This window comes from Lampetra planeri, chromosome 58 (assembly GCF_965212315.1).
Source record: "Lampetra planeri chromosome 58, kcLamPlan1.2.h2, whole genome shotgun sequence".
In the NCBI taxonomy this organism is placed as follows: Eukaryota; Metazoa; Chordata; class Hyperoartia; order Petromyzontiformes; family Petromyzontidae; genus Lampetra; species Lampetra planeri.
Genome location: NC_136164.1, coordinates 2452038 through 2595000, shown reverse-complemented (window position 1 = coordinate 2595000; position 142963 = coordinate 2452038). Strand labels below are relative to the sequence as shown.

The window sequence follows — 142963 nt, the reverse complement described above, 5'->3', positions numbered from 1 at the left end:
CACGTACACACACGTACACGCGCGCACACAGCGACCATGGCCACGCACCACTGGGTTGGTGTTCACATCGTGCAGCAGCTGTTGAATTCGGTCGGATACGTCGGAGGATTTGACGTCTCGGCCCTTCCCGGGGTCCATGGTGCCCCGCGAGTTCCTGCCGACACTTCCAGCACGGGCGGCGACGGCGGCGATGGTGACGACGGCGACGACGATGGTGACGACGATGGTGACGACGTCGGTTCGGTCTCTAACGGGCGACAGAAAACGGCCCCTTCGTCAAGTCAATCCACTGCTGGATGAGAACTCCCCCCCCCCACACGGCGTGGGGTTGCGTCTGGCTGTACTTCACCGCGCTGCTCCTGCGGGTTGGTGAAGCCGGGGCGCACACGCACGGCAGCATAGAAGTACAGCGCAACCAATTCGTTTTGCCGCACCGCCTCCGACCATCCAGGCTCCAACCTGCTTAGCTTCTGAGATCGGATGAGACGGAGCGAGCTCTGGAAGAATTGGTCAAAGGCGTGATGACTTCATGCTACAAATAAGAATAACCACCATCATCATCATCAAACAGAATCAGCAGCACCATCACTATCTTCACACCGGAGCACGAGCACCATCTGAAATATGATGGCATCACAAACATTAAAGCCATCATCGCTTTTCCAAGCTTCACCACCACCGCCAACAACATACATTTTGACTTAAAACGTTCGTGACTGCAGTAATTCATAGTCTTTGGTTCTTTGGGTAAAGTCACGGAGATAGGAAATAATAAAATAAAAATAATTAAATAAAAACCTGGCGACCGACCACTGGTGTTGCTATCGAAACGGCGTGAATTTTTGTTTAAATAATCTTTATTTATTTTACTATTTTCTATCTACGTGAGCTCCTAGCTTGGATTGTCTCATTCTTCACCCGAGGACGGCTGCTTGCGTTGTGGCCGAAACGTCGTGAGAATTGTTTCATTTTATTATGTTTTATTTTTATTATTTTATTACTTCCCTTCTACGTGACTTTACCGAAAAAACCAAGAAGATGAATCCCTGCAGTCACGAAAGCTTTAAATCGAAATCTATCTACGTGACTTTACCCAAAGAACTAAAGACTATGAACCACATGAATGTTGAAGCCTCTCGTCTGGCTCGTCGAGGCCTTCCTGGACACATCCGTGAAGATGAAAATAATAATATATAAAGAGCTTTATAGCTAATCGGATTTCCTCCGGTAATAAACAAACTCTCTTGAGTCGTGCCTTGTTGCGAGCTGCCCCGTCGTGCTGCGTGAAGGCCGCCGTCTCGCCAAACCTCGTCCCGTTCACGAGCCTCAGCGCGGGGTCACGGTGGGAGGGTCACGGTGAGGGAGGGTCACGGTGAGGGAGGGTCACGGTGAGGGGGGTCACGGTGAGGGGGGTCACGGTGGGGGTCACGGTGGGGGGTCAAAAAACCCGCGGCTCTTCCGAGGGAACTCTATTCGTGACCTTGAAGGACCCAAACGCCGCCTCGGACGTCAGATTCACTGGCGGCTCTTAAAATATTGAGAGTCGCTTTTGTTGTTTTTAAGCCCGAATCCCAACAAAAAATGTCGCTAATTTTTTTTTGCTGACCGCCCCCCCCCCCCCCAACATCACCAACCCCCCAGCACCACCATCACCACCACCATCACCACCCCCCCCAACACCCCAGCACCATCACCACCCCCACCACCACCACCCCCCCAACACCCCAGCACCATCACGACCCCCATCACCACCCCCATCACCACCCCCACCACCGAGACGAACTCTCTAAGACCATTAACCACGGCACCACAAGGAAACCTTCAAGGGAAACATTCACCCACCCCCCACCCCCGACGTCGTCGCTGTCAAAGCGCCGCCCTCCGAAGCTCACCGGGCTCGAGGTCTAGGGGAGCACGCCTCACGCACGGCGCCCCCGGCGAGTTCCCGCTCGGGGTCGGCCCCTCAACGACTTTGTTTGTTTGTTCGTGAAGCCGTCAGAGACGCGAGTTCCCGCAAGTTTCCGCTCGCGTTTCGATTACCTCTCACGCGACCCCTGACCGGCGCGCGCTGGTGGAAGTGGAGATCCGCTTCCGTGTTAGCGGGGATCGTGATCGGCGACGTAGCAGTGCGAGAGCGCTCCTTTAGTAAAGGTCGTGATCGGCAACGTAGCAGTGTGAGAGCGCTCTTGAGTAAAGGTCGTGATCGGCAACGTAGCAGTGTGAGAGCGCTCATAAGTAGAGGTCGTGATCGGCAATGTAGCAGTTGGAGAGCGCGCTTAAGTAGAGGTCGTGATCGGCAACGTAGCAGTATGAGAGCGCTCTTAAGTAGAGGTCGTGATCGGCAATGTAGCAGTGTGAGAGCGCTCTTTAGTAGAGGTCGTGATCGGCAATGTAGCAGTGTGAGAGCGCTCTTTAGTAGAGGTCGTGATCGGCAACGTAGCAGTGTGAGAGCGCTCTTGAGTAAAGGTCGTGATCGGCAACGTAGCAGTGTGAGAGCGCTCTTAAGTAGAGGTCGTGATCGGCAACGTAGCAGTACGAGAGAGCTCTTTAGTAGAGATCGTGATCGTCAACGTAGCAGTGCGAGAGCGCTCTTTAGTAAAGGTCGTGATCGGCAACGTAGCAGTGCGAGAGCGCTCTTAAGTAGAGATCGTGATCGGCAACGCAGCAGTGTGAGAGCGCTCTTACGTAGAGGTCGTGATCGGCAATGTAGCAGTGTGAGAGCGCTCTTACGTAGAGGTCGTGATCGGCAATGTAGCAGTGGGAGAGCACTCTTGAGTAGAGGTCGTGATCGGCAACGTAGCAGTGCGAGAGCGCTCTTGAGTAGAGGTCGTGATTGGAAACGTAGCAGTGCAAAAACGGTCTTAAAGAGAGGTCATCATCGGTAGAATATTAAAGCGAGAGCGCCAATTATTATCTGTGTAAAAAGTGCTCTCGCACTGCCATTGTTTGCGATGACGAACTTTGAGGCCGTCCATAAATGACGTCACGCAATTTTGGACGATTTTTTACCCCCCCCCCCCCATCGTCACACGGCGTCACAAAAAGTCAGACCCCCCTCAAATATGACGTCACAAAGCTCTGCCCCCCCAAAATAAAACATGCTTCAAATCGCTTTAAACTATTGTTATTGTAGTGCGTATTTAATGTGGCGCTGCACTCTGATGTTGTAGGAGAAAACATTTATTAAAAAGTATATTTAATTAAGTAGAACGTGTTGTCTATATTTATTTAAAGTTGCGCATTTTGATGTGACGTCACATTTCTCAACCCCCCCCCCCTCGTCACATATCGTCACAAATGTCTGACCCCCCCGCCCCCCCAGGGAGCGTGACGTCATTTATGCACGGCCCCTTTACAGACGAGCACTCTTACAAGTGCGATGTTGCCGATGACGATCTCTGAGAGCGCTCAGATACAGATATCGTCATCGGCGACAACGCAATGCCGAGCGCGCTACTTATGTAGAGATCCTCATGGGCAACGTTGGTATGCGAGGGGACACAATAGACGCTTCGTAATTGCTATGTTGCCGATGACGATCTCTGTTTTACGAGCGCTCCAGAGATCGTCTTTGCCAACATAGCAATGTGAGAGCGCGATTTAGAAAATCGTCATTGCCAACATAGCAATGTGAGAGCGCTCCTATGTAGAGATCGTAATCGACAACATAGCAATGCGAGAGCGCTCCTATGTAGAGATCGTAATCGACAACATAGCAATGTGAGAGCGCTCTATGTAGAGATCGTAATCGACAACATAGCAATGTGAGAGCGCTCCTATGTAGAGATCGTAATCGACAACATAGCAATGCGAGAGCGCTCCTATGTAGAGATCGTAATCGACAACATAGCAATGTGAGAGCGCTCTATGTAGAGATCGTAATCGACAACATAGCAATGTGAGAGCGCTCTATGTAGAGATCGTAATCGACAACATAGCAAGGTGAGGGCGCTATTTAGATAATCGTCATCGGCAAAATAGCAACGCGAGAGCGCTATTTAGACAATCGTCATCAACAACATAGCAATGTGAGAGCGTTCCTATCGAGATGGCGTCATCGACAACATAGCAATGTGAGAGCGCTATTTAGACAATCGTCATCGGCAAAATAGCAACCCGAGAGCGCTAATTATACGGGCACCATCATCGGCAACGTAGCAATGCGAGATCGCCGTGAAGAGATCATCACGGGCCACGAAACAACACGAGGAGGGGGTCGTCATTGGCACCATCATCGCCCAACTCGCAATGCGAGTGCTCGTGATAGAACAACAACAACCGCCGTTCGCCACTAGGCGGCAGTCACGCTTCCAACGGCGCTCACGGCAGACGAGGTGCACTTTGAGGCTATCCGAAGTTTCGATTTAAAGCGTTCGTGACTGCAGGGATTCATATTCTTGGTTCTTTCGGTAAAGTCACGTAGAAGGGAAATAATAAAATATAAAATAAAACGTAATAAAATAAAATGCTCACGACGTTTCGGCCACAACGCAAGCAGCCGTCCTCAGGTGAAGAAACAGAACGAACCAAGAATATGAATCCCGGCAGTCACGAAAGCTTCACATTGAAATTTAACCGCCTCTACGGGGAGGGATTCCACATAACTTTGAGATCCTTCAACAAACTCCGGTATAAGAAGGCTCAGCTAATCGAGTCTCTCACCTTTCTGAAGAGATGCCGCGACTCTAAGCTTAAAATACGCTGCCAAGCTTGGTGGTGTTCATTAGGACGCTGTCTTTCACCTGAGGACGGCTGCTTGCGTTGTGGCCGAAACGTCGCGAGAATTTTACTTCATATGTTTTATTATGTTATTATTTCCCTTCTACGTGACTTTACCGAAAGAACCAAGAATATCGCTATCCGAAGTGTCGAAGGCTCTCGAGCAGGAGGTGACGGGACAGACCCAGTAGTTGTTGTGGGTTGACTGACTGAGATGGCTGGCAGATGCACCACCGCCTTGTGCTCCCCACTGCGCCAACTTGCCTCGTTTTAGCCGCTCATCATGTGCAGTCCCTGGCAACATAGCAATACGAAAGGAGCTTCTCAGACTTTACATTCTATGGTTGCGTACGGCAATGCTTTGTGTTCACATGAGCTAAATTCCAATACGGTTTCGAGCTTCTGTAGAGAGAGCTTTTTTGATGTGTTTGTGATTCCTCCTCCGTTGAAGGAGCTCAGAAACCAGCGGTTTACTCTGCGGTCCGTACCTAGGGGACCTACTGGCCAGTTTCTAAAATGATGAAAAATATAAGTAGAATTGACCTGTTCCGGCAATAGAACAGGAGTTGTGTTAAGATGTTCAAACACCAAATAGATGATCTTTTGCAAGGAATCAAGTTATTGCGTTAACCACACACAGCGCTTGTGGTGAACATGCAAACACAAACATGGCTCTGATAAAGGATACATGCTCTTTGCTTCTTTCGGTAAAGTCACGTAGGTGTAAAATAAAATAAATAAAATCACGACGTTTCGGGCGCAACACAAGCGTCCATCATCAGGTGGGAAAACCACTGCAAGAAACAACTGCTGAAGTGGGTAGAAGGACTCTCGTAATACGAGGTTATATAGGTAAGAGGGGGGGGGGCAGGGAGGAGAGGGGGTGGGGGTGCTGGATGAAGAGCAGCTAGAAAGGATCAAAGAGCAAAAGCAAAGGGGAGATTTTATTTTCTACCCACGTGACTTTACCGAGAGAACCAAAGAGTATGGATCCCTACAGTCACGAAAACTTCAAAGCTATCAAGAACACATGATGCATTTGTCTTTGAAACTGATTGGCCTACACCAGAAGACAGTCTTCTCTACGGCTTTGTCTCTCCAGTGTCAGACCAGAGAATGCCAAAAGGCGAAACAGCACAAAGACAATGCGGGACACTTATTAGCTCGGGTTGAGCAGTGATATCGATCTTTTCGCCCAGAAAGGGTAAAAACGATTCTTATTTTTCATCACTTTGAATACTGACTGCTTCACCCGACCTAGAAGTGTTCTGATACTTGCATCGTCTTTGTACTGCTCGCCTTTTGCTGTTCTCTGGTCTGACACTGGTGGTGAGACGAGGCCATGAAGAAGGCTGCTGCCTCTGGTGTAGGCCAATCAATTTCAAAGACAATGCAGATACTATGAGAGCACGTTTGTTTGCGTGTTTTGCCACATGTATGTGTGGTTAATGCGAACTTGATGCCTCGCAAAAAGGGTTTCTAATTTGGCGTTTGAACATCTTAATGCTACTCCTGTTGCATTGCCAGATAGGGTAAAACCTCTTCTTATTGCTCATCTATACGGTTCATAGGCTTGGGTTGCACGACCACACAATCTGTGGGGTGTCTTGAATTTACCGCCCACGAAGGAGATGCGCACATCATCCTGCTGATGTTCTGATGCGGTGGACGATTTACAACCGCATTGTTCTCGAGACATGTCTCAGCCGGGAGGTCGTGATGCTGCGGGGGTCTAGAACGAGATGTTACTGGTAGGAACCCACTGGTTCCACCAGCCCACAGGATATTATTGTGTCCGTCCGTCGTGCAGGGAGGGGCTGGGTGGGGAGGGGAGGGGAGGGTGGAGAGGGGCTGGGTGGGGAGGGTGGGGCTGGGTGGGGAGGGGAGGGTGGGGAGGCGCTGGGTTGGGAGGGTGGGGAGGGGCTGGGTGGGGAGGGTGGGGAGGGGCTGGGTGGGGAGGGTGGGGCTGGGTGGGGGTGGGGCTGGGTGGGGAGGGGCTGGTCACCCCGTGGTGCCCTTATAAAACTCAACGTTTAACCTACTCACGCCGGCTTGTGCCCACCCTCACAGTCGGGCATATTTGCGGAATACACCACGCCGCCGTTGACCCTGGCCATTGACCGAGCAACCCAACGTTGCTACCAGCTCCCTCCGCAAGAATGTGTTTAAATCTGCGCGTCTGCGTTGTTCCACTCACTTCCTTATGAGTCATGGACGGTGCAACAACCAACCCAAGCGGTTGCACTTTCGCTGGGCTGGGTGGTTTGTTGCAGGAATATTTGCGGTTCGAAATCAAGTGTTGAACCCCCTCTCTACGTCCCTAGCCGCTTCACGGAGGATGTTAAAGATCCCCCCCCCCCCCCTGACGTCGTTCGCAAAAAGTAGGCCACGTGTGTGTGTGTGTGCGGGCACCCTGGTCCACTTTTTAATTGACAATTACTCTTGGAATCTTCACCACGAACATCGCCCCACTGCCGCTGGCGAAAAACCTGGCAACGCCCTCCCGAAAAACAGTCACGAGCAAAAAATAGACGAGCGGACACCACCGTCTTGCGCGTAGAGTACCGTTAGCGAGCGCCTATTAAGGCCGGCACCGTTGCACAGAAGAGCGGGTGCTCTAACGCCAACAAAGACAAAGATCCCCCGTGTAGCCTTAACTATATGTTGGGGCAAGCGTTGTTAGCGAGCACCTATGAAGGCCGGCACGGCACACGAAGGGATGGGTGGCCAACACCACGCCCGGCCGCCTTTGTCTCCGCAGTGGCGATGTTTACTACACACCGCACCAGGTACTCATTTGAGGCTGAGTCTACCTAGGGGAGGCTCAGGGCCGACTCAGATAATCGTCACTGGTGTTGGTGGCCGTGAGCGTAAGTCAAACTCGGGTCGCCGGGTTTGTAGCACAGCGCGCAAACCACTACACTGCCGCTCCCCACACAAACACACAAGTTACACAGAGTCACACAGACAACAACAACAACCGCCATTCACCACTAAGTGGTGGTGACGTCACCACGACGCTTGTGCCAGGCTATGTGCACCTTGAGGCCACGTGAAGTGTCGAACGCCTGCTGGCAGGAGGTCACGGGGCAGACCCAGATGCCACAGGTCGACTGACTGAGATGACTGAGATGACTGGCTGATGCACCACCTGTGCCCCCTACTGTGCCAACTTGTGAGCGTCGCTCCCCCGCCCTTCGTTGTTGTTGGAGGGCGACTGCCTCCAACTGCCCAGTAGCATCCTTCACGAGTCTCCTCCACAGAGGCCGATCTTGACACCGCTGGTACCAGTCATCGGCAAGTCCACTCAGCTCTACATCGTCCTGTACCACATCACTCCATCTCTTCTCTAGCCCCCTCGATCCAGCCGAACAAAAGCTGTTTAGGCATGCGGTGGCTGGGCATGCGGGCTACATGACCCAGCCAACGCAGCCTTGCCTGCCGGAGGAGCTCATCGATGGGGCTTTGTCCAGATCTTTCGAAGATTTGTGAGCTCCTCACACAATCCAGCCTGGTTAAACCCAGGATGGATCGTAGGCAGGCCAGCCTAAATGTTTCTAACCGGCGAAGATGCTCCATTAGGGGGGTCCACATTTCGCAAGCGTAGAAAAGGGAGGGAATGACCGTGGCCGAGAAGACCTGAAGCTTTGTGCGAAGATAATGCCACTTGACTGATTCGGAGTGAGACCTCTGCTGTTTAACCGTAGCCGATCATGAGCATACCGCCAAGGTATGGGAAACTCTCCACTCTCTCCACACAGTCACACAGACACACAGTCACACAGACACACACAGATACACGCAGACACATACGCAGACAACAACAACAACCGCCATTCGCCACTAAGTGGCGGTGACGTCACCACGACGCTTGTGCCAGGCCATGTGCACCTTGAGGCCAGGTGCCACAGGTCGACTGACTGAGATGACTGGCTGATGCACCACACTGACACACACACAGACATACACAGACACACACACACGCACATTGACACACTGACATACACACATTGACACACACAAACTCACACACAGACTCACACACACAGACTCACACACAGACACACACCGACACACACACACACATACACACACAGATACACACATACACACACAGATACACACATACACACACAGATACACACAGATACACACACACAAACTGACACACACATTGACACACACACACCGACACAGACACACACAGATACACACAGATACACAGACACACAGACACGCATACACAGGCACACACGCAGACACACAGAGACACACACACACAGAGACACACACACAGCCACACTGACTTTTATCACCCTCGTAGGAAACACAAATACACCGCGGTGTGATCTCCGGTTACTGCTCATTAATAGCCACTCACTGCGCCCGCTTGCCAGCCACAATACCCCAGCTATTCTTGGGCCGCAGACAACTGAACAAACATTAAATTGGCCGAGGCAGAGGCCAGGGTGGTGCAAAGACAAAGATCCCCCGTATAGCCTTAACAAACTGTTGGGGCAAGTGCTGTTAGCGAGCAGCACCAGCGGCAATGTTTACTGCACATCCCACCGGGTACTCATTTGAGGCTGAGTCGACCTAGGGGAGGCCAAACACCGGTTCAGATAATCGTCATCGGTGTTGGCCGTGAGCGGGAATCTAACTCGGGTCACCGGGGTCGCAGCGCAGCGTAGCGCTAACCACTACATCACCCCTCCCCACCCAGAGACAGAGGCCAGGGTGGGGTCACAACCAGAATCACAAACCAGCCAGCTCCCAGGTTCAAGGCTCAAGCCCTGGGTCTCTGGGTGTCTCTCTCTCTGAAAGGATATTCGTAATGGCCATGTCAAAGGCACTTGAGCCATGTCTGTTGAGATCTCTGTTGTACACAGAACAGAGGTCGCAAACGGGTTTTGATTCCTTACCCGTACCCGTACCCGGCCGCACCAGGGTCGCAATCGGGTACCCGTACCCTACCCAATACCCGGCTACCCGTACCCGGCCGGGTATCGGGGAGGGTACGGGTACCCGATTGCGACTTTTGGGATGAAGCCACGTTGCAGGCGCGGGTGGGTTGATTCTAGGAACATGAATTGTGAGAAGAGACAAGACGTTGGGAAATGAGTGACAAACGGTTACTCACCAGTGACTCACGGCCTACCCGTACCCGGCCGCACCAGGGTCGCAAACGGGTACCCGTACCCGGCCGGGTACGGGTAGCCGGGTATCGGGTAGGGTACGGGTATCGAGTACCCGGTTGCGACCTCTGACACAGAACAAAGCCCCCGGGTGTGGGTGAAACGATAACATCAAACTTTGAGTTGATTTTGTTTAACCCAAGTGGAAGCTCGGGAGACCAGCGTGTGTCATTTGCGAGATATGACTTGGAGCATTAGTCCGCCGCTAGAGGGCGATGATTGATGCCCTGTAATTTACACTATTTGGACACACATTTGTCGGATGGCCAACAGGAGGAACATTTAAAACGCGTTGTTGTTTGGAAAAATTGGAAGGAACCGAAAAGAGGGGAAGACCTACCAATAGAATTGGTTGACGACGACTTCATGAGAGATTTGGGGCCACCGGAGAAATGTGGCCACTAGCTTGAGCATATTGGCAGCACCGCAAGACGAAGAGGAAAGTGGACAACAACAAAATGACGACACGGTGGCAGTGGACACCCACGGGACCACCTGCCACATGGGTCGCGGTGGTGATGAAATTGCGGTGTCAATTTTCGAATTTCACCAATTTCAAGACCTGAGGTCGACACACACCGCGGTATTAAGCAGGGTGGCCGCTTGATCCGAACCGTGAATCTCTGCAGCAGCAGCAGCAGCAGCAACAACATCAACAAGATCATCAACAACAAGAAGAAGGGGCGAACGCGCTTACTGCAGGGCAGGGTCACTGCCCCAATCATCGGGGCGAGATGCGGGAAGTCAAAACCGACAACTTAGAAGTCAGAAGCGCCGCGTATCTCGTTGGCTGCTCAAGGAGGCTTTGAGAAATTGTTGAATCGTTCTCCAACTCGCCGGTGCCCGAGGCTGAAACAAAAAATAACAATGACGGTGGGCGCCTCGTTTTTAAACACTTGCGCTCATGGGCGAGTAAATGTCTGGTCGTCGGGTGGTGGAGGAGGGGGGTCTTGACGACAACAAATTTGGCCAACCCCCAACTCGATCGAGTAAATGACAACATTCGCCGAGGGGGAAACCAGCGCCCTCCTCCGCTGTCAATTTGGACGCGCGTGCACACCTGACACAAACGTGACGCGCGTGCAACGCGACGCAACCGGGCGCAACGTGCAACGGGTTGCGCGCGCGTCGCGGCACGCGGAATCCTGGGGCCCTTGCGGACTCCAAATATAAGCAGCAGGCGTCAGGGTCGGCATCGAAGCCACGACCCTTCTGCATACCAGGCGAGGTAGTTAACGTCTCCTAGCCACAGTGATAATGATGAGAGAGAAACACTCAAACTCCAAATATACAGCAGGCGTTGTTAGGGTAGGGATCGACTCAACTCCACACCCCATCCCCCCCATCTGCATTCCTTGCGCCAAAAATCAGCGCAGCCCTTTGAAAAAAAATAAAACTCCCGGAGAATATCGGAGATCGTCAGAGTGGGGATACTTTTTGTTGTCGTCGTAGTTGTACGAGAGTTAGAAAGTAAATTTTGCTCGGCAGATTGGAGGTGGAAAGTCTGCGATAAGGGAACTTAATCTGGACTAATCCTCGCTAAAGGTCGAACACGCCTCGACTCGTACCCCCCACCCCACCCCCTTTGAGAAATGCTCATCAATGCCAAAAGATACTGGGCCTGTATCGTCAGTAAGCGACGACCGAGAGACGGACTTATCACTTGAATCGCCGTTGCTGACCACAGACCCACAACAGTTGCCGGCGAGCCAAGCTGCCGGCAGCGAACGGCACCGGTAAAGTTGCGATCAAAAGTCGGAGTCATTGCCCTGCTGCCGCACAAATGAGCCGTGAGGGCGTCGTGGTGGGCATTCCACGTTACTACGGCGGGGGAGAGTCCATCCACGAGACATCCACTGTGAGCCCATTTGTATCCACTCGCCCCGAGGGATGATTGGCTGAGTCAACCCCCCAAGGAGGATTTGAGCTCGCAACTTCGTGGTTGCGAGCCCATCGCAACCACAAAGCGTGAACGCGTTTCTTTAACTGAGCGAGGTTGTTGTAAGAGCTGAGTTGGGGGGGGGGGGTAAAGACGATGACGATGAAAGGTGAATTGCAAGTGGAGCAGCGCGAGAGAAGACGCAGAGAGGGAAGGGAGATGACCTGTAGGGTGGTGAGTGGGTGACTGAGTGGGTGGGTGGGTGAGTTGGTGTGTTGTTGTGGCGCGCAGTGTGGTGAGTGGGTGGGTGAGTGAGTGGATGGGTGGGTGGGTGAGTGTGTTGTTGTGACTTACAGTGTGGTGAGTGGGTGACTGAGTGGGTGAGTCAGTGGGTGAATGAGTGACTGGGCGAGTGAGTGAGTGAGTGGGTAAATGGGTGGGTGAGTGGGTGAGTGAGTGAGTGGGTGGGTGGGTGAGTGAGTGAGTTGTTGTGACCTGCATTGTGGTGGCGAATGAGACAAGGCAGCCAGCGTCTTGTTGACCGAGTCCTCAGCGTGGTCGGAGGAATTCGTGAGTGAAGTTCACGTCAAAGTAACAACGGTAGTAGCAATAGAAGAGCGATAAGGAGGCAAGATCAGCTCGCTGAGCTACCTCATCCGAGCGGTCACACGACGGCCGCATTACTCGTCAGGCTCAGCAGCCATTTAAGACGCTTTGGTTCTTCTCGTCCGTGCCAAAGCCGCGTTAACTCCTCACCATTCGTAGCGATAGAAGAGTGATCACGCACAGAGGGTGGCACGGCACGGTCGACATTGAGCCGCTGAGTAGCGGAGTCGAGGGTTCTAGGCCCTTGTATGGTAGCACAGAGGTCCACTTTGAGGACGCTCGTGGTTTGGTGTTCGTTAAGTCGAAGTGTTGCTCGGTGCGAAACCCCTACCATTGCATCACGTCACGAGACGCACTTCTGTCACGTGGCACTCGAGCCCACATGTCCACAGAGCTGGAATAAGCGGCATGAAGTGGCAAACACACGTGAACGTGGGGCACCTGGATGGTGGCCAAAACCGGGTTTAATCACAATGCGGTTTAGGTGAGTCTATTCGTTTCTCTGTTGAGTTTATCGGTTTCTGTGTGAGTCTGTGGGTCTCTATGTTGAGTCTATGGGTCTCTATGTTGAGTCTATGGGTCTCTATGTTGAGTTGATCGGTCTCTGTGTGAGTCTGTGGGTCTCTATGTTGAGTTCATCAGTCTCTGTGTGAGTCTGTGGGTATCTATGTTGAGTTCATCAGTCTCTGTGTGAGTCTGTGGGTCTCTATGTTGAGTCTATGGGTCTCTATATTGAGTCTATCGGTCTCTATGTGAGTCTGTGGATCTCTATGTAGTTGATCGGTCTCTATGTGAGTCTATTAGTCTCTATGTTGAGTCTATGTGTCTCTATGTTGAGTTTATCGGTCTCTGCGTGACTCTGGGGGTCTCTATGTTGAGTCTATGGGTCTCTGTGTGAGTCTATGGGTCTCTATGTTGAGTTCATCAGTCTCTGTGTGAGTCTGTGGGTCTCTGTGTTGAGTCTATCGGTCTCTATGTTGAGTCTATGGGTCTCTATGTTGAGTTCATCAGTCTCTGTGTGAGTCTATGGGTCTCTATCTTGAGTTTCTGTATCTCTATGTAGTTAATCGGTCTCTATGTTGAGTCTATGTGTCTATATTGAGTTGATCGGTCTCTATTTGAGTCTGTGGGTCTCTACGTTCAGTGTATGGGTCTCTATGTTCAGTTGATCGGTCTTTGTGTGAGTCTGTGGGTCTCTACGTTGAGTCTATGGGTCTCGATGTGAGTCTATTAGTCTCTATGTTGAGTCTATGGGTCTCTATGTTGAGTTGATCGGTCTCTGTGTAAGTCTGTGGGTCTCTACGTTGAGTCTATGGGTCTCTATGTTGAGTTGATCGGTCTCTGTGTGAGTCTGTGGGTCTCTATGTTGAGTCTATGGGTCTCGATGTGAGTCTATTAGTCTCTATGTTGAGTCTATGGGTCTCTATGTTGAGTTGATCGGTCTCTGTGTGAGTCTGTGGGTCTCTACGTTGAGTTTATGGGTCTCTATATTGAGTTGATCGGTCTCTGTGTGAGTCTGTGAGTCTCTACGTTGAGTCTATGGGTCTCTATGTTGAGTTGATCGGTCTCTGTGTGAGTCTGTGTGTCTCTACGTTGAGTCTATGGGTCTCGATGTGAGTCTATTAGTCTCTATGTTGAGTCTATGGGTCTCTATGTTGAGTTGATCGGTCTCTGTGTGAGTCTGTGGGTCTCCACGTTGAGTCTATGGATCTATATGTTGAGTTGATCAGTCTCTGTGTGAGTCTATGGGTCTCTATTATGAGTTGATCGGTCTCTGTGTGAGTCTGTGGGTCTCTACGTTGAGTCTATGGATCTCTATGTTGAGTTGATCGGTCTCTGTGTGAGTCTATGGGTCTCTATGTTGAGTCTATGGGTCTTTATGTTGAGTTTATCAGTCTCTGTGTGAGTCTGTGGGTCTCTACGTTGAGTCTATGGGTCTCGATGTGAGTCTATTAATCTCTATGTTGAGTCTATGGGTCTCTATGTTGAGTTTATCAGTCTCTGTGTGAGTCTGTGGGTCATTACGTTGAGTATATTGGTCTCTATGTTGAGTTTATCGGTCTCTGTGTGAGGCTGTGGGTCTCTACGTTGAGTCTATGGGTCTCTATATTGAGTTGATCGGTCTCTGTGTGAGTCTGTGGGTCTCTATATTGAGTTGATCGGTCTCTGTGTGAGTCTGTGGGTCTCTACGTTGAGTCTATAGATCTCTATGTTGAGTTGATCGGTTTCTATGTTGAGTCAATGGGTCTCGATGTGAGTCTATTAATATCTATGTTGAGTCTATGGGTCTCTATGTTGAGTTTATCAGTCTCTTTTGAGTCTGTGGGTCTCTACGTTGAGTCTATGGGTCTCGATGTGAGTCTATTTATCTCTATGTTGAGTCTATGGGTCTCTATGTTGAGTTTATCAGTCTCTGTGTGAGTCTGTGGGTCTCTACGTTGAGTCTATGGGTCTCTATGTTGAGTTTATCGGTCTCTGTGTGAGGCTGTGGGTCTCTACGTTGAGTCTATGGGTCTCTATGTTGAGTTGATCGGTCTCTGTATGAGTCTGTGGGTCTCTACGTTGAGTCTATGGGTCTCGATGTGAGTAGCCGTTTTGTACTTGGTTCTAGATTGCCTTTCTGAGCGTTATCCCCACTGGTCACCTCTTGGAACAGGCTTCTTGCAATCTCTTCCCATTACAATCAACGTCGCCATCTCTTTCTTCCCTTCGGCCTTCCGCCAGACCCTGCAGCTCGTTGCCAATGTAAACGCTCGACCTCCACGGCCCCAAATGAAGGCATTCGAGCGTTGTATTTTACATGCTTTTATTTAACTCACTCTGTCTGTTGTTGTCGTTACCGCAAATCCTGTAACTCAATTTTAACCCATTTCCCAATGTGGTATCGACTGCAAACTTCGTATAGCTATGTCTTACTGATGGCAATACTATATTCTATCATAAAAAATAAAAAAATATTAATTTTTAAACAATCTTTTTACACGCTTTCTATTAACTCACTCGGTCTGTTGTTATTGTCGTATCCTCAAATCTTGTAACTCAATTTTAACCCACTTCCCAATGTGGTATCGACTGCAAACTTGGTATACTTATGTCATACTGATGACAATACTATATTCTATCATTAAAAAAATATATATTTTTAAACATTCTTTTTCGTATGTTTCGGCTTGGGTCTAATTGTCCACGATCAATTAACGTTGGCTGTAAATCACCACGGTCCCTTACGTTATGGCAAGCTTCGGGGCCACTTCCTGGAGTCGTGGAGTTCTGCCATTATGAGTACGGTACATTTCATTAAAGCGTGTTTAAAAAAAGAGTATTTTTAAATATTACTTATTTCTTTTTTGTTTACCCAGGTGGTGAGAAGTCCCGAGAGACACAGACAGCAAGGGTAGAGTCTCAATCGCAGGAGCGACTGACCTGGATCACCAAAATAACAATCTCATCATCACCACAAATTAGCACGGGACGGCGCTCAGCCTTGTGGGAATTCCATATTCCCATGGTAGGAGACATTCCGTCCGTGGGATGAGCGCGGCGGTGATACTCACATTCGTGTCATCCAACTCAGCACCAAAAACAGCCCCGCTCGTCAAGTCCGACCCGCCGCTAAAACCCGAGCCGCGTGAAATGTGGATTTCTGGGGATGAGAGATTCCATGGCATCTGCCAAGCGACCTCCCGTGTTCATGGAAAGGGTTAAGTCAGTGTTGTGGATGTGGCCACGTGTCAACTCCCTGCCCCCCACCCTCCCAGTCACACTCCACAGAGCCATCCACATTAGCGCGGCGCTCCTGCGTCCGCTAAAGCAGCGCGCACAAAGAGACGGCATCAGGGACTCGGCTCCAGGAGACTGTACCTCAGGGTCTTGAAAGGAGACCGGATCTCAGGGTCTTGAAAGGAGACCGGGTCTCAGGGTCTTGAAAGGAGACCGGGTCTCAGGGTCTTGAAAGGAGACCGGGTCTCAGGGTCTTGAAAGGAGACCGGGTCTCAGGGTCTTGAAAGGAGACCGAGTCTCAGGTACTTGAAAGGAAACCAGGTCTCAGGGTCTTGAAAGGAGACCGGGTCTCAGGTACTTGAAAGGAAACCAGGTCTCAGGGTCTTGAAAGGACACCAGGTCTCAGGGTCTTGAAAGGAGACCGGGTCTCAGGGTCTTTAAAGGAGACCGGATCTCAGGTACTTGAAAGGAAACCAGGTCTCATGGTCTTGAAAGGAGACCGGGTCTCAGGTACTTGCAAGGAAACCAGGTCTCAGGGTCTTGAAAGGAGACCGGGTCTCAGGGTCTTGAAAGGAGACCGGGTCTCAGGGTCTTGAAAGGAGAACGGGTCTCAGGGTCTTAAAAGGAGACCGGGTCTCAGGGTCTTAAAAAGGAGACCGGGTCTCAGGGTCTTGAAAAGAGATCGGGTCTCAGGGTCTTTAAATGAGACCGGGTCTCAGGGTTCTGAAAGGAGACTGGGTCTCAGGGTCTTGAAAGGAGACTGGGTCTCAGGGCTTCGCGATTCAGCCACCAACGTGACTTCCCTTCCATCAATGCGCCGACCCCTCCGGCACACGGCATCGATAGTGAACTTCGCCCTGGCGCAGACACCCGCGGTGACATCACCGCCGCCAGCCGCCAACCGCGACAATTAATTCCGACGACTGCGTTGCCATATTTAACCGTGGCCAGGGGCATCGAGTCACGCTCATGAATTCGTCTCGGGTGACAAATGGCAACAGCCTCTGCGCGTCGGTGCGGCTCGCCACCGTTTACTGCCACCGAGGCCAACACGCGCGGCATTGCGGGGCCCCTGTCGAGAGATATAAATTGTCCCGCTCGATCGCGGTTGGGAACGAAGCCGCTTTTCGCCAGCGCTGCCGTTGCCCCTTGCAAGTTGTGGTTTGCTTCACGCGCGATCGGGGCCAGTGCCGGAGGAAGCTAGTGCGGGGCCGGTAGCATATGTTGCTATAAAGGGGCCTTGAATAAATAAAAAAACACGTAAATATTAAAACACACATTTTTTTACTTGCACAATAAAGGAATTGATTTTTTTCATTTGGTATAAAGACAGATAATACGACAAATCGCGAAGGCGGTATAGTACTATAGTAATAGAGCAAGTGCAGAATCACTGAACCGGAATTGATAGCTTGAAAGCGTTTAGCGCGGGGCCCTTGAAAGTGCGGGGCCCGTAGCATTTGCAGCTACTTTAGCTGACAGATGACTGGCCGATGTGCCACCTGTGCCCCCTATGGTGCCAGGCTAGGTGCAGGAGGTCACGGGACAGACCCAGCAGGTGCCATGGGTTAGCTGACTGAGATGACCGGTAGATGCACTCCACCTGTGCCCTCTGCTGTGCCAACTCGCTGGACATTACCCTGCCAGCGCTCTGTACGTTGTTGCGAGCGTCGCTCCTTTGCCCTCGCTGTTGTTGGAGGGCGACTGTCTCCAACTGCCCGAGAAGCAGCGTCCTTCACGAGCCTCCTCACCACACCCACAGCGCAGCATCGATTCGTTTCCCACCTTCAGGAAGCACCGAGAGGCGACGCAGCTGTTCCAGGGGACTGAGAGCTGCCATCCGCCTCGCCTCAGAGTCGTGCTCGAATTTTAGTCGGATTTAGAAATTGCGTTACAAGTTGCAGCTCCAGATTCGGCTCCAGGAGACCGGGTTTCAGCATCTTGAGACTCTGCTCCAGGATACCGGGTCTCAGTGTCTTGATACTCGGCTCCAGGAGACCGGGTCTCAGTGTCTTGAGACTCGGCTCCAGGAGACCGGGTCTCAGAGTCTTGAGACTCGGCTCCAGGATACCGGGTTTCAGTGTCTTGAGACTCGGCTCCAGGAGACCGGGTCTCAGTGTCTTGAGATTCGGCTGCAGGAGAGCGGGTCTCAGTGTCTTGAGACTCGGCTCCAGGAGACCGGGTCTCAGAGTCTTGAGACTCGGCTCCAGGATACCGGGTTTCAGTGTCTTGAGACTCGGCTGCAGGAGAGCGGGTCTCAGTGTCTTGAGACTCGGCTAAATTTGCTCAAAGTTAATTTGAGTCAACGTGACTGACTAACCGGCAAGAGCAGCAGTGGTTCAGTTAAAGACAAACCGTGGATCGGTTTCATCATAATCAGCACACCGTATGGTCACCAATGTTCACCGCCGCAAAGTCTGTCTCTGGCAACCAAATATGGGGGAGCCTTCATTTTTTTCCCACGTCGCTTGAAAGCGCGGTCGCCACCCGCATCTTACGCACGCAAAGAATGAAGCAGAATTATTTAAATGTCCCAGTTTTTTAAGGGGCCCGCGACGGAGGAGGCAGTGAATGTGTTGCCGCAGTGAGTGTGATGACGAGAGAGGGCGCATGATTACAGAGGACCAGGTTCAGAAGTCCGGCCCTGGCTGGGAATGGAACCAAGGTCACCGCGTTATGATGAAGCAAGCACCAACCGCTGCGCCACCGCTCCCCACTCACTAAAAAAGATGCCCCCGAAAAATCCTTAACAGACTGTTGGGGCAAGTGCTGTTAGCGAAGGCCAGAACGGTACACGAGGGGGTGGGTGGCCAGCACCAAACCCGACCGCCTTTGTCTCCCCAGTGACGATGTTTACTACACACCGCACCAGGTACTTATTTTAGTCGACCTAGGGGAGGCCCAGTACCGTTTCAAATAATCGTCACTGGTGTTGGCCGTGAGCGGGAATCGAACTCAGTTCGCCGGGTTCATAGCGCAGCGCAATAACCAATACACTACCGCTCCCCACCTCACATACACACACCACATACATACACACACATCACACACACACACACCATACACACACCACATACACACACCACACACATACACACACCACATACACACATAAATCACACCACACACACACAGATACACCACATACACATACACACACAGCACACACACAGATGCACACACCACATACACACACACCACACACACACACCACACACCATACACACACCACATACACACACCACACAGATACACACACCACATACACACATAAACCACACCACACACACACAGATATACCACATATACATACACGCACAGCACACAAACACAGATACACACACTACATACACACACCACACACACACACAGACACACACACAGACACATACACACAACACACACACACCACACACACACCACATACACACACACCACACACACACACACCACACACACACACCATACACACAGATACACACACTATATGAACACACACCACACACACCACATACACACATAAACCACACCACACACACACAGATACACCACATACACATACACGCACAGCACACACACACAGATACACACACTACATACACACACCACACACGCACACAGATACACACACCACATACACACACCACACACATATATACACACACCACATACACACAGATACACACACCATACACACCACATACATACACACACCACACACACACACCATACACACACAGATACAAACACCACATACACACACCACACACACACCACATACACACATAAACCACACCACACACACACAGATACACCACATACACATACACACAGCACACACACACCATACACACACACAGACACATACACACAACACACACACACCACACACACACCACATACACACACACCCCACACACACACACCACACACACACCATACACACAGATACACACACCATATACACACACACCACACACACCACATACACACATAAACCACACCACACACACACAGATACACCACATACACATACACACACAGCACACACACAGATGCACACACCACATACACACACAGCACACATACACCATACACACAACATACACACCACACACACATACACACCACACACACACAGATAAACACACCACAAACTCACACACCACACACACACCACACACACACAGATACACACACCATATACACACACCACATACACACACAAACCACACCACATACACACAGATACACCACATACACATACACACACAGCACACACACAGATACACACACCATACACACCACACACACACAGATACACACCACACACACCACACACACAGACACACACACCACACACACATATACACACACCACACACACACAGATACACACACCATACACACCACACACACACACATATACACACACACCACATACACACAGATACACACACCATACACACCACACACACACACACATAAACCACACACCACACACACCACCGAACTTTACAGCTCGGATGATCGGGGTGGGTCGAGCGCAGTGATTTACGCGCTGAGTGTGGGCAATCATTTCTCACGCGTGTCGCGCTCGGCAGCGCATGGTGACAGCCGCACGGGGATATTTAAAAGTGAGTCACTGCGTCTCTCTCAACCGAGGATTCATAATCGCTGTGCCAGCAACATCCGCGTGTGAATTATTACGAGATACATTTTTGGATTAACTGAACATTGTTGTTGTTATTAGTTCGTGTTGCTGTTGTTGTTTGGGGTTTCAGGGGCGGTGACGCGGCCCAGCCGTTCGACAGACGGTTCGAATCCGCGGTGGCTATGAGATGTTAACTACCTCGCCTGGTCTACAGGAGGTTGTGGGTTCCATCCCGACCCTGACGATGCCTGCTGCTGTATATTTGGAGTTTGCGTGTCTCTCTCTCTCGTCATCATCACGATGGCTATGCGATGTTAACTACCTCGCTTGGTCTACAGGAGGTCGTGGGTTCGAACCCGACCCTTAAGATGTTTGCTGCTGTATGTTTAGAGTTTGCGTGTCTCTCTCTCATCATCATCACGGTGGCTAGTAGATGTTAACTACCTCGCCTGGTCTACAGGAGGTCGTGGGTTCTATCCAGGCCACTGCATGCCAGCGTCAGGGGTCCAAAGTTTCCGAATAAAAAAATCACATCGCGAGTTACTCAAAATACTCCCCCGCCCCCCGTGTCGCCTTACCAGACTTGTGGGGCAAGGCGCTGTTAGCCAGGAGCTAACCTACAAAGGGCGGCACGGCACTCGAGGGGGTGGGTGGCCAGCACCACGCCCGGCCGCCTTTGTCTCCCCCAGTGGCGATGTCTACTTTGCAAACTCATTTCTTTAGAGCTGCGTTTGTGCGTTCTTCGTTTGTTGTCCTTCCCCCCCGATTAGCACCGTTGACTACGTGAGGTGCGAAAGAAGTTCTACACATATACATACACCGCACCAGTCACTCACTTGAGGCCGACTCAACCAGGATCGATTCAGATCATCGTCACCGGTGTTGGTGGCCGTGTACGGGAATCGATCTCGGGTCACCGGGTTCGTAGCGCAGCGCCCTAAGTGATACACTACCGCTCCCCACACTCACCCACCCGCTCATTCACACAGCCACTCACTCGCCACACGACAGATCACAACAACACACCCACTCACGCACTCGCCACGCTCCGGGTCATATAACAACTTCTCTGCTTCCAGCGTCTCTCTGCCCCAAAGCTCTTACAATAATAACCCTGCTCAATTCAAGACACTGAAGTTCACAACTCACATCCATTACAACTTTGGCGGTGCTCTTTGTTGCTTGCCCGCTTGACGTTTTTTTTTCCTTTGGTGCTTCTTGTGCGAAATATTAAAAACAAAAAGTCTGTCACGTGCTCTCCTCGTCGTGATCTTGCCTCCTCTCGTATTGGACATTGTCCCAGATATTGAGTTGCAAAGTTTCTCCCAATGCGTCACCCCTACCACGTTCCCTCTGGTCAGTGCTGTGAATCTTCTGATCTCTCGTCAAATGCGTCACCCCTACCACGTTCCCTCTGTTCAGTGCCGTGAATCTTCTGATCTCTCGTCGAATGCGTCACCCCTACCACGTTCCCTCTGTTCAGTGCCGTGAATCTTCTGATCTCTCGTCGAATGCGTCACCCCTACCACGTTGCCTCTCTTCAGTGCCGTGAATCTTCTGATCTCTCGTCGAATGCGTCACCCCTACCACGTTCCCTCTCTTCAGTGCCGTGAATCTTCTGATCTCTCCTCGAATGCGTCACCCCTACCACGTGCCCTCTATTCAGTGCCGTGAATCTTCTGATCTCTCGTCGAATGCGTCACCCCTGCCACGTGCCCTCTATTCAGTGTCGTGAATCTTCTGATCTCTCCTCGAATGCGTCACCCCTACCACGTGCCCTCTATTCAGTGCCGTGAATCTTCTGATCTCTCGTCGAATGCGTCACCCCTGCCACGTGCCCTCTATTCAGTGCCGTGAATCTTCTGATCTCTCGTCGAATGCGTCACCCCTGCCACGTACCCTCTGCTCTGGGTTGTGAATCTCATGCTCCCTCGCCCACTGTCCGCCTCTCGCCCATCTGGCTGCGTCGGCTGCGAGTGTGAATGCTCGGTGCAGGTGAATAGGATTGAGGAGGCCAAGCACCTAACCAGCGCGAGCCACCCCGCCGCGCGTGCCTGCCTGCCAGGGCCACCGAGCCAGCGCCGCTGAGAACCTGAACTTAACGTGTAAGCCCCTGGGTCTGGCTCTCGCTCCCAGTGAGATTCATGGCAGCCACGTGTGGGACACCGAGCCAGATCCGAGGTAATCTTGGGTTTATGGTTGAAGCTTCGGGTCTGATCGTCCCTTTCATTCTCCCAATGTGCTTCACAGTGACCCGGAGTCACAGAGGCGGGGCCAGTCACCGCTATTGTGGAATTTAACGTTCAAATGCTGGGGGCTGAGTGCAAGGCCGTAGCCATGGAGTCAACATTGGGGCGGACCAAGTCTTCCGGAAGGTCTGGGGGTCATCCCCCAGAAAAAAATAAATCTCAATTTGAAAACGAATTTCCTGCCATTTGCTGCCTAAAATATTTAAAAAATTCACTAACACATAGGATGGACTTTTTTTCTTTTTTTACAATGATGTATAATAGTGTATTGTATTACATTGCTCTGTTTTTTTCCTATTCTCCTTTTCTTGTTTCATTGTACGTAATGACAGAGATTATGGATTAATAAAGTACAACCATAACCACAATCATATAAACAGAAATCTATTTTATAGCAATATATTGGGGGGGACATCTTGAGCATATTTGAATATTGGGGGGGATGTGTCCCCTCCAATATATATTATAATTACGGCCTTGGATGAGCGTTTCCCTCTCTCGGCAAGTCCAAAATGGCCGCGTCGATAAGAACGAGCCACTGAAATTGGAGCCCTGGGTTCAGATCCCAGGCTGGGTGTCTCTACCTGTCGCTCACCGGGTCAATCGTGGACTTGCAGCCACGGTGAGCTAGAATATTCCAGCTTCTTGGCTTTTGTTTTTGCACTTGAGACTAACCCCTGCTCTTTTGAGCTCTCGTCTGGTTTAACAAAATACAACTCAACTCGACTCAATCCCTGGCCCTGGTTACAATTAAAACATCTCGATTTAAAGCTTTCGTGACTTGCAGGGATTCATCTTCTTGGTTCTTTCGGTAAAGTCACGTAGAAGGGAAATAATAAAATAATAAAAACTAAACATAATAAAATCATATAATAATATTATATGAAACATAAAAAATTATATTATATAATAATATAACATTCCTTTATTATCTTTTATTTTTAGTATTTTATTATTTCCCTTCTACGTGACTTTACCGAAAGAACCAAGAAGATGAATTACAACATCACTAAGCCAGCTGTGGAGTTTTTTTTTTTTTAAATCATGATTTCGGCAGCCCGTGATTCAACCGATTTACATATTTGTTGTATAAATTTTTTTTATTTTAATTTTACGTGTAGCGAGATCCGCGCTTTGAACGCTGGCTATCGCGTGTCGCGAGATTACCGCTCTGGCCGCGGTCACTCAAAAATAACCGCGCGCCCCGTTCGCCCGTTGCATTGCGCTCTCGAACCGGACCGCTAAAGTCGGGTTGGCTCGGCACCGTCATGGGTTTGCTGAGCGTAAAGTCAAACTTAGCGTCACCTCCTGACCTGCGCCCTAACAGTTTAATGTTGAGTTGTTAATCAGACACCCCCCCCCCCTTAAACCGGTAATAAGAAAGCAGCTGCGAGCCTGTGTATGTGTGTGTATATCTTTATCTCGCTGACCATATATGTTAGATACGCCTGAGGAGGGATGTGGTTTGGTGTGTCATAATGATCGTGTCAGACACACTGAGCCAGAACCCCTGGGATCCTGGATTCAAGCCCTGGGTCTGGGTGTCTCTCTCTCTCATGGGGTTCATAATGGCTGTCAGACACACCGAGCCAGTCTCACTAGGATCCTGGATTCAAGCCCTGAGTCTGGGTGTCTCTCTCTCTCTCACGGGGTTCATAATGGCTGTCAGACACACCGAGCCAGTCTCACTGGGATCCTGGATTCAAGCCCTGTGTCTGGGTATTTCTCTCGCACGGGGTTCATAATGGCTGTGTCAGACACACCGAACCAGTCCCACTAGGATCCTGGATTAAAACCCTGGGTCTGGATGTCTCTCTCTCTCTCTCTCTCAGGGGGTTCATAATGGCTGTCAGACACACCGAGCCAGTCCCACTAGGATCCTGGATTCAAGCCCTGGGTTTGGGTATTTCTCTCTCACGGGGTTCATAATGGCTGTGTCAGACACACCGAGCCAGTCCCACTAGGATCATGGATTAAAACCCTGGGTCTGGGTGTCTCTCTCTCTCATGGGGTTCATAATCACCTCCAATTAGCACGGTTGGCTACGTACGGTACAAAAGAAGTTCAACAAACATAACGGCCATGTCAGAGACAATCGGCCGGCACCACCGAGATCCTGGGCATGAATCCTGGTTTCAGACCCGGGCATCAAACATTTTATTTGACAATTTTTGGTAAAATTTCAGCAGTGAGTGTGACGCGTGTTGGTTTTTATCGACGAACATCTTTTGCAGGGCATGGACAAGGCGTAGTGCCCTTAGGGGCAGGGATAAGAAGCCAGGGTTTGAAGCGACATTACGAGTTGTATTTATGAATACATATTTTTTGGTAAAGACATGTTTTTGTTTCAATTCTTTCGCAAATTGTATCCCGACTGAGCTCCTGTCAGCATCGAGTCGCCACGATTTAAATAACGATCTGTTGGGAAATCACGCAGAGCAGTGCATAGCCCTCTCTGGTATTCGAGAATGTCCCGCAGAAGTGGATATCACAAGGTTACTTCTGAGGTTCCTTCTTCCAAGTGACCTCTGGTCCAGACCAATAGGGGGCAGCACTTTTGCCACCTGCTCTCCCACTGTGAGCGTCACGTGACGGTCACCCCACGACATTCTCTGAGCTGGAATTTAGTGAAATGAAGTGCAGGAACCAAATGCAATGTGATGGTTTCTTTCGTGCAGCTCTTGGTGTCTGGTCCGAGATCATCAACTCATTACATCTCGAGACCTCCGGTGTGATCACAGGCGGGGCCGTAACCCGGATTTGAACCCTGGTGTCGTGGTGCCGGGCTCAGCGTCTCTGACCTCTGAGCCACCCAGCCGCCTCCGGTTCGGTTGCTGTGCTGCCCTCTGCCGTGTGGACTCGAGGCCACTTTGAAGAGGGGAATGTCAGGAGTATCTCTATGATATCCACTTCTGTGGGACATTTCTGTTGAGATCTGCTTCCACAGACGCTTCTCCGCCACGAAGGGTCGATGCACCGTTGTCCGATCTTGCAAACAGATCTTGATCTCATGGACGTGACACTCAAATCAGAATCGGGATCATATTGCGGAAGGAAATTAGTAAACAAAAGATAAATATATTTTTGTCTACTCATTTTAATTGAACCCTAAGGGAGGAAACTTACAAGGATTTCCCGTCCACACATGGGGCACCACGGAGCCAGCGGGGATGCGATGCGAGTGACTGCACTCGGAAAGAATGCCTTCACCCCATCCTTGGCACTGCTGTGCGAGGGGTCTGGGCAGGAGATCTGTGACATTGAAAGTAAAAGGGCGGCGGTGCGACCCAGCCCAGCCATTGGCAGTTCTCGTCTTCGCATAACAATGATTCGTTTGATACGGCGTTATCGCGAGTCCGTGCAAACTGCATCTCACAATAGCCGAGGAGCCACGGGTATCAGACGGGCGCTTGGCCGGCGGCTGCCAACAACCTCGTAGCTACAACACCGAGGGGCCAAGCGGCTCGACGGCAGTGCCGACGCGAATGCAGCCTTGACGTTTCGAATTTGGTCCGTGTCTAACAATCGCCAACTTTGGTTGTGCGAAAAATCGCCCTTCAAGGAATGGAGCTAGGCAGACGGGGTGGAGTGAGTCATTTGCCTGCCGCGCGTCGCGGAGGAGATGGAACGATAATAATGATTTGAAGCTTTCGTGACTTGCAGGAATCCATACTCTTTTGTTCTTTCGGTAAAGTTACGTAGGTATAAAATAAAATAAATCACAAGCGGTCATCCTCAGGTGGAAAAAATATAATCCAGCAGTGGAACTGCTGAGGACGACCGCTTGTGTTGTGATTGAAACGTCGTGATTTATTTTATTTTATACCTACGTGACTTTACCGAAAGAAGTAAAGAGCACGATAATAATGGGCGCGCCATTAAATGGCCGTTACACCACGTGTCAATTTTAAATGTGTGTGGCCGTGTCAGCTGGTGTATGTACGGGCCTTGGCGACGGTGCACGTTTGGTTAGACCGCTGCGGTGAGCGAACCAAAAAGATATTGGTGCGAATCAATCGGGAGGCGGTGAGGTCAAATCCTGGTTGGGAACGGACTCAGGCCTATCATCCCTCACTATGGGGTCGATACAACGAGCACCACTTTGTGGGGGAAGTCCTGCGAGTAGACTCGCCTCCTCAACGTGGCAAATGCAGAATTGCCACCGCTGGCTCGGGAGATATCAGCACCGGTAGGCGCGCGGCTCCATTAGAGCAGGCAATCGCTTTGAGACGGGACTCGCACGCGGCGAGAGACACGCCGAGAGGAGGAGCACGCGGATCAGAGGACGCGACAGAAGGGAGCGAGGCTTCTTTGTGCGTGCGTCGAACCGCCTTTCGTAGCCAACCGCACGCCGCGTGACTTGCGCGGGCACACACGAGCCACTCGGGAGAGTGGAGAGGTCAGCCAAGTGTTGGTGCGGAGAGACGGGTGTCTTGATTGAGACACGAGGTGGTGACACGGCCCAGCGGTAGCGTGTTCGCAACTTGCTGTTGGCAGGTGGTTCGCGCTTCGAACCCGGCAGGTCGTCCTGTTTAATACTATATATATACACACATACTACGCACGATAATAAGTCATTTGGAACGAGCAAGGCAAGCGTCATGGTTGGAGGCGGGAGGATGATGCAGCGTGCGTGAAGCACAGGTTACGTACGGTGCGAAAGAAGTTCAACATACATATACATACAACCAACTACACACTACACTACTATAGACTACGATACACTACACTACTATACATCACACGAAACATTTACACTATTACACAATGCACTACTACACACTACACTACCTTACACTACACCACTATACAACATTGATAGCTAATTTCTTTAGATCTGTTTAACACGTAGGCTTTCGCGACCAATATCATCCATAATTGAGGTTTTTGGGTAAGATCGCGTAAATATATAAAGACGTCACATGAAAATGCGCAACGTTAAATAAATATAGACAACACGTTCCGCTTAATAAAATTTTAACAAATATTTTCTCCTACAACATCAGAGTGCAGCGCCACATTAAATACGCACTACAATGGCAATAGTTTAAAGCAATTTGAAGCATGTTTAAATTTATTTGGGGGGGGCAGAGCTTTGTGACGTCATATTTGAGGGGGGGTCTGATTTTTTGTGACGCCGTGTGACGAGGGGGGGGGGGGGGTCAAAAATCGTCCAAAATCGCGTGACGTCATTTATGGACGGCCCCCAACATGTACAATTCGAGTCACAACATTTACAATTCTTTAGACCTGCTTGTTGTGCTTTAGTTTGTTGTCCTTCCACCCGCACCGCCGATGATCACGATTGCCTACGTACGGTGCGAAAGAGGTTCAACACACATACGCACGTGCAGGTGCCGGAGCGGATAGATGCATCGCAGCCACGGTGAGAGACCGGCAGGCAGAGCGGGGAGGCAGCCCTTCATCATCCAGCAGTGGATTGACGAGGGCTGCTGCTGGTGATGACGACGACGATCACGATGACATTGACACCGGTGATCTTTAGGATCATAGGTGGGATGGACGTGAACCCGACTCTATCGTTGGCAGTAAAACAAACTCGCCTGTGATGATCTATTTGTGTCTCTTCTGTGAAGTGTCCCCTAATCCGCCCTGGCAGTGGAGGGCTGGGGCTGTGTGGGGGGGGGGGGCTCAGGGAGGGGGTGAAGGCTGTGGGCACGTCACGGCACGTTACTATGGACGGGAACTGGCTATAAATCTGGCGCAGGGGTGGAGGAAGTGTGATAAAGAACTGCAAGGGGCATTCGACATTCGGCTTCAGGTTTGGCGAGTTGTTGACGACGGCTTGAATGCTTGCGGAACTGTTGCTCACGTTGCATTGAGCGACGTAACCCTGTGCGCGTGCTTTCTGTGCGCGTGAATGTGTGGGGGAGACAAAGGCGGCCGCGGCGTGGTGCTGGCCACCCCACCCCCTCGTGTGTCGCCGTGCCGGCCTTCATAGGTGCTGCTACTCGCGAACAGCACTTGCCCCAAGAGTCTGTCAAGGCTATGTGGGGGATCTGTGTGTACGTATTTATGTGCATGTGTGTGTATGTATTTATGTGCATGTGTGTATGTATTTATGTGCATGTGTGTGTATGTATGTATTTATGTACATGTGTGTGTATGTATTTATGTGCATGTGTGTATGTATTTTTGTGCATATGTGTATGTTTATTTTGTGTGCGCGTGTGTTGGTTTCTGTGTAATTGTGTAACGCATTATGGTATTTGCGTGTATGCACACGTGCGTATGTACTTTGCCGTGTGAGTATATATGCATTTGCGTGTATCTATGTGGATGAACGTTTATGCACGTGTATGTATTTATGAATGTATGTGTATGCATTTATGGAAATATGTATGTATGTGTATGTTTCAAAGACAATGGGATATTATCGGAGCATTGTTTGTATGTTCACCACAAGCAGTGCTGTGTGTGGTTAAAGCAGCAACTTGATTCCTTAGAAAGGGTTTCTTATTTTGTGTTTGAACATCTTAATTCCGTTTTATTGCCAGAATGGGGCACACAAAACCTATTCCCATGATGTGTGTATTTCTTGGTCAGCATATTGTGTCTGTGTGACTATGAAACGTGTGTGTGTTGGGGAGCGGTAGTGTAGCAGGTAAGCGCGCTGCGCTCACGAACCCGGCGATCCGAGTTCGATTCCCGCTCGCGGCCAACACCGGCGACGATTTTATGAACCGGTCCTGGGCCTCCCCTAGGTCGACTCGGCCTCAAATGAGTACCTGGCGCGGTGCGTAAAAAAACATCGCCACTGGGGAGACAAAGGCGGCCGGGCGTGGTGTTGGCTACCCACCCCCTCGTGTGCTGTGCCGGCCTTAATAGGTGCTCGCTAACAGCACTTGCCCCTACAGTCTGTTAAGGCTACACGGGGGGATCTTTTCGTCAGTCAGTCCGTCGTGTATTTGAAATGGTCCCTCTGTCGTTATCAGTATGGGTTGCGTGAGAAGCGGCGGTGCAGTGGTTAGCGCGGTCCGCTACGACCCACCCACCACCACCACCACATTCTGAATGATGGCCGTGTAGACATTCACGTGCGTGTCTGTGTGTTTGTATCATCGTATGAGTGTTGTGTGTTGCCGTAGTGTAGCAGGTTAGTGTCCCTGCGCTCCAAACCTGGCGACCCGAGTTAGATTCTCGCTCACAGCCAACACCGGTGACGATTATCTCATCCGGTCGTGGGGCTCCGCTCGGTCGACTCAGGGTGCGGTGTGTAAACATCGCTACTGGGGAGACAAATGCGGCCCGGGCGTAGCGTTGGCCACCCCACTCCCTCGTGTACCATTCCGGCCTTCATAGGTGCTGCTACTCGCTAACAGCACTTGCCCCAACACTCTGTTACAGGCTACACGGGGGACCTTTGTCTTTGTATCGGTAGTGTAGCAGGTTAGAGCTACGCTGCGCTACGAACCCGGCCACCAACATCAGTGACGATTATCTTATCCGGTCGTGGGCCTCCGCATGGTCGACTCAGCCTCAAATTAGTACCTGAGTGCGGTGTGTAAACATCGCCACCTCACCCTCGAAGTTGGGATCCGCATCGCGACGTCGTTCGCGACTTTCCCCGAGTTCGATTCCCGCTCACGGCCCAACACCTTGAGACGAATTTCGGCCATCGCTGAACCGAGCTCGACGGAGCCTTCAATGGGCACAGCACTTGCAAACCTCCCGCGCTGTGCAAGACGACTCCACCGGGGAAGAGACAAAGGCGGCCCGGGGCGTGGGTTCTAGCCTTCACAGGTGCTCGCTAACGACACTTTGCCTCAACATTGCCCATGGGCCCCAGAGCGAAAATTTGCTTAGTTAAACGTGCAACGTGAAACATCTAATGGCCGGTGGTACCCACCCTGAGGTAACAAAAACCTTTCGTATTTTTTTGTGGCCGATAGCGGAACTCTAACCGCTCGAATGATGCCAGCTCAGGCGGTTACAGACAAAGGTGAGGCATCCGCCCAGCATTCGCGCGCCATGAAGAAGGGCCAGCGCCCGAAACGTCGCCCATTGAAGACCGCTTGCGGTCTGAGACCGTGGAGAGTGGGGTGTGTTTGTGACCGCCCGTGTGCTGTGTGCGCAGAGACATCTCGGTGAGGACATGGGTTCCATCGAGAAGAGTTCAACTCGCCTCGTACAAAAGAAGGTAATGAACGGTTCGTCGTCGTGCATTCGCTATCCGCCGCCTTCCCGATTCACATGCAAACGCCACGGTAGGGTAGCTTCCTCGCTTCACGCGTTGTCGCTCCAACGTGGCTTTTCTTCCATTGGGTAGTTCTTTTCGCACCGTTATAACGCAAAACGCGCACCGTTATAACGCGGAACATGAGCTGCTGAAAGCACGCCCGTTGTAACGGTGAACGCTCAACGTTATCACGATGAACCTGCATCATTATAACGCTGAATGTGCACTGTTATAATACTGAATACGCAGCATTATAACGTTGAACGCACACTGTGATAATGCTAAAGGGGAATGCACACCGTTATAGGGACAACACTGAAAATGTGCCCGTGTTGTGCGAAGGCCGTGCCAAAGCCGAAAGCGGTGGGAGACGAGAAGGGGATAAAAGATGCGAAGTCACCGAAGGCGCTTATCCAAATCCAGGCCACGAGTCGAGGATTCCTCGCCAGGAAGACGTTCGCGAAGATGCAGGAGAAACGGTGGGTGATGGCCCAACGGCGGCATGCGTGCGAGCGGGCATGGACCCACCGGGAAGTTATAGGTCTTAATGGTTCAATTTAGAGAATAGACTTCAGGTGACCGGGTCTCAGTGTCTTGAGACTCGGCTCCAGGAGACCGGGTCTCAGGGTATTGAGACTCGGCTCCAGGAGAACGGGTCTCAGGGTCTTGAGACTCGGCTCCAGGAGACCGGGTCTCAGAGTCTCGAAACTCGGCTCCAGGAGACCGGGTCTCAGCGTCTTGAGACTCGGCTCCAGGAGACCGGGTCTCAGTGTCTTGAGACTCGGCTCCAGGAGACCGGGTCTCAGGGTCTTGTGACTCGACTCCAGGAGACCGGGTCTCAGGGTCTTGTGACTCGGCTCCAGGAGACCGGGTCTCAGGGTCTTGTGACTCGACTCCAGGAGACCGGGTCTCAGGGTCTTGAGACTCGGCTCCAGGTGACCGGGTCTCAGTGTCTTGAGACTCGGCTCCAGGAGACCGGGTCTCAGGGTCTTGAGACTCGGCTCCAGGACACCGGGTCTCAGGGTCTTGAAACTCGGGCTCCAGGAGACCGGGTCTCAGGGTCTTGAAACTCGGCTCCAGGAGACCGGGTCTCAGGGTCTTGAGACTCGGCTCCAGGAGACCGGGTCTCAGGGTCTTGAAACTCGGGCTCCAGGAGACCGGGTCTCAGGGTCTTGAAACTCGGCTCCAGGAGACCGGGTCTCAGGGTCTTGAGACTCGGCTCCAGGAGACCGGGTCTCAGGGTCTTGAGACTCGGCTCCAGGAGACCGGGTCTCAGGGTCTTGAGACTCGGCTCCAGGAGACCGGGTCTCAGGGTCTTGAAACTCGACTCCAGGAGACCGAGTTTCAGGGTCTTGAGATTCGGCTTCAGGAGACCGGATCTCAGTGTCTTGAGACTCGGCTCCAGGAGACCGGGTCTCAGGGTCTTGAGACTCGGCTCCAGGAGACCGGGTTTCAGGGTCTTGAGACTCAGCTCCAGGAGACCGGGTCTCAGGGTCTTGAGACTCGGCTCCAGCAGACCGGGTCTCAGTGTCTTGAGACTCGGCTCCAGGAGACCGGGTCTCAGGGTTTTGAGACTCGGCTCCAGGAGACCGGGTCTCAGGGTCTTGAGACTCGGCTCCAGGAGACCGGGTCTCAGTGTCTTGAGACTCGGCTCCAGGAGACCGGGTCTCAGTGTGTTGAGACTCGGCTCCAGGAGACCGGGTCTCGGGGTCTTGAGACTCGGCTCCAGGAGACCGAGTCTCAGTGTCTTGAGACTCGGCTTCAGGAAACCGGGTCTCAGCATCTTGAGACTCGGCTCCAGGAGACCGGGTCTCGGGGTCTTGAGACTCGGCTCCAGCAGACCAGGTCTCAGTGTCTTGAGACTCGGGCTCCAGGAGACTGCGTCTTAGTGTCTTGAGACTCGGGTCCAGGAGACCGGGTCTCAGAGTCTTGAGACTTGGCTTCAGGAGACCGGGTCTCAGTGTCTTGAGACTCGGCTCCAGGAGACCGGGTCTCAGGGTCTTGAGACTCGGCTCCAAAAGACCGGGTCTCGGTATCCTGAGACTCGGCTGCAGGAGATCAGACTTCAGTGTCTTAAAACTGAGTGAGGCTTTCTTGGGTGAGAAAATCGCTATAAACATAACGGTAAATGTCTGTGTGGCGGCATTGGATGTCTGGGTTGCGCCTGCCGCCCTTCCCCCCCTACCCTGTGTGCGCAGAGATGCGGCGATGGTGGTGCAGCAGAACGTTCGAGTGTTCCTGAAGGTGCGATCCTGGCCCTGGATGAAACTTCTCTACAAGCTGAAGCCTCAGCTCAAGTCCAACGTCCCCTCGGGTGGACAAGGGGACGACTACAGCAACGACGTGGCCGCCCTCACTTCCCTAGGAGGAGGAGGAGTTGGGGAAGATCTGCAGAAGAGGGTGATGTCGCTCTTATTGCAGAAGAGAGAACTGCAGCATCAAATTCAGGCCGTGAGATCCAGAGCCGTCTTATATTAAAACACACAAACAAATGTTAAATGTTTGTAAACAAAAACATTTACTTGCATTTAAAAAAAATAAAACCTCCGATCGTCCTGTCGACGTCGCATCACGAGATGAAAGAGTCCATTTAAGGCAACCGCGCGGAGCGGTCATTTGATCAGGAAGGCAATCACGGCGATTCAACAATTGATCTTCAGGGTTTAGGCCGCGATGGAATGATCTGGCCAAATGTGTGTCGTGGAGACCCTCCACCGCCCAATGCAGCCAAACAAATTACATTGTCACTCGTACAAGGGGGTTTAACAGTGCGCTAATTATGTATTGTTTCGCGCTCACTCACTGGTGAGCCGGGGAACAATTCCCAAAACCAAATGCAGCAATGAGATACTCGGCAATGTGTTGCCAAATTTGGCGGTGAGAATGAATGATGAATCGGTATCGTTTTGACTTTAAATCTCCGCATCAAAAGACAAAGCCTGAAACAGACTGTTGGGGCAAGTGCTGTTAGCGAGCACTTATGAAGGCCGGAACGGCACACGAGGGGGTGGGTAGCCAACACCACGCCCGGCCACCTTTGTCTCCCCAGTGGCGATGTTTGCTACACACCGCACCAGGTACTCATTTGAGGCTGAGCCGACTTAGGGGAGGCCCAGGACCGATTCAGACAATCGCCACCGGTGTTGGCCGTGATCGAACTCGGGTGGCCGGGGTTCGTAGTGCAGCGCGCTAACCGCTATACTACCGCTCCCCACCTCCACACACACACACGCACGCGCGTGCAGGAGCAGGTCAACGTGACCAGCGTGGAGATGCGTTGCGGGGGACTCAAGCGGAGCAACGTGGAGCTCCAGGGCAAGGTGGAGGCGCTGACGGAGAGGCTCCAGGACGAGGAGGAGAGGTCGGCCGACCTGGAGACCCGAACCAAGAAGCTGGAGGAGGACTCGGCCAACACGAAGCTCTACGTGGAGGACCTGGAGCTCCTGTTGGTGAAAGGCGACAAGGAGAAGGTCGCAGTGGAGAACAAGGTGGGACCCCCCCCCCTCCCTCGGGGGGTGGAGCCGCGTTGGAGGCGAGGGTGGGGGGAGACACTGGGCGAGGTGGTGCAACAGATCTGTGGCCCGTCGCTTTGGGGGGAATTAGTTTTAAAGCATTCGGAATTAAGCAGAGTTGTTGGTTACACGCCTGCGGAGCACGAAACAATGTTGAGTGGTCAGCAACAAACAGCATTGTTGTAATCGATGAAGGTTAACGCGTTTCTTGTACCGAGCAAAGTAATTTTGTGTACCATTATTATTTTGAGAGTTTTTGGAAAAAGAAGTGTGGTGATCTTCAGTGTGGGTGGTAGAGTGAGTGGGTGGGTGAGTGAGTGTGTGGTGGGTGAGTGTGTGGTGAGCTGCAGTGTGGTGTGGTTGAGTGAGTGTGTGGTGAGCTGCAGTGTGGTGTGAATGAGTGAGTGTGTGGGTGAGTGAGTGTCTGTGGTTACCTACAGCGTGGTAGTTGAGTCAGTGGGTGTGATCGTGTGGCTGCGACCTTACATTTTGTGAGTTTTTTTAAATCGATGGTTGAGCGAGTAAAAAACAGTTGCTGGCTTTCTGCACGCGCGTAGAAATGTCTCTCTAGCAACAAACAAAGGTAACATCGTCCCCTTGTCAACTGAGAGACGTAGGCAGACGCAACAGCGGCGCAATGGTCGGTCAGCAAACAAGAAGTCGTCCGGTTCAATTCCAACTCCCAGCCGGGCAGTTGAAACAACGTTGCTAGTTTCTTAAATTCCGCCCCTACCACCCCCAAACCGCCCCTCCGTGTGAATGAGTTCAACGCAGCCAATTGATCGGCAGCTTGCGTGCAGTGGTGGGGTAAGAGTGTGGGTTAGAGTTTGCGGGGGAGTGGTAGTGCAGCGGGTAGCGCACTGTGCTATGATCACCTGTGAACCGAGTTCGATTCCCGCTAAGGGCCAGCACCGGTGACGATTATCTGAACCGGTCCTGGGCATCCCCTACGTCGACTCAGCCTCAAATTAGTACCTGATGCGCGCGTGAAAACATCGCCACTGGGGAGATAAATGCGGCCGGGCATGGTGCTGGTCACCCACCCCTCGTGTGCCGTTTTGGCCTTCATAAGGTGCTCACTAACAGCACTTGCTCCAACAATCTGTTAAGGCTATGTGGAGGATCTCAATATTGTTATTCTACATTACATTAATCTTTTGAATTCGACTATTAGAGATTAAGTGTGTCTTCGAACATTCCACTGAACTCAGTTACCACTTCCTGACTTTCATAACCAGTGATCAATCCTCAAAACGGTTACCGTTTTTTTTTACCGGTTACGGTTATCGGTTTTGACCGGTTCGCCGGTCACCGTTCAGCCACCCTAGTGGAAATGCCCTTCATTGTCCTTCATTGGGGACCCTCTGTCCACAATGAGGATCCTGTTCCATTCTCTTTCTGCTCATTAACGAGAACCCTACTCCGCCAACCATGCTCTACCCGCAGGCCAAGAAGCTCCTCAGCGAGGTGACTACCTTGGAGGAGAGCATTCTGAAGATGACCAAGGAGAATAAGGCGCTGCAAGAGAACCACGCGCTCACGCTGGAGGACCTCCGGGCAGAGGAGGACAAGGTGGTGGTGCTCAAGAACACCACTGCGCGGCTCGAGATGCAAGTGGACGAGGTATGGGAAGGGACTGACCTGCAGAGAAGGCGTCGCCGTTGCTGGATATACCGAGCACTCTCTTCTATGTCCAGGTGTCTTTATAGCTAGTTGGCTCCAAGAGACGAGGTTTGAGGATACTGAAGCTCGGGTCTCGGTACCTCGAGAGTTGTGCGTGTGTACGTTGGGCTTCTTTCGAACCGTGCGTAGCCAATCGAGCTGATAGGAGGTGTGAGAGAGTTAGGCTAGCGTCAGTGCTTCGTGCTGGTAGTCGTGGTGATAATAATGATGAGGTCCCTTCCGTTCATCGTCGTCAGTTGAGTTGGTTCTGCGTGGACCACCGCAGGTGGAGGGTGCCCTCGAGAAAGAGAAGAAGGTTCGTCTGGACTTGGAGAGGGTCAAGCGAAAGCTGGAGGTTGACCTTAAGCTCCTGGAGGACACGATGGTGGAGATGAATAATGGGAAGCAGCAACTGGAGGAGAAATTGAGGAGGTGAGATCGAGACAAGAGCTCTTACAATTGGCATTTTGAGATCCAACTCAACGAGACCGGGTCTCAGGGTCTTGAGACTCGGCTCCAGGAAACCAGGTCTCAGAGTCTCGAGACTCGGCTCCAGGAGACCGGGTCTCAGGGTCTTGAGACTCGGCTCCAGGAGACCGGGTCTCAGAGTCTTGAGACTCGGCTCCAGGAAACCGGGTCTCAGAGTCTTGAGACTCGGCTCCAGGAGACTGGGTCTCAGGATCAGTGTCTTTAGCAGCCGAGTGTATGGGTGCTCATGTTTGCGTGTGCGCATTGTCTCCATTGACAGGAAAGATTTTGAAGTTGGGAATCTCAGCAAAAGCCGTGGGGAGGAGATGACCCTCACATCCCAGCTCCAGAGGAAGATCATCGATCTTCAGGTCCCGCCTTGCATCTCACCAGTGTTCACCTGCTGAGCCACCTACGCGTGTCCCACATTACGTGAATTTTTTCAATGATGCAAATTATTTTTTTAGAGATAAATTTGACTTCATCATAAATAATAATAAATTCACAGCATTACGTCAATCCACTGCTGGATGAAAACCTTACGCCATGTAGGCCACACCTTCGCTTCTCCAAGACAGGGACTCCTCTATTTACTAACGAGTTAGGTTCCAGATGCATGTTCATGAGTCCATTTGTCCAACTTTACTCCTGTCGATTCCAAACATGTTGAACGGCATGTACACTAAACATGGGGAATGGCTTTAAGAGTTTTAAATTTCCTGCAGTTGTAGATGCCACTGGTTCTTTATGTTCTGTAGATGTAGACACCACTGGTTCTTCATGTTCTGTAGATGTAGACACCACTGGTTCTTCACATTCTGCAGATGTAGATGCCACTGGTTATTCACGTTCTGCAGATGTAGATGCCACTGGTTCTTCACGTTTTGCATATGTAGATGCCACTGGTACTTCACGTTCTGCAGATGTAGATGCCACTGGTTCTTCACGTTCTGCAGATGTAGATGCCACTGGTTATTCACGTTCTGCAGATGTAGATGCCACTGGTTCTTCACGTTCCGCAGATGTAGATGCCACTGGTTCTTCAGGTTCCGCAGATGTAGATGCCACTGGTTCTTCACGTTCCACAGATGTAGATGCCGCTGGTTATTCACGTTCTGCAGATGTAGATATCACTGGTTCTTCACATTCTGCAGATGTAGATGCCACTGGTTCTTCACGTTCCGCAGATGTAGATTCCACTGGTTCTTCACGTTCCGCAGATGTAGATACCGCTGGTTATTCACGTTCTGCAGATGTTGATGTCACTGGTTCTTCACATTCTGCATATGTAGATGCCACTAGTTCTTCACGTTCTGCAGATGTAGATGTCACTTGTTCTTCATGTTCTGCAGATGTAGATGCCATTGGTTCTTCACGTTCTGCAGATGTATATGCTACTGGTTATTCACGTTCTGTAGATGTAGATGCCAATGGTTCTTCACATTCTGCAGATGTAGATGCCACTGGTTATTCATGGTCTGCAGATGTAGATGCCACTGGTTCTTCACGTTCTGCAGATGTAGATGTCACTGGTTATTCACGTTCTGCAGATGTAGATGCCACTGGTTATTCACGTTCTGTAGATGTAGATGCCAATGGTTCTTCACATTCTGCAGATGTAGATGCCACTGGTTATTCATGGTCTGCAGATGTAGACACCACTGATTCTTCACGTTCTGCAGATGTAGATGTCACTGGTTATTCACGTTCTGCATATGTAGATGCCACTGGTTCTTCACGTTCTGCAGATGTAGATGCCACTGGTTATTCACGTTCTGCAGATGTAGATGCCACTGGTTCTTCACGTTCTGCAGATGTAGATGCCACTGGTTATTCACGTTCTGCAGATGTAGATGCCAATGGTTCTTCGCGTTCTGCAGATGTAGATGCCACTGGTTATTCACGTTCTGTAGATGTAGATGCCAATGGTTCTTCACATTCTGCAGATGTAAATGCCACTGGTTCTTCACGTTCTGCAGATGTAGATGTCACTGGTTATTCACGTTCTGCAGATGTAGATGCCACTGGTTCTTCACGTTCCGCAGATGTAGATGCCACTGGTTATTCACGTTTTGCAGATGTAGATGTCACTGGTTCTTCACATTTTGCAGATGTAGATGCCACTGGTTCTTCACATTCTGCAGATGGAGATGCCACTGGTCCTTAACGTTCTGCAGATGTAGATGCCACTGGTTCTTCGCATTCTGCAGATGTAGATGCCACTGGTTCTTCATGTTTTGCAGATCTAGATGTCACTGGTTCTTCATATTCTGCAGATGTAGATGCTACTGGTTCTTCACGTTCTGTAGATGTAGATGTCACCACAGCCATATATTGCGCGGCGGTTGAACTTACGACTGGACGTATGGACAGGTTTGTTCATATCTCTGAAAGTTTGTAAGTCGAATGTCCGTAATTTGAGGAGTCCCTGTATAATTATCTGAAATCTAATAATAAATAATTACAACTTGTAACGCGGCACCGCACAGCTTTCGCTCGCTGTCGGGCTACTATCAAAGGTTTGTTCATGAAGCCATCCAGATATAACTCTTTGGTTCTTTCGGTAAAGTCACGTATAAAGATAAAATAATAAATTAAATAATAGCATACATGCTATTATTGCTATTATTTAATTCATTATTTTATCTTTATACGTGACTTTACCGAAATAACCAAAGAGTAATTCCTGCAGTCACGAAAGCTCCAAATTAAGATCCATCCAGATATATAAACATAGACGTAACTTCAACCGAGAAGATGGAAACAAATTGAGCAATCATTGGAATGATGTTATTAACCAGGTAAAGCCTTAACTGCGTTATGGTTGTTGCCTTCATATCTAAATCTCCAGTTTCTTCAGCATCCCACTCCCAGCCCCGCCCACCCCCTCGGCATCACTTCTACGTCCCCTAAGCGCTCTCGCAGCCCCCCCACCCCCCTCTCTATCTCTCCCCCCTTGCTCCTCCCCCCTCTCTTACCTATATAGCCTCTTGTCACGGCAGCCCTTTCACCCACTTCAGCAATTGTGTCTTGCTGTGGTTGTCCCACCTGATGACGGACTGCTTGCGTTGCACCCGGAACGTCGTGATTTAATTTATTTTATTTTATTTCATACCTACGTGACTTTACCGAAAGAAGCAAAGAGTATGGATCCCTGCAGTCACGAAAACTTCAAATCTAGATTCATCGGTATTTTCTTTCGACGTTACGGGAGGAAAGCCATGCAGCGTGAGGGGGCACCACTCTTATCGCATACAGGTGGGAAACGGGTGGAGAGTGACCAACACTTGGCTGCCACGGCAATCACGTTATCCGCCAACCCTCGCCGCCGGAGTGCCGGGTTACAGGCCACGGGTGGCTAGTGTGATTAGCCGCGGCCTCCTCTTCTTTGGTCCTGACCGCCCCTTAATGACGCGTGTTCTGGCACACCGCACAGTCTCGGTACCAGCTGTTCCATCCTTGTAAATGGGTTGGGTTTTTTTATCGTTTCTAAATATAGGCGTCCGGTTTTAACGAGCGCCTGGATGACTGCATACATTTCCACTATGTCGGATGCCCTTTCGTAATCCACAGGGGTCTGGCACAATAGTAACTGATATTCCTCTTTGTCTTTTACAGAGTTTTGATTGATTACATCTTCCCTTGCGCTGCTCCACTTTGGAATTCCCTCCCACTCTGTAATTCCCCCCTCCAATCGTCGTGACAGAAGAGTACCATATCAAGGATGGAGCAGTGATCGGCCACTGCGTGACGAAATCCTGGGTTACAATCCCGTCCACGGCAAACATCGATGTCCCGTGGTTCCTTTGCGTTGCTTGTTTTAATCACAGGATTACTACTGTTTAACACGACGTAGGCTTTCACGACCAATATTATGCATAACAGAAGTTTTTTGGGGTTAAATCGCGTGAATATAAATGTGTATACAACGTTGGCTGTCCGCCTGATGATGCCGTTTGTAATTACTGGCGAAACGTCACGGTACTCGAATTGTAAATGTTGTAGTGAGTTTATTCTGCAACACACAACCCGTGTGTGCTGAACTAGTATACTACAGTTTCCACTACACTATACACTACACTATAATTGTAAATGTAGTGGGTTTACACTCCTAAACAGAATTACTACTATACTAGTAATGAATGTCTACGTTTTGTTTATGTGACAAACCCCTTTACTAATCGGCTGTGTCGGGTGGTGGTGGGTTTAACGACACAACATTTATATTCACGCGCTCTAACCCAATAAAACATATCGTATTGGGAGCAACACTGGCACGTGTCGTGGTGCGCAGCGCCCACCATTCGTTCAAACAACTTTATCCGAGGTACATGGGCAAGTTCATCATCAGCCACGGTCAAATCCGCTGCTCGAATGAAGGTCTCCCCCACGCCCGTCCCTCTGCGACCGGTGCCGCGTGCGCGCACGAGCAGACGCGCAACTCGGAGCTGGAGGAGCGGAGCGGGAGGCTGCAGTCGGAGCTGAGCGCGGCGGAGCGGCGCGGTGCGTGCGCGGCGGCGGCGCTGGACAAGCTGGCGCACCGCCTGGAGGAGGCCGAGGGCGAGGCGGTGGCGCGGGCCGACTCGGCGCGCAAGCGCGAGCTCGAGCTGCAGAGGCTCCGGCGGGGCCTCGAGGAGGCCACGGTGCAGCAGGAGGAGGCGGTGACGGCTATGAGGGCGAAGCACGGCGACGCCCTGGTGCACGCCAACGAGCAGGTGCCGGCCGGTTTCCGCAACCGTGATTTGGCGGTTTGGATTACTTTAAAAAAAGGATACAAATAAAACGACAACAATAGTAATCGAGTATGTTGGGTACTCGCGATGTTACTTTGCCGGATCTAGCGACGCGGAGGAAGGCGCTGCTTGCGTTTCACAGACACAGTCCGCAGCAGTTTCGCAGTAGTGGGAGGAGGGGGGCGATGTTGCTGCTGTGTGTAATTCCATTTGAGTAATTTGCGGAGTACATTTTCTAATTTGGCCATTTTGGACCGTGGCACCGGCACCCAATGATGGCCTGCTCCTCTTTTCGAACAATGTCCCAGGATATCGTTGGCGTCCACCGTGAAGCCGATGGCGCGTAGTAGTAGTAGTACTTTGTGGTTAATACACACCGCAATAATAACCGGGGTGGCCCGCCGGGTTAGATCCGCAATACCTCCGCAACAAGTGGCGAACGCACTACTCCTGTACCATGCCTCATTTTGGAACAGATTTTGCTCACTCACTCGCTCGCCCGTTCAAAACAATTCCTGTTGAAGCTCCCAGCACGTAGTGCAAAAGGTCGGACATGGTGGAGGTTTGCGGTCCGTGCCCCTGGGCTGCCCTGGTTAATACTGTGAGCGTAGCAACCATGAAACATCTACACGTCGTCTGCTTCACAGTGAGTGATATATATCCCGCGACATTGTAGGCCATGTGTGCCCTTGTCGCGGTCCACGTTTGATAACACCGAGAGCGACATCGTCCCCCTACCGGCAGGCTAATGCCCACTTGCAGGCCAGTGATGCATTCACCTTGCGTCTCCACAGGGACAGCTGCCATCAGGGCGTCCCCTGGGGTTCAAAGACGAGAGAAAGACTACAGCTTGACGTTGCACAAATGGCATACAACTCAACACGTTAATCGAGAACGCTGTGGCCTTAAAAGGAAAACAATATATAATAGGCGACGTTTCGGAGCAATGGCCCTTCTACGCAGCACGAGGAGAAGCCAGAGAGATAGAGAGCGAGTGACGTAGAGACCCACAGACTCACGCAAAGATACATAGGCTCACACAGAGACCCACATATTCACACAAAAACCCACAGACTCACACAGAGACCCGCAGACTCACGCAGAGATCCGCAGACTCACACAGATACACACAGACTCACACAGAGACCCACAGACTCACACAGAGGCCCGCAGACTCACACAGAGACCCACATACTCACACAGAGACGCACAGACTCACACAGAGACCCGCAGACTCACACAGAGACCCACAGACTCACACAGAGACCCACAGATTCACACAGACAAAGTACACTTGTTTACACCATTTGGCCTGATGATAATTAAATTGTCTAAAATGTTTTCTGATGACCAATTTTGTAAATAGACACATGAATAGTTACACCAACAGTAGCGATTACGTAAGAGCATCTCCTTCAAACGTATGACTATTGAAACTGATTTACATCAAAAGTAACATAAATAAATTGCATTGTGGGAAGAATAATATTAACCCACTTGCTGTACTGCCATACCCTAAAGGATGCTGGACAGAAGTAGCGTTACTAACACCATTGCTGACACCAGTGGTTGTGACTAACACCATTGTTACTAACACCTTTGTTACCAACACCATTGTGACTATCACTATTGTTACCAACACCATTGTTACTGACACCATTGTTACTGACACCATTGTTACTGACATCATTGTGACTGACACCATTGTTACTGGCACCATTGTTACTAACACCATTGTTAATGACACCATTGTTAATGACACCATTGTTACTGACACCATTGTGACTGACACCATTGTTACTAACACCATTGCTGGGCATTGTGATGGCTGGGATGCAACGTGATGTCAGGCGCTTTGAAATTCTGGGGCATTCAGGCAGGTGGCCAGTAAATCCAAGCGGTTTCTACGCCGAGCGTAGCTAACACGCGGCACAACCCGAGGGCACATCGGAGATCTTAAAACCCGAGTTCACGTGCAGGTTTTTGGCCACCCGTCTTTGAAAGCGGCATCGTCCCGCGTAGCTCATCAAAGCCACTCGCAAATAACCGCGCGCATAACTCACCACCACCACCACCCCCACCGTTCCAGAGACAAAGATCCGCCCGTACATCGTGAACAGACGTGGCAGGCACGCGCCGCTCGTAAAAAAAAAACCTCATTAAATTTACGCGAGTCGGCACGGTGGTGAGTGTGTTGAGTGCGAAGTTAAATTTAGTCTGACCCCCTGGGACTCCCTTGTCGTTACGAGTTTAATGTTTTTAGGGCTGCTGCGCGCGTGTGTGCGAGAGGGGTTTGTTTCATTGTTTATCCAACCACGTGCTGGCCATTGCACAAGAATCTTGGGGGGGGGGGGATTTCTTTTTTATTTTTGTAAAAAAAAATTGTTATTGATACAACCACGGGGGGGGGGGGGGGGGCACAGATTCCGCGACAGGTGAGTGGTGCATAGCGAGATAGGTGGCTCGGACAGACAACCAACGTGGAAGTGTAGGACCGTAGCGGCGTTACGTGGTACGTGGTGGTATGTGGTGCTACTTGGTAGTGCTACTACGTGGTGCTACGTGGTACGTGGTGGTACACTACACTATACACTACACTATACACTACACTATAATAGTGAGTGGATGAATGAGTGAATGAGTGAGTGGGTGAATGAGTGGGTAGGTGAATGAGTGGGTAGGTGAATGAGCGGGTGAATGAGTGAATGAGTGAGTGGGTAGGGGAATGAGTGAGTCGGTGAATAAGCGAGTGGGTAGGTGAATGAGTGGGTGAATGAGTGAATGAGTGGGTAGTTAATGAGTGGGTGAGTGAATGAGTGAGCGAGTGAGTGACATCGCCGAGTGGCATTGCTGACAATGTCGAGTGAGAAATGACACCCGAACGGTAACCTTATGATATTTTATTTATATATATATAAAGTCTAGGAACCCCCTAAGGAAATGGAAGGCTCTGTTAATGGACTTGTGAAAAAATGTATTCATCCCGCACCCCCCCACATTACAGATTGAGGATCTGCATACGTTGAAGCAGAACCTAGAGAAGGAGAAATGTGAGCTGGGCATGCAAGTGGAGGATCTTGGAAACAGCCTTGAGCAGCTGAACAAGACTAAGGTATTTAACATCCTCCTTCTCTGGCATCTTGAGACTCGGCTCCAGGAGACCGGGTCTCAGGGCCTTGAGACTCGGCTCCAAGAGACCGGGTCTCAGTGTCTTGAGACTCGGGGACAGGAGACCGGGTCTCAGGGGTCTTGAGACTCGGCTCCAGGAGACCGGGTCTCAGTGTCTTGAGACTCGGCTCCAGGAGTCCGGGTCTCAGGGTCTTGAAACTGAGCTTCAGGAGACCGGATCTCAGCGTCTTGAGACTCGGGCTCCAGGAGACCGGGTCTCAGTGTCTTTAGACTCGGCTCCAGGAGACCGGGTCTCAGCGTCTTGAGACTCGGGCTCCAGGAGACCGGGTCTCAGTGTCTTTAGACTCGGCTCCAGGAGACTGGGTCTCAGGGCTTTGAGACTCGGCTCCAGGAGACCGGGTCTCAGCGTCTTGAGACTCGGGCTCCAGGAGACAGGGTCTCAGTGTCTTGAGACTCGGGCTCCAGGAGACCGGGTCTCAGTGTCTTGAGACTCGGCTCCAGGAGTCCGGGTCTCAGGGTCTTGAAACTGAGCTTCAGGAGACCGGATCTCAGCGTCTTGAGACTCGGGCTCCAGGAGACCGGGTCTCAGTGTCTTTAGACTCGGCTCCAGGAGACCGGGTCTCAGCGTCTTGAGACTCGGGCTCCAGGAGACCGGGTCTCAGTGTCTTTAGACTCGGCTCCAGGAGACTGGGTCTCAGGGCTTTGAGACTCGGCTCCAGGAGACCGGGTCTCAGCGTCTTGAGACTCAGGCTCCAGGAGACAGGGTCTCAGTGTCTTGAGACTCGGGCTCCAGGAGACAGGGTCTCGTGCCTGCTGGAACAACGTCATAAATCTTTCCCCAGCCTCAATCCACCCCTGTGGCCTCATCCACGATTCACGGCGCGGTTCAGTCACTCGACAGGCCACGTGCGTGCGGCGGTGACGGCGAAGTTGTGGCTGGACCCCCCTCCCCTCTCTTGCCAACGCGGACGAGCACAGAGCCCAGGGTCCACCGCCCGCGGCCGGCCTCACCCCCACAGCAGTGGCGCGAGCGAGCTTGTTGCAGGGCTGCCCCTTTACCTCCCCCTCTGTGCTGCTGCAGGTGAGCCTGCAGAAGGCCAACAGGCTGCTGGACGAGCAGCTGTGCGAGCTCAGGAAGAAGGACGAGGCGGGCGCGAAGGCCGCTGGCGACCTCGCGGCGCAGAGGGCCCTCGCCCTGGCCGAGAGGGGTAAGAGGGGGGGCCCCCCCATCTTCGCCGGCCACGCTTTGGCTTCGGTCGTTAGTACAACGATAGTGACGACAACAACAACAATAACAACAACAGCAGCGGCGTAGCGCCCGCGGACACGTGCGTTTGAACTTCTTTCGCACCGTACGTCGCCAACGGCGATAATTATCGGAGGTGCCCGGTGGGGTGAGGCCACCAAGATAAACACAACAACAACAAGTAGTTTTAAAGAAATTAGTTTTTCAATGTAGTCTAATAGTGTTGTGTGTAGTGGTGTATAGTAGTTGTGTATAGTAGTGTAGTGTATAGTAGCGTAGTAGTGTAATCTTTAGTAGTGTAGTCCTTAGTAGTGTAGTGTATAGTAGTGTAGTGTATAGTAGTGTAGTGTATAGTAGTGTAGTGTATAGTAGTGTAGTGTATAGTAGTGTAGTGTATAGTAGTGTAGTGTATATTAGTGTAGTGTATAGTAGTGTATAGTAGTGTAGTGTGTAATAGTGTAGTGTATAGTAGTATAGTAGTGTGTAGTGTATAGTAGTGTAGTGTATAGTAGTGTAGTGTGTAATAGTGTAGTGTATAGTAGTGTAGTGTATAGTAGTGCAGTGTATAGTAGTGTAGTGTATAGTAGTGTAGTGTGTAATAGTGTAGTGTATAGTATAGTAGTGTGTAGTGTATAGTAGTGTATAGTGTATAGTAGTGTAGTGTGTAATAGTGTAATGTATAGTAGTGTAGTGTATAGTAGTGTAGTGTATAGCAGAGGTGTGGACTCGAGTCATGTGACTTGGACTCGAGTCAGACTCGAGTCATGAATTTGATGACTTGCGACTCGACTTGGACTTGCATAACAATGACTTTGTCCCACCTCTGGTGTATAGTAGTGTAGTGTGTAATAGTGTAGTGTATAGTAGTGTAGTAGTATAATCTTTCGTAGTGTAGTCTTTAGTAGTGTAGTGTATAGTAGGTTGTATGTATGTTAAACTTCTTTCGCACCGTACGTAGTCAGCCGTGCTAATCGGAGGTGCGACATTTGGTATATCACGCCATTCTCATAGCGCATGGCTATCGGCGTTGATGGTGGTGGTGGCGATGATGATGGAAGTGGGGATAATGATGGTGGTGATGGAGCTGGAGATGAAGATGTATGTTTAAATAATGATAGAGGTCGTCATGATTGTCACGGTGGGAATAATGATTGTGGTGCTGATGGTAATGATGACAGTAGTGATGAGGATGTTGGCATTGGTTGGTAGTCGCCATAGTTTTCATCACGCTTGATGATTTTCATCCACTCACTTTCATTTTAGACAAAAATAAACACCTCGTTATAGGCATATGTTCATCACGAATGTAATCACTGCTGCTACCACGACTACTACTCCTGTTGCTGCTGCTGTTGTACCTACTCCTGCTGCTACTATTGCTGCTACTACTGCTTACTACTGTTGCGACTGCTGCTGCTACTACTTCTGCAACTTCTGCTGCTACTACTACTGTTGCTGCCACTGCTGCTGCTGCTCTTGATGCTACTACTGCTGCTACCACTACTACTGCTGCTACTACTGATGCTACCACTACTACTGATGCTACCACTACTACTGATGCTACCACTTCTACTACTGCTGCTGCCACTGCTGCTGCAATTGCTGCTACTATTGCTGCTACTGCTGCTGCTACTTCTACAACTTCTACTCCTACCACTACTACTGCTGCTACTGCTGCTATTGCTGCTACTGCCGTTGCTACTTCTACAACTTCTGCTGCCACCACTACTACTGCTGCTCTTGCTGCGACTACTGCTGCTACTTCTGCAACTTTTGCTGCTACCACTACTACTATTGCTGCTGCCACTGCTGCTTTGCTGCTTCTACCGCTGCTGCTCCTGCTGCCACTACAACTGCCGCTGTCAACTCCCAGATGCCCTGGGTCGCCAGCTGGAGGAGAAGGAGCTGCAGGTCACTCAGGCGGCGAAGCTGTCGCAGTCTCTGACGCAGATGATCGAGGACCTGAGGCAGCAGCTGCTGGACGAGGGCAAGGTTAATTCTCCGTGCGGCTTGCTGTCTGTATGCCTGTGTGTGTATGCAATGGCTGCTTTGGGTACACGGTCCAGACCTCCTCGGAAACCCTGGCTGACAGAGGAGGTGTTCAGGCTGGCTGAGAAAAAGAGACAGGCCCACTCTCATCGTCTACACTCTACAGCGTCCCACGTCAGAGAATGAGGAGGCTTACTGCAGCCTTCGCTCAGAGGTTCGGAGAGCCGTGAGGCGCTGCAAGGATGGTTGGTGGTCTCGGATTGCTGAGGAGATGGAGTCTGCCTCAATGGCCCGTGATCACAAATCGCTCTTTAATTCCATCAAAAAAGTAACCTGCAGCACCACACCTATTACCATCATTACGGGAAAGAATGGTGATCCAATCTCCGGCCCCAGGAACAGGTTTGCATATTTGCTGAGCATTTCTGAGGTCCTGGGGGAGGGGAAATCCCTCAGCCTGGAAAACATCGTGGGACAAAGTGGGGATGACCCTGCTCAGGCTGCTGTGTCTCATGTATTGGAAGATGAAGTCACCCCCTCTAAGTGGCTGGCTGAGGTGCCATCCATTGAAAAATTACTGAAGGAGATCCAGAGCCTGAGACCAGGAAAGGCACTACTCACGATTATTAAGGACCTTCATGATGGTGAGGGGGCCCGGGTAAAACTACATGGCCGGGAGTCGGAGCCATTCCCTGTTCACTTTGGGGTGCGACAGGGATGTCCTCTGGCTCCCACATTATTTCATATATATTTCGACCACGTAGTTCATGAAGCCTTCAATATCTGTACCGGAGGAATTTCCATCTGGTACAGACACAATGGGAGGCTGATCGATGCCCGGGTGCGGTCCAGAGATGGCTCCCTATTGCTCAACCATGTTATGTATGTCGATGTTCTGGTAATTGCTGCTCACTCAGAGGAGGAGTTGGAGGCGCTGCTGCTGAACCTGGAGCTTGCCACTAAGAGGTGGGGATAAATTTCGATTTAAAGCTTTCGTGACTGCAGGGATTCATCTTCTTGGTTCTTTCGGTAAAGTCACGTAGAATGGAAATAATAAAATAATAAAAATAAAACAATAAAATAATTCTCACGACGTTTCGGCCACAACGCAAGCAGCCGTCATCAGGTGGAGAACAGGTCTGTCGAGGAGACAGAGTCTGAATGACAAGCCCTAGGCTTAGAGCGACTATTTAAGCTGGGATGGAGGGGGCGAAGAGCGCCTTGACAAAATAATTTGCATATCAAGAGGAATTTAGCACTCCTCATCGTGCCGGGAAAGTGTCCTGGCAAGGATTATTCAACATCGCCTTGCTAGACACGCTGAGGAGAGGCTTGCGGAGCCTCAATGTGGTTTCAGGAAAGGGCGATCTTGCACGGATGCCGTATTTTCTGTCCGTCTGCTACAGCAGAGGTGTAAGGAATTCCAACAATACCTACATCTCGGCTCCCTATTGCTCAACCATGTTACATATGCCGATGATCTGGTAATCGCTGCTCACTCAGAAGAGGAGTTGGAGGCGCTGCTGCTAAACCTGGAGCTTTCCACTAAGAGGTGGGGACTTACCATCAGCCTCACCAAAACTAAGCACCTGCCTGGGAATTTTGTACCATCGGACACTCCACCCCCACAACTCCCAATTGGTGATGGACCGAGTGGAGAGTTTCCCATACCTGGGCAGTGTGTTCATGACCGGCTCCGGTTTGACAGCAGAGGTCTCACTGAATAAGTTGAGCGGCATTATCTTTTCATCGGTTGCGTAACGCTGTGTGGAAGCTACTTCGTCTGTCGCTCTGCACGAAGCTTCAGGTCTTCTCGGCCACAATCATTCCCTCCCTTCTCTACGCTTGCGAAATGTGGACCCCCCTAATGGAACATCTTCGCTGGTTATAAACATTTAGGCTGGCCTGCCTACGATCCATCCTGGGTTTAACCAGGCTGGATTGTGGGAGGAGCTCACATATCCTTAAAAGATCTGGACAAAGTCCCATCGGTCAGCTCCTCCGGCAGGCAAGGCTGCTTTGGCTGGGTCATGTAGCCCGCATGCCCAGTCACCGCATGCCGAAACAGCTTTTGTTTGGCCGGACCGAGGAGGCTAAAAGGGCACGGCACGGGCTGGAGAAAAGATGAAGTATGGGAGGATGTGGAGCTGGGTGGACTTGCCAAAGACCGGTACCAGCGGTGTCAAGTCCGGCCTCTGTGGAGGAGGCTTGTGAAGGATGTTACTGGGCAGCTGGAGGCAGTCGACTTCCAACAACAAGGGCAGAGGAGTGACGCTCACAACAACGAGCAGAGTGCCGGGCGGCTAAAACACAGAAAGTTGACAGTAGGAGGCACAGTTGGTGCATCTACCACTCATCTCAGACAGCCAACCCAAGGCACCTGCTGGGTCCGTCCTGGAACCTCCTGTCAGCGAGCCTTTGACACTTCACGTGGCCTCAAAGCACCTGGCCTGGCACAGGCCCCGTGGTGACGTCACCATCACTTAGTGGCGAACGGCGGGTATTGGTATGCAAAGGCGGCCGGGCATGGTGCTTGCCACCCACCCCCTCGTGTGAAGTGCCGGCCTAACAGCGCTTTCCCCAAAAATCCGTTCTGGCTACACAGGGGATCTTTGTATGTCCGTCTGAATGCGCACGTGTTTCTGTGTACCCATCTACACGTTTGTGATGTATGCGTGTGTGCGCATCGGTATGCGTGTATGAACGTGCATTTGCCATTTGGTACATGAACTCTCTCTGCCCGCATCTCCGCGTGCGCGCATGCGGCTCCAGCCACACCACCTCCGCCCCATGCGCCACCGCCATCCTCCTTAAACAGGCGCTCTTCGTACAGCACGTACCACGAGCACGTCGAACCCTTTTGCGCGCCGCACGCGAAGCCGAACTACGCCGAATCGCCCGTTGGCACGCGCGGTGCGTGTCCCCCTGCAGGCCCGCGCGACGCTGAGTGGCATGGTGAAGGCGGCGCGGCACGACCGCGTGCTCCTCGGCGAGCTGGGCGAGGAGGAGGAGGCGGCCCTGCTCGGCACGCAGCGCGCGCTGTCTCAGGCACATGCCGAGGTGGCGCAGTGGCGCGCCAAGTACGAGATGGACGTCATCCAGCGCACGGACGAGCTCGAGGACGCCAAGTGAGAAATGGCGGTGGCGACGGTGGTGGCGGTGGCTCAACATGGCCGGGAGGGGGCGGGGGGGTGTTCATTGATTTAATTTTCGTTGTACGGGCGCGGAGCACTGCCACCGGAGATGAGACTGTTCAAAGTGGTTTGGGTTTGAACGTTTTATTTTAGTCAAAAGCGGAGAAACAGGTGTAGGGTGAAACAAAGCGAGGCAGGCAAACACCGGAGGGGCGGAAAGGGAGAGAAAGAAGGGGCAGACCGGGGGGAGCCGTACACAGCTGCAAAATCGTCCTGTTGTCTGCGCGGGATCATGTACGCGTGTGCGTATGTTGAACTTCTTTCACACCTGTGCGTAGCCAAATCTTGGCTAATCGGAAGGACAACAAACTTAAACACAACAACAAGCATTTTTAAAGAAATCAGTTCTCAATGTTGTATAGTGGTGGAGTGTATAGTAGTGTGGTGTAAAGTAGTTTGTAGTAGTGTAGTGTGTAGTAGTGTAATGTATCATGTATTGTATAGTAGTGTAGTCTATAATAGTGTAGTGTGTAGTGTATATTAGTATTATATTGAATATCTTTCGCACCAGTGCGTAGCCAACCGTGCTAATCCGAGGTGCGACATTTGGTACATCACACGCCATTCTCATAGCGCATGGCTATCAGCATTGATGGTAGTGGTGATAATGATGATGGAAGTGGGGATGATGATGGTGGTGGGGATGATGATGGTGGTGGCAATGATGACGGTTGGTGGTGGTGATTATGATGATGATGGAGTTGGAGATAAAGATGCTTGACCTGTGGATAAGTGAACACAAAAGGCAGTTTCTAAGGAAGCGAGTTTGTTAATCTTGATGATGACGATTTAAAAGTTGCATAGCTCCCAGTGGTTTCCTAACGTTGGAAGGAAGAAGCGTGTCCCGGACGGCCGCGGAAGTGCGCATCTGAAAGCGCCGTGCGATGCGGCGTAACCGTCTTATTGCTGAGCTGGCATTGCCACAGCTGAATATACGAAATCCGGCCTGCCGGGCCTTGACCGTGACAGTTAATTTTTTGGGGGGTTTAACGTTCAACGCGTTTGGCGGTCGTTTGAGGGTCGTGATTGTCTCGTTGGCAGGAAGAAGATCACGGTGCGGCTGCAGGTGGCGGAGGAGGAGAAGGAAGCCGCCAACGCAAAGTGCGCATCACTGGAAAAAACCCGGAAACGACTGCAGATCGACGTGGATGATCTCACGATGGAATCGGAGAGGGTCCAGGCGGCAAACACCAACCTGCAGAAGAAGCAGAAAGCTTTCGAGACGGTGCGAGTCCAACCCTGAACCCCTGCCTCTGTGTGTCCACCACTGCCCAGAGACTCCATCAGAGACTGGTCTGACTGTCGATCATTATCTAGAGACACAGAGTCCCACCTCCCTGTTGTCACTGCCTTGAGGCCCCAGTAAGTGATGCTCTGATGACCTCTGGACGTCCGTGGGGGTTGTAGGTCCTGGCCGAGTGGAAGCAGCGGCAGCAGGAGACGCAAGGCGAACTGCTGGCCGCTCAGAAGGAGAGCTGCGCGCTCGGCACCGAGGTCTTCAAGCTGAAAAATCTTCATGAGGAGATGATAGCGCAAGTGGAAAACCTCAAGAGGGACAAAGAGGCCCTCCAAGGTACTTTTTTATCAAAAAAATATTATCTCGCTCAGTGTCTCTGAGACACCGGTATTGGCCACCTGGGCCACCTCTGCATCTTTGTTGTTGTTGATAACCAGGAGAGGTGCAGGATCTGGTGGAACAGCTGGCCGATCGTGAGAACATCGTGCGAGGTTTGGAGAAGTCCAGGAAGCAACTGGAGACTGAGAAGATGGAGGCCCTGGCTTCGCTGGAGGAGCTTGAGGTCAGTGGTTCAATTTTCATTCATAAGATACTTTACCTCAGCTCCAGGAGACCGGGTCTCAGGGTCTTGAGACTCGGCTCCAGAAGGCCGGCTTTCAGGATCTTGACACTTGGCTTCAGGAGACCGGGTCATAACAATCAAGCACATCTGTGTCTAACCCCTCCCCAGACATCGCTGGAGTATTCGGAGGGCCGGGTGATGCGCACCAAATTGGAGATCACACAGGCCAAGGCGGAGATGGCTCGCAGGCTCTCGGAGAAGGACGAGGAGGTGGTGGTGATGGTGAGGCTCCACCAGCGGAACGTCGAGAGCCTCCAGTTTTCCCTGGAGGCCGAGATGAAGGCCAAGGCAGAGGCTGTGAGGCTCAGCAAGAAGATTGAGACGGAGCTGATTGAGAAACAGACAGCGCTGGCTCAGGCCTTGCGCCAGGCCTCAGAGGCACAAGAGCACCTCAAGGGCCTGCAGGCCCAGATAAAGGTGAGAACTTCGCTCGGACTCCTTCACACCCTGATCTATCATCGTCTCGATGCCCTTCCAGATAGCGGTCTATCCGCCCGCGGTTGAGTTGGCATGGCCACGCCAAGGTGGATGGGACCCGGCTCACCACCATGTGTCACGGCGGTCGAGACTCCCAGGCGACGTCACAGGCTGCTACGCGCGTTGTCGGGGCGAGCAGGCGCTGCAGCTGCAGCTGGACGAGGAGGAGCGCGGGTCGCGCGAGCGTGCCGAGCAGTGCGTGGAGCTGGAGCGCCGCTGCGGGGTGCTCCAGGAGGAGCTCCAGGAGGCGGCGGCAGCACTGGAGCAGGCGGAGCGCTGCCGCCGCGCGAGCGAACAGGAGGCACAAGACGTTGCGCAGAGGGTGCAGCTGCTGCTCACACAGGTCTCTCGCCATCTCTCGTCCCCTTTTTCCACTGCCACACTCGAGGGTCTCAGGGTCAGGATCTTGAGACTCGGCTCCAGGAGACCGGGTCTCGGAATCTTGAGACTCGGCTCTAGGAGACCGGGTCTCAGTGTCTTGAAACTTGGCTCCAGGAGACCGGGGTATCGACTGTCTCTGCTGTGGTGTGTTTGCCTCTGTCGGGAGCAGAACACAAGTCTCATCTCTCAGAAGAAGAAGCTGGAGAGCGATCTGGCCGAAGCGAGCGCCGCGCTGGAGAAATCTGTGCAGCAGAACAGCATTGTGGAGGAGAGGGCCGCCAAGGCGACGTCTGACGTGAGGGCACGACGCATGACTCACATGATGCTCGACACGACACATGCAATGCTTGACATGGCGCACGACATGACACATGCAATGCTCAACACGACACACATGACGCTCGACACGACATACGCAACGCTCGACATGACATACAAGACGCTCGACACGACACACAATGCTCAACACGATACACTTGACGCTAGACACGAAACATGCAATGCTCGATATTACACACATGATGCTCGATATAACACATGCAATGGTCGACACAACACACGCAACGCTCAACACTACACACGACGCTCGACAAGACACAATGCGTGACACGATAGTCGCTACACACCACAATTGATACCCGACATAACCACTCTGAATTGTATTTGGTCTTTGCTTCGATTTCGATTCGTTTAATTGTTTCAAAGTTCTTTTGCTTTTGTCTCCTTGTGTCTCTCCGCGCGTGCGCATCTCTGCATGTCCCCGTGTCTCCGTGCGGTGGTCGCACAGCTGTCCATGGTGTCCGATGAGCTCCAGGCGTCGCGGGACGTGCTTTCCCACATGGAGCGCGTCAAGGCCAACATGGAGGACGCGGCGCATGACCTACAGGCTCGCCTGCAGGAGGCCGAGGAGGAGGCCATGAAGGGCGGCAAGAAGCAGCTGCTCAAGATGGAGGCGCGGGTAGGTGCCCGCGCGCTCCTTTCACAAAGACGCCCCCACACAGGCAGTACGAGGTCGGATACGGCGGCTTGAGGAAGCCTTCCTTCAGCAGTGGATGATCGTGGTGAGCTGGTAGCCCCACCCACTGAGGTAGCCCCTCCCACTGCTCAAGTAACCCCTCCCCCCACTATCAAGTAGCCCCTCCCACTGCTCGGGTAGCCCCTCCCACTGCTCGGGTAGCCCCTCCCACTGCTCGGGTAGCCCCGCAACATGAGGCCAGAAAATGTTGAAATCTGATCCTAAGAAAAAGACACCGGAGACACGGCCATTATGGACCGTCCTGGCCATACCAGAACACTTAATAGCTGCTTGCACTTGGCTGGGCATGCGCGGGCTACATGACCCAGCCTATTGAGCCTCGCCTGTCGAAGGAGCTCACCCATGAAACTGACCAGATCAACTGAGGATCTGTGAACTCCTCACACAATCCGGGTGTCGTTCAACCCAGGATGGATCTTGAGCAGGCTGTTCTCACCGCTCATGCTGCTGCTACCGCTGTTGCTGCTGCTGTGTCTCAGATGCGAGAGCTGCAGTCAGATCTGGACGAGGAGCAGAGGAGGAGCGCGGAGACTGTGAAGACGGCTCGGAAACACGAGCGCAGAGTCAAGGAGCTCACGATACTGGTGACACGTGCCTTGGGACACGCGCGCACTCGCGCACACACGCACAGAGTGGTAGTGTCACGTGTACAAGCGTTGAAAAACGAGCCAAATGTTATTGTTTCAGCTCACCGGTGAGTTGAAGAACAAATTCTCACAAGCAAATTTTGCAAATAGATTTTTGCCGAATTAGTACACAATGTAAATTAATTTAAAATAATAAAACATCGAGAAATTGTCCTTAAATATCATAAAATCTTATACGTTTAAAACCCGCACCTCGCCCGTAATACATATGTACGTACAATCATACAAGCCACCCTGCCTCGATGGCGTAATGGATATCACGTGGTACTTGAAATCCAGGGGTCGCCGGTTCAATTCCATCTCCTGGCTCGGCAGCGAAAACAATGGGGGGTCAGGGTTTGTTACATTCCCCGACACTCCACCGCAGTAGCAGCAGCAGTGGCAGCGCAAATGGGTTCACCGTACTTAGTCCAACATGTGGCACTGGTACGGGGAGGCCTTCATCCGGCAGTGGGTAGGCCACGGTTGGTGATGATGGTGATGATGATGGCGGCGATGGGACTGAGCGTGTGGTGCTGTGCCGGGGCCAGGCGGAGGAGGACAGGAAGACAGCCGTCCGCCAACAGGATCTCGTCGAGAAACTCCAGCTGCAAGTGAAGTCGTACAAGAAGCAGAGCGAAGAGGCCGTGAGTGCGACATGGTTCTGATCGTGGTGTGGACGATTGCCGTCGAGAGCGTTTGGGAATTTCCGCGCGGGGCCGTCGCTCTGCCGCCGCCACCGGGGGGGTGGGGGGGCGCTGCTGTGCGTGGCGCTCGGGAGTGATGTCACCGTGTGCAGTCCCGATCGCGTAGTTGGCAGCTTTCATTTTTGTTCAGCTTGTACGTATGTTGGAACTTCTTTCGCAGTGTACGTAGCCAACCATGTTAAATTTGGACTCTGATGCCCGTACACAACGGCTGACTTTTTTCAAATACCTGTCAACCCCTTATCAGTGCCCTACCTTATTACAGACCAATTCAGACCTTAATGGTCACTCCGTGCCCTTGTAATTCTCAACGTTCATCCTACAAAGTCCCATCACAAGGGAGAAACACAAACAAATAAACAAAAACATATTTTTGCCCGAATTGAAACGGCTGTACATCGTATATGGGTTGACAGTTATGCTTTTCCAATGACGTACGGGGGATGTATTAACATCCGGTGCGAGGAAAATGGCGCGTAGTATTTGACGGTTGATACGCATGGTGTATTAACCATGGGCAGCCTCTCCGAACTGAACGGCGGCGCTTCACGATCAGATCATTGCACGGCTTCACCCACGAATATAATTCCGAGTCGCGTTTAATTTACTTGGCCGTGACGGGGTCGTGGAGGGTGTCGCTACGTTTTGGCCAGACAATCGCTTGGCCTGGTCACCCCCAGTAAATCGCCGACGACCCTGGTCCTGTCCCTTCCTTGTTCCGTGCAGGAAGCGCAAATCAACACGAGTCTCGCCAAGTGCCGCAAGGTGCAGCATCAGCTGGGCTCGGCGGAGGAGCGTGCGGACGCAGCTGAGTCACAGGTTCAGAAGCTGCGCTCGCGATGCCGCAACGGCGTCGGCCTCAAGGTGAGCCCCCCCCACCGCCGTGAACCCCACCGCTGTGAACGCGCGCGGGCTGCGCTCGAAAAAACCGTAATCGGAATCTTTATTCAGGCTGGCGGAATCCGATGGGCTATGAAGCTGCGGCAAAATAAGAAAATAATAAACCAAATGTGTCCGCACATATCTGACAACATATATTTATATAAAAAAATATATTACACAAACCATCACTGGCCCGCACGGCATTCTGGGAGTGCATCATTTCACCAGCTTTGTTTCGAGACGAGCACAACTGCAGAGGAGTTTCGACACTCAGCGTCTCGTGAGCAGAGTCAGGCTTGCTGGTGAACTGCTGATTGTACAGACAAGTACCCCCCTCTCTTCCTGCCATGAGTTTTTAGTTCGACGCTAAATTATATCGCGATACAAAACAAAAGTAATCGTTCCCGTCGTTGTCGAGAATATTTAATGACACAAATAGGCACATGATGCGTCTCCTTCACACGTCCGTCTCTCCTCATGAAAAATAAAACTATTGATTTCACAATCAATCAGCCACGCGGCCTTCTGGGAGTGCATCATTTCATTAGCATTGTTTGAAGACAAGGAAACTCTGGACCGGCTTCGACACAGTGTCTCGTTAGCGGCTGGATAACAGAAAAATAGGTAAACCATTCATATTCCCTTTTGAAAACTGGTCATCAGAAAACATTAATAAAATTGCAATTTTTTTATATCTTGCCCCATGGTGAAGGGCAGTCTCCAACCCTTTATTATCCACTTGACCTCTCTGTTCATGTGGTCTGAAGAAAGGCTCATTGCCGGAACACATTGGCTGTTAAATATTCTTCCTTTTAAGGCCATGGAGTTATTGACAAATGTGGCAAAAATAGTGCAGGTCGGGAAAACTCAGAAGCTTCTAACAGAGGACCAGAATGCAGTTCTTCAGGAACTGACGATGGTTTTTTTTGCGCAAAAGCTTAAAGGCCGAGTGCAAATGTACAGGCCTCGCAGAGTGTTAATGTCGCCATCTACTGGCCTGCTAGGCTATGACAGGACAGCCGAGTGTGATATAATTATATAATTACGCTTGTTTACCCACAGAGAGCCTCACCGAGTCTCAAGACTCTCGTACAGGGAGGGCCCTGCCAAGTTGTTGCAGTAGGGGGCGATGTTGCTGCTGCACTGTGTGTACTCCTAATTGAGTAATTTGTAGGTACTTTTTTTGGTGTTGCCACCATTGACTTGGTTTGGCCAATACCAAGTTACGTTGTGCGTATATGTTTTAGCGAACAGAGAAAAAAAAACAGAGAACCCGGAGCACATGCAGCAGAACAAAGGGGAGTACTCCACACAGAAAGTCGCCCGAGTCAGGAATCAAACCCAGGTCCTTTTTGCTGTGAGGCACGAGTGTTACCGCTGTGTTGCCACCCGGCACGTAGCCGATGACGTGGGCACTGTAGAGGCAGTGAGGGTCGATAGATCACTAGGCACTCGCGAAACTCCCTACCACGCTGGCACTGAAGTCGCCATCTCTCAGTTTGCCATTGGGATGGGAGTGCAGCAAGTGGGTTCATCCCCATCTCTCTACTGATGATGAGTGTTAACTCCCCGCCCTCCCCCGCCGCCCCTGGTGTGCGTGAGTTTTCTCTTGAAGCCCAGTTTCCTCCCACGCGTAAAACCAGCGAAAAATTATTTGTGGATGTTGGCCAACCGTTCCGATGTAGGACCGCTGAGCTTGTGCAATAGTTTGCGCCGGTCCCGTCTGCCATCACTTGGCTGTGGTTTCCCGTGCCTCTGAATCACTCGCTGAGAGTGAACGTAATCTGTGCACGTTACAAACCCTGAATTATAATTGTAATTATTTAAAGTCGATGGCCCTTCGGAGCTCAAAGAGTGCCCAGTCATGGGCGGGTGAATCCTGGATCCGAATCCGGGAATCTTTAGGCAGTGCTGGCTCAAAGGTATAGACACGGACATCATGAACCCCGTTTAGTTTGTCCTGTGTGTGTGAAATAAATTATTTGCTTTTTCTTTCAGACCGATGCAAAGTAACTGCAGCACAATTTTACGACGAGAAGCTAACTCAGAAGCACAGATTCCACCACAAGTTCTTCCATCCGAAGCTTCAAGAGCATGGAGTCTTGAGACTCGGCTCCAGGAGACCGGGTCTCAGTGTCTTGAGACTCGGCTCCAGGAGACCGGGTCTCAGGGTCTTGAGACTCAGCTCCAGGAGACTGGGTCTCAGGGTCTTGAGACTCGGCTCCAGGAGACCGGGTCTCAGGGTCTTGAGACTTCACCAGGAGAGCAGTTTTCCTTGTGGTTAATAAAATAAGTCGGTATTTGTGACATAAAACACATGAATGCACAATAAAGGTGATTTCAAAGAGAAGAGCGGCGTTTTTTCTATGTCATCCTCACGTAGTGCCCTCCCCAAGCGAGTTCTGTGTGGAACTCTTTTCCCAGCGTAGCTCCAACCCCAAATCGTAAATGCACTTCCTATTGGCGCTGTGACTCGTAAAAATCACGGGTGTGTCGAGGAGAGCCACAAGCACTCTTTGTCAGGAGTTTCCCCGCTGCATTGTAAGATGTTTTTAGTCAATCATTGTGTTATGCTTTTTGCATTTCGGTGTGCTTCCCCCGCTCCTCCAATAAGCACGATTGGCTACGTGCAGTGCGAAAGAATTTCAACATTCATGTGGGAGGGAACCGAGACTACCCTGAGACAACTCACGCGTGTGAGAATGGGGAGGCAATGTTTTAATCCCCATACAGATGGAAGCAGATGGAGATTATTCCACACTTGCTGTGGCGCCTTTTGGTAAGCCAGGGTATACGGCACCTCGACACCGACGGGAAGGGAGTTTCACAGCCCATGTGCGCGGTGATCCACCAACCCTCGCTGCTGCCTCCAGGGCGCTGCATTACAGGAAGCCATGTGGCATAGCTACCACAGTCAGCTGTCGCTTAGTGGGGTGCGATGTTCCTGCTGTCCCTGTAATCCCCCAGTGGGTACGTTCGCGGAGTCATTCTCCAAGTTTGGGCCGTGACACCGGCCGGCGCGCAATGGAGGACTCATTCTGAACGACGTTGCGGGGATCTTTTGACCTCCAGTGCCAGTGAAGCAGATGGCATGAAGTGTTTACCGGGGCAGCCTGCCGGATCCGAACCGCTAAACCTCTGCAAGGAGCTCTCCTGGGCACTCGCAAAACGAACCGATAACCAATCTTCAAAACAAATTTTAGGCGTTTCCAAAAATACCGGCGTGTTGACACCAAGCCGGCAAATTATTTATTAATGGCCAAATAATTGAAATGTATGTGTGTGTATTCTGCAGAGATCAATATTCTTGATTATTACATTGCCAACCCCTTCACACATCAATACAGCAAACATAACTTCAATCAGTCGTTTAATAATTTGGGGAGCTGCCACTGTTGTGGGTGTGAAGCCCGCGCCAGTTCGACTCCATCTCCCGGAGCGGCAGTTGAAACAATGGAGGGAGTTTCTTGAATCCCTCCCCTCCACCACCTCTGCCACCGCCGCCTCTGCCCACCCCAGCGGTACAAATGGGTTCCACCACACCGAGTCTTATGATTGGGAGGTTCCTGCGTGCTGTGGGGTAAAGTGTGGGAACTCCCACCTCTTCTTCAAACACGTCTCGTCAGGACGCGAGAGTAAGATTACAATCCACAGCGGTGTTTCTTCACCTTTAATGAAGCCGTGCACCCCTTTGGTTCTCAATCGTTAAAAAAAGTTACAATATTAATCAATACATACGTTTTTATAGAACTAAGTTGTTTAATACGTGGGTTAGATTGCGTAAATATATAAATGTCGTTAAATTGCCATGTTGTTTACGTAACAAACCCTTACTAATTAGCTGTGTCAGGTCGTGGCGGGTTTAATGACACATTTATATATTTACGCGATCTAACCAAAAAAAAACCTGCATTATGAAAGTAAGTTGTACTTACGTGCCCGTGCTTAATTTGTGTTTCGATGAAATACCTTCTAAAACAAATCTGGCCATGTCTCGCGACCCCCCAGTAAGAACATCACACACCCCCAGATTAAGAAGAAGAACCGCCGATCTCGAGCTGACTTGTAGCGGCTGCCTTCATGCCAGCAGTGGCAGGGCAAGCAATTAGAGAGGACTGAGTTTTGGAGCCATATCAGAGGTCGCAATCGGGTACCCGATACCCGTACCCTACCCGATACCCGGCTACCCGTACCCATCCGGGTACGGGTACCTGTTTGCGACCCTGGCGCGGCCGGGTACGGGTAGGCCGTGAGTCACTGGTGAGTAGCCGTTTGTCACTCATTTCGGGTAGGGTACAGGTAGGGAACGGGTACCCGTACCCGGCCGGGTATGGGTCGCCGTTGGCGACCCTGGTGCGGCCGGGTACGGGTACGGGTAAGGAATCAAAACCCGTTTGCGACCTCTGAGCCATATACAGGAGTGTCATCGCCCCCAAATGACCTTCTTGTATTCATACCGAGTGGATAATGTATGGCACTTCGTGGATCCACTGCTGGATGAAAACTTCCACCAAAATGGGGGTTGTTTTGGCCATACTTCACCGTGCCAATGGGCGTGGTTCAGATATCACTCGCCACGAACGTTGGCCGGGTCGCCGCCGCTCCCGCAAACACGGCACGGCATTGTTACGTTATCATCAGCAATGGTCAATCTGCTGTTGGATGAAGGCCTCCCTATGCTTCTGATGCTGCAACACATAATTATTTGGAGAGACTGCATTGGTAACGATGAAAAAGCGCAATGAACAATACACTGAACACATTCGTCAATAACAATGTGGCCATATATATAACAGGTGACGTTTCGGAAAATGATTGTGCATTTTTGTTTTAAACGTCTTATATAATACATCTAGAATAGCCACAATTACATAACCTAATATCGGTTTGACTGTCATGCACCTCCAATTAGCACGGTAGGCTACGTATGGCGCGAAAGAAGTTCAACATACGTACATAGCCCGAACAGACTGTTGGGGCAAGTGCTTTTAGCGAGCACCTACGAAGGTCGGCACGGCACCAGTGCACGCGCAAACATGATACCATTTTGAACAGAATGAGCAGGTCCCGTCTCAGAGCTGTCGAGATTTGGATTAACTTTGTTTTAATGTGGGTCAGAGCCTGCTAGGAGAGAGCGAGAGAGAGGCACGCGGGAGAGATGAAAGCTGCCTCAGCCCAGGATGGCTGGGCGGTGGAGCAGCCTCTGTGATGATGCATCGCGGCGGCATAATGAGCTCCCCTGGGAGATGTAGTCGGAGGGATTCATTACGTATTCCGGGACGCGGAGTCTCTATCTCTGTGCAACGCCTCGCTCCGCGCGGTCACAGCGAGGCAGGATACAAGGGGCGCAAGCTGGGGATCTGTCGGGAGGCTTGTGCCAATTAAAAAGGTGTGTGCACCTAGCATGGCACAAGCGCCGTGGTGACGTCACCTCCACTTAGTGGTGAACGGCGGTTGTTGTAGCAGTGTGTGCACGATGCTGGCCACCAACCCCACCCGCCACCCACCATGTGCCATGCCGGCCTTCATATAGGTGCTGCTCGCTAACAGCACTTGTCCCAACAGTCTGTTAGGGTTAGATGGGGGATCTTTGTATGTGTGCATCAATATCCCCCAATCTCATCCCGATAGTTCCATCGGCCTCACGGAAGCAGACGGGAGCCTCAATTTGGAATGCGTTATGATTCCGCTGGGTTACCCAGGAATGCTGACTTAAAACTTCATGACTGCAGGAATTCATATTCTTGGTTCTTTCGGGAAAGTCACGTAGATAGAAAATAAAAACATAATAATATTTAATAAAATAAAAAATATAAAATAATAAAAGCAAAAAACCCACGGCTGAAGATCGCAACACAAGCGGTCTTCATCAGGCGGATGAAGACCACTTGTGTTGCGATCGAAACGTCGCAGGCTTTTTGCTTTTATTATTTTGAATTTATTCATTATATTTTTCATTTTTATCTTATTTAATTTTATTGTATGTTATTTTATTTTCTATCTACGTGACTTTACCGAAAGAACCAATAATACCCAGGAATGCCTCACGGAGCTGAGACTCCGGACTCTTTCTGTGCCCTTAAGCTTTTATTCCCAATGCTTCATCAGTGTCCACATTTCTGATTTGATTCACGTAATGCAGATCTCATGATCTAAAAAATAATATAATTTTTTAATCTTGTAGGAATCAATTCGTTTCCCAGACGATGGGAAGGCAGCACTAGGGTTTATGAATATATCAAAAATGATCCGTCACACCTTTGGCAATGAAAATCTTTATTACACAGCTGCATAAAGCTTTAAATATGTAATTGAATTTTCAATCATGATTTTGTAATACAAAGACAAATATTCCTCGTATAGCCTTATTAGACTTGGGGAAGGTGCTGTTAGCAAGCACCTATGATGGCCCGGACGGCACATGAGGAGATGGGTGGCCAGCACCACGCAGGACCGCTTTTGTCTCCCCAGTGGCGAAGTTTACACACTGCACTAGGAACTCATTTGAGGCAACCACTCCTCCATACCTTGTAATAACGCACATGCTAACACACCTCAACTGGATTATAAGACGCATCCAATGCAAGTTAAATAAATATTCTTACACAACTACAGCCACCATTCTCCACTATGTGGCAGTGACATCACCACAGTGCTCGTGTCAGGCGAGGTGCACTTTGTAGCCACGTGAAGTGCCGAAGGCCCACTGACAGGTCAGGAAACAGACCAAGGTGTTGTGGGTTAACTGAATGAGATGCCAAGTAGATGCACCACCTTTGTTCCCCACTGTGCCAACTCGCTCAGTTTTAGCCACCTGGACAGCATCTCGTTGTTGTGAGCGTCACTCCTGCGCCCTCCACTATCCTTGGACGCTGCATCCAACTGCCCAGTCACGTCCTTCACGAGCCTCCTCCACGAGAGCCTGGTCACACACACACTCGCTTACCGGAGCACAATAAACACCCATTAATGGAGTTGGCCAAACATCCTACTGTAGGACCGCAGAGCTTGGAAAATTGCTGGTAGTGGTTCTGCCTGCCCTTCCAGCATGTCTGTGGTTTCCATCACTTCTGAATCATTCTCTCTACTCTCTGTGAGATGAAAACAAAACGCATTACATGCAATTAACTATTCAATTACATGATGCACCCCAAACTTCCGTTTTAAAGCACTGGGGAAGAAACGTGAGTCGTATAATTCGGGTGATACGGTGGGCACTTTGGCAGATTGCAACTGCTGTTTTCGAATACTTGAAATTCAGCCCAAATGAAGATTATATTCATTTGGCAAATAAATAAAATGATACGATAAGGTAAAGAGCCCTGGTGCATCTGGCGAAATCTTCAAAGCCAGTTCCATTACGTCTATGGGTCTCTATGCGAGTGACAACTAGAGCCCGACATATACATTGGTCGAAATTTGGCTTTTTTTTTAAACACTGTTATCGGCATTTTACGGCACCGATTTGCCCCGATGTTGGTTCGTTTCTCAGTCCACTTGTCCCGGTAATGGTTGCGGCGGCAGCATGTTGAGTAGTAGCTGTCCACACCTCCCTTTTCCTGGCGAAGACTCCAGCACTACATTACCATACACTATGCACAACACTACTATAAACTACACTATTTTACACTACTACACTGCACTACTATATACTACTACACTATACACTACTATACACTACTACACTATACACTACTATACACAATATTACTATACACAGACTCCAGCTCTTCCTGGGGAGTTCCCAGGCGTTCCCAAGTCAACCGAGCGACATCGTTCTGACAGCGTGTCCTGGGTCGGCCCCGGCGTCTTCGCCCAGTGGGACGAGTTCCATGTGGAGTCGACCGGGACCCAGATGTTTGATACATCATACATAATGAACAAATAAAAACATCGATTCTTGTTCCCATAAATGTATGTTTGACAGTACATGATGATCATTTTCTTACGGAATTTTTTTCTCTCATTTATCTATTTATATTTAAGTCTTATGATTTGCTAAGTAAGTGGTGGTTTGGGTTTTGTATCGTCTGCGTAAGAAACCTGCTAATTTTATGTTGCACCGTTGTGGGATGGCAATTGCATGAATGGCGCTCTGTAAAATTAAATTATTATTTACTAAAGGATTCGGTAGAGGGAGCTCTAATACAAGCGTGAGGTGGAGCAGTTGACGCGTGCCACATACGTTGTAGCACGTTGGGGTGCTAACAACGCTGCAGGAGTGCGTGACCCCATCATGACCTCACCAACTCTTCCCCACGACATAAGTCTCTGCACGTAGCCTATTTCATTTCGCTACAGGACTCGGGAACTGAACCCTGATGTCTGAGCACTGCCAGACTCTCCCGAGATAGCTTAAGTTCAATTTGCAAGTATTGTTTTACGATATATTTATGTTAAATCCGTGAAAAAAAAGTTCCTGATGTGTGTATTCTTATTTGTTGGTGTGCTCGTTCATATGATAATTTAAGTGAAATGTTCTCAAGTTTTGAAAGTTTAATATAAAAGGTTTTTCAAACTGATTATAAAATGTAAACAAACTGTTTTTCTTATATATCAAATATCGGTCGATATATTGCCAATTTATCGGTATCGGCATCGAACCCAAAACATCTGCCATCGCTCGGGTTCTTGTGATAGTTGTTTTTGCATGAACTACGTGAACATTTTTATCTGGGAAAAATAATATCGTTTAATCCTGAATGAGAGATTAACATTCCATTCACTTCATTAATGCTACTCCTACCCCCTCCCTTTGATTCTGCTAATCCTGCATAATGCACGGGCATAATGACTTTAAACCCCCTTCCCACCTCCTACGCCCTTCACAAGTAGTACTAATCCCATATCTGCATTTCCCATAAATATGCTAAATTCCTATTGATATGCAAATTATTTTGTTAAGGCGCACCTTCCCGCTCCAACCTAGCTTAAATAGACGCTCTAACCCTGGGGCGTGTCATTCAGACGCTGTCTTCACGACAGACCTGTTTCTTCACCTAAGGACGGCTGCTTGCATTGTGGCCGAAACGTCGTGAGAATTATTTTATTGTTTTATTTTTATTATTTTATTACTTCCCTTCTACGTGACTTTACCGAAAGAACCAAGAAGATGAATCCCTGCAGTCACGAAAGCTTTAAATCGAAAAATTCCACGAAGGTTGAGATGATTAGTTGCAGCCATGAGGCTGAGGGTTCGTAATGGCCAGGTTAATGATACTGAGCCTGCAGCGCTGAGACCCTGGCTTCAAACCCTGGGTCTGGGTGTCTCTCTTAGGTCCATAATGGCTGGGTCACAGACACTGAACCAACACTGCTGACATCCCGGGTTCAAGCCCTGGGTGTCTCTCAAGTTCATAATGGCTGGGTTAGAGAGACTGAGCCTACAAAGGTGAGTCATGGGTTCAAGCCCTGGGTCAGCGTGTCTCTCTCAGGTTCATCATGGCCAGATTAGAGGCCATAATGGTCCTTGAGAGATATGTCTGAGAACAGAGCTGTAGAGGTCAATGGGCTTTACTCGGGATGTAAACCTCTGGCTAGCATAACAATAGGGACACCGCAGTACGTCGGCCATCACAACGTGGGGAACGGTCACGATCTCAGCTGATGACCTTCAGAAAAATAAAACCTACCACTGGTGCTAAATGCTGAGAACAACTGTTTTTTTCAACTGCCCAAAACGAATTGAGAAAGGAGTGAGCGATACTACGGCAGAGGGGAACAACGCGGCCTCCGAGAATAAACACCTCGATTGAGACTCCTGGCTCACACATTCCTCCTCGCAGACACTGGCGGTGCGATCATCAGCCGCGTCAGAACATCACCAGGAGGCCGTTGCGTCCATCTCCCTCGCCAATGTAAAGTTAAAGACGCGAGCCACAGCAGCGCCACCGTGGCCACTGCAACCCAGACTAGGTACAGTGGGTACAGTGCACTCACTGTAGTCTGCGCTCCGTCAACGGAGGAACAGCAAAACGACACGAACTCTGTCTGCTGAAGGTTTCCCGTCGTGAGGAGCAGGCGTTGACATCGGCAGTTAGTTCCTGAATATATTCCCTTACACAAGAATGGAACGGACTGCGTGAGGCTATTGGTCTAAATGAGACTGCGTGCAAGTGTAGGGCTGTCTACGCAAGTCGATTGGTCTCTAAGCGAGTCTGGGGATATCTCTGTGAGTCTGAGCATTTAGGCAATTATCTGGGTCAGCATGTGGGTCTCTGAGTCTATGGGTTTCTAAATAGGTACAGTAATTGATATCAGCGCAGAGACAAATTGCCACACTTGAGAACCCAGATCAATCACGGTTGCGCAGTTCGAATCTCGCATTGGAACCTGGGATCTAAGCTAAGTTAAACACAGCACAGGCCTGCAAAGTGAGGGACATTGAGTCGACCAGTTGGGGACTGCAGGTCTCTATGCGAGCCGAGGAGTCTCTGCATAGGTCAAAGAACTTGTGGCTGGGTGAATGAAAGACGCAATTGAAGCGGCCGACTCATGCACTGCATTGCAAGTCCACTCTGCCAACACGCGTTGTGCGGTGGGGTAAAGTGTGGGGACTCTCACCTTCATCCAAGGATGTACTTGCCGACGTGGAAGAGTAGGCCAAAAACAATAAATACACCTCCAAAAGCGGTTCTCCAGAGCTTGCTCTCGTCGTACGCGTTCTCCAGCAGCGGCGAGAGCGAGCACTGGCAGGGCTGCACCTTCATCCCTCTAGTGACGAAGTATTTGGACACATCCCGTCAGCCACGCGGCCTGAGCCGACCCAGAGCGAGGCCCAGGACCGTCACCAATGGCGGCCACGACACCCGGAAGAGGAACTTTGGCCGCCATGACGTCACTCACCCACGTGGCCGCGCGGCACCGGAAGTAGTAAAAGGGGGCGGGGATCTCCTGGATCTCGGTCTTTGACGTCACTGTGATGTAACAACCACGACATTCGGTCTCGGGCCACGTGCCCTCAATGTTCGAGAGACACGTGGAGGAGACGGACGCAAAAGAAAGCAGCTGAAGCGACTCCGAGCGAATACTCGAACAGGTGAGAGTGGAAGAGGTGTGGGGAAAGAGCAGAAGAGTGGGAACGAATCAGAGTTAGACTTGGTTACACTCGGTAGCTTCATGTGTTAACGATGTGATTTTGTGTTCATGATGCAAGTCCGTGTTGATGATGTGAGTCCGTTTTGTTGATATGAGTTTGTGTTGATGATGTGGGTCGGATGATTTGGGTCCATGTTAATGTGTGTATATAAAGAACGGAACAGTTAGACTTCACAAATGTGGCTGTCGCCTGATGAAGCTAGTGGTAATTAGTGGCTAAACGTCGTACTCAGATTGTAAATGGTGTGGCTTGGCTCTCCAACACACCGGTGTTCTGTACTAGTGACGAATTGGCATGTTCTGTTTAAGTGACAACCCTTACTAGTTGTCTGTGTCGGGTGGTGGCGGGTTTTAACGACACATTCATATATTTACGCGACATAACCCAAAAAGAACTCTATTATGGATGATATTAGTCGTGAAAGTCTATGTGTTAAACTGCGTTTGTGTTGATGATGTGGGTCCGTGTTGATGGTGTGCTTCCGTATTGACGATGTGGGTCCGTGTTGATGATGTGAGCCCGTGTCGATGATGGATGTCCGTTTTGACGATGTGAGTTTGTGTTGGAGCTGTGGTTAAGTCAGGGGACAGAGACGGGGAAGCATAGAAGTGCAGAACAATGATGGATTTTGCTGCTCTGCCTCACACGTTACTCTCCCATCTCACCCTCATTCAACCTCTAGTGGTAGCTATCCATGTGGGTCACCAGGTGGCTCAGCACTTGGCCTGGAAGTGGTCATTAGTCTGCCAGTAGAGGGCGATGTGCAATCCCAAATGAGTAATGATATAAATGTTCAAGATTTCATGATATAGAGATGTGAATCGTATTGTGAGAAATTATCCTAGACTGTGTATGACCCGAGACTCGTCTCCCGCTTCCCTCACAGAGACCCAGAAAGTGTGAGACACAAAACACTCTGCAAATCCTGTTCTGCACGTCGCCAACATGGAGGTATGGCTCTTAAACTCGCGTGGTGAAGTATGGGCGAATATGTGATTCACATGCCTGTGTTCTCTACTCTCTATCCGTGCACCTACTCCTCACCAGTTCTACCTGGCTGTGTGTCTACCTGCCTGTGTCTAGGTATCAAAGTGTGTCTGACTGAGATTTTGTCTGTGTACCTGAATGTCTATTTTAAACACATTCCTGCGGAGGGAGCTGGTAGGAACGTTGGGTTGCTCGGTCAATGGCAAGGGTCAATGGCGGCGTGGTGTATTCCGCAAATATGCCCGACTGTGAGGGCGGGCACAAGCCGGCGTGAGTAGGTTAAACGTTGAGTTTTATAAGGGCACCACGGGGTGACCAGCCCCTCCCCACCCAGCCCCACCCCTCCCACCCCCCACCCAGCCCCACCCAGCCCCTCCCCATCCAGCCCCACCCTCCCCACCCACCCAGCCCCTCCCTCCCCACCCAGCCCCTCCCTGCACGATGGACACAATTATCCCCTGTTGGCTGGTGTAACCAGGAGGTTCCTACCAGTATCAGAACATCTACAGCATTTGTATCTCTCCACTGATGAATGAAGGCCTCCTCAAGCCGATGACACCTCTAAATATCCTGTGATGTAATGTTCCGTTCAGCTCCTGCTAGCTGAGATGATTTTATCGCTCCATCTTCTAGTTGGACTATCTCTCAGATGTGTTCCATTCCTTGGCTGTCACTGTTATTTTTCTTGACCAATGGTCAACATCCCTTATTGCCACAATGTGTCCTTTGTAAGTCCACTAATTATTATTAAGAGTTTGAATGTTGTCATTAACCTGCGTATATTCTCTATTCCATGTGTCCCTCTTCTGAAAAAAAATCTGCAAATGAATAAATTGGGATTACACCCAGTAACATCATGCACTGCTAATAAAACATGCCAGGACCCTCCTGAATTTGGAAGCGAAGATATCAGCAATGCTGGCTCAGTGCTCAATAACTGCACTTGCTCCAACAGTTTGTTAAACGCTATATTGTGGACATTTGTTTTTGTGTGTGTAGGCGAGCCAATCGAGAGAGAAAGAGAGGATAGACGTGAGATGGAGTGCGCTCTCAGACTCACAAGACGGAGCCACCATCCAGTGCAAAACCCCGCAAGGTAATAACAATTATGGGGGACATCATATCAGCCATGTTGCATGGGAGTTGTCATTACGGTGGCCATGTTGCATTGGTGATGTCACATCGGCCATGTTACATGGTGGAGTGCGGATGTGACGGCGGCAATGTTGCATGGAGGATGTCATGGTCGCCATGTTCTAGAGGTGACTTTAAGTGAGCCATATGGCATGGGTGACATCGTGCTGGTTTTCTTGTATGGGTGATGTCAAGTTGTCCAGTTTTTACATGGAGGACATTACGTCAGCCATGTTGGTTGGGGGATGTGAAGACAGCCATATTGCATGGGTGCTTAACTTTGCTTGCAGCTGATTGGCAGCTGATTGGCTTGTGCAATGGAAGTGTTGCTGTAATACCTAGCAACCGTGCTTATAAAAGTGAGAGTTACCATTTAACTACAACTCCCATATTTACTTAAGTGTGTTTTCTCCTTCATTGTCTACCAGACTTACGATAAAATGATGAATTTCTTTCCTCTGTCCCAATGTGCTTTCATATGGCATCTAAAGTTTGGGCAGCAAGGTGTTACAGTGGTACTACAGCAATAAGGCTTGGGTTTGATTCCTGACTCAGATGGCTCTGCTTGTTGAGTCTATGTTCTCTACCTGTTCCGCATGAGTTTCCTCCAGGGACTCCAGTTTGCTCACGTAAAAAACAAACTGTTATTGTCATTGGCCAAACTTTCAAGACTTAACAACTATCTGCAGTTATTCAGTTGTGATTACACCATCAGCCCCTATTGCAATAACTCGACAGGGACAAGGCTGTCCGTGGTAAACCTACTTCCGTTCCTCCCTTAAATAAAAGCCATCTCTTCTCGCTTGCCCATCCTACTGCTACTCCCTGACTCGGCCCCTCAGCTGCGATCAAGCCTACCCCAACCTATATCACTACCTCAACCCCTATCATCACCCCAATCACTACCTCTACTGCTGCTCCCTCACCCCCGACCCTCAGCTAAGACCAGGCCTACCCTCACTTCTCCTTAACCTCTCATGCCTGTTCTCCTGTCACCATAACTACACCACCACTTTTAATAACCCTGCTCTTTGTCTCAACTATTATCATCTTATGCACAATGTTATAATTGTGGGATTGCACGTTGTAATTAGGCACAATATACATCTAAAATAAGAAACAAGCATAGTAATAATGTTTTAATAATTGTTTTTATTGTCATTTCTGCAGAAATCCTGCACCTCTACGGCAGCTACCTGACCCAAAGTGAGCGAACAGAGCTCTTAGCCATGCAGGAGATATGGTACCTTGGGCTCCAAAATCAAGCTCAGGGCTTGTACAATAATGGTTACGATGATGAAGACGAGAATTATATTCCGGTAAGATACTCCACAAAATACCCGCCTTGGAGGTGATGCCATGGCTCGGTGGTAGTGGGCTTGCTGCTCGTTGCAAAAGTTTGCGGAATGAATGCGGCAGGCCACCCTGGTTATTACTTCAGGTGTCATCATCATCATAATCATCGTCATCACATTCAGCATAATCAACCGCAGTGTTGACAACACGGTATCATCATAGCGTTATCACACCACGGTGGAGTCACACACTCGTTGTAACTGGTATTGGCCAAAAATCTCAATGCTAAAAAATTACCTGCATATATGCAGTTGGTATTTGATGTCAATGTATTTACTCTGGAAATACACTTTGATTCTGATAGCAACATTGCTATTAATTTTTCAGGACGGTTCCAACAATTTACCGCAGTATTTAGCGAGGTTGCTGTGTGTAAAACCCATTGATCAATTTGCAGGTACGTTTTCAGCATGGTTGGTCATCACCAGTTACGTTGTGAGTGTTTATTAGCAATGGGCAGATTCCAAAGAACCAGGATGCAAGCCATGCAGAACAAGGGGAAAGCATACAAACTCTACACACTCACAATTTTCTAAAGAGGGGTAGAACATAACTCCACGCAAAAAGAGACTGAACTGCACATTTAATGCAGGACCTTCGTGCTGTGTGCCAACAAAATAGTTAATGAACACATCAAGTCAAATGAACACATCAAGTCTCGTCTTCACCCTTCACTAGAATTGACAAAGCTAGGCTATTTCAGTAACTCGTGCTCTTTGTCACTGCATGGATTAAGTCTCTCTTTACATTGTCTAACGAGCACTGAATTAGCAGTAATTTAATGAGCCTCCATTGAATCGGCACTTAACCACTGTGTGATTGTTGCGCAGGTAAAGCACGAGCACCTCAACTTTCGGTATGAGGTGCTGGAAACGATTGGGTTCGGCGGTCAAGGCATAGTGGTCAAGTGTCTTGACCACAGGACAAATAGCCTGGTGGCGGTGAAAATCCTGGGCATTCCAGTGAGGTAAGACTCCACACTGACCCATGCCACAATCAGGCTGATGTTATTAACGGAACTATAAGGGAAGGCAGGGTGGCATAGTGGTAACATTTGTGCGTCACAGCATGAATGGCCCGAGTGCCTTTCTGAGTTTATAATATCTCCCTATTTCGCATCGGTTTACTCCAGATTTTCCAGTTACCTCTCAAAGCTAAAAAACCCCCATACAATTTAAACAGGCTTAACTAAACATCCCAATGCTGAAAATTACTACTGAATTTAAAGTAACATAGGCCCCTACCCTGAAACTACTGCAGACTGTGTCTGTGAATCATAGCGCCTCTCTTTGCGATAGCCTTGTGCTTTGAGAGCCATCTTCATGGTCGCGACCCAATCTGTGACTATGAATATTAATTGGCGGATTCATCTTAACATACAAATGATCTCCCAGCTTGGGAAATTGTAAGTGCCAGCTCACTGCTTGGCTGCCTTCCCACTTGTATGTGGATCCTCACGCATCTGAATAGGTCTCTGTCTTTGATAGTGAGCATGGTCTAAGTCTACATTATTATTATCGATAATATAAAATTGTGGACTATGTCTTTGCAGCGCCTATGATGCCAATCTCCAGAGGAGGGAGATAGAGATCGGGAATCAAGTTCAGGCGTGGGACACCGACGACTCCAATATAATCAAGATGTTGGATTGGTTTGAGTTCAGAAAGCACTACACCATAGTCTTGGAACTGTTGAGGTACGTACCACGTGTCAGGTAGCATCGTTGCGTTGACGTGCTCTTGCGACAATGTGTCGTTTTAAGACTCAATTGGGACACATGTCGAGCTGGCAGCCATTGTCGTTTCTCTGCCAGCCTTGCTCACATTTACATAGCCATATCCCCTCAATCAGTTGGTAAGATAAAACGTGTATCGTTTCTAATAAATACCCAATGCGACTGTGCTTGGCCAATCACCCCAATGGCTGAATACTACCGACACATTACTAAATTGGGATAATGCATAGCAACAACATCGCCCCCTCTACTGTCAAAACTTGTCAGGACCCTCCTGAAAAAGAGGCGTGAGGATGTCCTGTGTAAAGCGTAATAATCTATTGTTATTATATGAATCAGAACTTCACCGAATGGCACCGACTTTGTATTGTTGCCTCTTTCACAGCGGAACCCTGGATGACCTGAATCGTCGCCGGAATGCCGAGCCCCTTCGGATGGAGGAGGTGAAAATATTCACCAAGGGGATCCTCAAGTGCCTGTCTCACCTCCAGGCGAAGAAAATTATTCACGGTGACCTCAAGCCTGTGAGTGGACACAGTGTTTGGCGGAACCTCACTGTAAACCTGGAGAAAGCCCCAGCCACATTGATCAAATGGTTTTAATGTATTAGCTATGTTCATCTGTCTGGGATGGGCGGTGGGCGAGTCATGGTAACTCTGATAAAGATGATCGAATGTGAAGCAGACTTTGGGCAAAGTTGTGTTGCTATTACTGACTTGGCTGAGAAAGAAACAATTGGTGGACACAAACCAGGAGAATAAATAACTCCAGTAATTCCCTGATTTATGTCTTCCCCTTTTACATTGCTTGGACATTCGTCATTGCACCTTTTTGGAACGCATCCCCGATGTAACCTGGGGTATTACTCAATTTGCAAATATACAAATTAATTTTTGAATCAGAAGTTTATTTTCCAAATAAAGCCCATTGAGCTATTAAGCTATTTTTCTGGGCGACTCATGAGCCTCCATCCTGCTAAATAAATTATTTCCAAGACAAACGCGTGGTGGAAAACGTTACCGAATCCATGCGTGTACATGGTTTTTCCCAACTTGTTAGCATGGACTAGCAGCTTTTAGCTACTTTAGGGCCTCTTTTTACAAGCAATAATCGACTTTCATCTCATCTAACATTTGAAAGTGCACCCCCAGTGGCATCTGTTCGTAAACATATCGTGTCATTGCAACTAACCTTTATGACAGAGAGTCACCTAGTCTAACTCTCCGTTTCGTAGATATTTAGCAATTTTGGTACATGATCACTGGACTGCTGGATGAATGCTGTTATATCCTCTGTGAATCCCTTCTTCTGTTCTTCATCTAGGAAAACATATTGGTCAAGGACCGCGTGGCAGGGACCATGAAGGTCACAGACTTTGGACACAGCTTCGTTGAGGGGTGTCAAAGTGAGTGCCCTCACCTGAGTGAGATTGCTAGTAGCGGTTACCGCACTGCGCTATGAACCTAGCGACCCGGCTTCCATTCCCGTTAACAACCACCTACCCCAGTGACGATTATCTGAACTGCTCCTGGGCCTGAGTGGCGACTTGCCGTCAACTGCCAAGTAGCCTCAAAGTGCACCTTGCCTGACACTGCCCTGTGTCGTATTTCACGAAACTGATCTCAACGCCGCTGGTAACAGTCATTGCCAAGTCCAACCGGCTCGACATCCTGCAATCCCACATGAGCACATCTCTACTGTGACATGGCCCAGCAGTGACACCACAGCCGCCACGACCACCGACTCAGTATCAAATGAATACCTGTGTAATGGGTTCCGGAGACACTTTGTACATGCAACTTGTTTATTACAATACACCACTCCAACAGTCCTGATACACTGTTACAGCCTAGGGACACAGCCTACTTCTAGTATTCCTGACATTGGCTATGCTCTCGGGTCCTCCGGCTATAATTACCTGAGGGGAAGTTACCTGAACCAACCCAGCCAAGGTGCCGGTCTAGACTCTGGCTTCCTCGGACCTCGCCTTTACAAGGGCGTAGAGCTGGGAGTCTCAGAGTCCCACCACTGGCCCGCAGAGCGTCCCGGCCCTTACAAGGACAAGCGGGGCGAGGGGTTCCAGGGTCCTAAGCTGGCTGGTCTTTGTACTTCGTCTGCGACTGGTCCCGATCGGCTGGGGAGGTCCCCTTTTATGCTCCTTTGCCCATCGAGGGGTGGCGTTGCGTGGGATCGTAGATCCCCCGCAGCCCCCCCGTTGGTGGCGCCAAGGGGATTAGCTGTCTGGGGTCCTGAGCCCCCAGCAGCCCCTCCCCTCTTGGGCTGGCACGGCAGCCCCTCCCCTGGCGGTACGGGGTACCCTTGCAGATGGACCTCGTCTACCACTGCCGGTAAGCGTGGCCCATCTATGGCACTACACCTGTAGCAAAGTGTAAACATCACCTTTGGAGAAAGGCGGTAGTGCGTGATGGTAGCCACCCATCCCGTTTACCATGCCGGCCTTCATAAGTACTCGCTAACACCACTTGTCCCAACAGTCTGTTGAAGGCTATACGGGGAATGTTTGCCTTTGTATGCCCCTGTGTCTGTGTGTGCGCACACGTATGTACATGTGACCGTGTGTGGGTAATGACGTGTCAGTTGATGCTTTTAAAGGTTAAATGGGGATCGTTGTCTTTGTGATTTTCAGCCGCTATGACCTTCGGTACCCTCATGTTTATGGCTCCGGAGGGGCACCTGGGCTACTCGTCCACCTGCTCAGCGGACATGTGGGCTCTGGGTTGCACGGTGGTGGAGATCGTAACCGGAAGAGCCATCTTCGACCCCATGAACTTTGACGACCAGTTGGTGTGCTGCATGGAGGTACTACCCACACACACACTTCACTCGTGAATGATGATAGATTTTTGGTCACGTATTGATTTGGGCATATTTTTTACCTCCATTTTCTGACACAGCCAGACATAATAAATCGTCGTGCATGCACAAACGTAAACAGACTTCCTGTTTAGGTTCACCACCAGTAATTTGAAGAACAATTCTTGCAATCAAGATTAGAAATTAATTAGGTTATTACTTGAAGCTACATCCAGCACACTTGCAGGACCATAACTCGTGTACACAATAGCCTACTCCTTTCAAATAACGTCATGGGATCATTACATCCACTGCAAATAAAGCAGGCGGCACGTAGGAGTTTACGGTTTGTACACATCACAAGTAAAAACTGGGTGGAAAACGTGCTACTTCTGGGCCAAGGCATTACCACTGCCCTGCACCTGTGGGCGAACCGTGGGGAGTGGTAGCGTAATGGTTAGTGAACTGTGCTGCAAACCTCGTGACCTGAGTTTGATTCCTGCTTACAACCAAAAGTGTTGACAAATACCTGAACTGGACATAGGCCAACAGCGTTAAATAATCATGTGAGGTGGTGTGTCAAGTACCTATTGCTATGGGGCCCATCCTCTAGTGTGCCGCATTGGCCTTAATAGGTGCTTACTAAAAGCACTTGCCACAACAGTCAGTTACATTTATATGAGGCATCTTTGTTTTTTGCGTGAACCGTGCGTAGGTCCTGGGGCTGCCTCCGGACGACTTGGTGAAAGCCGCTCCTAGAGGAAACGAATACTTTGGTAAGTTGAAGGGACAAGCTGACTGGATTAAGTTTGAGGGGGTGCGCCAGAACTGTTATATTTTCGGGGGGCTATCTTTGCACATGGCTCGTAATAGATTCTCCGGAAAACCCACTTAATGATATGACCGTTTGTGTCGTTAAGATCCTCCGACACCCGACATACACAAACAAATGAAAGTTGAATGTGTAAAGTGTTTCACGAGCCAACTGTTCTTCTTTTAACTTAACCACCCATAAATATTTCAACTTCGAATTTTACAGCCCACATTCACAATTAGATGCAACTTTTCACTTGAAACTGCGTCAAGCATCATCAGGGCAGGATGCAAGAAGTCGGACTGAAATCCAGGCAGTTAGCCTTGAAATGCTTGTACATCTGACAATTGGGTCCTACAGCAGAAAATGTGGCTCAGTCATTAAGCGGCCTGACCCAAATATCGATAATGAATCATGCATATGTTCCATTGTCGTACCAAAACCCATGCCAGATGATGCCAAACATTCCATTTTATTTGTATGTTTTATTACAATAATTAATCATTATCATAATAACAGAGTACATTTGGTGTGCCATTATTTTAGCATGAGATGAGCTAGAATGAAGGTGCTGCTGTATTTCAGACGGTCTGCAGTAGTTTCACAGTAGTGGGCGATGTTCCATTATACTTCTAATGGAGTAATTTTCAGTTTCATTTTTCACATTGGCACGCAATGGCCGACAATTTCTAATGACGTCACGGGATCTGGAACGTCCACTGTGAAGCAAACAATGTGAATTTTGTTATGGTTAATACACCCTACAAACTTCTATAACAAGCGGCAAAATGGCTACCGCTGGGCCATGGCATAGTGCTATGGCATCGCACTGTTGTGGCATCGCTGCCGGTGTGCAACGGCTATATAGGTTGTGTGACTGTTTCTCCTGTCTGTGCGTGCTACCTGTAGAATCCGACAAGCAGCCAAAGATGTTTGGCTGCATCCGAGTGCCAGGGAGTCGCCCCCTCTGCATGCTGCTCGCAAAATATGGCCCGGAGTTTGTGGACTTCATCAGCAGCTGCCTCCAGTAAGGGCCCCTCTCCCCCACGAGGATTCCCACATCAGTCACTCTGCTCTAAATGATGAGTGACCGATCACCTCCAGCAAATAGCTCCATCCCTCTCAAGCAGAATCAGAAGCCCTATCATTGCATACACTTACATGATCCATATAGTTACAGAGAGACCTAGACTCTTATCGTCTTCGAAGCCAAAAGTCCACAATTGCTCATGTCCGCAACCACGTCCCTTGGCATTCCCTCTTGGCTAGACCGCAGTAGCGCACGGGAATGGATGAAATGTGATGTAAAGTAGTTTGCGTTGCCGTAGAATTTAAGCGAGCGCCTTGTGCAACGGATTAATGATTTCAAGGTGGGACAAGGATAATAGATAGAATTGGGGAATGCAGACCGTTGCTTTTATTATGTTATTGACGTTTGCTTACCTCAGAAAGCCTCACTGAGCCTCAAGACTCTTTTTCAGGAGGGTCCTGCCAAGTTTGCGTAGTGGGGGGCGATGATTTCTACATACATTCCAATCGAGTAACTTGAGGGGTGCCATGCTTCGATGTCACGGTGGTGTCAGATGTAACACTTCCGCTTTAGTTTGAAGGCATCGGTGGGCCCCACACTCCCCTATGGACGGCCCTGCTTACAAACGGTACGTTCTTTAGTCTAATTTTGACCGTGACGTCAGCACACAATGGCCTACTCTTGCAAATTACATGACAGGATCTTTAACATTCTCTATGAAGCAAACAGCGAGTATTTTTAGGGTTCACACACCTGCTGCATTAACCAGGTCGGCTACTGGATTTGCGCTGTGACCCTCTGCAACACACGGCAAACAAAGCGCTCATGCTGGGCACCGTCACTGCTGGGCCATGTCACTGCTGGGCCATGTCAAAGTAGAGATGAGCTCATGTAGAGTTCATGAGGATGTGGAGCAGGTTGGGCTTGGTGATGAATGTTACCAGCGGATTTGAGTTCAATTTCGATAAAAAATGACACAGGGAAATGCCAGGCAAGGTGCACTTTGAGGCGAATTGGCAGTTGGATGAAAGTCGCCACTCAGCAACAACAGAGGGTGGAGTAGCAACGCTCACAACGAGCAGAGTACCGAGCGGCTAATACGCAGCAAATTGGCAGAGTGGGGAGCACAGGTGGTGCATCTGCCATTGATCACAGCAGCAAATGGTCAATGATGATGATTTTGGCGATCATCACCAAAAGTGGATGACAGCTACTACTGCTGACATTAGTTCTTGGACCCAATGGGAGGAGACGAATGTAAACCCTCCAATCATCATAACTCTATGGCGTGTGCCGCGTCTGTGTGTCTCAACAGATGGATCCCGGCTCTTCGGATGACACCGGAGCAGGCGCTGGCACATAAATGGCTGCAGGATATCGGCACGGGTGAACCCGGGCAACCCAAAGCAGCTGCAGTTAAAACCACGGCGGCCACCATCACCGCCATCGCCGCTGCCACCACTGTCACCACTTCAACCATCACAACCACCACTGCCGGCATCGCCACCACATACACCACCCCGGCCACTGTCACCATCACCGCCACCATCACGATCGTCGCCACCGCTGACCTGGGACCGGTCTCGCTGTTCGACAGGGAGAGCGACGAAACCTCTGCAGCCGCTGTGGAACGGTAAGCTGCTCTGCGTGTGTGTCCTGTGTGTTTATATTATTACTTCTTATGACTTTCCTTAATTACCAAGGAAAGCCCTACTGTGTCTTAAGATGTTGTGAATGTTGCGAAGCAAGGTGAAAATGCAGTGGGGATATTTCACACACGGATGATCGTGAGTTGTGACCTTGTAGAGTAATAACGAACGAACGATAGACGGGATATGAAATGGTGTCATGTCTGTCCCTTCACAGGTCAACTCCTGCGCAGCCCTCGCTCACCTCAGCCTCTGCGGAGAAGACGGAGATTGCGGAGGAGAGCATGGAGGAAAAGACGGAGTTGGTGGAGGAGGAAGGGGAGGTTGAGGGGAAGGAGGAGGAAGGGGAGGTTGAGGGGAAGGAGGAAGGGGAGGTTGAGGGGAAGGAGGAAGGGGAGGTTGAGGGGAAGGAGGAGGAAGAGGAGAAGCTGGGGAAGACGGAGGAGAAGACGGAGATTGCGGAGGAGAGCATGGAGGAGAAGACGGAGTTGGTGGAGGAGGAAGGGGAGGTTGAGGGGAAGGAGGAGGAAGGGGAGGTTGAGGGGAAGAAGGAGGAAGGGGAGGTTGAGGGGAAGGAGGAGGAAGAGGAGAAGCTGGGGAAGACGGAGGAGAAGACGGAGATTGCGGAGGAGAGCATGGAGGAGAAGACGGAGTTGGTGGAGGAGGAAGGGGAGGTTGAGGGGAAGGAGGAGGAAGGGGAGGTTGAGGGGAAGAAGGAGGAAGGGGAGGTTGAGGGGAAGGAGGAAGGGGAGGTTGAGGGGAAGGAGGAGGAAGAGGAGAAGCTGGGGAAGACGGAGGAGGAGACGGAGGCCAAGACGGAGCTGCTGGTGCAGGAGACGAGAGAGCAGAAGAAGCAAAAGCGGTCGCGACTCGCTCGCTTGGGACGAGCAATCTGCTCTTTATTCCGCTGCCGGCTGCTTTGTGGTGGAGTGTCCACCGCAGAGTAGCCTTGACGACGCAAGGGGTGGTGATGATAGATGTATATTAGTATCATCACCACCACTATCACCACATATATACACACTCCACCCTCTTCCCATCCCAAGATATACATACACAGCACACACATACCACATGCCCACATACACACCACACACCCACATACACAACACACGCCCACATACACAACACACGCCCACATACACAACACACACACACTACACACACATGGGCTGCTAGGCCTTGCCATGGCTGGTCATGCGGGTTTCACAACCCAGCCAACCCAGCCTCGCCTGCCAGATGAACTCCGCAATGTCCAGAACTTTCAAGGATCTGTGAGTTCCTTGAACTGTAATCCGGCCTGGTTAATCCCAGGATGGATCACAGGCAGGACACCCTGAGCGTTGCAAAATGGCGCAGACGATTCTTTGGAGCAGCCAGCGCCGAACCAGCAGTGGCAGAATGCTCATCAGCGGACGCAAGCGATGGACTAGGGGACAATTGCAGCCAAGACACTACACCCCACACACACACCATACATTATTATTGTTATTGTAATATACGTTGTAAAATTAACTTGTAAATATAAATTAAACAATGTTGCCTAGTTTGCTGGTGCGGCCTGGGTTCAATGTGTCTTGACTTATGTGAGGTGTCTTGGAGAAGACAGAGGTTGTGGAGGAGAGCATGGAGGAGAAAACAGAGTTGGTGGAGCAGGAAGGGGAGGCTGAAGAGAAGGAGGGTTTTTATTTTGTCATTGTACAGCTCTTGGAGATGCAATTGTATGAAGCTTAGAGAAAATGCACTATCTTCATAGGCCTTTGTGTCTCGAGAGACAATTCTTTCACGCCTTACGAGGTCAGCTGTAGGTTTTGCAGCACCTAGAATGACTTAGTAGGCCAATCCTTGAGTGGCAATCCTTGCCACAGCAATTGCAAGTGAATGCGGTGGCAACTCCAGAGGTGTTTGTTGCTTTTTCTTTACGTCGCTCCCTCTTGGTCTGCCAAGCGGCGTGTCTTTTCTCCTCGCCTCTCCTGAGGCCTGTTTTCACAGCCTGCTGCCAGCTGAGTCGGTCGCCGGCAGTTTTCTCCCAGTCATTTGGGTTGATGTCGCAGCTCTTCATGTCTTGTTTACAGACATCTTTGAAGCGCAGAACTGGGTGACCAGTGACCCGTGTGCCTGATGCCAGCTCGCCGTACAAGACATCCTTGGGTAATCTGCCATCCTGCATGCGGCGAACGTGTCCAAGCCATCTCAGGCGCCTATGACTGAGTCAAGAGTACATGCTGGGAATGTTGGCCAAGTTGAGGACTGAGGTGTTGGGAATGCGATCTTGCCATCTGATACCGAGGATGCGCCTGAGACATCGGAGGTGGAATGTGTTTAGTCGATGTTCTTTATGGGCGTATGTTGTCCAGGACTCAGACCCATAGAGGAGGGTGCTAAGGACGCAGGCCCTGTACTTTGGTGTTGAGCGTCAGGGATTTGTTCTCCCACACTCTTTTGGTCAACCTGAACATAGCTGCAGACGCCTTCCCAATGTGCTTGTCAATCTCTGTGACAAGGGACAAATTGCAGGTGATGGTGGAACCCAAGTAGGTGAAGTCCTGAACGACTTCCAGGGTGTAGCTGCCAATGTTCATGGAAGGGGTGTCTCTGACATCCTGGCCCATGACATTGGTCTTTTTCAGACCGATTGTCAGGCCAAAGTTGTTGCAGGCATTGGCAAGGTGGTCGATGAGTGTCTGCAGATCTTTTTCTGTGTGAGCTGTCACCGCGGCATCAGCAGCGAATGGGAGTTCTCTGATGAGGACTTTGCAGACTTTGGTTTTGGATCTGAGACGGCCAAGGTTGAAGATCTTGTATGGAGAAAGACTCCCTCTTCTGCTGTCCCAAAGGCATGTGTGAGCATAAGTGAGAAAAAGATGCCAAAGAGTGTTGGGGCAAGCACGCACCCCTGCTTTACACTGCTGAGTATGGGAAATTCCTCGGAGGTGGTGCCGCTGTGCTGTATTGTTCCTTTCATGTTGTCATGGAAAGAGGAGATGACTGCCAGCAGCTTCGGTGGGCAGCTGATCACCTTGAGGAGTTTGAAGAGGCCTTCCCTTCTGATGAGGTCAAAGGCTTTTGTAAGATCAATGAATGCCAAGTACAGCGGCAATCTCTGTTCTCGACATTTCTCCTGTAGCTGACGCAAGGAGAAGAGCATGTCAATTGTGGACTTTCCTGCTCTGAAGCCACACTGAGCCTCAGGATACGTCCTCTCAGCTAGTATCTGTAACCTGCAGAGGACCACACGGGCAAAGGTTTTCCCCACAATGCTCAGCCGGGAGATGCCATGGTAGTTATTGCAGTCCCCACGGTCACCCTTGTTTTTATATAGGGTGATGATGTTGGAGTCTCTCATGTCTTGAGGGATTTTCCTTCTTCCCAGCCCTGGCAGATGAGTTCATGGAGTTTTGTGAGGACAGCGGGTTTCACACATTTCAGTACCTCAGGTGTGATGCCGTCCTGTGCCGTGGACTTGCCGCTGGCTAGTGAGTTGATGGCGTTGTTCAGTTCCTTCAAGGTTGGAACATTGTCCAGTTCGTGTATCGTTGGTAAGGGCTTTACAGCAGCAAGGGCAGCTTCTGACACCGTTGTCTCGTTAGTAGAGCTCTGAGTAGTGTTCTACCCACCTGGCCATTTGCTCGTTTATCAGTGATGATGGCCCCTGTGCTGGATTTAAGGGGGACCAAAGGCTGTCTTTATGCCTTCATACATGGCACGGATATTGCCAGTGTCAGAGGCAAGTTGGATTCTACTGCTGAGGTTCACCCAGTAGTTATTGGCGCAACGTCTGGCGGTCGTTTGAGCTGCACTGCGGGCAGCTTTCAGAGCCCTTAATGATCCTGTACTTGGGACTTGCTTGTACTTCAGGAGCGCCATGCGCTTGGCTTGGAGGATGGGTTCCAATATAGCCAGGTGTTCCTCAAACCAGTCTGTATTCCGCCTTTTCTGCTTACCGAAGGTATTTATGGCTGCATTGAAGATGGCGTCTCTGATGTATGCCCACTTTGTCTCCACGCTTCCATCTGGTGTGTCGTGTAGGGACTGCTCAAGGCTGTGTTGGAATGATTAAGTGAGCTCTGGGAGGGAGGTCTTGGCAGAGTTGATGCGTAGGTAGCGCTTTTGTTTGAGGCGGTGTATCTTTTTTGGCCGTAGTCTGACCTTGCTGGATACCAGCGAGTGATCGGTGTCACAGACTGCACTGTGGTAGCTGCGTGTGATGAGTACTGAGTTGAGGAGGGCTCGTTGGGTGATGACGAGGTCCAGTTGGTGCCAATTAAGAGACCTTGGATGTCTGCATGATACTTTATGGCATGGTTTAGTGAGAAAGAATGAGTTTGTGATACAGAGATTGTGGTATGAACAAAGCTCGAGTAGTCTTTGGTCACTGGCATTCATCTTTCCAATGCCGTGATAGCCAAGGCATGCGGGCCACGCGTCATGATCAGCCCCAACCCTTGCATTGAAGTCTTCCAACAGAAACATGTGCTCAGAGCTGGGGATTTTTCTAATAATATTGTGAAGCTCTTCATAGAACTGGTCATGAATCTCCGGAGGTGAGTAGAGTGTTGGAGCGTAGACACTCAGGATGTTTACATGGCCAGAAGCAGTGAGAAGTCTCATGAGTCTTCTTGGTTCTTTCGGTAAAGTCACGTAGAAGGGAAGTAATAAAATAATAAAAATAAAACATAATAAAACAATTCTCACGACGTTTCGGCCACAACGCAAGCAGCCGTCCTCAGGCGAAGAATGAGACATTATCAAGCTAGGAGCTTATATAGGTGTAGCGAGGAGGAGCGCCTTAACAAAAGAAATGTGCATATGAAGAGGAATTTAGCATACCAATGGGCAATGCGTAGGAGGTGGGCGGAGGGGTTTCAAAGTCCCATTATGCCCATGCATTATGCAGGATCAACAGCACCACGGGGGGGGCGCAAGGAACAGCGTTAATAAAGGAAAGGAATGTTAATGATATGTAGCTGCATTTACCAAACAACCATGTAGAAAACCAAAGTAAAAAACTACATAAAAAACTAAAATATAAACTGATACTTACTATACTCTACAATAAGCTGAGTTACTAACAACAAATAATAAATTACAATTCTACGTCGTAAGAAGTATATAATATACTTCCATCTAAACTTTATTCTCTTAGCATATACAGTACTATATACTGCCATAGATAAACCCAACATTAAATTATATACTGTATTGCTGTAAACCACCCTATACTTTATACATTTTAATATAACACTATGTATTATTCAACTCACCCTAATGTGTATCGAAATGGTTTATTACGTCCTTCCAATGATTGCTAAGCCTGAATCCATCTTCTCGGTTAAAATTGTCTCTGTGTTTATATATGTGGATCGCCTCATGAACGAATATCTCATGATAGCCAGATGGCTTGCAGAGAACCTCCGTCTTGGAGAAGTCAATGTCACGTGAGCCCACTGAGTTGTAACAGTGGTCTGCCACGGCTGAGGTGTTTGTCCTACCGTGTTTTAGATCAGCTTTATGTTCACGAATGCGGTCTGAGACGTGTCGTTTGGTTTCCCCAATGTAACTGTTACCACAGAGGCAACTTAGTTTGTAGACGCCAGGGTACTGTATGTCTGGAATCACATCTTTTGCAGACGGTACCAGATCACGGATTTTATGTACTGTGTTGAATCGGACCTGGATCTTGTGTTTAATCAGGATTTTGGAGATATTTTTTGTGACCCCAGCAATGTAGGGTAAGGTGATGGTCTTGAAAGGCTCCTCAACAGGATCCTTCTTGATGGTTGGAGTGATGGCTTTGCGGATTGTGTAGTCGGAGTAACCATTAGCCTTAAGAGCTTGGCGTACGTGTTTGAGTTCACTGGAAATGTGTTCATGGTCGGAGATGCATTGGGCTCTATGATATAGAGTCTTGATGAGGGAATTCTTCTGGGATGGATGGTGGTGGGAATCCGGTTTTAGATAAGCATCCGTGTGGGTGGCTTTCCTGTAGACAGAGTGGCTCATTGAACCATCAGGTCTCCTTTTGATTAGGACATCCAAAAAGGGTAGCTTGCCATCATTTTCGACTTCCATGGTGAATCTGATGGCTGGGTGTATGGAATTGATGTGGTCGAGAAATTGGTCTAGAGCAGGCCGGCCATGTGGCCAGATGACAAATGTGTCGTCTACGTACCTCTTCCATAAGGTCGGGCGTAGAGTGGCAGTCTGGATGGCGTCCGTCTCAAATTTCTCCATGAAGATGTTGGCTACAACCGGAGATAGGGGGGAGCCCATTGGGGTGCCCTCAATTTGCTTGTAGAAGGTTCCATTCCAGGTGAAGTATGTATTGGTTAAGCAGTGTCTCACCAGGGGGGGTACCCCAGCATTTAGTCCTTGATGAACCAAGTCTTCAATGATTGCGATGGTGTCAGGCACAGGCACCTTGGTGAACAAGGAAACCACATCAAAACTGACAAGCAGGTCGTCTGGGGACAGGGCAATCCCCTTGATTGTCGATACCAGGTCAGTAGAGTTTAGTACTGCAGAGGTGGTTTTTCCAGTGAAAGGCCGTAGGATTTCGGACAAAAAACGAGCCAGTTTGTAAGTGGGGGAGTTGATAGTAGAGACAATGGGACGAAGAGGTGTATCTTCTTTATGTATCTTTGGCAAGCCGTACAATCTTGGTGGCCTGGCTGCAGAAGGTTTCAACGAGAACTGTTTGGTCTGATCAATTAATGCGGTTGAAGCAGAAATGATGTTGTTGGTTTTGGAGACGAGGCTGTTGGTGGGGTCTCTTTTTATTTTTGTATAGCTGCCATCGTTGAGTAGTTCTTGAATTTTGTTGTTGTATTCTATTTTGTCCATGATGACAGTGGCATTGCCTTTGTCGGCTGAGAGGATGACAATGTCATCCCTCTTTTTTAATTGAGCTAATTCAAAACGCTCATCTTTGCTGATGTTGCTAGCTGGCATCTTAGCGTTTTTGAGGGTTACAGAGATTTCAGATCTTGCTACGTCTGCAGCGATGTGACTCAAGCCCTTGAGAGCTACATCTACTCGAGCAATTATATCATTAACTGGTATGTGTCTAGGTGTGACTGCAAAGTTTAGTCCTTTAGCTAAAACGGATTTCAAACCTTCAGAAATAGGACTGTTACTGCGATTAATTACGACTTTGTTAACATCTAGCTTTTCAATGTGTGGGTCCGGTTTCTTGTTTGAGAGGCGGTTGAATTTGGAAATCAAGTTGTCCTTACATTTAGTCGACATAGCGGCAGCTGAAGAGGCAGTCATTTTTTCCACGTGTTCCCAATCCGATTACCCTACATTGCTGGGGTCACAAAAAAGATCTCCAAAATCCTGATTAAACACAAGATCCAGGTCCGATTCAACACAGTACATAAAATCCGTGATCTGGTACCGTCTGCAAAAGATGTGATTCCAGACATACAGTACCCTGGCGTCTACAAACTAAGTTGCCTCTGTGGTAGCAGTTACATTGGGGAAACCAAACGACACGTCTCAGACCGCATTCGTGAACATAAAGCTGATCTAAAACACGGTAGGACAAACACCTCAGCCGTGGCAGACCACTGTTACAACTCAGTGGGCTCACATGACATTGACTTCTCCAAGACGGAGGTTCTCTGCAAGCCATCTGGCTATCATGAGAGATTCGTTCATGAGGCGATCCACATATATAAACACAGAGACAATTTTAACCGAGAAGATGGATTCAGGCTTAGCAATCATTGGAAGGACGTAATAAACCATTTCGATACACATTAGGGTGAGTTGAATAATACATAGTGTTATATTAAAATGTATAAAGTATAGGGTGGTTTACAGCAATACAGTATATAATTTAATGTTGGGTTTATCTATGGCAGTATATAGTACTGTATATGCTAAGAGAATAAAGTTTAGATGGAAGTATATTATATACTTCTTACGACGTAGAATTGTAATTTATTATTTGTTGTTAGTAACTCAGCTTATTGTAGAGTATAGTAAGTATCAGTTTATATTTTAGTTTTTTATGTAGTTTTTTACTTTGGTTTTCTACATGGTTGTTTGGTAAATGCAGCTACATATCATTAACATTCCTTTCCTTTATTAACGCTGTTCCTTGCGCCCCCCCGTGGTGCTGTTGATCCTGCATAATGCATGGGCATAATGGGACTTTGAAACCCCTCCGCCCACCTCCTACGCATTGCCCATTGGTATGCTAAATTCCTCTTCATATGCACATTTCTTTTGTTAAGGCGCTCCTCCTCGCTACACCTATATAAGCTCCTAGCTTGATAATGTCTCATTCTTCGCCTGAGGACGGCTGCTTGCGTTGTGGCCGAAACGTCGTGAGAATTGTTTTATTATGTTTTATTTTTATTATTTTATTACTTCCCTTCTACGTGACTTTACCGAAAGAACCAAGAAGATGAATCCCTGCAGTCACGAAAGCTTTAAATCGAAAAAAAAGTCTCATGAGCAGAATCCGCTCGGAGCCTGAAGTCGGTGGCTCTATCATGCCAAGGAGTGTGTTTTTTATGACGAACCCAACACCGTGTTGCCTTGGTTCGTTCTGCTGTTTTCCTTGCCAGTAGAAATTGTAGTCACTCTCTCGTAGTGAGCCACTGCCAGCAAGCCGGGTCTCCTGTAGTGCTGCAATATCCACATGAAGTCTCGCCAGCTCCCTGTCGATAACTGCAGTCTTGCGGATGTCCTCAATCTGCAAGAGATCTTCGGAGAGTCCAGAACACATTGTACATACATTCCAGCTTGCAAAATGAAGGGCTGGAACCTTCTTTAGTTTTGTTTTGCTTTTATCTGGTGCAGGTGTTGTAGCCCACTCGTCTGGTGATGAACCATAAGCTCCAAGCACCCATTGGAGCAGGTGAGCCATGGCGGGAAAGCACCTTATTGGCCGGGGGGCTGCCCAGCTTGAGGCGGGCGGTAGCTATTCATTGGGGTGTAATGACCCCTTACACCGACCATGGAAACCCGTGGTGCCCATTTTTTTACGCCAATCTAAAATGAGCTTATAATCCGTGACTGCTGCCATCAGTGTTTCTTGGCCACGATTAGGTGGCCGAGGAGTATCCTCTCCCCATTTTTGCACCTCTTGTTGGCGCAAAGCCCGGGCAGGTTTTTCTGGAAATCCTGGGTTGCCCATGTGTCAGGATCCCCCTTTCAGCCTTGCTGGTGATGTCCAAAGGAGTGCGTAGCAGGACGTTTGGTACCAGTTTGGCTGCAGGGGCTGCCGGGAATGTGCCGCAGAGCGTCACAAAACCACCTGAGGGGCCCCACTCCTGATTTTCTGTTGGGGTTTACTACCTTAGCCATTGACTCTCCCGAGACACTCACAAGGCAGTGAGAAAACCGCGTAACCCTGGGAGGGGCCCTTACCAGGTACTGACAGCCGGGCCAGCTGTGCCTTGGACTTGCGTAAGGCAGAGTCGTCACGCCCTGAGGTAGTTTATCACAAACTACCCACTACCTGTACTATCTTATATTATATACATTTATATAGTGCCTTATTCCTAAACAATTGATGGCTATTATACAATTGTGCGTACGATGATAGTGGTTTAGATAAATAGCGGGGTTATTACAATTTGTGATGTAGTAATTGTGACAAGAACAAGCGGGAGCGGTTCAGGAGGGGTAGTGAGAGGTGTAAAAGTAGTGATAGGGGTTGGGGTAGTGAGAGAGGTTGGGGTAGTGATAGGGGTAAAGGTGGTGATACGGGTGGTTATAGGAATTGGGGTTAGCGTAGTGATAGGGGTTGGAGTAGGCCTGGTTGTAGCTGGTGGAGTTGCAGCAGTATGATGGGCTCGGGAGAACTATAACAGTTTAACACGAAGGCATTCTCATGTTAATTATGAACTAAGACTCCCACCCCCACGCAGACTTGCACCCCCACGTAGACTGCTTCAACTCATACATCGACTCCCATCACTCAGCAAAGCCACACCATTGTTCACGACCACCATGCGCAACCATCACGATTCGCACGCGAACTGCTGAGGATAACTGCATGGCATTCACAACCATTATGGGGCTTTTTGGGTCGTGCTGGCCAACACCCCCCCCTTCCCCCCCTTGTGCCATGCCAGCCTTCATGTAGGTGCTGCTTGCTAATAGCAATTGTCCCAAGTCTGTGTAGTGACATAGAATGGTCACTACTGTGTCGGCCTGTACGAAGGCTGGGGGCCCCAAGGGGGTGCCTGGGGGGTCACGTGGTGGAGGGATCCGGACCTTCCCAGAGGTGGGGGAAGTGAGGCGTGTCCTGGGAAGGGAGGCGTGGCCTGAAGAGAGCTAGCCACGCCGGGGCGGAGCCAGCCACGCCAAACCAGATATAAGCGTGGTGTGAACGCAGAGCGAGGCTGTTGTACTGTACTCCAAAGTGAAGACATCATCGGTCGTCAAGTCCCGAGTCGTCGTCCTGGGCCAGGCAGGCCGTTGCCTGCCTGGTCCAGTCTGTGTCGTGTTCCAGAGTGTTAGTGAGTTGAGGAAGGTGGTCACCACCTCATGTACAGTGTTATATTACTTACCGTTTAATAAATAGTGTTGCCTCCAAGCTGCGTGTGTGTGCACCTAATTCGAACCCACTACATTTGGCGTCAGGTGGAAAAATAAATTTTGCTAGGTGTTATCCTAGGGAAGTAAAATGGGCACACGAAAAACAAATATAAAACTCATCTGGACGTCTTCGTACGACGGGGATGGTGTGACGACTATCCTTCGGACAGCCCCGGGGATGGCAGCCCCGGTGAGAGAGAGAGAGATGGCGCTGCACGCAGAGCGGCGGGACTGGCATCGCACCGCTGCTTCGCCGCCATCGGGAATGGAGCGACGGAGCCGCGGGGAGAGGACACCATCGTCGCTGCGGGGGCTGGCGGGGGAGGCCCGGGCATGCGGGCCACGCGGTGGACCCGCCATTTCGGCGGCTGGTCGGGGCGCGGTTCCCGCCAAAGCGCCGCTCCCGCCATTTCGGCGGCTGGTCGGGGCGCGGTTCCTGCCAAAGCGCCGCTCCCGCCATTTCGGCGGCGGGTCGGGGCGCTGTTCCCGCCAAAACGCCGCTCCTGCTGCCAAAATGCCGCTCCCGCCGACATCAACGCCTGCGGAGGGGGAGTTCCACACGTTCGGGTGGCGCCCCCGTCTTCTGCTCGAGCGCGAGAGGGTGGATGGGTTCGCAAGAGCAGGCCATATTCACCATGCAAGATTCTTCGGGCCGTCCCAGTGCTCCACCTTGCCGCCCTCCGCTATTCACAGTTTGCTAGGCGAGTCGTGACATAACAAGCACCCGTCCCCAAGAAAAATAATAATAACTTCACCCATCTTGCGTGTGCTGGGTTGCGATCGCGGGTCTTTTTTTTACTCGCTGGTTTGCGGAGCGTGTTCGTCTGGTTGTGTGCGTGATAAATTGGCGCGGCTTCCATGCGGGTGTCTGCTTGTAACAAGTGTTGTTGTTAATTACGGCGTCGAGATCGGTATCTTCTGGGTGTAGTTAATGATTAATTCGTGGTTGGGTGTCCCGAGCTCTGTTGATATCCTGTAGGTTGCCGTGTTAATGACTCTTGTTGTTACATCGTTTTGTTGCGAAATCGCCATTGTTATTGTGTATACTGTATGGAGTTTCGCTCGTGATTGTCACGTGTAACTGTAAGAAACTTTGATCGTCATTGTTGCCAAGGTACAGACCGTATGGAGCTTTGCTTGGAATTGTTAACAGTGTATGGACTGTTGGGTACTTGCTTGTGTTTATTTACTATGTACGGATTGTCTGGAGTATTGATTGTGTGTGTTGCCATGTGGGGACTGGATGGAGCATTGCGCCAAATGATTGACTGTACGAATTTCATATACTGCATATACTGTATTAATCAATTCGGCGATTCTTGGGGTTTGTGTATAGTTTTTTTGCTCTCAAAATTCGAATGCCCTGAGTCACATGGTTAATGTTGAAGGGGTTTTTAAAATGACAGGTTCGGTGTTTCAACCTCACTGGTTGGCTCCTGTCCGTTGTTGCACAGATGATGTCTTTTGTGCGGGAATGCTCCTTGTGTTCTACATCGATCGGGGGTGCGTTTCCGTTAATTGCTGTCAAATTGCGTTGCTCTCTCCACTCGGTTGGTACAGCTGCATGCTGCAATGCGAGTCTCGGAGATGATGTGTACGGATACGGGATGTGAGGTGTATTGTTGTGACCATTGAATATTCGGGATCGTCACAAATTGTGCGTACCTGTTCGGCATTGGATCAGTTCTGTGGGGGATCATAATTCAAATTGTATGTGTTGTGATGGTGTTAAATTGCGATGGTGACATGCTGCCAGGGATTTGGAATTGTGGTGCTGGCTGTCACTTATCTTGGGGCGCAGATCCTGACCAGGATGGCCCAGTGAGAGTTGCGTGTCTAACACGAACATTGTGGTCCCGTCATGCTGTGTCTGACTGCTTGACCTGACAGCCCGGAGATCGAGACACTCCGTGGTTTGTCTAGCCTAGTGGGCTGTGCGCTCACATGGCTCAGAGAGTGGGGTCCCGTCATGCTGTGTCTGACAGCTTGACCTGACAGCCCGGAGATCGAGACACTCCGTGGCTTGTCTAGCCTAGTGGGCTGTGCGCTCACATGGCTCAGAGAGTGTGGTCCCATCATGCTGTGTCTGATGGCTTGACCTGACGGCCCGGAGAGTGAGACACTCCGAGGTGCGTTGAAACAGTGGGCTGGAGATTTGTAAGGTTCAGGGGAGTTGTCCTGTTACGTTGAGACTGTATCCCTCAGTTGTTAGGGTGCATGTTGTGCAGTGAGTGAACGATGGGTCGTCTCAGCTTGGTCGGTACAGCTATATGCTGCGATGCGAGTCTTGGAGAGAGACTGGGTTGAAATCCCCCCGATATGGCCGACGTGTGCTACTGGTTGTGACGCCGCGTCGGAAAGGCAGTGGGGTGGTAACATGGAAATTCCCCCCCCGATATGGCCGACGCGTGTTACTGGTTGTGACGCCACGTCGGAAAGGCGGGGGGGTGCTAACGGGTGACTGTCATTGCATGCGTGATTCTAACGGGGGGGGGGGGGGGGGGGGCTGTGCTGGAGCGTAAGTGGGTTAGCCAGTTTTCATGTATATTTGTTGTTAATTCCCCGTTTTCTATGCGGTTCCCCTTTACCCTCGTCGATTCTGTATATATTAAGTGATTGTATTTCTTATCGGTCGCCGGTCATTTATTGATGTTGCTGGTTCGGAGGCACACCTTTTCGATTTTTCAGTTGTGTTACAGCCGGGGACGGCTGTGTGTTTATACAGGGGGGGGTTGATGTAGTGACATAGAATGGTCACTACCGTGTTGGCCTGTACGAAGGCTGGGGGCCCCAAGGGGGTGCCTGGGGGGTCACGTGGTGGAGGGATCCGGACCTTCCCAGAGGTGGGGGAAGTGAGGCGTGTCCTGGGAAGGGAGGCGTTGCCTGAAGAGAGCCAGCCACGCCGGGGCGGAGCCAGCCACGCCAAACCAGATATAAGCGTGGTGTGAACGCAGAGCGAGGCTGTTGTATTGTACTCCGAAGTGAAGACATCATCGGTCGTCAAGTCCCGAGTCGTCGTCCTGGGCCAGGCAGGCCGTTGCCTGCCTGGTCCAGTCTGTGTCGTGTTCCAGAGTGTTAGTGAGTTGAGGAAGGTGGTCACCACCTCATGTACAGTGTTATATTACTTACCGTTTAATAAATAATGTTGCCTCCAAGCTGCGTGTATGTGCACCTAATTCGAACCCACTACATCTGTAAGGGCTATACGGGGCATCTTTGTGTGTATATGTGCATCAATATCCCCCAATCTTATCCCGATTGTTCCATTGGTCTCACGTAACCAGACGGGAGCGTCAATTTGGAAGGCGTTATGATTACGCTGGGTTTCCCAGGAATGCCTCCGGAGCTGAGACTCCGGACTATCTCCGTGCCCTTCAGCTTGTATTCCCGGTGCTTCGTCAGTGTCCACATTTCTGATTTGAATCACGTTATGCAGATCTCATAATTTTAAAAACATTTCGTATTTTTTTTTTCCATCTTGCAGGAATCAATTCGTTTCCCAACGATGGGAAGGCAGTACTACAGTTCATCAATATATAAAAAAAATATCCGTCAAACCTTTGGCAATGAATACCTTTATTACACAGTTGCATTAAGCTTTACATATGTAATTAAACTTCCAATCATATTGTAATACAAAGACAAATATCCCCTGTAGAGCCTTAACAGACAGTTGGGGCAGGTACTGTTAGCAAGCACCTATGATGGCCTGCACAGCACACGAGATGGGTGGCAAGCACCACGCCCGACCGCCTTTGTCTCCCCAGTGGCGATGTATACACACTGCACCAGGTACTCATTTCAGGCTGAGTTGACCTAGGGAGAGGCCCAGCATCAGTTCAAATAATCATCACTGCTGTTGGCTGTGAGCGGGTATCTAACTCGGGTCGCCGGGTTCATAGTTCCGAGTTAACCACTGCACCACCGCTCCCCCCTACCTTGTAATAACGCACATTATAACACACCTCAACTGAATTATAATACGCATCCAATGCAAGTTAAACAAATATTCTTACACAACTACAGCCAACATTCACGACTATGTGGCGGTGAGATCACCACAGCGCTTGTGCCAGGCTACGTGCACGTTCTAGCCACGTGACATGTCGAAGGCCCACTGACAGGTCATAAAACAGACCAAGGTGTTGTGGGTTAACCGAGATGGCAGGCAGATACACCACCTGTGCTCCCCACTGTGACACATCGTTCAGTTTTAGCCGACTTGAGAACCTCTCGTTGTTGTGAGCGTCACTTGTGCGCCTCCGCTATTCTCGGACGCTGCTTCCAACTGCCCAGTAGCGTCGATCACGAGCCTCTTCCACATGAGCCTGGTCACACACACAAACTCGCTTACAGGAGCATAATAAACACCCATTAATGGAGTTGGCGAAACATCCTACTGTAGGACCGTAGAGCTTGGGAATTCTTGGCAGTGGTTCTGCCTGCCCTTCCAGCGTGTGTGCTTTCCAGCAATTCTGAATCATTCTCTCTAATCTCTGTGAAATATAAACAAAAGGCATTATATGCAATAAACTATTAAATTTCATGATTAGTGAAACTACCATTTTAAAGCACAGGGGAAGAAACGTGAGTCTTACAATTCGGATGATACGGTGAGAACTTTGGCATAGTGCAAGGGCTGTTTTGGAATACTTGAAATTCACCCTAAATGAAAATTATATTAATTTTGCAAATAATTAAAACGACACGGGAAGGTAAAGTGCCCTGGTGCATCTGGAAGTCTGGCGAAATCCTTAAAACTAGAGCCCGACATATACATCGGTTGATATTTGGCTTTTTTTGTTAAACGTCATTATCAGCATTTTATGCCACCAATGTGCCCGCACATTGGTGGCATAGAGACACTGAGCCAACACTCCTGAGATCCTAGATTCAAACCCTGGGTCTGGGTGTCTCTCTCATGTTCATCATGGCTGGGTCAGAGACACGGAGCCAACACTGCTGAGATCCTGGGTTGAAGCCCCTGGGTCTGGGTGTCTCTCTCATGTTCAAAATGGCTGGCTCAGAGACACTGAGCCAACACTGCTGACATCCTGGGTTCAAGGCGTGGGTCTGGATACCTCTCTCATGTTCAAAATGGCTGGGTCAAAGACACTGAGCCAACAATGCTGAGATCCTAGATTAAAACATTGGGTTTGGGTGTCTCTCTCAGGTTCATAATGGCTGGGTCAGACACTGAGCCAACACTGCTGAGATCCTGGGTTCAAGCCCTGGGTGTCTCTCTCAGGTTCATAATGGCCAGGTTCGAGGCCATAATGGGCTTTAGAGAGGTATGTCTGAGAACAGAGCTGTAGAGCTCAATGGGCTTTACACGAGTTATACGCTTATGGCTTGTATAGCAATAGGTCCAAAGTATTCGTGTTATCCAACGCGAGGAACGGTCAAGATCACAGCTGATGACCTTCATAACAAAATCTACCACTGGTGTTAAACGCTGAGAACAACCTTAATATGGCAGTTGGATAAAGCGGCCTCCCAGAATAAACACCTCGATCGAGACCCACAGCATCGCACCTCCTGGCTCAAACATTCCTCCTCGCAGACACTGGCGGTTCGACCATCAGCCGCGTCAGAACATCACCAGGAGGCCGTTGCGTCCATTTCCCTCGCCAATGTAAAGTTAAAAACGCGAGCCACAGCAGCGCCACTGTGGCCACTGCAACCCAGACTATGTACAGTGGGTACAGTGCACTCACTGTAGTCTGCGCTCCGTCAACGGAGGAACAGCAAAACGACACGTACTCTATCTGTCTGCTGAAGGTTTCCCGTCGTGAGGAGCAGACGTTGACATCGGCAGTTAGTTCCTGAATATATTCCCTTACACAAGAATGGAACGGACTGCGTGAGGCTATTGGTCTAAATGCGTCTGCGTGCAAGTGTAGGGCTGTCTACGCAAGTCGATTGGTCTCTAAGCAAGTCTGGGGATATCTCTGTGAGTCTGAGCATTTAGGCAATTATCTGGGTCAGCATGTGGGTCTCTATGAGTCTATGGGTTTCTAAATAGGTACAGTAATTGATATCAGCGCAGAGAAAATCAAATTGCCACACTTGAGAACCCGGATCAATCACGGTTGCGCAGTTCGATTCCCGCATTGGAACCTGGGATCTAAGCTAAGTTAAACACAGCACAGGCCTGCAAAGTGAGGGACATTGAGTCGACCAGTTGGGGACTGCAGGTCTCTATGCGAGCCGAGGAGTCTCTGCATAGGTCAAAGAACTTGTGGCTGGGTGAATGAAAGACGCAATTGAAGCGGCCGACTCATGCACTGCATTGCAAGTCCACTCTGCCAACACGCGTTGTGCGGTGGGGTAAAGTGTGGGGACTCTCTCACCTTCATCCAAGGATGTACTTGCCGACGTGGAAGAGTAGGCCAAAAACAATAAATACACCTCCAAAAGCGCTTCTCCAGAGCTTGCTCTCGTCGTACCCGTTCTCCAGCAGCGGCGAGAGCGAGCACTTGCAGGGCTGCACCTTCACCCCTCTAGTGACGAGGTATTTGGACACATCCCGTCAGCCACGCGGCCTGAGCCGACCCAGAGCGAGGCCCAGGACCGTCACCAATGGCGGCCACGACACCCGGAAGAGGAACTTTGGCCGCCATGACGTCACTCACCCACGTGGCCGCGCGGCACCGGAAGTAGTAAAAGGGGGCGGGGATCTCCTGGATCTCGGTCTTTGACGTCACTGTGATGTAACAACCACGACATTCGGTCTCGGGCCACGTGCCCTCAATGTTCGAGAGACACGTGGAGGAGACGGACGCAAAAGAAAGCAGCTGAAGCGACTCCGAGCGAATACTCGAACAGGTGAGAGTGGAAGAGGTGTGGGGAAAGAGCAGAAGAGTGGGAACGAATCAGAGTTAGACTTGGTTACACTCGGTAGCTTCATGTGTTAACGATGTGATTTTGTGTTCATGATGCAAGTCCGTGTTGATGATGTGAGTCCGTTTTGTTGATATGAGTTTGTGTTGATGATGTGGGTCGGATGATTTGGGTCCATGTTAATGTGTGTATATAAAGAACGGAACAGTTAGACTTCACAAATGTGGCTGTCGCCTGATGAAGCTAGTGGTAATTAGTGGCTAAACGTCGTACTCAGATTGTAAATGTTGTGGCTTGGCTTTCCAACACACCGGTGTTCTGTACTAGTGACGAATTGGCATGTTCTGTTTAAGTGACAACCCTTACTAGTTGTCTGTGTCGGGTGGTGGCGGGTTTTAACGACACATTCATATATTTACGCGATCTAACCCAAAAATAACTCTATTATGGATGATATTAGTCTTGAAAGTCTACGTGTTAAACTGCGTTTGTGTTGATGATGTGGGTCTGTGTTGATGGTGTGCTTCCGTATTGACGATGTGGGTTCGTGTTGATGATGTGAGCCCGTGTCGATGATGGATGTCCGTTTTGACGATATGAGTTTGTGTTGGAGCTGTGGTTAAGTCAGGGGACAGAGACGGGGAAGCATAGAAGTGCAGAACAATGATGGATTTTGCTGCTCTGCCTTACACGTTACTCTCCCATCTCACCCCCATTCAACCTCTAGTGGTAGCTATCCATGTGGGTCACCAGGTGGCTCAGCACTTGGCCTGCAAGTGGTCATTAGTCTGCCAGTAGAGGGCGATGTGCAATCCCAAATGAGTAATGATATAAATGTTCAGGATTTCACGATATAGAGATGTGAATCGTATTGTGAGAAATGATCCTAGACTGTGTATGACCCGAGACTCGTCTCCCGCTTCCCTCACAGAGACCCAGAAGGTGTGAGACACAAAACACTCTGCAAATCCTGTTCTGCACGTCGCCAACATGGAGGTATGGCTCTTAAACTCGCGTGGTGAAGTATGGGCGAATATGTGATTCACATGCCTGTGTTCTCTACTCTCTATCCGTGCACCTACTCCTCACCAGTTCTACCTGGCTGTGTGTCTACCTGCCTGTGTCTAGGTATCAAAGTGTGTCTGACTGAGATTTTGTCTGTGTACCTGAATGTCTATTTTAAACACATTCCTGCGGAGGGAGCTGGTAGGAACGTTGGGTTGCTCGGTCAATGGCCAGGGTCAACGGCGGCGTGGTGTATTCCGCAAATATGCCCGACTGTGAGGGCGGGCACAAGCCGGCGTGAGTAGGTTAAACGTTGAGTTTTATAAGGGCACCACGGGGTGACCAGCCCCTCCCCACCCAGCCCCACCCCTCCCACCCCCCACCCAGCCCCACCCAGCCCCTCCTAATTCAGCCCCACCCTCCCCACCCACCAAGCCCCTCCCTCCCCACCCAGCCCCTCCCTGCACGATGGACACAATTATCCCCTGTTGGCTGGTGTAACCAGGAGGTTCCTACCAGTATCACAACATCTACAGCATTTGTATCTCTCCACTGATGAATGAAGGCCTCCTCAAGCCGATGCCACCTCTAAATATCCTGTGATGTAATGTTCCGTTCAGCTCCTGCTAGCTGAGATGATTTTATCGCTCCATCTTCTAGTTGGACTTTCTCTCAGATGTGTTCCATTCCTTGGCTGTCACTGTTATTTTTCTTGACCAATGGTCAACATCCCTTATTGCCACAATGTGTCCTTTGTAAGTCCACTAATTATTATTAAGAGTTTGAATGTTGTCATTAACCTGCGTATATTCTCTATTCCATGTGTCCCTCTTCTGAAAAAAAAATTCGCAAATGAATAAATTGGGATTACACCCAGTAACATCATGCACTGCTAATAAAACATGCCAGGACCCTCCTGAATTTGGAAGCAAAGACTTCAGCAATGCTGGCTCAGTGCTCAATAACTGCACTTGCTCCAACAGTTTGTTAAACGCTATATTGTGGACATTTGTTTTTGTGTGTATAGGCGAGCCAATCGAGAGAGAAAGAGAGGATAGACGTGAGATGGAGTGCGCTCTCAGACTCACAAGACGGAGCCTCCATCCAATGCAAAATCCCGCAAGGTAATAACAATTATGGGGGACATCATATCAGCCATGTTGCATGGGAGTTGTCATTACGGTGGCCATGTTGCATTGGTGATGTCACATCGGCCATGTTACATGGTGGAGTGCGGATGTGACGGCGGCAATGTTGCATGGAGGATGTCATGGTCGGCATGTTCTAGAGGTGACTTTAAGTGAGCCATATGGCATGGGTGACATCGTGCTGGTTTTCTTGTATGGGTGATGTCAAGTTGTCCAGTTTTTACATGGAGGACATTATGTCAGCCATGTTGGTTGGGGGATGTGAAGACAGCCATATTGCATGGGTGCTTAACTTTGCTTGCAGCTGATTGGCAGCTGATTGGCTTGTGCAATGGAAGTGTTGCTGTAATACCTAGCAACCGTGCTTATAAAAGTGAGAGTTACCATTTAACTACAACTCCCATATTTACTTAAGTGTGTTTTCTCCTTCATTGTCTACCAGACTTACGATAAAATGATGAATTTCTTTCCTCTGTCCCAATGTGCTTTCATATGGCATCTAAAGTTTGGGCAGCAAGGTGTTACAGTGGTACTACAGCAATAAGGCTTGGGTTTGATTCCTGACTCAGATGGCTCTGCTTGTTGAGTCTATGTTCTCTACCTGTTCCACATGAGTTTCCTCCAGGGACTCCAGTTTGCTCACGTAAAAAACAAACTGTTATTGTCATTGGCCGAACTTTCAAGACTTAACAACTATCTGCAGTTATTCAGTTGTGATTACATCATCAGCCCCTATTGCAATAACTCGACAGGGACAAGGCTGTCCGTGGTAAACCTACTTCCGTTCCTCCCTTAAATAAAAGCCATCTCTTCTCGCTTGCCCATCCTACTGCTACTCCCTGACTCGGCCCCTCAGCTGCGATCAAGCCTACCCCAACCTATATCACTACCTCAACCCCTATCATCACCCCAATCACTACCTCTACTGCTGCTCCCTCACCCCCGACCCTCAGCTAAGAACAGGCCTACCCTCACTTCTCCTTAACCTCTCATGCCTGTTCTCCTATCACCATAACTACACCACCACTTTTAATAACCCTGCTCTTTGTCTCAACTATTATCATCTTATGCACAATGTTATAATTGTGGGAATGCACGTTGTAATTAGGCACGATATAAATCTAAAATAAGAAACAAGCATAGTAATAATGTTTTAATAATTGTTTTTATTGTCATTTCTGCAGAAATCCTGCACCTCTACGGCAGCTACCTGACCCAAAGTGAGCGAACAGAGCTCTTAGCCATGCAGGAGATATGGTACCTTGGGCTCCAAAATCAAGCTCAGGGCTTGTACAATAATGGTTACGATGATGAAGACGAGAATTATATTCCGGTAAGATACTCCACAAAATACCCGCCTTGGAGGTGATGCCATGGCTCGGTGGTAGTGGGCTTGCTGCTCGGTGCAAAAGTTTGCGGAATGAATGCGACAGGCCACCCTGGTTATTACTTCAGGTGTCATCATCATCATCATAATCATCGTCATCACATTCAGCATAATCAACCGCAGTGTTGACAACACGGTATCATCATAGCGTTATCACACCACGGTGGAGTCACACACTCGTTGTAACTGGTATTGGCCAAAAATCTCAATGCTAAAAAATTACCTGCATATATGCAGTTGGTATTTGATGTCAATGTATTTACTCTGGAAATACACTTTGATTCTGATAGCAACATTGCTATTAATTTTTCAGGACGGTTCCAACAATTTACCGCAGTATTTAGCGAGGTTGCTGTGTGTAAAACCCATTGATCAATTTGCAGGTACGTTTTCAGCATGGTTGGTCATCACCAGTTACGTTGTGAGTGTTTATTAGCAATGGGCAGATTCCAAAGAACCAGGATGCAAGCCATGCAGAACAAGGGGAAAGCATACAAACTCTACACACTCACAATTTTCTAAAGAGGGGTAGAACATAACTCCACGCAAAAAGAGACTGAACTGCACATTTAATCCAGGACCTTCGTGCTGTGTGCCAACAAAATGGTTAATGAACACATCAAGTCAAATGAACACATCAAGTCTCGTCTTCACCCTTCACTAGAATTGACAAAGCTAGGCTATTTCAGTAACTCGTGCTCTTTGTCACTGCATGGATTAAGTCTCTCTTTACATTGTCTAACGAGCACTGAATTAGCAGTAATTTAATGAGCCTCCATTGAATCGGCACTTAATCACTGTGTGATTGTTGCGCAGGTAAGGCACGAGCACCTCAACTTTCGGTATGAGGTGCTGAAAACGATTGGGTTCGGCGGTCAAGGCATAGTGGTCAAGTGTCTTGACCACAGGACAAATAGCCTGGTGGCGGTGAAAATCCTGGGCATTCCAGTGAGGTAAGACTCCACACTGGCCCATGCCACAATCAGGCTGATGTTATTAACGGAACTATAAGGGAAGGCAGGGTGGCATAGTGGTAACATTTGTGCCTCACAGCATGAATGGCCCGAGTGCCTTTCTGAGTTTATATCTCCCTATTTCGCATCGGTTTACTCCAGATTTTCCAGTTACCTCTCAAAGCTAAAAAAACCCCATACAATTTAAACAGGCTTAACTAAACATCCCAATGCTGAAAATTACTACTGAATTTAAAGTATCATAGGCCCCTACCCTGAAACTACTGCAGACTGTGTCTGTGAATCATAGCGCCTCTCTTTGCGATAGCCTTGTGCTTTGAGAGCAATCTTCATGGTCGCGACCCAATCTGTGACTATGAATATTAATTGGCGGATTCATCTTAACATACAAATGATCTCCCAGCTTGGGAAATTGTAAGTGCCAGCTCACTGCTTGGCTGCCTTCCCACTTGTATGTGGATCCTCACGCATCTGAATAGGTCTCTGTCTTTGATAGTGAGCATGGTCTAAGTCTACATTATTATTATCGATAATATAAAATTGTGGACTATGTCTTTGCAGCGCCTATGATGCCAATCTCCAGAGGAGGGAGATAGAGATCGGGAATCAAGTTCAGGCGTGGGACACCGACGACTCCAATATAATCAAGATGTTGGATTGGTTTGAGTTCAGAAAACACTACACCATCGTCTTGGAGCTGTTGAGGTTCGTACCACGTGTCAGGTAGCATCGTTGCGTTGGCGTGCTCTTGCGACAATGTGTCGTTTTAAGACTCGATTGGGACACATGTCGAGCTGGCAGCCATTGTCGTTTCTCTGCCAGCCTTGCTCACCTTTCCATAGCCATATCCCCTCAATCAGTTGGTAAGATGAAACGTGTATCGTTTCTAATAAATACCCAATGCGACTGTGCTTGGCCAATCACCCCAATGGCTGAATACTACCGACACATTACTAAATTGGGATAATGCATAGCAACAACATCGCCCCCTCTACTGTCAAAACTTGTCAGGACCCTCCTGAAAAAGAGGCGTGAGGATGTCCTGTGTAAAGCGTAATAATCCATTGTTATTATATGAATCAGAACTTCACCGAATGGCACCGACTTTGTATTGTTGCCTCTTTCACAGCGGAACCCTGGATGACCTGAATCGTCGCCGGAATGCCGAGCCCCTTCGGATGGAGGAGGTGAAAATATTCACCAAGGGGATCCTCAAGTGCCTGTCTCACCTCCAGGCGAAGAAAATTATTCACGGTGACCTCAAGCCTGTGAGTGGACACAGTGTTTGGCGGAACCTCACTGTAAACCTGGAGAAAGCCCCAGCCACATTGATCAAATGGTTTTAATGTATTAGCTATGTTCATCTGTCTGGGATGGGCGGTGGGCGAGTCATGGTAACTCTGATAAAGATGATCGAATGTGAAGCAGACTTTGGGCAAAGTTGTGTTGCTATTACTGACTTGGCTGAGAAAGAAACAATTGGTGGACACAAACCAGGAGAATAAATAACTCCAGTAATTCCCTGATTTATGTCTTCCCCTTTTACATTGCTTGGACATTCGTCATTGCACCTTTTTGGAACGCATCCCCGATGTAACCTGGGGTATTACTCAATTTGCAAATATACAAATTAATTTTTGAATCAGAAGTTTATTTTCCAAATAAAGCCCATTGAGCTATTAAGCTATTTTTCTGGGCGACTCATGAGCCTCCATCCTGCTAAATAAATTATTTCCAAGACAAACGCGTGGTGGAAAACGTTACCGAATCCATGCGTGTACATGGTTTTTCCCAACTTGTTAGCATGGACTAGCAGCTTTTAGCTACTTTAGGGCCTCTTTTTACAAGCACTAATCGACTTTCATCTCATCTAACATTTAAAGTGCACCCCCAGTGGCATCTGTTCGTAAACATATCGTGTCATTGCAACTAACCTTTATGACAGAGAGTCACCTAGTCTAACTCTCCGTTTCGTAGATATTTTGCAATTTGGTACATGATCACTGGACTGCTGGATGAATGCTGTTATATCCTCTGTGAATCCCTTCTTCTGTTCTTCATCTAGGAAAACATATTGGTCAAGGACCGCGTGGCAGGGACCATGAAGGTCACAGACTTTGGACACAGCTTCGTTGAGGGGTGTCAAAGTGAGTGCCCTCACCTGAGTGAGATTGCTAGTAGCGGTTACCGCACTGCGCTATGAACTTAGCGACCCGGCTTCCATTCCCGTTAACAACCACCTACCCCAGTGACGATTATCTGAACTGCTCCTGGGCCTGAGTGGCGACTTGCCGTCAACTGCCAAGTAGCCTCAAAGTGCACCTTGCCTGACACTGCCCTGTGTCGTATTTCACGAAACTGATCTCAACGCCGCTGGTAACAGTCATTGCCAAGTCCAACCGGCTCGACATCCTGCAATCCCACATGAGCACATCTCTTCTGTGACATGGCCCAGCAGTGACACCACAGCCGGCACGACCACCGACTCAGTATCAAATGAATACCTCTGTAATGGGTTCCCGAGACACTTTGTAGATGCAACTTGTTTATTACAATACACCACTCCAACAGTCCTGATACACTGTTACAGCCTAGGGACACAGCCTACTTCTAGTGTGCCTGACATTGGCTACGCTCTCGGGTCCTCCGGCTATAATTACCTGAGGGGAAGTTACCTGAACCAACCCAGCCAAGGTGCCGTTCTAGACTCTGGCTTCCTCGGACCTCGCCTTTACAAGGGCGTAGAGCTGGGAGTCTCAGAGTCCCACCACTGGCCCGCAGAGCGTCCCGGCCCTTACAAGGACAAGCGGGGCGAGGGGGTCCAGGGTCCTAAGCTGGCTGGTCTTTGTACTTCGTCTGCGACTGGTCCCGATCGGCTGGGGAGGTCCCCTTTTATGGTCCTTTGCCCATCGAGGGGTGGCGTTGCGTGGGATCGTAGATCCCCCGCAGCCCCCCCATTGGTGGCGCCAAGGGGATTAGCTGTCTGGGGTCCTGAGCCCCCAGCAGCCCCTCCCCTCTTGGGCTGGCACGGCAGCCCCTCCCCTGGCGGTACGGGGTACCCTTGCAGATGGACCTCGTCTACCACTGCCGGTAAGCGTTGCCCATCTATGGCACTACACCTGTAGCAAAGTGTAAACATCACCTTTGGAGAAAGGCGGTAGTGCGTGATGGTAGCCACCCATCCCGTGTACCATGCCGGCCTTCATAAGTACTCGCTAACACCACTTGTCCCAACAGTCTGTTAAAGGCTATACGGGGAATGTTTGCCTTTGTATGCCCCTGTGTCTGTGTGTGTGCGCACACGTATGTACATGTGACTGTGTGTGGGTAATGACGTGTCAGTTGATGCTTTTAAAGGTTAAATGGGGATCGTTGTCTTTGTGATTTTCAGCCGCTATGACCTTCGGTACCCTCATGTTTATGGCTCCGGAGGGGCACCTGGGCTACTCGTCCACCTGCTCAGCGGACATGTGGGCTCTGGGTTGCACGGTGGTGGAGATCGTAACCGGAAAAGCCATCTTCGACCCTATGAACTTTGACGACCAGTTGGTGTGCTGCATGGAGGTACTGCCCACACACACACTTCACTCGTGAATGATTATAGATTTTTGGTCACGTATTGATTTGGGCATATTTTTTACCTCCATTTCCTGACACAGCTAGACATAATAAATCGTTGTGCATGCACAAACGTAAACAGACTTCCTGTTTAGGTTCACCACCAGTAATTTGAAGAACAATTCTTGCAATCAAGTTTAGAAATTAATTAGGTTTTACTTGAAGCTACATCCAGCACACTTGCAGGACCATAACTCGTGCACACAATGGCCTACTCCTTTCAAATAACGTCATGGGATCATTACATCCACTGCAAATAAATCAAACGGCACGTAGCAGTTTACGGTTTGTACACATCACAAGTAAAAACTGGGTGGCAAACGTGCTACTTCTGGGCCAAGGCATTACCACTGCCCTGCACCTGTCGGGGAACCGTGGGGAGTGGTAGCGTAGTGGTTAGTGAACTGTGCTGCAAACCTCGTGACCTGAGTTTGATTCCCGCTTACAACCAAGAGTGTTGACAAATACCTGAACTGGACATAGGTCAACAGCATTAAATAATCATGTGAGGTGGTGTCAAGTACCTATTGCTATGGGGCCCATCCTCTAGTGTGCCGCATTGGCCTTAATAGGTGCTTACCAAAAGCACTTGCCACAAGTCAGTTACATTTATATGAGGCATCTTTGTTTTTTGCGTGAACCGTGCGTAGGTCCTGGGGCTGCCTCCGGACGACTTGGTGAAAGCCGCTCCTAGAGGAAACGAATACTTTGGTAAGTTGAAGGGACAAGCTGACTGGATTAAGTTTGAGGGGGTGCGCCAGAACTGTTATATTTTCGGGGGGCTATCTTTGCACATGGCTCGTAATAGATTCTCCGGAAAACCCACTTAATGATATGACCGTTTGTGTCGTTAAGATCCTCCGACACCCGACATACACAAACAAATGAAAGTTGAATGTGTAAAGTGTTTCACGAGCCAACTGTTCTTCTTTTAACTTAACCACCCATAAATATTTCAACTTCGAATTTTACAGCCCACATTTGCAATTAGATGCAACTTTTCACTTGAAACTGCGTCAAGCATCATCAGGGCAGGATGCAAGTCGGACTGAAATCCAGGAAGTTAGCCTTGAAATGCTTGTACATCTGACAATTGGGTCCTACAGCAGAAAATGTGGCTCAGTCATTAAGCGGCCTGACCCAAATATCGATAATGAATCATGCATATGTTCCATTGTCATACCAAAACCTATGCCAGATGATGCCAAACATTCCATTTTATTTGTATGTTTTATTACAATAATTAATCATTATCATAATAAAGTACATTTGGTGTGCCATTATTTTAGCATGAGATGAGCTAGAATGAAGGTGCTGCTGTATTTCAGACGGTCTGCAGTAGTTTCACAGTAGTGGGCGATGTTCCATTATACTTCTAATGGAGTAATTTTCTGTTTCATTTTTCACATTGGCACGCAATGGCCGACAATTTCTAATGACGTCACGGGATCTGGAACGTCCACTGTGAAGCAAACAATGTGAATTTTGTTTTGGTTAATACACCCTACAAACTTCTATAACAAGCGGCAAAATGGCTACCGCTGGGCCATGGCATAGTGCTATGGCATCGCACTGTTGTGGCATCGCTGCCGGTGTGCAACGGCTATATAGGTTGTGTGACTGTTTTTCCCGTCTGTGCGTGCTACCTGTAGAATCCGACAAGCAGCCAAAGATGTTTGGCTGCATCCGAGTGCCAGGGAGTCGCCCGCTCTGCATGCTGCTCGCAAAATATGGCCCGGAGTTTGTGGACTTCATCAGCAGCTGCCTCCAGTATGGGCCCCTTTCCCCCACGAGGATTCCCACATCAGTCACTCTGCTCTAAATGATGAGTGACCGATCACCTCCAGCAAATAGCTCCATCCCTCTCAAGCAAAATCAGAAGCCCTATCATTGCATACACTTACATGATCCATATAGTTACAGAGAGACCTAGACTCTTATCGTCTTCGAAGCCAAAAGTCCACAATTGCTCATGTCCGCAACCACGTCCCTTGGCATTCCCTCTTGGCTAGACCGCAGTAGCGCACGGGAATGGATGAAATGTGATGTAAAGTAGTTTGCGTTGCCGTAGAATTTAGGCGAGCGCCTTGTGCAACGGATGAATGATTTCAAGGTGGGACAAGGATAATAGATAGAATTGGGGAATGCAGACCGTTGCTTTTATTATTTTATTGACGTTTGCTTACCTCAGAAAGCCTCACTGAGCCTCAAGACTCTTTTTCAGGAGGGTCCTGCCAAGTTTGCATAGTGGGGGGCGATGATTTCTACATACATTCCAATCGAGTAACTTGAGGGGTGCCATGCTTCGATGTCACGGTGGTGTCAGATGTAACACTTCCGCTTTAGTTTGAAGGCATCGGTGGGCCCCACACTCCCCTATGGACGGCCCTGCTTACAAACGGTACGTTCTTTAGTCTAATTTTGACCGTGATGTCAGCACACAATGGTCTACTCTTGCAAAATACATGACAGGATCTTTAACATTCTCTATGAAGCAAACAGCGAGTATTTTTAGGGTTCACACACCTGCTGCATTAACCAGGTCGGCCACTGGATTTGCGCTGTGACCCTCTGCAACACACGGCAAACAACGCGCTCATGCTGGGCCCCGTCACTGCTGGGCCATGTCACTGCTGGGCCATGTCAAAGTAGAGATGAGCTCATGTAGAGTTCATGAGGATGTGGAGCAGGTTGGGCTTGGTGATGAATGTTACCAGCGGATTTGAGTTCAATTTCGATAAAAATGACACAGGGAAATGCCAGGCAAGGTGCACTTTGAGGCGAATTGGCAGTTGGATGAAAGTCGCCACTCAGCAACAACAGAGGGTGGAGGAGCAACGCTCACAACGAGCAGAGTACCGAGCGGCTAATACGCAGCAAATTGGCAGAGTGGGGAGCACAGGTGGTGCATCTGCCATTGATCACAGCAGCAAATGGTCAATGATGATTTTGGCGATCATCACCAAAAGTGGATGACAGCTACTACTGCTGACATTAGTTCTTGGACCCAATGGGATGAGACGAATGTAAACCCTCCAATCATCATAACTCTATGGCGTGTGCCGCGTCTGTGTGTCTCAACAGATGGATCCCGGCTCTTCGGATGACACCGGAGCAGGCGCTGGCACATAAATGGCTGCAGGATATCGGCACGGGTGAACCCGGGCAACCCGAAGCAGCTGCAGTTAAAACCACGGCGGCCACCATCACCGCCATCGCCGCTGCCACCACTGTCACCACTTCAACCATCACAACCACCACTGCCGGCATCGCCACCACATACACCACCCCGGCCACTGTCACCATCACCGCCACCATCACGATCGTCGCCACCGCTGACCTGGGACCGGTCTCGCTGTTCGACAGGGAGAGCGACGAAACCTCTGCATCCGCTGTGGAACGGTAAGCTGCTCTGCGTGTGTGTCCTGTGTGTTTATATTATTACTTCTTATGACTTTCCTTAATTACCAAAGAAAGCCCTACTGTGTCTTAAGATGTTGTGAATGTTGCGAAGCAAGGTGAAAATGCAGTGGGGATATTTCACACACGGATGATCGTGAGTTGTGACCTTGTAGAGTAATAACGAACGAACGATAGACGGGATATGAAATGGTGTCATGTCTGTCCCTTCACAGGTCAACTCCTGCGCAGCCCTCGCTCACCTCAGCCTCTGCGGAGAAGATGGAGATTGCGGAGGAGAGCATGGAGGAGAAGACGGAGTTGGTGGAGGAGGAAGGGGAGGTTGAGGGGAAGGAGGAGGAAGGGGAGGTTGAGGGGAAGGAGGAAGGGGAGGTTGAGGGGAAGGAGGAGGAAGAGGAGAAGCTGGGGAAGACGGAGGAGAAGACGGAGATTGCGGAGGAGAGCATGGAGGAGAAGACGGAGTTGGTGGAGGAGGAAGGGGAGGTTGAGGGGAAGGAGGAGGAAGGGGAGGTTGAGGGGAAGGAGGAAGGGGAGGTTGAGGGGAAGGAGGAAGGGGAGGTTGAGGGGAAGGAGGAGGAAGAGGAGAAGCTGGGGAAGACGGAGGAGAAGACGGAGATTGCGGAGGAGAGCATGGAGGAGAAGACGGAGTTGGTGGAGGAGGAAGGGGAGGTTGAGGGGAAGGAGGAGGAAGAGGAGAAGCTGGGGAAGACGGAGAAGACGGAGGCCAAGACGGAGCTGCTGGTGCAGGAAACGAGAGAGCAGACGAAGAAAAAGCGGTCGCGACTCGCTCGCTTGGGACGAGCAATCTGCTCTTTCTTCCGCTGCCGGCTGCTTTGTGGTGGAGTGTCCACCGCAGAGTAGCCTTGACGACGCAAGGGGTGGTGATGATAGATGTATATTAGTATCATCACCACCACTATCACCACATATATACACACTCCACCCTCTTCCCATCACAAGATATACATACACAGCACACACATACCACATGCCCACATACACACCACACACCCACATACACAACACACGCCCACATACACAACACACGCCCACATACACAACACACACACACTACACACACATGGGCTGCTAGGCCTTGCCATGGCTGGTCATGCGGGTTTCACAACCCAGCCAACCCAGCCTCGCCTGCCAGATGAACTCCGCAATGTCCAGAACTTTCAAGGATCTGTGAGTTCCTTGAACTGTAATCCGGCCTGGTTAATCCCAGGATGGATCACAGGCAGGACACCCTGAGCGTTGCAAAATGGCGCAGACGATTCTTTGGAGCAGCCAGCGCCGAACCAGCAGTGGCAGAATGCTCATCAGCGGACGCAAGCGATGGACTAGGGGACAATTGCAGCCAAGACACTACACCCCACACACACACCATACATTATTATTGTTATTGTAATATACGTTGTAAAATTAACTTGTAAATATAAATTAAACAATGTTGCCTAGTTTGCTGGTGCGGCCTGGGTTCAATGTGTCTTGACTTATGTGAGGTGTCTTGGAGAAGACAGAGGTTGTGGAGGAGAGCATGGAGGAGAAAACAGAGTTGGTGGAGCAGGAAGGGGAGGCTGAAGGGAAGGAGGGTTTTTATTTTGTCATTGTACAGCTCTTGGAGATGCAATTGTATGAAGCTTAGAGAAAATGCACTATCTTCATAGGCCTTTGTGTCTCGAGAGACAATTCTTTCACGCCTTACGAGGTCAGCTGTAGGTTTTGCAGCACCTAGAATGACTTAGTAGGCCAATCCTTGAGTGGCAATCCTTGCCACAGCAATTGCAAGTGAATGCGGTGGCAACTCCAGAGGTGTTTGTTGCTTTTTCTTTACGTCGCTCCCTCTTGGTCTGCCAAGCGGCGTGTCTTTTCTCCTCGCCTCTCCTGAGGCCTGTTTTCACAGCCTGCTGCCAGCTGAGTCGGTCGCCGGCAGTTTTCTCCCAGTCATTTGGGTTGATGTCGTAGCTCTTCATGTCTTGTTTACAGACATCTTTGAAGCGCAGAACTGGGTGACCAGTGACCCGTGTGCCTGATGCCAGCTCGCCGTACAAGACATCCTTGGGTAATCTGCCATCCTGCATGCGGCGAACGTGTCCAAGCCATCTCAGGCGCCTATGACTGAGTCAAGAGTACATGCTGGGAATGTTGGCCAAGTTGAGGACTGAGGTGTTGGGAATGCGATCTTGCCATCTGATACCGAGGATGCGCCTGAGACATCGGAGGTGGAATGTGTTTAGTCGATGTTCTTTATGGGCGTATGTTGTCCAGGACTCAGACCCATAGAGGAGGGTGCTAAGGACGCAGGCCCTGTACTTTGGTGTTGAGCGTCAGGGATTTGTTCTCCCACACTCTTTTGGTCAACCTGAACATAGCTGCAGACGCCTTCCCAATGTGCTTGTCAATCTCTGTGACAAGGGACAAATTGCAGGTGATGGTGGAACCCAAGTAGGTGAAGTCCTGAACGACTTCCAGGGTGTAGCTGCCAATGTTCATGGAAGGGGTGTCTCTGACATCCTGGCCCATGACATTGGTCTTTTTCAGACCGATTGTCAGGCCAAAGTTGTTGCAGGCATTGGCAAGGTGGTCGATGAGTGTCTGCAGATCTTTTTCTGTGTGAGCTGTCACCGCGGCATCAGCAGCGAATGGGAGTTCTCTGATGAGGACTTTGCAGACTTTGGTTTTGGATCTGAGACGGCCAAGGTTGAAGATCTTGTATGGAGAAAGACTCCCTCTTCTGCTGTCCCAAAGGCATGTGTGAGCATAAGTGAGAAAAAGATGCCAAAGAGTGTTGGGGCAAGCACGCACCCCTGCTTTACACTGCTGAGTATGGGAAATTCCTCGGAGGTGGTGCTGCTGTGCTGTATTGTTCCTTTCATGTTGTCATGGAAAGAGGAGATGACTGCCAGCAGCTTCGGTGGGCAGCTGATCACCTTGAGGAGTTTGAAGAGGCCTTCCCTTCTGATGAGGTCAAAGGCTTTTGTAAGATCAATGAATGCCAAGTACAGCGGCAATCTCTGTTCTCGACATTTCTCCTGTAGCTGACGCAAGGAGAAGAGCATGTCAATTGTGGACTTTCCTGCTCTGAAGCCACACTGAGCCTCAGGATACGTCCTCTCAGCTAGTATCTGTAACCTGCAGAGGACCACACGGGCAAAGGTTTTCCCCACGATGCTCAGCCGGGAGATGCCATGGTAGTTATTGCAGTCCCCACGGTCACCCTTGTTTTTATATAGGGTGATGATGTTGGAGTCTCTCATGTCTTGAGGGATTTTCCTTCTTCCCAGCCCTGGCAGATGAGTTCATGGAGTTTTGTGAGGACAGCGGGTTTCACACATTTCAGTACCTCAGGTGTGATGCCGTCCTGTGCCGTGGACTTGCCGCTGGCTAGTGAGTTGATGGCGTTGTTCAGTTCCTTCAAGGTTGGAACATTGTCCAGTTCGTGTATCGTTGGTAAGGGCTTTACAGCAGCAAGGGCAGCTTCTGACACCGTTGTCTCGTTAGTAGAGCTCTGAGTAGTGTTCTACCCACCTGGCCATTTGCTCGTTTATCAGTGATGATGGCCCCTGTGCTGGATTTAAGGGGGACCAAAGGCTGTCTTTATGCCTTCATACATGGCACGGATATTGCCAGTGTCAGAGGCAAGTTGGATTCTACTGCTGAGGTTCACCCAGTAGTTATTGGCGCAACGTCTGGCGGTCGTTTGAGCTGCACTGCGGGCAGCTTTCAGAGCCCTTAATGATCCTGTACTTGGGACTTGCTTGTACTTCAGGAGCGCCATGCGCTTGGCTTGGAGGATGGGTTCCAATATAGCCAGGTGTTCCTCAAACCAGTCTGTATTCCGCCTTTTCTGCTTACCGAAGGTATTTATGGCTGCATTGAAGATGGCGTCTCTGATGTATGCCCACTTTGTCTCCACGCTTCCATCTGGTGTGTCGTGTAGGGACTGCTCAAGGCTGTGTTGGAATGATTAAGTGAGCTCTGGGAGGGAGGTCTTGGCAGAGTTGATGCGTAGGTAGCGCTTTTGTTTGAGGCGGTGTATCTTTTTTGGCCGTAGTCTGACCTTGCTGGATACCAGCGAGTGATCGGTGTCACAGACTGCACTGTGGTAGCTGCGTGTGATGAGTACTGAGTTGAGGAGGGCTCGTTGGGTGATGACGAGGTCCAGTTGGTGCCAATTAAGAGACCTTGGATGTCTGCATGATACTTTATGGCATGGTTTAGTGAGAAAGAATGAGTTTGTGATACAGAGATTGTGGTATGAACAAAGCTCGAGTAGTCTTTGGTCACTGGCATTCATCTTTCCAATGCCGTGATAGCCAAGGCATGCGGGCCACGCGTCATGATCAGCCCCAACCCTTGCATTGAAGTCTTCCAACAGAAACATGTGCTCAGAGCTGGGGATTTTTCTAATAATATTGTGAAGCTCTTCATAGAACTGGTCATGAATCTCCGGAGGTGAGTAGAGTGTTGGAGCGTAGACACTCAGGATGTTTACATGGCCAGAAGCAGTGAGAAGTCTCATGAGTCTTCTTGGTTCTTTCGGTAAAGTCACGTAGAAGGGAAGTAATAAAATAATAAAAATAAAACATAATAAAACAATTCTCACGACGTTTCGGCCACAACGCAAGCAGCCGTCCTCAGGCGAAGAATGAGACATTATCAAGCTAGGAGCTTATATAGGTGTAGCGAGGAGGAGCGCCTTAACAAAAGAAATGTGCATATGAAGAGGAATTTAGCATACCAATGGGCAATGCGTAGGAGGTGGGCGGAGGGGTTTCAAAGTCCCATTATGCCCATGCATTATGCAGGATCAACAGCACCACGGGGGGGGCGCAAGGAACAGCGTTAATAAAGGAAAGGAATGTTAATGATATGTAGCTGCATTTACCAAACAACCATGTAGAAAACCAAAGTAAAAAACTACATAAAAAACTAAAATATAAACTGATACTTACTATACTCTACAATAAGCTGAGTTACTAACAACAAATAATAAATTACAATTCTACGTCGTAAGAAGTATATAATATACTTCCATCTAAACTTTATTCTCTTAGCATATACAGTACTATATACTGCCATAGATAAACCCAACATTAAATTATATACTGTATTGCTGTAAACCACCCTATACTTTATACATTTTAATATAACACTATGTATTATTCAACTCACCCTAATGTGTATCGAAATGGTTTATTACGTCCTTCCAATGATTGCTAAGCCTGAATCCATCTTCTCGGTTAAAATTGTCTCTGTGTTTATATATGTGGATCGCCTCATGAACGAATATCTCATGATAGCCAGATGGCTTGCAGAGAACCTCCGTCTTGGAGAAGTCAATGTCACGTGAGCCCACTGAGTTGTAACAGTGGTCTGCCACGGCTGAGGTGTTTGTCCTACCGTGTTTTAGATCAGCTTTATGTTCACGAATGCGGTCTGAGACGTGTCGTTTGGTTTCCCCAATGTAACTGTTACCACAGAGGCAACTTAGTTTGTAGACGCCAGGGTACTGTATGTCTGGAATCACATCTTTTGCAGACGGTACCAGATCACGGATTTTATGTACTGTGTTGAATCGGACCTGGATCTTGTGTTTAATCAGGATTTTGGAGATATTTTTTGTGACCCCAGCAATGTAGGGTAAGGTGATGGTCTTGAAAGGCTCCTCAACAGGATCCTTCTTGATGGTTGGAGTGATGGCTTTGCGGATTGTGTAGTCGGAGTAACCATTAGCCTTAAGAGCTTGGCGTACGTGTTTGAGTTCACTGGAAATGTGTTCATGGTCGGAGATGCATTGGGCTCTATGATATAGAGTCTTGATGAGGGAATTCTTCTGGGATGGATGGTGGTGGGAATCCGGTTTTAGATAAGCATCCGTGTGGGTGGCTTTCCTGTAGACAGAGTGGCTCATTGAACCATCAGGTCTCCTTTTGATTAGGACATCCAAAAAGGGTAGCTTGCCATCATTTTCGACTTCCATGGTGAATCTGATGGCTGGGTGTATGGAATTGATGTGGTCGAGAAATTGGTCTAGAGCAGGCCGGCCATGTGGCCAGATGACAAATGTGTCGTCTACGTACCTCTTCCATAAGGTCGGGCGTAGAGTGGCAGTCTGGATGGCGTCCGTCTCAAATTTCTCCATGAAGATGTTGGCTACAACCGGAGATAGGGGGGAGCCCATTGGGGTGCCCTCAATTTGCTTGTAGAAGGTTCCATTCCAGGTGAAGTATGTATTGGTTAAGCAGTGTCTCACCAGGGGGGGTACCCCAGCATTTAGTCCTTGATGAACCAAGTCTTCAATGATTGCGATGGTGTCAGGCACAGGCACCTTGGTGAACAAGGAAACCACATCAAAACTGACAAGCAGGTCGTCTGGGGACAGGGCAATCCCCTTGATTGTCGATACCAGGTCAGTAGAGTTTAGTACTGCAGAGGTGGTTTTTCCAGTGAAAGGCCGTAGGATTTCGGACAAAAAACGAGCCAGTTTGTAAGTGGGGGAGTTGATAGTAGAGACAATGGGACGAAGAGGTGTATCTTCTTTATGTATCTTTGGCAAGCCGTACAATCTTGGTGGCCTGGCTGCAGAAGGTTTCAACGAGAACTGTTTGGTCTGATCAATTAATGCGGTTGAAGCAGAAATGATGTTGTTGGTTTTGGAGACGAGGCTGTTGGTGGGGTCTCTTTTTATTTTTGTATAGCTGCCATCGTTGAGTAGTTCTTGAATTTTGTTGTTGTATTCTATTTTGTCCATGATGACAGTGGCATTGCCTTTGTCGGCTGAGAGGATGACAATGTCATCCCTCTTTTTTAATTGAGCTAATTCAAAACGCTCATCTTTGCTGATGTTGCTAGCTGGCATCTTAGCGTTTTTGAGGGTTACAGAGATTTCAGATCTTGCTACGTCTGCAGCGATGTGACTCAAGCCCTTGAGAGCTACATCTACTCGAGCAATTATATCATTAACTGGTATGTGTCTAGGTGTGACTGCAAAGTTTAGTCCTTTAGCTAAAACGGATTTCAAACCTTCAGAAATAGGACTGTTACTGCGATTAATTACGACTTTGTTAACATCTAGCTTTTCAATGTGTGGGTCCGGTTTCTTGTTTGAGAGGCGGTTGAATTTGGAAATCAAGTTGTCCTTACATTTAGTCGACATAGCGGCAGCTGAAGAGGCAGTCATTTTTTCCACGTGTTCCCAATCCGATTACCCTACATTGCTGGGGTCACAAAAAAGATCTCCAAAATCCTGATTAAACACAAGATCCAGGTCCGATTCAACACAGTACATAAAATCCGTGATCTGGTACCGTCTGCAAAAGATGTGATTCCAGACATACAGTACCCTGGCGTCTACAAACTAAGTTGCCTCTGTGGTAGCAGTTACATTGGGGAAACCAAACGACACGTCTCAGACCGCATTCGTGAACATAAAGCTGATCTAAAACACGGTAGGACAAACACCTCAGCCGTGGCAGACCACTGTTACAACTCAGTGGGCTCACATGACATTGACTTCTCCAAGACGGAGGTTCTCTGCAAGCCATCTGGCTATCATGAGAGATTCGTTCATGAGGCGATCCACATATATAAACACAGAGACAATTTTAACCGAGAAGATGGATTCAGGCTTAGCAATCATTGGAAGGACGTAATAAACCATTTCGATACACATTAGGGTGAGTTGAATAATACATAGTGTTATATTAAAATGTATAAAGTATAGGGTGGTTTACAGCAATACAGTATATAATTTAATGTTGGGTTTATCTATGGCAGTATATAGTACTGTATATGCTAAGAGAATAAAGTTTAGATGGAAGTATATTATATACTTCTTACGACGTAGAATTGTAATTTATTATTTGTTGTTAGTAACTCAGCTTATTGTAGAGTATAGTAAGTATCAGTTTATATTTTAGTTTTTTATGTAGTTTTTTACTTTGGTTTTCTACATGGTTGTTTGGTAAATGCAGCTACATATCATTAACATTCCTTTCCTTTATTAACGCTGTTCCTTGCGCCCCCCCGTGGTGCTGTTGATCCTGCATAATGCATGGGCATAATGGGACTTTGAAACCCCTCCGCCCACCTCCTACGCATTGCCCATTGGTATGCTAAATTCCTCTTCATATGCACATTTCTTTTGTTAAGGCGCTCCTCCTCGCTACACCTATATAAGCTCCTAGCTTGATAATGTCTCATTCTTCGCCTGAGGACGGCTGCTTGCGTTGTGGCCGAAACGTCGTGAGAATTGTTTTATTATGTTTTATTTTTATTATTTTATTACTTCCCTTCTACGTGACTTTACCGAAAGAACCAAGAAGATGAATCCCTGCAGTCACGAAAGCTTTAAATCGAAAAAAAAGTCTCATGAGCAGAATCCGCTCGGAGCCTGAAGTCGGTGGCTCTATCATGCCAAGGAGTGTGTTTTTTATGACGAACCCAACACCGTGTTGCCTTGGTTCGTTCTGCTGTTTTCCTTGCCAGTAGAAATTGTAGTCACTCTCTCGTAGTGAGCCACTGCCAGCAAGCCGGGTCTCCTGTAGTGCTGCAATATCCACATGAAGTCTCGCCAGCTCCCTGTCGATAACTGCAGTCTTGCGGATGTCCTCAATCTGCAAGAGATCTTCGGAGAGTCCAGAACACATTGTACATACATTCCAGCTTGCAAAATGAAGGGCTGGAACCTTCTTTAGTTTTGTTTTGCTTTTATCTGGTGCAGGTGTTGTAGCCCACTCGTCTGGTGATGAACCATAAGCTCCAAGCACCCATTGGAGCAGGTGAGCCATGGCGGGAAAGCACCTTATTGGCCGGGGGGCTGCCCAGCTTGAGGCGGGCGGTAGCTATTCATTGGGGTGTAATGACCCCTTACACCGACCATGGAAACCCGTGGTGCCCATTTTTTTACGCCAATCTAAAATGAGCTTATAATCCGTGACTGCTGCCATCAGTGTTTCTTGGCCACGATTAGGTGGCCGAGGAGTATCCTCTCCCCATTTTTGCACCTCTTGTTGGCGCAAAGCCCGGGCAGGTTTTTCTGGAAATCCTGGGTTGCCCATGTGTCAGGATCCCCCTTTCAGCCTTGCTGGTGATGTCCAAAGGAGTGCGTAGCAGGACGTTTGGTACCAGTTTGGCTGCAGGGGCTGCCGGGAATGTGCCGCAGAGCGTCACAAAACCACCTGAGGGGCCCCACTCCTGATTTTCTGTTGGGGTTTACTACCTTAGCCATTGACTCTCCCGAGACACTCACAAGGCAGTGAGAAAACCGCGTAACCCTGGGAGGGGCCCTTACCAGGTACTGACAGCCGGGCCAGCTGTGCCTTGGACTTGCGTAAGGCAGAGTCGTCACGCCCTGAGGTAGTTTATCACAAACTACCCACTACCTGTACTATCTTATATTATATACATTTATATAGTGCCTTATTCCTAAACAATTGATGGCTATTATACAATTGTGCGTACGATGATAGTGGTTTAGATAAATAGCGGGGTTATTACAATTTGTGATGTAGTAATTGTGACAAGAACAAGCGGGAGCGGTTCAGGAGGGGTAGTGAGAGGTGTAAAAGTAGTGATAGGGGTTGGGGTAGTGAGAGAGGTTGGGGTAGTGATAGGGGTAAAGGTGGTGATACGGGTGGTTATAGGAATTGGGGTTAGCGTAGTGATAGGGGTTGGAGTAGGCCTGGTTGTAGCTGGTGGAGTTGCAGCAGTATGATGGGCTCGGGAGAACTATAACAGTTTAACACGAAGGCATTCTCATGTTAATTATGAACTAAGACTCCCACCCCCACGCAGACTTGCACCCCCACGTAGACTGCTTCAACTCATACATCGACTCCCATCACTCAGCAAAGCCACACCATTGTTCACGACCACCATGCGCAACCATCACGATTCGCACGCGAACTGCTGAGGATAACTGCATGGCATTCACAACCATTATGGGGCTTTTTGGGTCGTGCTGGCCAACACCCCCCCCTTCCCCCCCTTGTGCCATGCCAGCCTTCATGTAGGTGCTGCTTGCTAATAGCAATTGTCCCAAGTCTGTGTAGTGACATAGAATGGTCACTACTGTGTCGGCCTGTACGAAGGCTGGGGGCCCCAAGGGGGTGCCTGGGGGGTCACGTGGTGGAGGGATCCGGACCTTCCCAGAGGTGGGGGAAGTGAGGCGTGTCCTGGGAAGGGAGGCGTGGCCTGAAGAGAGCTAGCCACGCCGGGGCGGAGCCAGCCACGCCAAACCAGATATAAGCGTGGTGTGAACGCAGAGCGAGGCTGTTGTACTGTACTCCGAAGTGAAGACATCATCGGTCGTCAAGTCCCGAGTCGTCGTCCTGGGCCAGGCAGGCCGTTGCCTGCCTGGTCCAGTCTGTGTCGTGTTCCAGAGTGTTAGTGAGTTGAGGAAGGTGGTCACCACCTCATGTACAGTGTTATATTACTTACCGTTTAATAAATAGTGTTGCCTCCAAGCTGCGTGTGTGTGCACCTAATTCGAACCCACTACATTTGGCGTCAGGTGGAAAAATAAATTTTGCTAGGTGTTATCCTAGGGAAGTAAAATGGGCACACGAAAAACAAATATAAAACTCATCTGGACGTCTTCGTACGACGGGGATGGTGTGACGACTATCCTTCTGACAGCCCCGGGGATGGCAGCCCCGGTGAGAGAGAGAGAGATGGCGCTGCACGCAGAGCGGCGGGACTGGCATCGCACCGCTGCTTCGCCGCCATCGGGAATGGAGCGACGGAGCCGCGGGGAGAGGACACCATCGTCGCTGCGGGGGCTGGCGGGGGAGGCCCGGGCATGCGGGCCACGCGGTGGACCCGCCATTTCGGCGGCTGGTCGGGGCGCGGTTCCCGCCAAAGCGCCGCTCCCGCCATTTCGGCGGCTGGTCGGGGCGCGGTTCCTGCCAAAGCGCCGCTCCCGCCATTTCGGCGGCGGGTCGGGGCGCTGTTCCCGCCAAAACGCCGCTCCTGCTGCCAAAATGCCGCTCCCGCCGACATCAACGCCTGCGGAGGGGGAGTTCCACACGTTCGGGTGGCGCCCCCGTCTTCTGCTCGAGCGCGAGAGGGTGGATGGGTTCGCAAGAGCAGGCCATATTCACCATGCAAGATTCTTCGGGCCGTCCCAGTGCTCCACCTTGCCGCCCTCCGCTATTCACAGTTTGCTAGGCGAGTCGTGACATAACAAGCACCCGTCCCCAAGAAAAATAATAATAACTTCACCCATCTTGCGTGTGCTGGGTTGCGATCGCGGGTGTTTTTTTTACTCGCTGGTTTGCGGAGCGTGTTCGTCTGGTTGTGTGCGTGATAAATTGGCGCGGCTTCCATGCGGGTGTCTGCTTGTAACAAGTGTTGTTGTTAATTACGGCGTCGAGATCGGTATCTTCTGGGTGTAGTTAATGATTAATTCGTGGTTGGGTGTCCCGAGCTCTGTTGATATCCTGTAGGTTGCCGTGTTAATGACTCTTGTTGTTACATCGTTTTGTTGCGAAATCGCCATTGTTATTGTGTATACTGTATGGAGTTTCGCTCGTGATTGTCACGTGTAACTGTAAGAAACTTTGATCGTCATTGTTGCCAAGGTACAGACCGTATGGAGCTTTGCTTGGAATTGTTAACAGTGTATGGACTGTTGGGTACTTGCTTGTGTTTATTTACTATGTGCGGATTGTCTGGAGTATTGATTGTGTGTGTTGCCATGTGGGGACTGGATGGAGCATTGCGCCAAATGATTGACTGTACGAATTTCATATACTGCATATACTGTATTAATCAATTCGGCGATTCTTGGGGTTTGTGTATAGTTTTTTTGCTCTCAAAATTCGAATGCCCTGAGTCACATGGTTAATGTTGAAGGGGTTTTTAAAATGACAGGTTCGGTGTTTCAACCTCACTGGTTGGCTCCTGTCCGTTGTTGCACAGATGATGTCTTTTGTGCGGGAATGCTCCTTGTGTTCTACATCGATCGGGGGTGCGTTTCCGTTAATTGCTGTCAAATTGCGTTGCTCTCTCCACTCGGTTGGTACAGCTGCATGCTGCAATGCGAGTCTCGGAGATGATGTGTACGGATACGGGATGTGAGGTGTATTGTTGTGACCATTGAATATTCGGGATCGTCACAAATTGTGCGTACCTGTTCGGCATTGGATCAGTTCTGTGGGGGATCATAATTCAAATTGTATGTGTTGTGATGGTGTTAAATTGCGATGGTGACATGCTGCCAGGGATTTGGAATTGTGGTGCTGGCTGTCACTTATCTTGGGGCGCAGATCCTGACCAGGATGGCCCAGTGAGAGTTGCGTGTCTAACACGAACATTGTGGTCCCGTCATGCTGTGTCTGACTGCTTGACCTGACAGCCCGGAGATCGAGACACTCCGTGGTTTGTCTAGCCTAGTGGGCTGTGCGCTCACATGGCTCAGAGAGTGGGGTCCCGTCATGCTGTGTCTGACAGCTTGACCTGACAGCCCGGAGATCGAGACACTCCGTGGCTTGTCTAGCCTAGTGGGCTGTGCGCTCACATGGCTCAGAGAGTGTGGTCCCATCATGCTGTGTCTGATGGCTTGACCTGACGGCCCGGAGAGTGAGACACTCCGAGGTGCGTTGAAACAGTGGGCTGGAGATTTGTAAGGTTCAGGGGAGTTGTCCTGTTACGTTGGGACTGTATCCCTCAGTTGTTAGGGTGCATGTTGTGCAGTGAGTGAACGATGGGTCGTCTCAGCTTGGTCGGTACAGCTATATGCTGCGATGCGAGTCTTGGAGAGAGACTGGGTTGAAATCCCCCCGATATGGCCGACGTGTGCTACTGGTTGTGACGCCGCGTCGGAAAGGCGGTGGGGTGGTAACATGGAAATTCCCCCCCCGATATGGCCGACGCGTGCTACTGGTTGTGACGCCGCGTCGGAAAGGCAGTGGGGTGGTAACATGGAAATTCCCCCCCCGATATGGCCGACGCGTGTTACTGGTTGTGACGCCACGTCGGAAAGGCGGGGGGGTGCTAACGGGTGACTGTCATTGCATGCGTGATTCTAACGGGGGGGGGGGGGGGGGCTGTGCTGGAGCGTAAGTGGGTTAGCCAGTTTTCATGTATATTTGTTGTTAATTCCCCGTTTTCTATGCGGTTCCCCTTTACCCTCGTCGATTCTGTATATATTAAGTGATTGTATTTCTTATCGGTCGCCGGTCATTTATTGATGTTGCTGGTTCGGAGGCACACCTTTTCGATTTTTCAGTTGTGTTACAGCCGGGGACGGCTGTGTGTTTATACAGGGGGGGGTTGATGTAGTGACATAGAATGGTCACTACCGTGTTGGCCTGTACGAAGGCTGGGGGCCCCAAGGGGGTGCCTGGGGGGTCACGTGGTGGAGGGATCCGGACCTTCCCAGAGGTGGGGGAAGTGAGGCGTGTCCTGGGAAGGGAGGCGTTGCCTGAAGAGAGCCAGCCACGCCGGGGCGGAGCCAGCCACGCCAAACCAGATATAAGCGTGGTGTGAACGCAGAGCGAGGCTGTTGTATTGTACTCCGAAGTGAAGACATCATCGGTCGTCAAGTCCCGAGTCGTCGTCCTGGGCCAGGCAGGCCGTTGCCTGCCTGGTCCAGTCTGTGTCGTGTTCCAGAGTGTTAGTGAGTTGAGGAAGGTGGTCACCACCTCATGTACAGTGTTATATTACTTACCGTTTAATAAATAATGTTGCCTCCAAGCTGCGTGTATGTGCACCTAATTCGAACCCACTACATCTGTAAGGGCTATACGGGGCATCTTTGTGTGTATATGTGCATCAATATCCCCCAATCTTATCCCGATTGTTCCATTGGTCTCACGTAACCAGACGGGAGCGTCAATTTGGAAGGCGTTATGATTACGCTGGGTTTCCCAGGAATGCCTCCGGAGCTGAGACTCCGGACTATCTCCGTGCCCTTCAGCTTGTATTCCCGGTGCTTCGTCAGTGTCCACATTTCTGATTTGAATCACGTTATGCAGATCTCATAATTTTAAAAACATTTCGTATTTTTTTTTTCCATCTTGCAGGAATCAATTCGTTTCCCAACGATGGGAAGGCAGTACTACAGTTCATCAATATATAAAAAAAATATCCGTCAAACCTTTGGCAATGAATACCTTTATTACACAGTTGCATTAAGCTTTACATATGTAATTAAACTTCCAATCATATTGTAATACAAAGACAAATATCCCCTGTAGAGCCTTAACAGACAGTTGGGGCAGGTACTGTTAGCAAGCACCTATGATGGCCTGCACAGCACACGAGATGGGTGGCAAGCACCACGCCCGACCGCCTTTGTCTCCCCAGTGGCGATGTATACACACTGCACCAGGTACTCATTTCAGGCTGAGTTGACCTAGGGAGAGGCCCAGCATCAGTTCAAATAATCATCACTGCTGTTGGCTGTGAGCGGGTATCTAACTCGGGTCGCCGGGTTCATAGTTCCGAGTTAACCACTGCACCACCGCTCCCCCCTACCTTGTAATAACGCACATTATAACACACCTCAACTGAATTATAATACGCATCCAATGCAAGTTAAACAAATATTCTTACACAACTACAGCCAACATTCACGACTATGTGGCGGTGAGATCACCACAGCGCTTGTGCCAGGCTACGTGCACGTTCTAGCCACGTGACATGTCGAAGGCCCACTGACAGGTCATAAAACAGACCAAGGTGTTGTGGGTTAACCGAGATGGCAGGCAGATACACCACCTGTGCTCCCCACTGTGACACATCATTCAGTTTTAGCCGACTTGAGAACCTCTCGTTGTTGTGAGCGTCACTTGTGCGCCTCCGCTATTCTCGGACGCTGCTTCCAACTGCCCAGTAGCGTCGATCACGAGCCTCTTCCACATGAGCCTGGTCACACACACAAACTCGCTTACAGGAGCATAATAAACACCCATTAATGGAGTTGGCGAAACATCCTACTGTAGGACCGTAGAGCTTGGGAATTCTTGGCAGTGGTTCTGCCTGCCCTTCCAGCGTGTGTGCTTTCCAGCAATTCTGAATCATTCTCTCTAATCTCTGTGAAATATAAACAAAAGGCATTATATGCAATAAACTATTAAATTTCATGATTAGTGAAACTACCATTTTAAAGCACAGGGGAAGAAACGTGAGTCTTACAATTCGGATGATACGGTGAGAACTTTGGCATAGTGCAAGGGCTGTTTTGGAATACTTGAAATTCACCCTAAATGAAAATTATATTAATTTTGCAAATAATTAAAACGACACGGGAAGGTAAAGTGCCCTGGTGCATCTGGAAGTCTGGCGAAATCCTTAAAACTAGAGCCCGACATATACATCGGTTGATATTTGGCTTTTTTTGTTAAACGTCATTATCAGCATTTTATGCCACCAATGTGCCCGCACATTGGTGGCATAGAGACACTGAGCCAACACTCCTGAGATCCTAGATTCAAACCCTGGGTCTGGGTGTCTCTCTCATGTTCATCATGGCTGGGTCAGAGACACGGAGCCAACACTGCTGAGATCCTGGGTTGAAGCCCCTGGGTCTGGGTGTCTCTCTCATGTTCAAAATGGCTGGCTCAGAGACACTGAGCCAACACTGCTGACATCCTGGGTTCAAGGCGTGGGTCTGGATACCTCTCTCATGTTCAAAATGGCTGGGTCAAAGACACTGAGCCAACAATGCTGAGATCCTAGATTAAAACATTGGGTTTGGGTGTCTCTCTCAGGTTCATAATGGCTGGGTCAGACACTGAGCCAACACTGCTGAGATCCTGGGTTCAAGCCCTGGGTGTCTCTCTCAGGTTCATAATGGCCAGGTTCGAGGCCATAATGGGCTTTAGAGAGGTATGTCTGAGAACAGAGCTGTAGAGCTCAATGGGCTTTACACGAGTTATACGCTTATGGCTTGTATAGCAATAGGTCCAAAGTATTCGTGTTATCCAACGCGAGGAACGGTCAAGATCACAGCTGATGACCTTCATAACAAAATCTACCACTGGTGTTAAACGCTGAGAACAACCTTAATATGGCAGTTGGATAAAGCGGCCTCCCAGAATAAACACCTCGATCGAGACCCACAGCATCGCACCTCCTGGCTCAAACATTCCTCCTCGCAGACACTGGCGGTTCGACCATCAGCCGCGTCAGAACATCACCAGGAGGCCGTTGCGTCCATTTCCCTCGCCAATGTAAAGTTAAAAACGCGAGCCACAGCAGCGCCACTGTGGCCACTGCAACCCAGACTATGTACAGTGGGTACAGTGCACTCACTGTAGTCTGCGCTCCGTCAACGGAGGAACAGCAAAACGACACGTACTCTATCTGTCTGCTGAAGGTTTCCCGTCGTGAGGAGCAGACGTTGACATCGGCAGTTAGTTCCTGAATATATTCCCTTACACAAGAATGGAACGGACTGCGTGAGGCTATTGGTCTAAATGCGTCTGCGTGCAAGTGTAGGGCTGTCTACGCAAGTCGATTGGTCTCTAAGCAAGTCTGGGGATATCTCTGTGAGTCTGAGCATTTAGGCAATTATCTGGGTCAGCATGTGGGTCTCTATGAGTCTATGGGTTTCTAAATAGGTACAGTAATTGATATCAGCGCAGAGAAAATCAAATTGCCACACTTGAGAACCCGGATCAATCACGGTTGCGCAGTTCGATTCCCGCATTGGAACCTGGGATCTAAGCTAAGTTAAACACAGCACAGGCCTGCAAAGTGAGGGACATTGAGTCGACCAGTTGGGGACTGCAGGTCTCTATGCGAGCCGAGGAGTCTCTGCATAGGTCAAAGAACTTGTGGCTGGGTGAATGAAAGACGCAATTGAAGCGGCCGACTCATGCACTGCATTGCAAGTCCACTCTGCCAACACGCGTTGTGCGGTGGGGTAAAGTGTGGGGACTCTCTCACCTTCATCCAAGGATGTACTTGCCGACGTGGAAGAGTAGGCCAAAAACAATAAATACACCTCCAAAAGCGCTTCTCCAGAGCTTGCTCTCGTCGTACCCGTTCTCCAGGAGCGGCGAGAGCGAGCACTTGCAGGGCTGCACCTTCACACCTCTAGTGACGAAGTATTTGGACACATCCCGTCAGCCACGCGGCCTGAGCCGACCCAGAGCGAGGCCCAGGACCGTCACCAATGGCGGCCACGACACCCGGAAGAGGAACTTTGGCCGCCATGACGTCACTCACCCACGTGGCCGCGCGGCACCGGAAGTAGTAAAAGGGGGCGGGGATCTCCTGGATCTCGGTCTTTGACGTCACTGTGATGTAACAACCACGACATTCGGTCTCGGGCCACGTGCCCTCAATGTTCGAGAGACACGTGGAGGAGACGGACGCAAAAGAAAGCAGCTGAAGCGACTCCGAGCGAATACTCGAACAGGTGAGAGTGGAAGAGGTGTGGGGAAAGAGCAGAAGAGTGGGAACGAATCAGAGTTAGACTTGGTTACACTCGGTAGCTTCATGTTTTAACGATGTGATTTTGTGTTCATGATGCAAGTCCGTGTTGATGATGTGAGTCCGTTTTGTTGATATGAGTTTGTGTTGATGATGTGGGTCGGATGATTTGGGTCCATGTTAATGTGTGTATATAAAGAACGGAACAGTTAGACTTCACAAATGTGGCTGTCGCCTGATGAAGCTAGTGGTAATTAGTGGCTAAACGTCGTACTCAGATTGTAAATGTTGTGGCTTGGCTTTCCAACACACCGGTGTTCTGTACTAGTGACGAATTGGCATGTTCTGTTTAAGTGACAACCCTTACTAGTTGTCTGTGTCGGGTGGTGGCGGGTTTTAACGACACATTCATATATTTACGCGATCTAACCCAAAAATAACTCTATTATGGATGATATTAGTCTTGAAAGTCTACGTGTTAAACTGCGTTTGTGTTGATGATGTGGGTCTGTGTTGATGGTGTGCTTCCGTATTGACGATGTGGGTTCGTGTTGATGATGTGAGCCCGTGTCGATGATGGATGTCCGTTTTGACGATGTGAGTTTGTGTTGGAGCTGTGGTTAAGTCAGGGGACAGAGACGGGGAAGCATAGAAGTGTAGAACAATGATGGATTTTGCTGCTCTGCCTTACACGTTACTCTCCCATCTCACCCCCATTCAACCTCTAGTGGTAGCTATCCATGTGGGTCACCAGGTGGCTCAGCACTTGGCCTGCAAGTGGTCATTAGTCTGCCAGTAGAGGGCGATGTGCAATCCCAAATGAGTAATGATATAAATGTTCAGGATTTCACGATATAGAGATGTGAATCGTATTGTGAGAAATTATCCTAGACTGTGTATGACCCGAGACTCGTCTCCCGCTTCCCTCACAGAGACCCAGAAGGTGTGAGACACAAAACACTCTGCAAATCCTGTTCTGCACGTCGCCAACATGGAGGTATGGCTCTTAAACTCGCGTGGTGAAGTATGGGCGAATATGTGATTCACATGCCTGTGTTCTCTACTCTCTATCCGTGCACCTACTCCTCACCAGTTCTACCTGGCTGTGTGTCTACCTGCCTGTGTCTAGGTATCAAAGTGTGTCTGACTGAGATTTTGTCTGTGTACCTGAATGTCTATTTTAAACACATTCCTGCGGAGGGAGCTGGTAGGAACGTTGGGTTGCTCGGTCAATGGCCAGGGTCAACGGCGGCGTGGTGTATTTCGCAAATATGCCCGACTGTGAGGGCGGGCACAAGCCGGCGTGAGTAGGTTAAACGTTGAGTTTTATAAGGGCACCACGGGGTGACCAGCCCCTCCCCACCCAGCCCCACCCCTCCCACCCCCCACCCAGCCCCACCCAGCCCCTCCCCATCCAGCCCCACCCTCCCCACCCACCCAGCCCCTCCCTCCCCACCCAGCCCCTCCCTGCACGATGGACACAATTATCCCCTGTTGGCTGGTGTAACCAGGAGGTTCCTACCAGTATCAGAACATCTACAGCATTTGTATCTCTCCACTGATGAATGAAGGCCTCCTCAAGCCGATGACACCTCTAAATATCCTGTGATGTAATGTTCCGTTCAGCTCCTGCTAGCTGAGATGATTTTATCGCTCCATCTTCTAGTTGGACTATCTCTCAGATGTGTTCCATTCCTTGGCTGTCACTGTTATTTTTCTTGACCAATGGTCAACATCCCTTATTGCCACAATGTGTCCTTTGTAAGTCCACTAATTATTATTAAGAGTTTGAATGTTGTCATTAACCTGCGTATATTCTCTATTCCATGTGTCCCTCTTCTGAAAAAAAATCTGCAAATGAATAAATTGGGATTACACCCAGTAACATCATGCACTGCTAATAAAACATGCCAGGACCCTCCTGAATTTGGAAGCGAAGATATCAGCAATGCTGGCTCAGTGCTCAATAACTGCACTTGCTCCAACAGTTTGTTAAACGCTATATTGTGGACATTTGTTTTTGTGTGTGTAGGCGAGCCAATCGAGAGAGAAAGAGAGGATAGACGTGAGATGGAGTGCGCTCTCAGACTCACAAGACGGAGCCACCATCCAGTGCAAAACCCCGCAAGGTAATAACAATTATGGGGGACATCATATCAGCCATGTTGCATGGGAGTTGTCATTACGGTGGCCATGTTGCATTGGTGATGTCACATCGGCCATGTTACATGGTGGAGTGCGGATGTGACGGCGGCAATGTTGCATGGAGGATGTCATGGCCGCCATGTTCTAGAGGTGACTTTAAGTGAGCCATATGGCATGGGTGACATCGTCCTGGTTTTCTTGTATGGGTGATGTCAAGTTGTCCAGTTTTTACATGGAGGACATTACCTCAGCCATGTTGGTTGGGGGATGTGAAGACAGCCATATTGCATGGGTGCTTAACTTTGCTTGCAGCTGATTGGCAGCTGATTGGCTTGTGCAATGGAAGTGTTGCTGTAATACCTAGCAACCGTGCTTATAAAAGTGAGAGTTACCATTTAACTACAACTCCCATATTTACTTAAGTGTGTTTTCTCCTTCATTGTCTACCAGACTTACGATAAAATGATGAATTTCTTTCCTCTGTCCCAATGTGCTTTCATATGGCATCTAAAGTTTGGGCAGCAAGGTGTTACAGTGGTACTACAGCAATAAGGCTTGGGTTTGATTCCTGACTCAGATGGCTCTGCTTGTTGAGTCTATGTTCTCTACCTGTTCCGCATGAGTTTCCTCCAGGGACTCCAGTTTGCTCACGTAAAAAACAAACTGTTATTGTCATTGGCCAAACTTTCAAGACTTAACAACTATCTGCAGTTATTCAGTTGTGATTACACCATCAGCCCCTATTGCAATAACTCGACAGGGACAAGGCTGTCCGTGGTAAACCTACTTCCGTTCCTCCCTTAAATAAAAGCCATCTCTTCTCGCTTGCCCATCCTACTGCTACTCCCTGACTCGGCCCCTCAGCTGCGATCAAGCCTACCCCAACCTATATCACTACCTCAACCCCTATCATCACCCCAATCACTACCTCTACTGCTGCTCCCTCACCCCCGACCCTCAGCTAAGACCAGGCCTACCCTCACTTCTCCTTAACCTCTCATGCCTGTTCTCCTGTCACCATAACTACACCACCACTTTTAATAACCCTGCTCTTTGTCTCAACTATCTTATGCACAATGTTATAATTGTGGGAATGCACGTTGTAATTAGGCACAATATAAATCTAAAAAAAGAAACAAGCATAGTAATAATGTTTTAATAATTGTTTTTATTGTCATTTCTGCAGAAATCCTGCACCTCTACGGCAGCTACCTGACCCAAAGTGAGCGAACAGAGCTCTTAGCCATGCAGGAGATATGGTACCTTGGGCTCCAAAATCAAGCTCAGGGCTTGTACAATAATGGTTACGATGATGAAGACGAGAATTATATTCCGGTAAGATACTCCACAAAATACCCGCCTTGGAGGTGATGCCATGGCTCGGTGGTAGTGGGCTTGCTGCTCGGTGCAAAAGTTTGCGGAATGAATGCGGCAGGCCACCCTGGTTATTACTTCAGGTGTCATCATCATCATAATCATCGTCATCACATTCAGCATAATCAACCGCAGTGTTGACAACACGGTATCATCATAGCGTTATCACACCACGGTGGAGTCACACACTCGTTGTAACTGGTATTGGCCAAAAATCTCAATGCTAAAAAATTACCTGCATATATGCAGTTGGTATTTGATGTCAATGTATTTACTCTGGAAATACACTTTGATTCTGATAGCAACATTGCTATTAATTTTTCAGGACGGTTCCAACAATTTACCGCAGTATTTAGCGAGGTTGCTGTGTGTAAAACCCATTGATCAATTTGCAGGTACGTTTTCAGCATGGTTGGTCATCACCAGTTACGTTGTGAGTGTTTATTAGCAATGGGCAGATTCCAAAGAACCAGGATGCAAGCCATGCAGAACAAGGGGAAAGCATACAAACTCTACACACTCACAATTTTCTAAAGAGGGGTAGAACATAACTCCACGCAAAAAGAGACTGAACTGCACATTTAATGCAGGACCTTCGTGCTGTGTGCCAACAAAATAGTTAATGAACACATCAAGTCAAATGAACACATCAAGTCTCGTATTCACCCATCACTAGAATTGACAAAGCTAGGCTATTTCAGTAACTCGTGCTCTTTGTCACTGCATGGATTAAGTCTCTCTTTACATTGTCTAACGAGCACTGAATTAGCAGTAATATAATGAGCCTTTATTGAATCGGCACTTAACCACTGTGTGATTGTTGCGCAGGTAAAGCACGAGCACCTCAACTTTCGGTATGAGGTGCTGGAAACGATTGGGTTCGGCGGTCAAGGCATAGTGGTCAAGTGTCTTGACCACAGGACAAATAGCCTGGTGGCGGTGAAAATCCTGGGCATTCCAGTGAGGTAAGACTCCACACTGGCCCATGCCACAATCAGGCTGATGTTATTAACGGAACTATAAGGGAAGGCAGGGTGGCATAGTGGTAACATTTGTGCGTCACAGCATGAATGGCCCGAGTGCCTTTCTGAGTTTATATCTCCCTATTTCGCATCGGTTTACTCCAGATTTTCCAGTTACCTCTCAAAGCTAAAAAACCCCCATACAATTTAAACAGGCTTAACTAAACATCCCAATGCTGAAAATTACTACTGAATTTAAAGTAACATAGGCCTCTACCCTGAAACTACTGCAGACTGTGTCTGTGAATCATAGCGCCTCTCTTTGCGATAGCCTTGTGCTTTGAGAGCCATCTTCATGGTCGCGACCCAATCTGTGACTATGAAAATTAATTGGCGGATTCATCTTAACATACAAATGATCTCCCAGCTTGGGAAATTGTAAGTGCCAGCTCACTGCTTGGCTGCCTTCCCACTTGTATGTGGATCCTCACGCATCTGAATAGGTCTCTGTCTTTGATAGTGAGCATGGTCTAAGTCTACATTATTATTATCGATAATATAAAATTGTGGACTATGTCTTTGCAGCGCCTATGATGCCAATCTCCAGAGGAGGGAGATAGAGATCGGGAATCAAGTTCAGGCGTGGGACACCGACGACTCCAATATAATCAAGATGTTGGATTGGTTTGAGTTCAGAAAGCACTACACCATCGTCTTGGAACTGTTGAGGTACGTACCACGTGTCAGGTAGCATCGTTGCGTTGACGTGCTCTTGCGACAATGTGTCGTTTTAAGACTCAATTGGGACACATGTCGAGCTGGCAGCCATTGTCGTTTCTCTGCCAGCCTTGCTCACATTTACATAGCCATATCCCCTCAATCAGTTGGTAAGATAAAACGTGTATCGTTTCTAATAAATACCCAATGCGACTGTGCTTGGCCAATCACCCCAATGGCTGAATACTACCGACACATTAGTAAATTGGGATAATGCATAGCAGCAACATCGCCCCCTCTACTGTCAAAACTTGTCAGGACCCTCCTGAAAAAGAGGCGTGAGGATGTCCTGTGTAAAGCGTAATAATCTATTGTTATTATATGAATCAGAACTTCACCGAATGGCACCGACTTTGTATTGTTGCCTCTTTCACAGCGGAACCCTAGATGACCTGAATCGTCGCCGGAATGCCGAGCCCCTTCGGATGGAGGAGGTGAAAATATTCACCAAGGGGATCCTCAAGTGCCTGTCTCACCTCCAGGCGAAGAAAATTATTCACGGTGACCTCAAGCCTGTGAGTGGACACAGTGTTTGGCGGAACCTCACTGTAAACCTGGAGAAAGCCCCAGCCACATTGATCAAAGGGTTTTAATGTATTAGCTATGTTCATCTGTCTGGGATGGGTGGTGGGCGAGTCATGGTAACTCTGATAAAGATGATCGAATGTGAAGCAGACTTTGGGCAAAGTTGTGTTGCTATTACTGACTTGGCTGAGAAAGAAACAATTGGTGGACACAAACCAGGAGAATAAATAACTCCAGTAATTCCCTGATTTATGTCTTCCCCTTTTACATTGCTTGGACATTCGTCATTGCACCTTTTTGGAACGCATCCCCGACGTAACCTGGGGTATTACTCAATTTGCAAATATACAAATGAATTTTTGAATCAGAAGTTTATTTTCCAAATAAAGCCCATTGAGCTATTAAGCTATTTTTCTGGGCGACTCATCAGCCTCCATCCTGCTAAATCAATTATTTCCAAGACAAACGCGTGGTGGAAAACGTTACCGAATCCATGCGTGTACATGGTTTTTCCCAACTTGTTAGCATGGACTAGCAGCTTTTAGCTACTTTAGGGCCTCTTTTTACAAGCAATAATCGACTTTCATCTCATCTAACATTTGAAAGTGCACCCCCAGTGGCATCTGTTCGTAAATATATCGTGTCATTGCAACTAACCTTTATGACAGAGAGTCACCTAGTCTAACTCTCCGTTTCGTAGATATTTAGCAATTTTGGTACATGATCACTGGACTGCTGGATGAATGCTGTTATATCCTCTGTGAATCCCTTCTTCTGTTCTTCATCTAGGAAAACATATTGGTCAAGGACCGCGTGGCAGGGACCATGAAGGTCACAGACTTTGGACACAGCTTCGTTGAGGGGTGTCAAAGTGAGTGCCCTCACCTGAGTGAGATTGCTAGTAGCGGTTACCGCACTGCGCTATAAACTTAGCGACCCGGCTTCCATTCCCGTTAACAACCATCTACCCCAGTGACGATTATCTGAACTGCTCCTGGGCCTGAGTGGCGACTTGCCGTCAACTGCCAAGTAGCCTCAAAGTGCACCTTGCCTGACACTGCCCTGTGTCGTATTTCACGAAACTGATCTCAACGCCGCTGGTAACAGTCATTGCCAAGTCCAACCGGCTCGACATCCTGCAATCCCACATGAGCACATCTCTACTGTGACATGGCCCAGCAGTGACACCACAGCCGCCACGACCACCGACTCAGTATCAAATGAATACCTGTGTAATGGGTTCCAGAGACACTTTGTAGATGCAACTTGTTTATTACAATACACCACTCCAACAGTCCTGATACACTGTTACAGCCTAGGGACACAGCCTACTTCTAGTGTGCCTGACATTGGCTACGCTCTCGGGTCCTCCGGCTATAATTACCTGAGGGGAAGTTACCTGAACCAACCCAGCCAAGGTGCCGGTATAGACTCTGGCTTCCTCGGACCTCGCCTTTACAATCGCGTAGAGCTGGGAGTCTCAGAGTCCCACCACTGGCCCGCAGAGCGTCCCGGCCCTTACAAGGACAAGCGGGGCGAGGGGGTCCAGGGTCCTAAGCTGGCTGGTCTTTGTACTTCGTCTGCGACTGGTCCCGATCGGCTGGGGAGGTCCCCTTTTATGCTCCTTTGCCCATCGAGGGGTGGCGTTGCGTGGGATCGTAGATCCCCCGCAGCCCCCCCGTTGGTGGCGCCAAGGGGATTAGCTGTCTGGGGTCCTGAGCCCCCAGCAGCCCCTCCCCTCTTGGGCTGGCACGGCAGCCCCTCCCCTGGCGGTACGGGGTACCCTTGCAGATGGACCTCGTCTACCACTGCCGGTAAGCGTTGCCCATCTATGGCACTACACCTGTAGCAAAGTGTAAACATCACCTTTGGAGAAAGGCGGTAGTGCGTGATGGTAGCCACCCATCCCGTGTACCATGCCGGCCTTCATAAGTACTCGCTAACACCACTTGTCCCAACAGTCTGTTAAAGGCTATACGGGGAATGTTTGCCTTTGTATGCCCCTGTGTCTGTGTGTGTGCGCACACGTATGTACATGTGACCGTGTGTGGGTAATGACGTGTCAGTTGATGCTTTTAAAGGTTAAATGGGGATCGTTGTCTTTGTGATTTTCAGCCGCTATGACCTTCGGTACCCTCATGTTTATGGCTCCGGAGGGGCACCTGGGCTACTCGTCCACCTGCTCAGCGGACATGTGGGCTCTGGGTTGCACAGTGGTGGAGATCGTAACCGGAAAAGCCATCTTCGACCCCATGAACTTTGACGACCAGTTGGTGTGCTGCATGGAGGTACTGCCCACACACACACTTCACTCGTGAATGATGATAGATTTTTGGTCACGTATTGATTTGGGCATATTTTTTACCTCCATTTCCTGACACAGCTAGACATAATAAATCGTCGTGCATGCACAAACGTAAACAGACTTCCTGTTTAGGTTCACCACCAGTAATTTGAAGAACAATTCTTGCAATCAAGTTTAGAAATTAATTAGGTTTTACTTGAAGCTACATCCAGCACACTTGCAGGACCATAACTCGTGCACACAATGGCCTACTCCTTTCAAATAACGGCATGGGATCATTACATCCACTGCAAATAAAGCAAACGGCACGTAGCAGTTTACGGTTTGTACACATCACAAGTAAAAACTGGGTGGCAAACGTGCTACTTCTGGGCCAAGGCATTACCACTGCCCTGCACCTGTCGGGGAACCGTGGGGAGTGGTAGCATAGTGGTTAGTGAACTGTGCTGCAAACCTCGTGACCTGAGTTTGATTCCCGCTTACAACCAAGAGTGTTGACAAATACCTGAACTGGACATAGGTCAACAGCGTTAAATAATCATGTGAGGTGGTGTGTCAAGTACCTATTGCTATGGGGCCCATCCTCTAGTGTGCCGCATTGGCCTTAATAGGTGCTTACCAAAAGCACTTGCCACAACAGTCAGTTACATTTATATGAGGCATCTTTGTTTTTTGCGTGAACCGTGCGTAGGTCCTGGGGCTGCCTCCGGACGACTTGGTGAAAGCCGCTCCTAGAGGAAACGAATACTTTGGTAAGTTGAAGGGACAAGCTGACTGGATTAAGTTTGAGGGGGTGCGCCAGAACTGTTATATTTTCGGGGGGCTATCTTTGCACATGGCTCGTAATAGATTCTCCGGAAAACCCACTTAATGATATGACCGTTTGTGTCGTTACGATCCTCCGACACCCGACATACACAAACAAATGAAAGTTGAATGTGTAAAGTGTTTCACGAGCCAACTGTTCTTCTTTTAACTTAACCACCCATAAATATTTCAACTTCGAATTTTACAGCCCACATTTGCAATTAGATGCAACTTTTCACTTGAAACTGCGTCAAGCATCATCAGGGCAGGATGCAAGAAGTCGGACTGAAATCCAGGAAGTTAGCCTTGAAATGCTTGGGTCCTACAGCAGAAAATGTGGCTCAGTCATTAAGCGGCCTGACCCAAATATCGATAATGAATCATGCATATGTTCCATTGTCATACCAAAACCTATGCCAGATGATGCCAAACATTCCATTTTATTTGTATGTTTTATTACAATAATTAATTATTATCATAATAACAGTACATTTGGTGTGCCATTATTTTAGCATGAGATGAGCTAGAATGAAGGTGCTGCTGTATTTCAGACGGTCTGCAGTAGTTTCACAGTAGTGGGCGATGTTCCATTATACTTCTAATGGAGTAATTTTCAGTTTCATTTTTCACATTGGCACGCAATGGCCGACAATTTCTAATGACGTCACGGGATCTGGAACGTCCACTGTGAAGCAAACAATGTGAATTTTGTTTTGGTTAATACACCCTACAAACTTCTATAACAAGCGGCAAAATGGCTACCGCTGGGCCATGGCATAGTGCTATGGCATCGCACTGTTGTGGCATCGCTGCCGGTGTGCAACGGCTATATAGGTTGTGTGACTGTTTCTCCTGTCTGTGCGTGCTACCTGTAGAATCCGACAAGCAGCCAAAGATGTTTGGCTGCATCCGAGTGCCAGGGAGTCGCCCGCTCTGCATGCTGCTCGCAAAATATGGCCCGGAGTTTGTGGACTTCATCAGCAGCTGCCTCCAGTAAGGGCCCCTCTCCCCCACGAGGATTCCCACATCAGTCACTCTGCTCTAAATGATGAGTGACCGATCACCTCCAGTAAATAGCTCCATCCCTCTCAAGCAGAATCAGAAGCCCTATCATTGCATACACTTACATGATCCATATAGTTAGAGAGACCTAGACTCTTATCGTCTTCGAAGCCAAAAGTCCACAATTGCTCTCGTCCGCAACCACGTCCCTTGGCATTCCCTCTTGGCTAGACCGCAGTAGCGCACGGGAATGGATGAAATGTGATGTAAAGTAGTTTGCGTTGCCGTAGAATTTAGGCGAGCGCCTTGTGCAACGGATTAATGATTTCAAGGTGGGACAAGGATAATAGATAGAATTGGGGAATGCAGACCGTTGCTTTTATTATTTTATTGACGTTTGCTTACCTCAGAAAGCCTCACTGAGCCTCAAGACTCTTTTTCAGGAGGGTCCTGCCAAGTTTGCGTAGTGGGGGGCGATGATTTCTACAAACATTCCAATCGAGTAACTTGAGGGGTGCCATGCTTCGATGTCACGGTGGTGTCAGATGTAACACTTCCGCTTTAGTTTTAAGGCATCGGTGGGCCCCACACTCCCCTATGGACGGCCCTGCTTACAAACGGTACGTTCTTTAGTTTAATTTTGACCGTGATGTCAGCACACAATGGCCTACTCTTGCAAATTACATGACAGGATCTTTAACATTCTCTATGAAGCAAACAGCGAGTATTTTTAGGGTTCACACACCTGCTGCATTAACCAGGTCGGCCACTGGATTTGCGCTGTGACCCTCTGCAACACAGGGCAAACAACGCGCTCATGCTGGGCCCCGTCACTGCTGGGCCATGTCAAAGTAGAGATGAGCTCATGTAGAGTTCATGAGGATGTGCAGCAGGTTGGGCTTGGTGATGAATGTTACCAACGGATTTGAGTTCAATTTCGATAAAAATGACACAGGGAAATGCCAGGCAAGGTGCACTTTTAGGCGAATTGGCAGTTGGATGAAAGTCGCCACTCAGCAACAACAGAGGGTGGAGGAGCAACGCTCACAACGAGCAGAGTACCGAGCGGCTAATACGCAGCAAATTGGCAGAGTGGGGAGCACAGGTGGTGCATCTGCCATTGATCACAGCAGCAAATGGTCAATGATGATGATTTTGGCGATCATCAACAAAAGTGGATGACTGCTACTACTGCTGACATTAGTTCTTGGACCCAATGGGATGAGACGAATGTAAACCCTCCAATCATCATAACTCATGGCGTGTGCCGCGTCTGTGTGTCTCAACAGATGGATCCCGGCTCTTCGGATGACACCGGAGCAGGCGCTGGCACATAAATGGCTGCAGGATATCGGCACGGGTGAACCCGGGCAACCCGAAGCAGCTGCAGTTAAAACCACGGCGGCCACCATCACCGCCATCGCCGCTGCCACCACTGTCACCACTTCAACCATCACAACCACCACTGCCGGCATCACCACCACATACACCACCCCCGCCACTGTCACCATCACCGCCACCATCACGATCGTCGCCACCGCTGACCTGGGACCGGTCTCGCTGTTCGACAGGGAGAGCGACGAAACCTCTGCAGCCGCTGTGGAACGGTAAGCTGCTCTGTGTGTGTGTCCTGTGTTTATATTATTACTTCTTATGACTTTCCTTAATTACCAAGGAAAGCCCTACTGTGTCTTAAGATGTTGTGAATTTTGCGAAGCAAGGTGAAAATGCAATGGGGATATTTCACACACGGATGATCGTGAGTTGTGACCTTGTAGAGTAATAACGAACGAACGATAGACGGGATATGAAATGGTGTCATGTCTGTCCCTTCACAGGTCAACTCCTGCGCAGCCCTCGCTCACCTCAGCCTCTGCGGAGAAGACGGAGATTGCGGAGGAGAGCATGGAGGAGATGACGGAGTTGGTGGAGGAGGAAGGGGAGGTTGAGGGGAAGGAGGAGGAAGGGGAGGTTGAGGGGAAGGAGGAGGAAGGGGAGGTTGAGGGGAAGGAGGAAGGGGAGGTTGAGGGGAAGGAGGAAGGGGAGGTTGAGGTGAAGGAGGAAGGGGAGGTTGAGGGGAAGGAGGAGGAAGGGGAGGTTGAGGGGAAGGAGGAAGGGGAGGTTGAGGGGAAGGAGGAGGAAGAGGAGAAGCTGGGGAAGACGGAGGAGAAGACGGAGATTGCGGAGGAGAGCATGGAGGAGAAGACGGAGTTGGTGGAGGAGGAAGGGGAGGTTGAGGGGAAGGAGGAAGGGGAGGTTGAGGGGAAGGAGGAGGAAGGGGAGGTTGAGGGGAAGGAGGAAGGGGAGGTTGAGGGGAAGGAGGAGGAAGGGGAGGTTGAGGTGAAGGAGGAAGGGGAGGTTGAGGGGAAGGAGGAGGAAGGGGAGGTTGAGGGGAAGGAGGAAGGGGAGGTTGAGGGGAAGGAGGAGGAAGAGGAGAAGCTGGGGAAGACGGAGGAGAAGACGGAGATTGCGGAGGAGAGCATGGAGGAGAAGACGGAGTTGGTGGAGGAGGAAGGGGAGGTTGAGGGGAAGGAGGAGGAAGGGGAGGTTGAGGGGAAGGAGGAAGGGGAGGTTGAGGGGAAGAAGGAGGAAGGGGAGGTTGAGGGGAAGGAGGAAGGGGAGGTTGAGGGGAAGGAGGAGGAAGAGGAGAAGCTGGGGAAGACGGAGGAGAAGACGGAGATTGCGGAGGAGAGCATGGAGGAGAAGACGGAGTTGGTGGAGGAGGAAGGGGAGGTTGAGGGGAAGGAGGAGGAAGGGGAGGTTGAGGGGAAGAAGGAGGAAGGGGAGGTTGAGGGGAAGGAGGAGGAAGAGGAGAAGCTGGGGAAGACGGAGGAGAAGACGGAGGCCAAGACGGAGCTGCTGGTGCAGGAGACGAGAGAGCAGAAGAAGCAAAAGCGGTCGCGACTCGCTCGCGTGGGACGAGCAATCTGCTCTTTCTTCCGCTGCCGGCTGCTTTGTGGTGGAGTGTCCACCGCAGAGTAGCCTTGACGACGCAAGGGGTGGTGATGATAGATGTGTATTAGTATCATCACCACCATTATCACCACATATACACACACGCTCCACCCTCTTCCCATCACAAGATATACATACACACAACACACACATACACACCGCATGCCCACATACACACCACACACCCACATACACACCGCATGCCCACATACACACCACACACCCACATACACACCACACACCCACATACACAACACACGTCCACATACACAGCACACACACTACACACACATGGGTTGCTAGCCTTGCCATGGCTGGTCATGCGGGTTTCACAACCCAGCCAACCCAGCCTCGCCTGCCAGAGGAACTCACCAATGTTCAGAACTTTCAAGAATCTGTGAGTTCCTTGAACTGTAATCTGGCCTGGTTAATCCCAGGATGGATCACAGGCAGGACACCCTGAGCATTGCAAAATGGCGCAGACGATTCCTTGGAGAAGCCAGCGCCGAACCAGCAGTGGCACAATGCTCATCAGCGGACGCAAGCGATGGACCAGGGGACAATTGCAGCCAAGACACTACACCCCACACACACACACTATACATTATTATTGTTATTGTAATATACGTTGTAAAATTAACTTGTAAATATACATTAAATAATGTTGCCTAGTGTGCTTGTGCGGCCTGGGTTCAATGTGTCTTGGCTTATGTGTGGTGTCTCGGAGAAGACAGAGGTTATGGAGGAGAGAATGGAGGAGAAGACAAAGTTGGTGGAGCAGGAAGGGGAGGCTGACGGGAAGGAGGGTCATTGTACAGCTCTTGGAGATGCAATTGTATGAAGCTTGGTGAAAATGTACAATCTTGTATTATATACATTTATATAGTGCATTATTCCTAAACATCTTCTTGGTTCTTTCGGTAAAGTCACGTAGAAGGGAAGTAATAAAATAATAAAAATAAAACATAATAAAATAATTCTCACGACGTTTCGGCCACAACGCAAGCAGCCGTCCTCAGGTGAAGAATGAAACACCACCAAGCTTGGAGCGTAAATTTAAGCTGGGTTGGAGGGGGGGAGGTGGGAAGAAGAGCGCCTTGACAAAATAATTTGCATATCAAGAGGAATTTAGCATATGGAAAATGCGTAGGAGGTGGGCCGGGGGGTTTCAAATTCATATTATGCCCGTGCATTATGCAGGATTAGCAGCATCAAAGCGAGGGGGAAGGGGGGGTAGCATTAACAAAGTGTAGGGGTGTTAGAGAGAGAGCCGTTATGCATGGCAGCTTATGGGAAACAAACACAGTGGGCGGGGCTACGTGAGTGCACGGGGGGGGGTGCTCTCAACGACGTCCGCACCAGGCAGCCCGGGGCCCCACCCCTCAGCGGGGGTGGAGTATAAAGGGGGATGTGTCAGAGGGCTCGGGGCAGAATGTTAAAGCTAAACCAGTGAAGACCGAAGATCGTCTAGCTAGAGCCCTGGACTCCCCTGGGACGCCACCCTTGTCAGGGCCGCGCAGGACCGAGCCAGCGGCGTGGTCCCGAGAACCAGAGCTAGTGCTCTGGGACTCCGGGTACCGTAGCCCGACTTACCAGTGTCGGGCCAGACAGCCTCCCCTAGCCCGTTAGTGGAGGACTAGGAGGTAGGTCAGAGATAGCTGGCAGTGTATTCCCAGCTAGCCGGGTGAGGGGGCCGATACCCCCTCTAGTATTGTATGTCCACAGTTGTGACTACTTGTACGGAATAAATACGTGTGCCTTACCAACGGTGTCCAAGAGTCATCAACGGTACTTAATCTGGTGTCAGAACAACTACGAACATGGACACGTGCCGGACAGCTCGAGCCGGAGTACCGCAGGTGGATGACACCGCTGAAATTGTCGAGCCCGAGACGGCTCAACAAGACATCGTGCAGCCGGGGCCGGACGCATTCTTACCGGGGCATCAGGATGAAGAGGAGCCGCCATCAGAAGGGCTGAGGCTGGCTCACGCGAGGCTGGCGGAGCTGCTTTACGCCGCTGCCGCCACACTCGAACACATCACGCGGCTGGGGGCTGGTGGACCACCACGGGGCGAGGAGAACCGACGTCCGATGCGCCTTCCCGCCATCTCAACGGATTCAAACTTTGAATCTCCCGCCATCGCCGCAGCAGCTGCTCAGGGCGTGGCCGGCCTGAACCTCGGGTCCAACATCGCTCTCGCTGGGGCTGCCGCGTCACCGCCAGCGGAGGGAGCGTCATCACGGCTGCGACAGGCGATACCATCTGCCGTTCGCGCCGAAGCGCAGCCGAGTTACGGGGACAGCAGCCTGCGAGCTTCCATGGCGACCGCTGCGCTGCACCAACGGCTGCCTCTGCTCAAAGAGTTTGTTGGCGCGGAGGGCGACTGGGGCGGCTTCCAGTGACGCTTCCTCGCCCACCAAGAAATGGCACGCTGGTCGGATGCTGAGGCTCTCTGCGCGCTGCCGGCGCTCCTCGACAGCGACGCACTCGCCGCCCTTACATCAGCGCCGAGGGAGATGCGCTCCACGCTATAGATGGCGCTGCAGTTGCTGGCCGGGATCTACGGACCTTCAGCGGAATGCAGGCAGCAGTTTTACGATCGCCAGCGGGGTGCAAAGGAGTCGCCCCTGGCGTACAGGACGAGTCTCCTGGCACTGGCGAAGACGGCCTTCCCTCGAATGGACGACGACGGCGTGGACGCCATGGTCACAGAAAAAATCCTCCTGCTGGCAGACGACCTGGACATCGCCGTCGTTGCACAGGAGGACTGCGCGGCTGCTCCACGCCAACCTGCTGTCACAGCGTCGGAAAGCCAGCAGGGCAGCGGCCGGGCGTGCGGTGGCTGCAGCCACCCTCTCGGCGGAGGAGGTTTACGCCGTCGACCGTCGACGGCAGCAGGGGACGGGAGCACGGTCGGGCCGGGATGGGTCGAGCCGCTTCGACCGTCCGTCATCGCCGCCGGCGCTCCCGCGTTGCTTCAACTGCGGCGTCCGGGGCCATGTCGCCTCGGGGTGCCGCTCTCCTCGGCAGCGCGGGACGACGCCTCGACAGGACGCCGGCCCTCCTCCTCCTAAGCTCCATCAACATAATCCGGCGAGTCGCGGCACCCCTCATGTTTGGCCCAAGCACACACTCGTCACACACTCGCACACCGCAACGAACGGGGGGCCGACATTGCGCTGCGACGGCCCAACACGCACCACTATGGGGACTCAAATCGAACCCAGGCAGTGGTCCATGTTGGCCCATCGCGTTGTGGCCGCGTCGTCGGGGTCGTCGGCCGTGGTGGGACACATTGACGGGGTGGAGGTACGCATCCTGGTCGATACGGGGGCATCGGCGACCATCATTTCCGAACTCATTTACAATATTCTGCCTGTCCAGAGCCGTCCTTTACTGCCGGTTAACGTCCCATTCTATGCTGCTAACGGGGGCTCTCTTGGCATCATTGGACAGATTCGAGCTCAAATTTGTATCGGGGATATCAAATTGTCGGGCCCGATTTTTGTTTCCTCCTCGCTCGCGGTTCCGTGCCTGCTGGGGACGGACTTCTTGGGCAAAATGCCGATTCGTATTTTAATAGACCAGGGATGCATTGAGCTCCCGTCGGGACGACGCATGGCGTTCCTGCCTTCCCCTACTGCGGCTCGGACGGCGTTCGTAACAGTACCAGCGTTCATCGTTAAAACAGTTCGTGTGCCGCCGGGAGCTCAAATGTTGGTGCCTCTAAAACTTCGTCGGCCCTTCGCTGAGGGCATTGGGGACCAGGGAATTCTGCTGGGACCATCTAGGGCCGGGGTTAGTGGACCTCATTTGATTCCGGCCCAGACCGTCGTAAGAGGGGACGGGGACCCTTTCATCGCGGTCCTCAATGTGGGGTCGCAGACAGTGGTAGTTCCTCAAGGGACGGTGCTTGCTCACGCGACGCCGGTGCCCTGCGAGGAACCTGTTGCGAATCACGTCGGCACTGCTCCCCGGCCGCACCCACATTCGGACAGCGATGGAGGGTGGCTCGATGCGCTT

The 142963-nt window shown here is 49.8% G+C and overlaps 2 protein-coding genes and 1 long non-coding RNA gene across 3 annotated transcripts in view; 1 reads left to right on the top strand and 2 right to left on the bottom strand.

Annotated features, from left to right (window-relative positions):
• Positions 1-222, bottom strand: part of LDAF1 (lipid droplet assembly factor 1) — a 10232-nt gene extending 10010 nt beyond the window's left edge. The window contains exon 1 of the mRNA XM_078618617.1: positions 49-222. Within this exon, the coding sequence (XP_078474743.1) occupies positions 49-138 (90 nt within the window). The 5' untranslated portion in view covers positions 139-222. The remainder of the gene's footprint in view (positions 1-48) is intronic.
• A 25944-nt stretch (positions 223-26166) lies between these two features.
• Positions 26167-59472, top strand: LOC144735961 (myosin heavy chain, skeletal muscle-like). Its single transcript, XM_078618562.1, has 24 exons — positions 26167-26301; positions 31120-31182; positions 31564-31700; positions 33420-33672; positions 34467-34709; positions 36180-36356; positions 36682-36827; positions 37144-37234; positions 41297-41578; positions 44601-44708; positions 45807-45933; positions 47845-47963; positions 50892-51088; positions 52196-52379; positions 52562-52727; positions 52829-52953; positions 53122-53430; positions 53630-53833; positions 54041-54166; positions 54659-54829; positions 55387-55491; positions 56085-56180; positions 56967-57104; positions 59121-59472. Exons 1-24 carry the CDS (start codon positions 26167-26169, stop codon positions 59133-59135), a joined length of 3717 nt encoding a protein of 1238 aa, XP_078474688.1. The 3' UTR covers positions 59136-59472.
• Positions 59473-63381: 3909 nt separating this feature from the next.
• Positions 63382-67928, bottom strand: LOC144736003 (uncharacterized). Its single transcript, XR_013588712.1, has 2 exons — positions 67686-67928; positions 63382-64063 (listed from the first exon to the last, which is right to left on the bottom strand). It is a non-coding gene; the product is annotated as an uncharacterized LOC144736003 (long non-coding RNA).
• Positions 67929-142963: the final 75035 nt, after the last annotated feature.

Coding starts and splice junctions, on each gene's coding strand:
- LOC144735961 (XM_078618562.1), top strand. CDS start 26,167: ATGGGGCACCACGGAGCCAGCGGGGATGCGATGCGAGTGACTGCACTC. Junction 33,673..34,466: donor TGCAGCATCAAATTCAGGCC/GTGAGATCCAGA, acceptor ACGCGCGTGCAG/GAGCAGGTCAACGTGACCAG. Junction 41,579..44,600: donor TGGTGCACGCCAACGAGCAG/GTGCCGGCCGGT, acceptor CCCACATTACAG/ATTGAGGATCTGCATACGTT.